Here is a 141,322-nt window from a genome sequence, read left to right on the forward strand (position 1 = left end):
AAAGGGATTCAATTCTGCACCCTCTTTCGTCAAACTTTTGGGCTGTCAAGTGGGACTTCTGTGAGGGGTACGGTGGGTCTAATTTTGGTGAGAAAGGGATTCAATTGTTTCAACTTTTATAGTATAGATATAGATATAGATAGATTAAATTGTTCCGTGATGTTGACTCATTTGTCCGCGATATTCATTTGCATTATTTATTTTATGCTATGAGACGTTGGCGATGTGTAATAATTTGTTCATTGTACATTATTATTTGTTCATTTCATTTAAATTTTTATTTGTATAAAATAATCATTTGTTCATGTTTTTCAAATATTTATTCACAATAGCTAAAATTAATTATTAAGTATAAAAAATATATTTACAAAATATCGTGCAAACATATGTATATAAGATGTTATTTTGAAGATCTTGTCATAAAAAGATAATGATGCAATTCAAATTTAATTTGGATGCTCAATTTAATAGTTATAACTTTTTTTAATTTCAGATTTGCATGCATGTAGATGATATCAACATTGTTGTCCACTTCTATAAAAAGATAATGATGAGCAAAAACTCAGGCCGACCAGCCTCACCTAGGCCGGCCCGCCGGCACCTCAGCTAAGAGTGCCCCGTCTTCGATACAGGAGCTATGTGACACGTCTACAAATCCGACCAGCCTCACCTAGGCCGGCCCGCCGGCACCTCAGCTAAGAGTGCCCCGTCTTCGATACAGGAGCTATGTGACACGTCTACAAATCCTCTAAACTGAGGGATTGCAAGTTGGTTTGATCAAATGGACCGAAAGGCCTAGCATATGGATTGAAGGACACATATGCAGCACTTATCCTGATCTTTTAGCCCCGAACCACCTCTCTGGACTTCATACACATGTTGATTAAGAAGTCGGTGAAACGGATGGCTGAGATGTGCCGAACCCAGGCCGGCCGAGGCCTATAAATTTCAGCTTTAAACCGAAGCAACCATCCACCGCCATCTAGAGAAGATCAGGAGCGTCCACGAGAAGGTCGGCACCAAATGGCGAAAATCCCAGGCTGACTGGCCTAGGAGAGGCCGGCCGCCCCCACTTTGCAGTGTCTCAAGCTCAGTTTTGGCGTGCAAGTTAAGCACAACCTCCATAACTGCGTACAACTGACGCTTGGCCAAATACCAACCTCTAGCATCTATAAATAGCACCTCCATCCTCACTTGTACACACACACCAAAGGAGTTCTCTCTTCTCACTTTTACTAGAGTAGGTTAGGTAGTCTGGGAGTTAGAGTCGAGTCGAGTCGAGCTTGTCTCGGGATTCCGGAGTCATCATCGGAAGTCGAGTATAGCTCTTGTATCTTTTCCTTGACATTTATCAATATAAGTTATGTTCTTTATATTTTCGAGTCAGCTTTACTTTCTGCATTTATTTATCTTCTCAAGTTATCTTGCTTGAGTGCAGAAGTAATTCCTCTGGCTTAGGCTTTGTATCTTTCTTGTTTATCGGGATCTTTCCTTACGGGTTTTCTCGCCCGGACTAGGGAGCTCAAGTTAGGTCCCTAGGTTGAATGGGATTTCACTTGTTTGCGACAAGAGAAATCCTAACACCGAGTACGAATGTAGTTTCTGAGCTTAGTGTTAGCTAGAAAGTGTGTTCCACCCCACGGTACTGTTGTGGTAGGTGGCAGGTGGTGACAACCCTGTCCCTCCCTTGTAGTCCACCACGTTCGAGTGTTTTCATAGCATTAGTTGCAGGTTTCCGTTGGACTCCCCTCTCACCCCTTTCTGAGGTCCTTCCTCTTCCAGCCGCCGAAGTAAGATCTAGATTCCCGATAACTAGTTAGAAGCAAGGTTTAATCTAGAGAGGCTAGCTCGATAGTTCAGAAATGTTTTAGGAATCTTTCTCGCTCATTGTCCTCACAGCTGCTTACTTCTCTAAGGATTAGAGTCTCCTGTATCAAACGGTCATCACTTGGCCAATATCTTATCTATCTTATCTGGTTTATCCCAACTAAGTTAGTTAATTGATATCTCTAGTAAAGTTTGTCATACGATTTATGGATACTCTTTACCATAGTGCTTCACTGAGGAAATTTATGATACCCTAGAATATTCCAAGGCGAAGTGCTACAGGGGTGATTCTGTGTGCTTGCGGAATCCATATTCTATTGAGCATAAGAAACACCAACACACGCGCCAAGGGCTAGCGGCAGATGCACTACTATCACTCGCTAGTGTAGGTTAGGGCGTCGCACGGTGGGTTTCTGCGCGACCCGTTGCCTGTTATCCTCGTCCCTATCTGTTCTTATCTATAAAATGCTGAAACAACTAAAACTCTTTTTTACCAAGATTAGACCAATCATACCCCTCACGAAGATCCCACTTGTCAGAAAAAAGTTTGACAAAAGGATGGAGAAATTGGTTTAGGCTAACAAACAATTACCACAAACCACTAAAACCTAAAACTTTTTTCAGCAAGCATTTTTGTCTACCCACATGTTAGTTTCTTTTGGCACACACTTTATTTTACTTTTGCACATGCATTCACCCAGAATTCACGTCATTATTTTTTGGAATAATTGACATCATTATTTATGAAAGGAAAAAAAGAAATACAAGTATTGTTTTTAGAAGGAAAATAAATAATATTGTTACTTGATGGAAGAAAAATTAAATATGTGCATGTGGCATGTACATCTCCACTATATTCTATCTATCTATAAAAAATTAAAATAATTGAAACCCTTTCTCATTAAGATTAGGCCATCTTATCCCTCATGGAGGTCCCACTTGTCAGCTCAAAAGTTTGACGAATGGGGATGTAGACCGAAATTGATAGGATGAAAAATATTTCTGCCCAAATCCTAATACTTTTTTACACCAGCAATTTTTTATACCTACCTCTTATAATCATGTATTACTTTCCTTTGGCATATACTTTATTTTTATTTGCACATGCATTCACCCATAATTCGCATCAGTATTTGTTTTGGAAGGATACTAATTGACATCATTATTTTATGAAAGGAAAACAAAGATGTGAATTATTTTTGGAAGAAAAATAAATGACATTGTTGTTTTGATGGAAAGGAGATTAAATACTTGAAACGTACATCTCCACTGATAAGAGGAAAAGATTGAGAAAATTCTTTATATGCCAAATTTCAGCTTGCAGCCGGGGTGGGTTGTGGAGCCGCAAACCTACCAATCCGGTCGTAAACTGATCTTCCTGACATGCGGCTAGCGACAAACTCTAGCCATGCGAACAACACAAATTTGTGGTCTATGTGACAGATCTGCAAAGCCCGCTACTAGAATTAAGCACTACAATAGCTAGTTGGAGAATCATGATAAGTTTGGACTGCATATATACCGGCCAAGCGATGCAAATCGCTTGATTGTCCCGTTGCTATTGCTCCTACAGCTCCCAAGCTCCTAGCACCACATATTAGTACACCATGGTCCTTGATTGTCTTGGGTTTCTCATTGAGAGCATTGGTCCAATTGCACGTCTGTATGATTTAGTCTACAAATCATAGCACCGAAATATAAAATTAGTTGAATCTATCTAGAGGTCATATCTAATTCATCCAAAAAACCGATTTCAATCCACATGATTTGGGTCACAACATCGATTTTACCTTGATTCTCGCATGCTGCCTACTGCCTCCTCACCCTACTGTTGCCGCCGCCGGCCTGCTACTGCTGCTGCAACGCACCGCCCCACGCACCCATGGCGCGGTTTTTTTATTATTTATTTATTTTTTGTTTTTGTTTTTTACAAAAATATATTTTCGTGTTCGAAATTTACAGGAATATTCCCCGGCCGCCCCGCTGCCGGGCGGCCGGGACCTGGCCGCCCGGCAGCCGGGTGGCAGGGGCATATCTGCAAAAAAAAGTCGACAAAAAATTGTGCCGAGGTCCCTGGAGGACCGGCCGCCCGTCAGCGGGGCGGCCAGCCCTCCAGGCCGCCCGGCAGTGGGGCGGCGGGCCCTGGCCGCCCGCCTGCAGGGCGACCGGTCCCCCCAACCCTATATAAGGTGTTGGCTGCCCCTCATTTGCCTCACTAAAAATCCAGAAAAAAAGAAAAGAGAGGGAGGGAGGGAGAGGAGAGTGAGGGAGAGGGAAAGCGGCGAAGCCCTGCCGGATTTTCAAGCCGGCGACTGTAGGTAACTAAAATTTTCTACATTTTATAAATAGATTATGTTGTAATTATTTTTTTGAAACAGTAGATTAGCAATCAGTTCAATTATTGTTAGGAGTGATTAGTGGTACATTTAGGTGCAGTTAATTATAGTGATTAGTGTTGATATAGTACATTTAGTGTTAGATTTAGTATTAGAAAATACTAGAAAATTGTTAGAGAAGTATTAGAAAATCAAAAAAATTGCAAGATAATATTAGAAAATTGTAGAAAATGTTAGAAAATTGTAGAAAATTTTAGAAAATTGTAGAAAATTATAGAAAATGTTAGAAAATTGTAGAGAATGTTAGAAAATTATAGAAAATGTTAGAAAATTGTAGAAAATGTTAGAAAATTATAGAAACTATTTTGTTGAAACAGTAGATTAGCAATCGGTTTAATTATTATTAGGACTGATTAGTAGTACATTTAGGTGTAGTTACTTGTAGTGATTAGCATTGATATAGTACATTAGTAATCTAATTAATTAATGTTACTAGTGATTATTGCTAGATTAAATATTAGAAAGTACTAGAAAATTGTTAGAGAAGTATTAGAAAGTCTTAAAAATTGCAAGATAATATTAGAAAATTTATAAAATGTTAGAAAATATTAGAAATTATTATAAATTGTTAGAAAATCTTAGAAATTATTTAGAAAATATAAGAAACTATTAGAAATATTTAGATGTGTGTGATTGTATTGTATTGTTTTGATCTTACGTGGTAGGTATGGCCGGGGTTACTCCTGCGTTGCTGGACCCAACAATAGACTCGGGTCACCGGTCCTTCCTTGCGAAGGTTCAACACCAAGAACTAAACGTGCTGCGTCCACGTCCACCTGCAGAGTTGGTTCCTATAGACCCACGATGGGTGCCCAGGTGATATGTCGTCTATTTTTTGTTTTTATCCGTTATACATTTCGTTATATAATGTATTAACATTTGTGCACTGTATGATGCAGGCTGAGCGAGGCAGGTCTTCTCACTGTGGCTCGTCTTGCTGAGATTGCTTTGGTGAAGCTAGACAGCTCGTCGGATTATGGTTGTTTATGATTGTGGTAGTTTACTTGTCATTTGTTTCTATAGATATTATTGATGTGAACTTGTTATGTTTGTGGGTTCCATAATGCTCGTGAAATAAGGGAAGTTCTTGTGAATTTTTTCTGTGATTTAATGAAGGACAAGTTAGGTGCGGGAGGAGTTAGCGGCCGAGATCCCGCCGACGATGATGACGACTACCGCATACAGTGTAAACTTTGTGACACGCTCGTATAGCTCAAAATAGGGACCATAGTGTATCTAGCTGCGAGTACGAGATCATAGGTTGCCACTGCTCAGCACGGTGATCACGGGTTTCCCATATGTTGCATTGTTTGCCCAGACAAATGTGACAAAAGACGACAGCCCAATAGCAGTGCCCTTTCACCATTTCAAAAAGATGTGACAACACGGCAACCACGCCAGCTCACCTTCAAAGCAGTCTCTCGGGCGAGGACGACGGAACTGTCATTCTACAGCGAAGGTCTGTGGCGTGTAGTGGGGAAGGCGGCATCTAGGCACGATCGACCGAGCGGCAGCGATGCAGTGCTGTGAGTCTGCATGCACTTAGATGCTTTGCATGCACAGAGATGCATCGAGTAGTCAGTTCGAGAATTGAATCTAGCTTTTTCAGTGTTCGGTCAGCTAGCCTCTTCACTGTGTTGTCATGTAGGCTTTTCAGGTGCATTTACACTCCACACTCCGGGTATCAGACCTTTGTGCGCCTATAAATACTCCGAAGTTTGTGAATTCCCAGCAGCACTCAAACACCAAAGCTCATTATATACCCAATGTCTGGAGGTGGGTCTAGCGGGAAGAATTACTACGGTTTTGGGAAAGGAAAAGGGGGAAGAAAGGGAGACCCCATAATATGGGAGGGGCCTCTTGGACCTGATTTCTTTCCGGAACCAGTGTTTGAGTTTCCGCCACAGCACAAGAGTGAATTTACCAATGAAACTCCTCTTCGACAATACGATAACTGTAGAGAACCGTGGCCAAAATGCAGACATAGTGAGAACTGCTTAGTGCAGATGTGCACCGACGGGATGGATGGCGGTCGGCGTTTTTTCAAATGCCCACACGCATGAGTAATACTCGGTTGTTTTATTTCTTTATCTTCATTGAGACACCTTACATGAAATTTATTTTGCAGTCTTCAGATGCTCCAGAAAACTGTGGTTTTATCAGGTGGGTCGATCCTACACCAATTGATTCAGTTCAGGAGTTCATCGAGTACCTCCAAATAAAGATCTTTGATCTGGAATGCAAGGTGAACCATTACGAGGAAGTGAGCGAGGGTAATAAAGACGACGAAGATGATGATACCAGCAATGCTGCCGCTTCACAGGATGAACCATGCACTATTCCTTACTGCAACTGCCCTTGTCATAAGAAGAAGGGCCCTGCCCCTCCGGCACCACCGCCTGCACCACCTGCAATGGGTGGATACTGCGGAGAAGGCTCAATGCAGTTTGCTACGTGGGGGTACGGCTACTAGGACTACCTAGTGCTAGTGACATGCTGCATCGTTGTGTTTGTTGTATTTTTTAAAATTACCTAAGGCATGTTATCTTAGTTCAGAATCTGTTTACCGTAGTTGCAACAGGTTCTGCCATGCCACTGTATGTCTGATGTGTGTTTCATTAACATTGTATTATGATGTAATTCCTATGGTTTACATTGTGTAATGCAGTTTTTAGTTCGTAATTCTTACCGTTATATTTGATGCGTGGTTAACAGTATTCTAGTCTCCTGAAAAGGTCCGAAAATATTAAAGGCAAGTTCGAAGATTCACTAGATTGCTTGTGCGTGCGTGGCACCTCGGCGCCATGATCTGTGGCACCAAGACGTGTTATCTCGGCGCCACATATTACGGCGCCGACCCCCAGGGTCTATTTCTGCAAAAAGTTACAAAAAGGGCACATATGTGAAATTCTTTCGCGAAAAAGGCTAAATTGCAAAAATTATGGCCGGTCGCCCCGCAGCCGGGCGGCCTGGGGGCCGGCCGCCCCGCTGTCGGGCGGACGGCCCCCAGGGACCTGCGCGCAATTTTCTCCGCAAATTTTTTTTTAGAAATGCCCCTGTCGCCCGTCTGCCGGGCGGCCAGGTCCCGGCAGCGGGTCGGCCGAGGTATATTCCTGTAAATTTCGAACACGAAAATATATTTTTGTAAAAAACAAAAATAAAAAAGCCGCCCCATGGCCTCTTCCTCCTCCAATATTGCTGCTGCCGCTGGCCTGCTACTGCTGCTACCACACGCCCACGGCCTCCTCCAATATTGCTGTTATCGCCTACTGCTACTACCACTCTCCGCCCCACGCAGCGGCCTGGCTCCGCGCCCGCGGGCTCACGCCGTGCCCACACGGTCGAGCAGCGCCCGCACGCGCCGGCCTAGCCCTGCGTGCTTGCATACAAACCCACACAGATCCGCCCCCTCCTCCCCTACGCACTCGGCTGCTAGGGTTCCAGCAGCCACGGGATTGGAATGGAGGTTGGTCTAGTTGTGGAACAAGAAAGGGAGAGATGAGGATAGGGTTAAGGGTACCAAGGTCTTTTCCCATTGCTCTAAGTTTTCCTCTAATTTATTTTTATTATTTTAGTAGGCAGACATCTAACAGTGTTAAAAATAGGGGTAAACGGACTCTTTGTTTAAAAAATGTAGGGGTAAAATTGCACAACTCATAAAATAAGCAGGGGTAAAATCGCACAACTCGTAAAATGAGGGTAAAATCACCATTTGATATCAAAATAGGGGCAAAAACGCCAAATTCCCATAAAATTACAACCGACTGCAATGTAGTCGTCACCTTTAAAATATTGCTATTTTCCATAGATATTGCAATATAAATACAAACTATAAATAGTTTGCACCGCGGTAACACATGACCTATCGTGCGTACAGACAGCGCGTGATCCCTCTAACGAGCTTAGGATGCGTGAACGGATTGGTTCCCTCCTTCTCAGTCCGTATTACCATGAGTGCTTTCAAGATGACATCAGCAATGATGCGAGCGCATTTATTTAAAACTGCATATTTAGAATGGCTATTGCTCTCCCGTTTGGCATCAATTTTCAAATCCGCTTGCACTGTTGTATTCGTTATGACCAGCTCTACGAAATAAGATCAATATTGCATATATTTTGTGGTTGTTTTATCTGTATAGACAACTTATGATGTATACCTAACATCAACTTGTGTACAGATGGGTGAGAACTTATTTAAGTTAGATTTCATAGAACTTATGTAAAGATGGTTTGCAACTTATTCTTTATGGATCTTTGCATATTATATGTTTCAATTACTTTAAATAATTATTATTTCTCATCTTGTATCTATTTTTGGTTTCTTGTGCATTGTTTTTTCATTGTAATGAGTTCCTCGAAATAAGTCCTATAGTAAATAAGAGTTGTTCTATGTTGAAACATGTACGTTTAGTAGCAACTTATGTTCTAAAAAACAATATAGAAGCTTTGTTCTATATGTCCAGCATTAACTTAGGTGGAGACCATGTAGCAATTTATATATAGGTATTTATTAACTTATGTAAAAACTTTGCACTATTCATGTTGAGAAGATTTGTGAAATTGTGTTATATGTCTGGTATTAAATTCAAATACACAATACCATGTAGCGACTTATATGTAGACAAAATATATCAACTTATATTATATATCTGGGGGTTAAACTTAACTAGATATTTGTACTAACTAATATATGTTAAATATAAGTTGCTACTTCTATGTGCATAACTTGCAGTATGGGATCATGTATAAGATCGTCTACACCAACCGAATCAAGTTATAATTTGCATAGAAAAAAAGAGATGAGTTGCATAGAATGATTCAATACTTAAAAACATAAATACGGATAAGCATAAAACAATGGTCATTGCACAAGTGATTAATGTAGAGAAAGTGTTACAACTTCTATTTGTTACCGCTTATGAAATATAATGTAACAACTTATGTAGAGACAGTGTATTAACTTATGAAGTAAATATTAGCAAGTTAACACGTTATGTTTATTACAATTTCATCCTTCTTTCAGCTCTATATCTACTTGGTTTTTCCGTTAATTCTTATGTACAACTTTAGGAGCTCCTTCTCCGGCCTTTGAATTCTAAAATACGTGTTAGTACTTCTACTTGGGGAGGGAGCGGTTCACAAAGTTCGAGTTTGTATTTCTAACATCATGAAAAAGAAAAAAGGTGCATAGAAAGTAAGTTAAAAAGTATGAAATAGTTTTTGCTGGTTGGTGGAGAGAGAAAAAACATAAGTTGCCACATAGTTTGGTGCATAAATTGCTATGTACAAAACGATAACATGCAACATAAGTTCATATATAAGTTGCTCGTAAAAAGGTGGCAAAACTTCTCCCCTTCCTCAATGTTATGAATAAATTAGAATTAGTGATCAATTTTTGTAATAGTTAATAAGATTAGTCATTAGGCGGTTATTTTTCATGAAAGGGCCATCACGAAAGGACCAATCCACGAAAAGGCCAACTCACGAAGGGGCCATACCGAAGGGGCATGTCCCTTCGTCCTCCTTTGGTCTTGTATATAAACAGTGATCTCTATCAATGAAAGAATCCAATCATTTTCATTCACTTCTACTCTTAACATGTTATCATGCACATGCTCTACGCTGATAAATAATCGGCCACTACAGTGACTTCATGCCGGCGGCTGTTCTCGGAGACATCGTCGCTCCCAGCAAATGGCAGCCGATCTTCTGACAAGACAACAATGGCCATGCTGCAATCTTTTTCATGGCAAAATGCGATCCCTACCGAAGCCTTGCACTGAAACCAATGCAAGGACTATGCTCCACCTCCAGAGATTGGAACAATGGATTGCTATTTGATCCTCGGCTCAAGACGACGCAGAGAAGCATGACCTCACCCTTGCATCACGTCTGCTTCCACCACGTCGCTCACGCCGGGCACTGTTGGCACCTACCAATGTCACCAGCGATGATGCCTGCAGATGCCAATTTGGGGTGGCAGTATTTCATGAACCACGAATAAATCCGCAAACGCACGGAATACCGCTGTAGCATTTTACCCGAGAGTATATCGGGGTGTCATTTATATTTTCGCAGGGAAGGCGGTGAGTGAGAATATATATAGATTGGTTGGTGAACTTTATCTAGATTGGATATTCTCATGCATAAACATGGGTAAGATAATAACATGGTAGGAGGTAGTGTGACACACACACACAAGCTACCCTCTTGGATAAATAAAAGATAAAAGAAAGATAAAAGATGCTTTAGGCCGGGAGCAAGGCAGAAGTCAGAGCTCGAGTCAACTGTGCTAGGCTAGCTATATCTATACTTTCTCATTGGTTAGCTCGTCAGAGATTAAACTACACAACAGGGAGATCGCTATCGAAGCAACAGGAGGAGCCCGTATACCCCGGCGACTTTAGGTACCTCCTAACCCCCATACCAAACGTGGAGGATTACTCGGGCTCGAACAGGACTGTCACCACCTGCCGGCTACCTCTACAAACCGTGGGTATAGTTGACATCCAGCAACAATTAGCTAATCTAGACAACATGTCTACACTAGTAAGGGATACTCTAGTGTCCCACGCAGAGACCCCACCCTCCGGATGGACAGATATCACACTAGAGCAATCATACAAATACTGGAGCAGTTGATAGAGTTCTAAGAACAAAAGACTAACCATCTCCAGCACAGGACGATCATGCAATGCAAGCATGGAATGATAACGCAACCATATCAAGAAGCATATATCTAATAACTCAGAACATACTTCAAGCAGATATCGGTAACCATAGTCTAATTCTATTACAAACAACCGAATATTACAAGAGAGAGCTAGAGATGAAACCATACAAGAACTCTCGAGCAACTCCGGTGACTCGATGACTCCTAGACTTCTCCTAAACTCCACTAAGCCTAAAGACTATGCAAGGAATGCAAGAGAGAAAAGGTGTGAGGTGTGTGGTGTTTGTGTGTGTGTGTCCTAATCTCTACCTGTCGGTGTTTTACCATCGGGTTCTCCAAGGGGTATCCCGAGGAGAGTGGTTATGAGTAGGGACTCGCCGAGATCAGAACGCGACGGTGCAAGGAACACAAGGATTTAGACAGGTTCGGGCCGTCGGAACTTAATACCCTACATCCTGTGTGGTGGTTTGTATTCCCTCTGGTATTATTCCCTCTTTTGGAGGGGTCCCTGCTCGCCCTTATATAATCTGGGGAAGCAGGGTTACATGGAAAGTCCTAGCCGAGTACGCTTAGAGTCCTACTCCGAGTGGGTCGGGTAGTTCCCTTATACGTGGGCTAGTCCTACTTCTGTACGAGTAGTTACAGTTAGAGACAGGATGTATCCATGCAGTACTCCCTACTCTAGAATATTCCATGCCCGTGAGCAATCCTACTGCCCCGGATCTGACAAGCCCCCGAGCTCTTCGTAGTCGAGTCCCGCAGGCGTTGAGTACTTCTGGAGATGTCCATCGAGTGCTTTCGAGTGCTTCTGGAATCCATGGCTTGGGCTTGAAGTCTCGAGTAGTCTTCCGAGTACTTTTCTGGCTGCATCGAGGCTACGAGGTGCTCTAGCCCCGAATCTCATCTTCTGATATGACGCGCGATGAACTCGCGCTCCATATGGAGTAGCCCCTGAGCCTTAGGTTGAGCCGAAGGGTCAGGCTGAGGATAACTTTTGTCTTCAGGGTGTTTTTGAAAAAAGTTTGCCATTTATGACGCATGTCTCACAGCCCCCGAGCCTTGACTTGAAATCCCTTGATTTAGCGTTAAGGTTCCCAAACCGAGGCATTCTTTTTTACCTTTGGTTTTCCTTGTATTTTCAGGAATGCCATTGTTCTGATTATTTAGTCAGTGGTGATCCAACCTGTGTTTTTATCTGCTCTTGTTTCTGGCCATCTCCCCACCTTCTGTCTTCCCTTGATTTCTCGGCGCCCGAGCATATGCGTGAGAAGCAGCTCGTGACCTTCCGAATGGCGCCGAAGAGGTCCAGGCGTCAGAGATCTGAGAAGGAGGCGACGATTGCGGATGGTTTGAGGAAAAGTAAGTTGTCAGAATCCGCGATCTGATCCCTTATCAGTCGTTGACTTCTCCGTCCCCAGTTTGTTGTTCAGTGGTTTTCGGCTGAGGGACATGATAGACCATATGAAAGGGTTGCAGAAACTGTCATGTTTAAGTCCTTTGCTGAGCGTGGATTAGGGATTCCCATCTGCGACTTCTTGCGGGGTCTCCTCTTTTTCTGGGGGGGTCCAGTTTCATCTTTTGACTCCGACTTCCATCCTCCACATTTCTATTTTCGAACTTTGACTTGTTCAAGAGCTTGTTCTTCTTGAACCCCTCTTCGAACTTTTCGAATGTTGCCACGGTTGGTGGGGCCAATCTTGAGCTTCAATCTGAGATGGCGGGGAGGTATATTCCGTATACTCCCCGTTGTCAGATTGGTGACTGGAGGGCCGAGTGGTTTTATATAGACAACCATGCGCCTTCGCTGCCGGACAGAATTCCTGGTCCGCCCAAGCATTGTCATGAGTGGTTTCATCATGGATATATCCAAGTTCAGGAGGAAGAGTTGTTGCAACGGATTGCTGTTCTGAAGAATAAAAGAGTGACCGATGCGATGGTTTCTTTCTCTTGGCTTGGGAGACAAATTCAGCCTTTGCAGAAGCGCTGTCATGTTGGGTTCGAGTATTCTGGCCTAGATGACCCTTCTCGATTTTCTTTGGAAGTGATTCATCCGAATGAGGCTATGGCGGTTTTGAATGATCTTTTTGAGGGAATCGACTCCGTGCCTGAGCTCCCAAAGTTGGTTTTTTGGAGGGAATCGACTCTGTTTCTTCGAGTGGTTTTTTGGAAATTGTCTTTTCAATTTCTCCTTTTTTGAACTTGTTGCTCATCATTGCTTTTGCTTGTAGAACGATGTTCTTGTGTTCCGGAGTGATGCTCCGTTGCATGAAGTGCCTCGTCCACTTCACGAGACTCCAAGTGCTCACCGACCCTTTGTTGATTCTCATCCGGATTCAGCTGAGTTCGATAGCTTGTCATGTGACGATTCTGATGGGGGTCCTACCCTTGCAGAAGATGTGAGGGGTAAGGCAATCGGGTCTCTGGGTGAGGGCGAGAGCCCTGGGGCTGAAATTGGCACTAGTTGTCCCAAAAAACCGAGGACAACTGTGCGGAAGAGGAGGGCTAGTGGCGACGTCAGGTAGCTCATCGAGTAGTTTTTTGTCCCGTTTTGAGCTGTCTGTCTGATGTCTTCACTTTTGTTTGTAGCCCTGGTCCTGCGCTCAAGCAGAGGCGAGTTGTGGAGGGAGGAGCTCCTGCTGCTGTTGCTCCTAATATGGCAGAGGCGTCGAGGAGGGTGCAGCCTTCGGAGGAGGTCCATGTTGGTGAGCCCATCGTTCCTCCTTACAATGGTTCGAAGGCTCTTCCATTTGCTCGACTGCTTCACGAGGCAGGTACTTCTCCAGGAGTTGATGAGGAGTCGAGTGATAGCCTTCTGGAGGAGATTAGGGCATCTCCTCCTCCTTTTGAGTACTATCATGGTGAACAGCTTGAGGATGATCCGCAGTTAACGGCTGGAAACATGAAGAAGTTCCAAGCCGTTGTTCGGGAATTCACCAAATTTTCTGTGGTGAGTACTATTGTCTAGTACTTTTTTTCCTTTGGTGGATTTATTCATATATTGACTGTGTTGTTGCAGCAAATGGCCAATCGGTCATATTTGAAGTCTCAGAAGTTGAAAGCGACTGAGGCAGATCGCCAGAAGATCGCTCTGCTGGAGGCGGAGAATGCTGCTTTGAAGAAGGACAAAGCCGCGCTCGAGCAGAGGGTCAAGATGCTGAAGGAGGTGATCCAAAAGAACCGAGGTAACCTCTTGATCTGTGTTCTGAGGCTTTTCTTTTCAGTTGTACTAGTGCTTACGTCCTTTTTGTTGTGGCTGCAGATGGTACTGAAGAGCACCAGAAGGAGTTGCAGGAGCTTCGAGTGGCAGCTCAGACTGTGGTCGGGTCCGTAGGTTCCGCCGAGGAGTCTGATGGCAGTTTAGTTGATCGTCTACAGAGAGTTCCTCAGAAGTTTGCTGAGTATTTGGCCGAAGCTTCTAGGAATTGTGTAGCGCATGCCCTTGGTCTTGTCAAATCGTACTGGCCTCGGGCCAAGATAGGTGTTCTTGGTGATGGCATGTGTTCGACTTGTGGTCATGACCAATTTGTCAAGTTCGTAGAGGAGGCGGAACCTGTGGCCGACCAGATTGTAAAGTTGATAGACTAGTAGGGTGTACTGTATCTTCTTTTTGCCATGTGAATATGACTTTTTGGTCAATGAATTGACAAGTTCTTTTTGAGAGAACTTTTGTATTGACCATCTTGTGGATGAGTATCCCTTCTTGAGATGTTGTCTTTTTCAGATCGAGTACCGTAGTAGTAGATAGTTGTCGGCTCATGGATGTGAAAATCCTCTTGGGCCATCCTCTTGGGATAGGGAGCATGTCCCATCCGAAATCGAGTACCGCAGTAGTCAAGTAAGTCGTCTTAAGGACGAGAAAGATAGGGAGCTGGTACCATCCAGAAATCGAGTACCGGGGTAGTCGAATAAGTCGTCGTCACATGTATGAGAAATATAGGGAGCATGTCCCATCCATAGGTCGAGTACCGGGGTAGTCGAATAAGTCATCTTCTCATGAACGAGAGAATTTTTGTGGAGTCATGACTCCTGGTGGTTGTAGAGAACTTATCTCTAGGGCCGCAAGGCACATGTCTCTTAGCCCCGACTACTCGATTCGCCGTGCCTTTGACTTTGAGTGAACAAAGAAAGGTTGGTATTCGAGGTAGCCGAAGGAGTAACGACTCCTGAAGGATTTTGAGAACTTGTCTCTAGGGCCGCAAGGCTTATGGCCCTTAGCCCCGACTACTCGATTCGCCGTGTCTTTGACTTTGAGCAAACAAAGAAAGGTTGGTATTCGAGGTAGCCGAAGGAGTAACGGCTCCTGAAGGATTGAGAGAACTTCTCTAGGGCCGCAAGGCTTATGGCCCTTAGCCCCGACTACTCGATTCGCCGTGCTTTTGACTTTGAGTGAACAAAGAAAGGTTGGTATTCGAGGTAGCCGAAGGAGTATCGACTCCTGAAGAAGGTAGAGAGCTTGTCTCTAGGGCCGCGAGGATCATGGCCTTTAGCCCCGACTACTCGATTCGCCGTGCCTTTGACTTTGTTTGAACAAAGAAAAGTTGGTATTCGAGGTAGCCGAAGGAGTATCGACTCCTGAAGAAGGTAGAGAGCTTGTCTCTAGGGCCGCGAGGCTCATGGCCTTTAGCCCCGACTACTCGATTCACCGTGCCTTTGACTTTGAGTGAACAAAGAAAGGTTGATATTCGAGGTAGACGAAGGAGTCTCGACTCCTGAAGAAGGTAGAGAGCTTGTCTCTAGGGCCACGAGGCTCATGGCCTTTAGCCCTGACTACTCGATTCATCGTGCCTTTGACTTTGAGTGAACAAAGAAAGGTTGGTATTCGAGGTAGCCGAAGGAGTAACGACTCATGAAGTTGTCTTGGATGTTTGAGTTGAACTCCGAAGGATCATGTTTCTTTATTTAAGTTTGAAATCCGGTGGGAGTCCTTCTGACAGCTTATGGGTAGAACTTCCGAAGATGCTCGATGTTCCAAGAGTTGGGGACTTCTAGTCTGTCCGCGTAGATCAGTCGATAAGATCATGGTCTTGTGACTTTGGTGACGATGAAAGGTACTTCCCATCTTGAGTTGAGTTTGTGGAGGCCTGTCTCGTCTTGTATTCTGCGGAGGACCATGTCTCCGACGTTGAAGGATCTTGATTGGATGTTGCGATCGTGGTATCTTCGCATGTTTTGGGGATATCGGGTTGATCGTAAGAGTGCATTGCATCTCGTCTCATCGAGTGAGTTCAGTTCTAGTTGTCGGCTTCCGTCGGCTTCTGCTGAGTCATACATCTCTAGTCGAGGTGACTTCCACATGACGTCTGCCGGCAGCATTGCTTCGGAGCCGTATACCAGGAAGAAAGGAGTTTGTCCTGTGGCCTTGCTGGGTTGGGTGCGTAGCCTCCAGATTACCGTTGGTAGCTCGGCTAGCCATTTGCCTCCTTTCTTGCTTGTAGAATCAAAGATCTTTTCTTTAAGCCGTCAATTATCAGTCCGTTGATGCGTTCCACTTGGCCATTAGCTCTTGGGTGTGCGACTGATACATACTTGACGTGAGTTCTCGCAGTAATCCCAGAATTCTTGCGAAGTGAAGTTTGATCCAAGATCGGTTATGATTGTATTGAGAAAACCGAATCTGTGGAGTATTTCACTGATAAATTCGACTGCATGATCTGATGAGATCTTCTTGATTGGTTTGACTTCTATCCATTTGGTGAACTTGTCAACTGCCACTAGGATGTGTGTGAAGCCTCCTGGTGCTGTTGGGAGTGGTCCTATCATGTCAAGGCTCCAGCAAGCAAACGACCACGATGGAGGTATAGTTATCAAGTTTTGAGCAGGCAAGTGACTCTGTTTGGCGAAGTACTATCATCCTGGGCATCGTTTTACGAGTAGTTCTGCGTCTGATAATACTGTGGGCCAGTAGAATCCTGATCTGAAGACTTTGCCGACCAGTGTATGTGAAGCCGCGTGGTTTCTGCATGTGCCTTCGCGAGCTTCCTGTAGGATTCCTTTTCCTTCTTCTATTGTGACGTACTTCATTAGGATTCCTGATCCCGCGCCTCGTTTGTAGAGTTTGTTGTTGACTAGGACGTAATTCTTGCTGCGACGCATGATGCGTATTGCTTCTGCATCGTCTTTTTTTGATTCCCGGTGGGAGTACTTTGTCCTTGATGTAGTCGATAAACATAGTGCGCCAATCACCTTCGATTATCATTACCTCTCGACTGGTTTCTTGGGGAACCGGGTCGACTTCCATTGGGGTAGAAATATTGATTGATAGGTGATGAAGCTCATGGACGAAGATTCCTGGAGGGACTTCTGCTCGGTCGGAGCCAAGTTTTGAGAGGATGTCTACGGCCACATTGTTGTCGCGGACAACGTGGTGGATTTCTAATCCTGAAAACTTGTTTTCAAGTTTCCTGATCTCTGCAACGTAGGCGTCCATGGTCTCTTTGTTGATGTCCCATTCCTTGTTTACTTGTTGGACCACAAGGAAGGAGTCTCCATAGACGAGTAGTCGTTTGATGCCGAGTGAGATGGCCAGTCGGAGGCCGTGTAGGAGGGCTTCGTATTCTGCTTCGTTGTTGGATACTTCGAAGAGAATTTAGAAAACATACTTGAGTTGTTCGCCTTTTGGAGAGATGAAAAGTACGCCTGCTCCTCCTCCACCCAATTTCAGTGAGCCGTCGAAGTACATGGTCTAGTGGTCTGATATGGATGGTCGGGTAGGTACTTGATTTTCTCTCTGTTCAGCTAGGAAGTCGATTAGAGCCTGGGACTTGATTGCTGTTTTCGACATGAATTTCAGCTCGAGTGCCCCTAGCTCGACTGCCCACTTTGAGATGCGACCAGTCGCATCTCGGTTGTGTCAGATGTCTCCCAGTGGGAAGTTCGTGATGACTGATGTCTTGTACTCGTCGAAGTAATGTCGCAGCTTCCTTGAGGTGATCAGTAATGCGTATAGTAGTTTCTGGACCGGTGGGAATCTCACCTTTGATTCAGAGAGTACTTCGCTTATGAAGTAGACTAGTCTTTGGACGCCGTAGGCGTGACCTTCTTCTTTGCGTTCTACCACAATTGTCGTGCTGACGACGTGTGTGGTGGCTGCAATATAGAGGAACAGTTCTTCTCCTGGCAATGGAGCCGTGATGGTGGGAGGGGACTGGAGGTGCTGTTTGAGGTCTTCGAGAGCATCGGCTGCTTCTTGAGAACATTTGAATTTGTCCTATTTTTTCAGCAGCTTAAAGAAGGGAAGGCTCTTTCTCCGAGTCTTGATAAGAATCTGATTAGAGCAGCCATGCATCCTGTAAGCTTCTGGACGTCTTTGATGGATGCTGGAGCTTCCATGTTCAGGATGGCGTTAATTTTCTCCGGGTTTGCTTCTATTCCTCTGTGGCTGACAATGAAGCCGAGTAGTTTTCTGGATGGTACACCGAAAACGCACTTGGTCGGGTTTAATTTCCACCTGAAGCTTCGCAAACTGTTGAAGGTTTCTTCTAGGTTGCGACCACATCATCGACGTAGGCCTCCGCAGTGCGTAGGCCTCCACATTGCGATGGAGCTGGTTGGTGAAGCATAACTAAATGGCCCGCTGATATGTTGCTCCAGCGTTCTTCAGTCCGAAGGACATGGTCTTGTAGGCGTATGCACCGAAGGGAGTGATGAACGCCGTTTTGATCTAGTCCTCTTTCTTGAGGGCTATTTGATGATAGCCCGAGTAGCAGTCCAGGAAGGATAGTAGTACGCATCCGGCCGTCGAGTCGATGACTTGGTCGATGCGAGGGAGTCCGAAGGGATCCTTCGGGCAATGCTTGTTGAGGTCTGTGTAGTCGACGCACATCCTCCACTCGTTGTTATTCTTTTTTAGAACGAGTACTGGATTCGCCGGCCACTCGGGGTGGTAAACTTCTTTGATGAATCCTGCCGCGAGTAGCTTGGCGAGTTCTTTCTTGATGGCTTCTCTTTTCTCTGCTGAGAATCTTCGTAGCCTTTGTTTCTTTGGAGTAGCAGTAGGGTTGACATTCAGGGAGTGCTCGATCAACTCCTTTGGGACACCGGGCATGTCGGCTGGTTTCCATGCAAATACATTGCGGTTGATCCTAAGGAAGTTGACGAGCGCACTTTCCTATTTGTCAGAAAGCCCTATCCCGATCAAGGCTGTCTTCGACGGGTCGTCTTCTTGTTGTTGAATTGCTTTGACTCTGATGTTGTCGGGTGGCTTTGGGGTAGAGCGGTTTGTTTTCTTTGCTGGGATCTCTGATCCCGACGTCGAGTACTGCTGGGCTGCTGCCAGTACTTCTCCTGCGGTGTCCGGGAGTGGATTTGTGGAGGCATAGGTTATAGCTTCTTTTTCGCATTCAAAGGATCTTTGAAGGTCTCCGCGGAAGGTGAGGACTCCTGTTTTTCCTGGCATCTTCAGCAGGAGGTAGACGTAGTGGGGGATTGCCATAAATTTGGCCAATGCTGGCCGCCCAAGTATGGCATGATATGAGGACTCGAAGTCTGCTACCTCAAACTTGATGAGTTCTGTTCGATAGTTATCTGGTGTACCAAAGGTGACTGGGAGCACTACGGTTCCAACTGGGAAAGAAGCGTTCCCTAGGACGATGCCGTAGAAGGGTGCTTTGCTTGGTTTCAGTTTGTTAGATATATTGAGTCCCATCTTAGTGATTGTGTTCATGAAGATGAGGTTTAGTCCACTGCCTCCGTCGATTAGTACCCGAGTGAGAATGGAACCGGCTACCACTGGGTCCAGGACGAGTGGAAATTTTCCAGGTTCGGAAAAGCTAGTCCATTGATCCTCCCTTGAGAAGGTTATAGGTGTTTCACTGTGTCTTAGTGGTTTCTGGATTGCTAGTTCCATCTTCAGTATTTCCCGCCAATCCAGTTTCTGGTTTCTCCTGTTGAAAGAAGAGTCTCCACCATAGATCATGTTGACTCTGTTAGCGGGTTGTTGGAATCCCATGGTTCCATCTTTATCGCCATCTTCATCGTCTTGTTTATCTTTCTTCTTTTTGTCTTCTTCCAATTGATGTTGTTGGAGAGACTTGCGAAGGCTGACGCATTCGAGGATCGTGTGATTTCTTTTAGGATGTAAAGGGCAAGGTCTATCGAGTAGTTTCTGGAAATCATCTTGCGGGTTTCCTTTCTTGCCTTTCTGTCCCCGTTCCATTGTAGCTACTGTATCTTCTGGCTTTCGCTTCTTGTCAAAGTTACGTTGGCCTTTCTCTGGTCGCGGGTCCCCGTTGCGCTTCTGATTGTTATCTTCGCGACGGGGAAAGCGACCGCGTTCTTGTTCTTCTTGGTCAGCCCAAGTGAGCATCATGTCCCGTAGTGCTACAACCGATCGAGGTCTGTTTCTCCCGAAGTCTGGTACAGTTGTTGTGCGGCGAGGCCATTGTGAAAGCAGTCGATCACATCATCATCTGCTATGTTTGCAATGGTGGCTCGGGTGTCAAAGAATCTTTTTATTTATGATCTTAAGGCTTCGCCTCACTCTTGTTTGCATAGTCGCAAGTCGTGGCGAGTGGCTGGGCGATGAATGGAGCCTTGGAAGTTATCGATGAAGATCTTTTTCAAGTCCTCCCACGAGTGGATCGAGTCATGTCTTAAGCTCTCGAGCCATGTCAAGGGGGCGGATTCCAGGGCCATCGGGAAATATATGACTTTAGTAGAATTTGTGCCTCCTACTACTTCGATAGCGGTCGAGTAGATCCATAGCCATTGTCTGGGATCCTGTTTGCCATCGTACTTCTTCAGGTTCTGCATGTTCACTGGGTTGAAACCAATCGGGTACTCGGCGTAATTTATGTTTTGGCTAAAGGCCGGGAAACGATCGGTTTCATCTACAAGTCGGCCGTGACATTTGGCGTTGATGAAGTCCCGTGCGTCATGAGGATAGCGGTCGTGACTTCTCAAAGGACCAGCATGGTAACTTTCATCCTGATACCTAGGCTGGGGTTGGCCATGCGTGTTGTCGCCTTGATTTGCTTCCTGGTGGCCCTTCTGTTTAGCAGGGGTTCGACTGTTGTGGGAAACAGATGGAGCCGGGTTCTGTCTTCCCATCTGACGCAAGGCATCTTTGGTCAAACGCTGAATTTCGTGAATTTGAGGAGTGTCTGGCAAGGCTTGCATCAGCATAGCTGCCTCGGCCAAGTTGATTAGAGGACTGTCGAAAACATTGTCGGCTGCTTCGTCCTGGTCTTGCCGTAAATTTTGTGGTCCATGCTGAATTGGAGCACGCCGAGCTCGAGCAGTTGCGTTTCTTCTGCGAGTGGCACAGCGATGGTTGTGTCGTCGCCGGTTTTCCTTGTCTTGTTGGGACTCGTCTTGCGTAGCATTGACTGACAGCTCGTCTTCTGAGATTTGGTTGAGACTCTCGGTGGCGTATCGATCTGCCTGGGAGCCAAGTGCACTCTCTTCTCCATGAAGCGAGACGTACACCTGTCTGTCCGGGGTCGAGTGAGTCGTGTTGTAGTCGACCAAAGCGGTGTCGCCGATTTCTTGTCCTCTAACTGGAGAAAGAGGTCTGCCTGGTTGGTAAGGTAGGTCCCGTAGGCAAGCTACCAGTCGGGCATTGTTGACATCATCTGCGGATTCAGGGTCCTTCCAGAAGACAATTCGGCTTTGAGGTGTAGCCAAGATGGTCAGACCTCGGCGACCAGGCGAATCCGAGTCGAGGTCGAAGTCGTCGTCCGAGTCCGGATAAGAGTCGAATAGGGGCGGAGTTCGAGTCCCAATCTGGTCCCATTGGCAGGAAAGTGCCGAATATGACATGGCAGAGTTCTTCAGTCCGAAAGGAAAGCGAGTTGGCGTCGAGTCCGATAAGGACAAGCTCTCGATTTCCTTAGCGATTCCGGGAAGAAGGATTTCGGCGGAAGTGATTTCGCCGAGTTGTTCTCGCTGGGGTGTTTCCGTGCTCCCAGGGTCGATCAGATGACTTGAAAAACCTCCTGAACCGTTGGCAATGTAGACCCACGAGCCGAAAACAAAGGTGGCTCTGGCGTCGATCGCCGGGAAGCCGAATTCGAAGGATGCCATCGAATTCTTCTGTTGATCTTTGGCGAGTGGCCCCATGGTGGGCGCCAGCTGTCGGTGTTTTACCAACGGGTTCTCCAAGGGGTATCCCGAGGGGAGTGGTTATGAGTAGGGACTCACCGAGATCAGAACGCGACGGTGCAAGGAACACAAGGATTTAGACAGGTTCGGGCCGCCGGAGTGTAATACCCTACGTCCTGTGTGGTGGTTTGTATTCCCTCTGATATTGTTCCCTCTTTTGGAGGGGTCCCTGCTCGCCCTTATATAATCTGGGGAAGCAGGGTTACACGAAAAGTCCTAGCCGAGTACGCTTAGAGTCCTACTTAGAGTGGGTCGGGTAGTTTCCTTATACGTGGGCAAGTCCTACTTCTGTACAAGTAGTTACAGTTAGAGAGGTTGTATCCATGCAGTACTCCTTACTCTAGAATATTCTATGCCAGTGAGCAATCCTGCTGCCCCGGGTCTGACACTACCCCCCCCTTTGTATTTATAGCAGGGAGCCACGGGGTGAGACTACTGCAACCGACTTCAGCAACCAGTGGAGAGGCGACACATGGCGAAGTTGAGGCAGTGGGGCCCATGGGCTAGGTCGACCGACCTCAGGTCAGTCGACCTGCCAGGTGAGACAACCAACCCCAGCTTCATCCAGCAGGCTGTCTTGGGCCTCCTTGTCTAGTCCACCGTGGTCTTGGCCTGTCTTGGCTTGTCTGAATTGGGTTCTTGCATCACTTTTGGTCCATCTGAGACTGAATCGGTGCTCTGATAATTTTTGTGATTTTATGTTGGGCCAAAGTGTGCTTGTAACCTGCATATTAGCTCTAAAACACAACTTGCATATTCTAAAAGGTAAAGTGAGGTTTAGGGACTTTATTGGATAAGGATGCGTGTAAGAAATGCAAACTCTCATGATTTTCTGATCAAGTTGACGTCCGGAAATGATCGTTAGTTAGCGTCAACAAGATCCCCCAACCTGTCCTAAGCTCGTCCCGAGCAAAGTAGGACAAATCAAGTTGTTGATCCGAAAATCACTTTGACTCGTACCTTACCTGTCATGTTATAGTCTGAAGCAAAGAAATTCATCTATATGCTTAAATAAGTCGGTTAGCATACCTTTGCATAACCAATTGATTTAAACTAAAGAGAACTCTTATTTTCAAACTAGGCACAACAGATATGATAGAGCAAAGCAAAAGTCATCCTTTCAACTTATCATATAGAGTTAAAGCATTCTTACCGCGCATCATGAAAAAGTGAAATAAAGTAGTAAATTTTTATTTTGTTTTTGAAAGTTTTTTATCAAATTTTATTGAAAGCAAATAAAGGGATACAGTTGACTTAAGGGAGGGAACCTCCCTCAAGCTAGCTCTTGGTTTAGGGTCCAAAAAGCAAGACCTTTCTCCATACCTGATCAGGTTGAGGTCATTTCGTCCGTACCTGGAGAAGTAGTAGCGGTCGATGACATCTTGTTCTTCTTGCACCATTTCTTCTTGGTCTTCTTTGATGGCGTAGTCGGCGCAGGAACAGGATCCTCAGGCATGGTAACCTTTGATTTACCCTTCTTCTTAGACCTCTTTGAGCTCGTTGGGTCTTCTTTCATAAGTGTCTTCATAAAAAGTATAAGACTATCCTTCTGCGAGGGTGTGACTTCGACTTCTTTGATTTTCTGAGGGTTTGGCCCAAATTTGACTTGAATCATCAAGCATTGCTCTCTCTTGGGTCGGAAGTCAAATTTCTCCTCTTTACCATTGATATGAAGTCGGATTTCTCCGGCCCCAACATCAATAGGTGCGTTTGCTGTATTGAGGAACGACCGTCCTAGAATGAGAGTAGTCTCCTTCTGATTATCCATATCAAGTACCACAAAGTCGACTGGGACGAAACAGTCCCGTACTCTCACTGGGACATCCTCAGCAATTCCTTCTGGGTGCCGTACTAAGAAATCAGCCAATTGCAACTGCATGGGCATTGGTGTCAACTCTGTATAGTTGAGTTCGTCAAACACCGCCTTCGGCATCACACTAACACTGGTCCCCAAATCACATAAGGCTTTGTCGAAGTTCTGTGTCCCTATTGAATATCTGATAGTGGGGAATCCTGGATCCTTTTTCTTCTCGGGCAATTGTTGAAGTATAGCTACACTGCATGCCTCAGTGAGCTTGATTACTTCGGTAGTTGGCAGCGGTCGCTTGTTGTTGATTATGTCCTTGATATAGCGAGCATAGGTCGGAACCTTCATCGCATCCATCAAGGGCACATTGATGTTCACTTGTTGTATTATCTCAACAAAGCGGCTGAACTACTCATCTGTAATTGGCTTCTTTGCCCTCATAGGGAACGGCAATACTTGAGTATCATAAAATTCATGCGGAGCCGTCTTCCCGTCATGAACCTTCTCGGGTTCCTCCTCCCGAGGTGGTTCTTCTGCCACCAGGCTTGCCATCTTCCTGTTGACATGGTTAGGATAAGGCGGATCTTGAGTAGTTTTACCTCCTCGTGTAGTTATCGCCTTAACGTTCTCCATAGCAGGGGGCATGGCGGCAGCCACTTGAGCTAGTTGAGTCTCAATCATCTTGTTGAAACTCAGCTGGTTCTTGATGGCATTGGAGAATCTGTCCATCTTGGCATGGATGGTCTCCATAGATTTGTCTATAGCGGCCAACTTCTTCTGAAGGGACTCATTGATCTTCGCTTGGCCTAGACAAGATCTCTCAAGGTAGGCTGGTTAGGACCGAAAGAATTCGAATTTCCATTACCTCCTTGATAGTATGGGCGTGGTTGATTCCACCCCTGACCTCCTTGTGGACGAAACCCATTGCTCCCATTAAGGAATAGAGCTTCTTCTTGGGTTTCTGGGCAATTATCGCCCGAATGTCCAACATTTTCGTAGACCTCGCACGTCATGAGAGGTTCTAAGGCTTGAAGTTTTGCAGTTGAGCCTTATCTTTGGAAATATCCTCAAAATTCTTGAGGAAGATATCAATCTTCATAGCGAGCATGTCGACCTCCTTGACGGCGTTCATCCCTCGCTGGCGCGGTTGGAGGCGATCATCGCTCCAAACTTGGTTGGAAACTATCTTCTCGATTAATGATGTAGCTCTTTCAATGATTATCGAGAAGAAAGCTCCACCCGCAGCGGCATCCACATGATCGCGGGATGACTGTGTCAACCCGTTGTAGAAGTTCTGTAGAATGAGCCAATTGTTCATTCTGTGGTGTGGACACGCCAGAATATACTCCTGAAGTCTCTCCCAAGCTTCAGGAATTGACTCATTTGATGCCTGCTGGAAGTTCGAAATCCGACCACGAAGAGCATTAGTTTTGCCCGTCAGGAAGAACTTCGAGAGGAACGCCATGGCACATTTGTCCCAAGTATCCACATCAGCCTTGTTAGCATAAAACCATTGCTTCACTCTCCCCAAAAGAGAGAACGGAAATAGACGGAGCCGGATGGCATCTTGCGATACACCCTTGATAACAAAAGTACTGCATAGCTCTAGGAACTGCTGGAGATGAGCGCTGGCATCCTCATTGGCCTTGCCACAGAATGGGCTGGCCTGCACCATCGTAATGAGACCCATCTTGTTCTTGAAATTTTCTTCTCCGGTGTTAACCTCGGGCCTGGTAGGGACCTGGTTAGCAGACGGAGCAGAGTAATCACGGAGTGTCTTCTGGGGCATAGCTCTAGGAGCTTACGACGATGCAATGACTGGTTCGGCTGCCGAGAGTGAGATCCGAGGTGATACAAGACGAGCTCGCGTCCTCCTCAAAAGTGACTCTGGATCGGAATGAAAGTTTTGTGGCATGTCGAAACCGGTCATACACTACCCTGTTTTCATATCAACAAAGACAAGAAAACAAAGCCAAGTTAGCCTGTTTAGCAAGCGAATACCAATTTCGATTTTGTTCACAACTTTGTCTATATATTTCACTCTGTGTCTTCCCCAGCAACGGCGCCAAAAATGCTTGTTGGCGCCTACCAACGTCACCAGCGATGATGCCCGCAGACGCCAATTTGGGGTGGCAGTATTTCATGAACCATGAATAAATCCGCAAGCGCACAAAATACCGCTGTAGCATTTTACCCGGGAGTATACCGGGGTGTCATTTATATTTTCGCAGGGAAGGCGATGAGTGAGAAGATATATAGATTAGTTGGTGAACTTTATCTAGATTGGATATTCTCATGCATAAACAGGGGTAAGATAATAACATGGTAGGAGGTAGTCTGACACACACACAAACTACCCTCTTGGATAAATAAAAGATAAAATAAAGATAAAAGATGCTTTAGGCCGAGAGCAAGGCAGAAGTCAGAGTTCGAGTCAACTGTGCTAGGCTAGCTATATCTATACTTTCTCATTTGTTAGTTCGTCAGAGATTAAACTACACAATAGGGAGATCGCTATCGAAGCAACAGGAGGAGCCCGTATACCCCGGCGACTTTATGTACCTCCTACTCCCCATACCGAACGTGGAGGATTACTCGGGCTCGGACAGGGCTGTCACCACCTGTCGGCTACCTCTACAAACCGTGGGTATAGTTGACATCCAGCAACACTTAGCTAATCTAGACACCATATCTACACTAGTAAGGGATACTCTAGTGTCCCGCGCGGAGCCCCACCCTCCGGATGGACAGACATCACACTAGAGCAATTATATGAATACTGGAGCAGTTGATAGAGTTCTAAGAACAAAACACTAACCACCTCCAACACAGGGCGATCATGCAATGCAAGCATGGAATGATAACGCAACCATATCAAGAAGCATATATCCGATAACTCAGAACATACTTCAAGCAGATATCGGTAACCATAGTCTAATTTTATTACAAACAACCGAATATTACAAGAGAGAGCTAGAGATGAACCCATACAGAACTCTCGAGCAACTCCGGCGATTCGATGACTCCTAGACTTCTCCTAAACTCCACTAAGCCTAAAGACTATGCAAGGAATGCAAGAGAGGAGAGGTGTGTGGTGTGTGTGTGTGTGTCCTAATCTCTACCCCCCCTTTGTATTTATAGCAGGGAGCCATAGGGTGAGACTACTGCAACAGACTTCAGCAACCAGTGGAGAGGCGACACGTGGCGAAGTTGAGGCGGTGGGGCCCATGGGCCAGGTCGGCCGACCTGTATGTCGGTCGACCTGCCAGGTGGGTCAACCGACCCCAGCTTCGTCCAGCAAGCTGTCTTGGGCCTCCTTGTTTGGTCCACGGTGGTCTTGGCCTGTTTTGGATTGTCTGAATTGGGTTCTTGGATCACTTTTGGTCCATCTGAGCCTGAATCGGTGCTCTGATAATTTCTGTGATTTTATGTTGGGCCAAAGTGTGCTTGTAACCTGCATATTAGCTCTAAAACACAACTTGCATATTCTAAAAGGTAAAGTGTGGTTTAGGGACTTTATCGGATAAGGATGCGTGTAAGAAATGCAAACTCTCATGATTTTCTGATCAAGTTGGCGCCTAAAAATGATCGTTAGTGAGCATCAACAGGTACGACAATCAAGAAAGAAGACCATATGAATGACAACCGCTCGCCGGCGACATGCTCAGAACAACAAGAGACGGAGATAACTGAACTCCATCCCAATTTGACTGTTTTTACATTTTATTTATTTTTCTTGCATTGTTAATCGAGTACATGCAGAAAAAAAATTATGAAGTAAGGCCATGGCTGGCGCACAAGGGAGAGGGGCGGAACCAAACCAAGGCCCTGGGCACGGCGATAGGCGTAGTGATGGCGGCGCCCTCGATCTGGCGACATGCATTGGCGGCACTACAGTGTCGGCGAGCGGCGCAGCGACGAAGCGGCAGCGACGCCGATTCCCTAACCACCCTCCCTTCCTGACCGTATGCGTCTTTTTCTTTTTTATATTTAAAAAAAATTCAAAAATATATGTCCGTTTTGAAAATTTTCAAAAATGGCCCCCGGCGCCCGGCCCAGGGGCGACAGGGATCCTGTCGCCCAAGCAACGGGCGACAGGACCTCAATGTAATTTTTTTTGAATTTGCAAAGAGGTCCCAGGCCGGGGGTGGGGGCCTGTCGCCCCCCCCCCCCCATGGGTGACAGGGGGTCTCCCACCCTATATAAGCCCTGGCCTCTATTCCCTTCTCATTTGAGCCCAAAAATTGCACCAAAAATTCAGAAAAAAGATAGGGGTGAGGAGAAGAAAAGCGGTGAAGCTCTGCCGAATTCCGCACTTGTGATCTACCGGTAACTTCCGTATGAATCCGTTGATATTGTATGACAATTTAATTTAATTAGTGGATTAGTTGAATTAGATTTGGTGCTTTAGAACACTCATTTAGTATTACAATTTCAGCACTATTACATACTTGTTTTTAAATTAATTATGAATTAGAATAGAATTATGACAGTACCTTATTGATATTGCAGCATAAGGCAATGGCTGCCTCCAATTGTGGAGGATTTTCATGGACCGAAGAAAAATCTAGTATAATACTTGATATCATGACTCATCTTGTTATCAGTAAGAAGTTGGTTCCGTTAGCGGATGGTACGATAAAGATGGTGTTGTCCAAAGTAGTAGAGTTTAAAGATTTCACATTATTTTGAGGTATTACAACGCAATATGTAAAGGGACACCTGCTAGAACGTCGGAAGATATACATGAGAGTATGTGAACTAGCGAATCATCCTAATATCATTGGATTCTTACAAAGTTCTTGTAAGATATGGATGCGGCCAGAGGTGTATGAGATGCACATTAAGGTAACTCTCATAAAGTTCTAATCCCGTCCGTCATTTGGAATCCATATGTTTGAAACAGTAACATTGTTGTTTAATTATATGCTAGGATTTCCCCGAGGACACGGAGTTGATTAACAAATCGATACCAAATTTCCGTAAATTGGTATGTATCTTCGGTGGACTTATGCCGCAAACTAGGCGAAGGAGGTGGAGAAGATCTTCGGGTGATAGTACTTGGCCTCCACAAGAACAGATGACCGGAGGTTCGTCAAGTCATGCTGCAGCACCTCAAGCACCAAGTTGTGTTAACTTGCATGATGACATGGATGACTTCATGCCCCCCAAACCATGTCCTCCAACACATGATATTCCTTCCCCTATACATGAACCTAGATCCAGAAAAGAGAGAAAGGGAAAGGGAAGAGGTTCGTCAAGTCATGCTGCAGCACCTCAAGCATCAACTTGTGTTAACTGGGATGACAACATGGATGACTTTATGCCCCCAAACCATGGCCTCCAACACATGATGTTCGTCCCCCTGTACTTGAACGTAGATCCAGAAAAGAGAGAAAGGGAAAGGCAAGAGGTTCGTCGAGCCATACTACACCACCTGCAACACCACCATCTGTCAACTGGGATGACGACCTAGATGATTTCATGCCATGATCTATAACATATGATGTTCATCGGTTCAAGATGTATTCGCATTTAGTATTTTTAATGTTGTATTATGCTTGTATGTATGTCTCGTACCTAACTTGCATTCACTGGACATGTACATAATGTCGAGTTTGAATCGTAGTTAGTCCTAATGGAGCAGCGAAGCATAAACATACCATCTATCGTATGTAATCGAAAATACGAGAGTGATCAGAGGCGAACGTTGAAGTGTACAAATAAGCGGTCCACAGCTATCTCATTACAAATAAACATCAGAGATACAAACATCGGATATATCTAATCACCCCGAGGGCATCGGACCCTCTTAGCCCTCTGCTAGGCACGGACATGGCCCTCGGAGTAGGTGTGACGATCCAGAGACCTCACCTGTCGCTCAGGACGCAAAAGGGGTTGCGGTGTCTGCTGCTAAGAGATCCCAAGTGGTGCTCCTCCTAGCTGTGAATACCCCAAGACATCGGGGTCACCGTGCGTGCCAGGTGAGTCTGGAGTCAAGCTGTCGAGTTCATCTAAGGTGACGTCCTCGTTATCTAGAACGAACGTACTCGAAACAAACCCTGCGTAACATATAAACGTAAACCAACATATGTTGCGTGGTAAATTAGTAAGTGTATTGAGAGAGTGTTTTGTACCAGGTCAAAAGGAGGAAGAAGGTCCGGCGCCCGCATCGGGGTAGAATCCTATGCATAAAATGCGGATGTTAGCGTACGCTCGTGTCTTTCGTCATGACATGTAGAAACCGAAATACGAAACATAAACTAACATGTGTAGGCCGGTATCTGTGGCCCCGGTACCATCCCTGGATACGGTCCGCCAACTGGTGGTGCCCCTCTAAACATTCCAGTATGGCCGAACGCAGTAGCTGGATCGTATCCTGTTTGTGACATTAGTAAATATGTAGCAATACTTGATCTACACATTAGTAAATATGTAGCACGGAACGACGACGAGGCTTGGGACGACCCGTGGCTATCTTCATACTGCACACGGCTTCCCAAGTTGTGCAGTACTGAACGCAACTGGTCACGCTGCCTCGACCATGCCTCTGTCTGCTCAAACTGGGTCATTGGGGATCCGGCACATACCCTCGTCAGGTAAGTCGAGCAGTCCGTCTCCATCTTGTTGCAAAGGCGAAACTGCATCCGTTCAGTAAAGGAACAGTTACAAACACATGAATTATCTTATGAATATTTATATATATATATATATATATATATATATATATATATATATATATATATATATATATATATATATATATATATATATATATATATATATGCAAATATGATCAAGAGACTCACCGCGCCAGCTAGTGCCTCCACGTGGTACCGGGCATAGCCATCCTGAGGCCTCGCCTGGTGTGGCTGCGGGTGAGTGTCAACATAAACCAGACGAGCCCGAGTCCGGGGTAAGTACCAGGTGAGGTAAGCCCTAAAGGAGCTGTCTGTGTGTGGTCCTGTTGGATGGACCAAGTGCTTGTCTGCCTGTTCCCATTGGTCCGGCAAGCCACTCCTTGACAACCTACAAAAGTGGACCACGAAGAATCGTTAGATTCGACACGAATGTATGAGCCAAATTTATTCATAATTACCTGTGGTCCTGGCGACTGACACGCTCCAACGCGGTGGGCACTAAAAACTCATGGCGCTGCCCAATCTGTCTCCTGACTCTCCAGGGGCAATATGCCTCAACTGCGATGTCGTAAACCAGGACGGCTGTAGTAAGCCACAGGCTCACATTCGCAGAGCAGTGCGAAGACAGACTTGCTGGTGCACGGGTAGCCACAGCCTCTGGGCTGTAAGGCTCCCAGACAATGTCCTCGGGCGTTAGCATGTCGAGCTCCGAAACAAACTCAAGATATGCGCGTCTAACCTGCGCATGCGCCCAGGACCTCTGTAGTCCGAATAAGTAAAATTAGAAGTGCACTAATGCATCATGTAACAATGAAAAACAAAATTAGATTTGTTGCGAACGTACCTGATGCCAGATCCAGAGAGTTCCCATAGTGGGCCTGTCGTCCTCCTCGTCGCCGTACATGGCCTCGTGGTAAGGCTCGTGGCTGACGATGGGCCGACCAACGGCTAGCCTCTCGTACGACCAAAGTTGTAGTAGTAGTGGGCACCCCGCTAGGATAGCGTTCCCATGTGACTTCAAGCAGCCATCGCAGAGTCCACGTTAAGTGGCTGCAAGTACCGCCTCACCCTTGCTGTAGGGCGGCACGTCCTCATCCCCATCCGCAATCTCCTATGCATACGGAAGGAGAATCCTATCGACCGAGTTGCCATGAGTGTTGTTGAACATGATGTAACCAAACAACCAAAGTAGGTACGCCTCTAGCGATCTGGTCACACTGTACTCGTCAGCATCCGCAGCCAACAGGGTAGGCTGCATAAACAATTAAGATTAATGGTTTCAACTGACAATGCAACATGTGAATTGTAACAATTAAACTTAAATATACAATGAATACGTACTGTAAACTGTAGGAACCAGGTCTTTGAAGGACCTGCTGCTCGCGGGTGCGGGTTGATCGGACCTGCTTCTTCCACGCGGTCAACTAGGGCAAAACGGGCCTCCAGGTCATCCTTCCACGAGGCCACCACCACACGTGGACCAACAGCCTCCCCGACGATAGGGAGGCTGAGGAGGTAGGCCACGTCCTGCAGCGTAGGAGTCATCTCCCCACATGGGAGGTGGAACGTGTGTGTCTCCGGCCTCCATCTGTCAACGAGCGCCGTCAGGAGGGATCGGTCGAGCTGAATAGGCCCACCCTCGACAAGACGGCCCAGAGTCAGTAGACTGGACTCACGTAACCTGCAATAAACAAAATTGTCGAAACAAAGGAATACCGACGAATACATAAGTGATAAACAATAATATTTCATTACATACCTGTCAACCCAATCGTGGTGTATAGAGATCGCCTCCCCAGGTGGACGAGGACGTAGCTCCTCTAGGGCTCGATGCTCAACTGCTGCAAAGAAAGACCTGTGGCTCGAGTCGATAACTGGGTCTAGCAAGGAGTCCATCTCCATAGCTGCATTCAAAAATATATGAGAACACATAGGTACATATATGTTCCAAATAAACTGGACGCACAATATTTATACATTACAGATAGTTCGATACAAACTCCACGCACGATTACTACATATTACAGATAGGTTCGATACAAACTCCACGCACGATATTTATACATTACAGATATGTTCCATACAAACTGGATGCACGATTACTACATATTACAGATATGTTCGATATAAACTCCACGCACGATTAGTCTATAGGTACAAACTGCACACTGGTGGATCATGACACCGAGTGCCTTCCACGAGCAATTCTCGCCGATGGTCATCTGAACATAGGAGGTGCTCCATCCCTGGGATTTCCGGAAGGACCGACGTCAGCAGCATCGTGAAGTGCATTCTGAGGACACTTCTTGTAGTTGTGACCCAATACTCCACATTGGCTGCAACGCTTTTGTGCCTTGCTTGCTTCGGACTCGTCCATACCATTCCGAATATGACGTGTCTGACGGCGGCCTTTGCCTTTCTTAGTGGCTGGATCAGGAATAAACATCTTATCCTCATTATCCTGAATGAAAGGTCCCACTATTCCAATCCCGTATACCTCATGTCCCCAAGTGGATACAGCTGCTTCCTTGCTGAAGTAAGGTGAGACAAATACTCCTGGCTGCAACCTAGACTCTGCACATGCCGCAATGAGATGCGAGCATGGCAAATGCAATAACTTAGGCTTTATGCATGAGCAGAAGGCTTTGCCATCTACTGTAATCAAACTCTCCTGTACCACCCTATCTCTACGGATACCACGAACAGTTCTATCCTTGCATAGAACCTCAAATCTATGCTCCATTGTACCGGTCGATATGACGTGGTGCAGTTTGGCATTTTCAATCTTCTGTTACTTATATTATGTCACTCTTGTGCAAAACTGAATTTGGGGGTTGCTGATATTTATGCTTGCAGCCATGTAACGCTCTCTGAAATACTTCATGCACCCATACATGATGAACTCAACAATTCCCACAAGAGGAAAGGCACGACAAGAATGCATAACCATATTGAAACACTCTGCATGGTTCGTTGTCTGAATACCATACCGTATTCCGTTGGTATCATAAAGGAATGACCATTTCTCCTTAGGTGCACCTCGAATCCAGTGTGAAAATGACTTCTCAATTTAATCCCTAGTCTCTACAGACTGACTCGTGCTTGTTCCTGATGCCCTTACCTTCACTTGCTCTGCAGTCAACTGATCAAGTATCTGCCATAATGCATTGAATTTTCTCTGATGATTTTGGGTGCACAACCTCTTAAACATGTTCTTAAGATCCTTGTTCTTGAAGTGGTCATAGAAGTTTGCACCCATATGCCTAATGCACCACCTGTTTTGGACATCAGGCCACAATGGAGGCGTTGTCGCAGTTCCACATTGCAATTTCAGTATTAATTGTAGCAGACCTGCATGCCTATCACTAATAAGGCACACATCTAGACGTGCAGCAACAACATGAACCTTCACTCATTCAAGGAACCGATACCAACTGTCTAAGTTCTCATTCTCAACAAATGCAAATGCGAGTGGAACTATTTGGTTATTGCAATCTACCCCAATTGCGGTGAGTATCTGACCTTTATACCTTCCAGTCAGAAATGTGCCATCAATGCAGATCACCGGAAGACAACACTGAAATGTCCTAACACGGGCACCTAGGCAAAAGAAGGCTCGTTGCAGAATGCTTTGCCCCCTAGTCACGGCTGGTACGAGGTATGTGTCATAAAAGCTTCCAGGATTTCTAGCAGCAACCTAGGATAACATACGAGGTAGGTTATCATATGATGCCTCGTATGTGCTGAACCACATCTCGAACACCCTTTGTTTAGCCTGCCATGCCTTCAAATAACTAATGGTGTACTGGTAAGTCTGCTCAATGTGTCGAACAATCATTTTTGGCTCATAATTTAGGTTGTCCATAATCAACCCATATATTTGCTTTGCAACAAATTCACATGATATATTGCGATGCGAGGGAAGAACTTCTGACAGCAAACAAGTGTGCTCTGTCACAATGGAACATTTCCAGTTCGACTTCCATTTTCCCTTGAATGCATGTACTCGCCATGGACATCCATCATTCACACACTTCACCTCATATTCTTTACTGCCAGACTTTACGATTCTAAATTCTCGTTTCAATGATATTGCCCATAGTCTCACAGCATCTTTTACGGCTTCAATGTTTGGATATGTTGCACCTTGCACTACCTCATTCCCTCTGTACTCTCACTCCTGATTTCGTACGTCTTCTGCGACATGATTGCTAAAACCATGCTCCTTCCACTCTTTTGGCAATGAGTACTGCTCGTCATCAGATGAGCCCTCACATTCTTCCATCTCTATTGCGGTTTGGTCTTCTGCCTCCATCTCGTCCACAAAGCTATGTATCCTCTCTCCCTCATCAGCAAGGCCCTGTGGTCCGATGTTTTGGTTCTCTATCTCTTCTGACTCATCTTGCTCAACATAGTTGGTCTCTCTTCGAATACTCGGAGTTGCTTAATCTGCACCATGTTGGATTTCATTTTGTGTCTTCTCCCGGATTTGAACAAGAATGGCCAGAGGCCACCCACGCTCTAGAGCTGCTTGCATGTACTTCTGCCAGTCATCAGTGCTGTGTATCATCATCAATTCCCATAAATCACTTTCTACCTCCCAATTAACAAGAGACTGGACGGTCATCACATGTGTCTCCGGATCAACACGGAACCCACGCTGCAGCCACTTACATATGGAACCAAAACTCCTCTCCAGAGGTTTATCTATGACGCTAGATGTGCACTTAAATGCAGAAAGGTCTACTCCATTTGGCCCATACAAAACATTGTAGTCACCAAAAAATACTTGAAACTGCATCTTGCTCGACATATCTGTATATCACAGAATACTTATCGAGTTATACTCTTTACTTCACTACCTTATTCAATAATCCGTAAAAACTAAATATGGATTTCAACTACAACATATAAGTATTCATAACTACGTGATGACACTCAAATTCTATACTGCACATACGAAATTCTATTCTAAATCGTAATTAATTTATAAACACGTCTCTAATAGTAATGCAATTGTAATAATAAACACGTAGTACTAATTTTCTAAACTAATTTACTACTATGTAACTAAAGTATCATTAAACTCCTACTTAAATGGTTCTACTATAGCACTAATTAAATTAAATTACTCTACAATACCAATGGAAAAATACATAAGCTAAATGTACTAACCTGCAGATCACAAGTGCGCAATCCGGCAGGGCTTCGCCGCTTCCCTTCTCCTCACCTCTCTCTTTTTTTTCTGGATTTTTGGTGGAATTTTTGGGCTCAAATGAGGAGGGAATGGGGGTAGAATGCTTATATAGGGGGGCAAGAGCCGGTCGCCCAAGGGGGGGGGGCGGGCGACAGCCCCCCCCTCACCCGAGGGGGGGCGACAGGCCCACCTGTTGCGCCTGTGGGTGGGCCCCCCAGTCGCTCGTGGGGGGCGACAGGCCCCCCTTGCACCCGCGCGCCCCCGGCCAGGGACCTATTTGCAAATTAGAAGAAAAAATTACATTTAGGGCCTGTCGCCCCCCCAGCAGGCGACCGGGGTATATTTTTGAAATTTTTCGAAACGGACATATATTTTTGAAATTTTGATTTTTTTTAAAATATAAAAAAGAAAAAATCGCTGACCGTATACAGACCAACAAGGCCATGTCCAACCGAGCCACATGGGCTGCCTGTCCAATTACAGGCCGGCGTGCCTAACCGGGCCAACAAGCCAGCCGAGCACCCCATTCTCTCATGCAATTTCAAAATAAGGTCTTCAAACTTATATTTATTTGCATGTTTAAGATATCTAGTTCTGCATATTTATATTTGGTGTCCTAGATATTCTGTTTTTAGCCCCTATACTAGATACACCACTGCAATAGATTGCATTTATAATTGATGATATAGTTGCTTGTTTTAGACCTTGTGTTTAAATAACTTATTATGCAAATTATTGAGTAAATTGCACCCACCATACAACAACTTGGCATGTGGGTGCAAATTGGTCCAATAACCTGTAAAGTGCTCAAATTAGTACAATAACTTGATAGATGGGTGCAGATTGATCCAACAAATTCAAAAATACTTAATTTAGTGCAAAAACTTGATAAATTGGTGCATTCGCAATCCAAACATTATACTACAATGTGTTTGCTAACTTCAGGTCACAATAAAGACTATATTCGCATCGGAATGTATTATTTGACTATATATTTTCGTATCGCAATGGACGCCAATAATTTTATTCTCATAATAAATTAATTATAGTTTTATTAAAAACAATATATTATTTAACCACCATTACAACAACAACATATTAAGCAAAGTAGATGAACGTTAGTAATTCGTAAATTTTATAAATGAAAATTATTGATGGTGATCCTGTTGTTGTTTTTCAACTATGTATAAATTTTTATTAGTTTAAATTCAATGAAATTTTAGAATTACACCATTAGCATCGCTCAAACACTGAAGTCGATAAGAGAGACTCTGAAACTTTAGGTTTCTTCGGCGCTTCTGCTCATGTATTCAACAATGCTCATGTTTGTTTCTATTTATTTAGCTCATTTTTCCTTTCTAATGAATATAGGAGGCTTTAAAAATATATGTACCAAGCTCCTAAAAGGTACCAATAGTTTGTATTAACATATTGGCTTTTTTTAGCTTAAAAGTGCATATAATCAAACATATCCAAAATAGTGAGGGTGAATTTCCAATATTGAATATAAAATTAAATAGTTTTAACCAAAATTAAATCACTATACAAAATAATTATGTAAAGACATAACATTAATTTCTAAACACTGAGGGTTCTTATCTTGACCAAATATATTGCCATGCAGGTGAAGCACGAAAATCAATGGTCAAGTAATACTTAATAATTTGTCCTAACGTGAATATATTCTCTATTGAGACTTTGCGCTAGTTACATTGTCGTGTAATGTTTGGACTGTGAATGCACCTATTTACCAAGTTATCGCATTAAATTGGGTATTTTACATGTTGTTGGACCGATCTGCACCCACCTGTTAAGTTATTGTAGTAAATTGAGCATTTTACAAGTTGTTGGACCAATTTGCACCCACCTGACGAGTTGTTGTATGGCGGATGCAATTTACTCCAAATTGTTTACCTAGAGTAAATAGATAGTTTTTGAGACCTACGAGTTTTTAGAAATTGCATCATAATACATTATATTGCAAAGATTTTTAATGTTTAATATTTACATATGTTTTTCTGTGTTTATGATTTTCTGTTTTAGTCATGGACTCCGACAGAATTTGTGTTGTAGAATCTTTACTCCTATACATTGTTTGCTTTTGAGACCAGAAAATTGTATATGTAAATATAAATAGTTTATCGGTTTTGTTGTTTGGCAATTATTTTAATTGCTCAAAATTGGATCCTCTTAATTAAATGATGCTTAATTCATGACGGTTGTCTTTAGGCTCATATTAGCCCAGTCAAGAAAGGCAAAATGGCAGCCAAACCATTTTTTGCTAGTAAGGCTAACATAAAAAAAATGGATTTTTGCTTTGATCCCTACGGGATTTGCGCAATATTATGCCACTATCCAACTATAGCACTATGTGCTTAGTAAATTTTCTGTTTTAGTCTCTGACTTCAACATTACCAATATGGTAGAGTACTTTGTTAACCTTGTTAATTTGGTAATTTTTCCATAAATTGCATTTAGCAAAGGTTGTTCCTCTTAATTAAGAATTTCTTAATTACTGTTGGATTATGCAAAATTGTTATATCCATATCTTGGATGTATTTGGGATCCTGACACAAGCAATGGAGTCCTAGGCATTGGCTGTGTTTAATTCATATTGAATTATTCAGCCCAGAGACTGTGCCTATGGCAGCAATTATTCACCCATTGCTGAGAGGTCTACGTCGCGTTTATTTTAACTTGATGATGACTTAAATTGTGTTCTCCCAAATAAGTATTTTGGAAATACACGAATGGTACACTTTATGGTAATTGCCATCATTTATTATTAAAAGTCACACACAGGTAATACAGTCTTAGATATTGGCTGCGGTATATTCATGTGAATATATCAGCCCAGAGACCATGCCTATAGTAGCAATTTATTTGCCTACTACTAAGAGATCTACTCTATGTTTCGGACATAGAGATTATCTACTATGTGTGTGCCATATTAATAATGATTGTCTATGAGGTATACACATCTTGTGACTACCTCTAATTGTTGTGAGATTTGAAGTTTTGTTGACTATCTCCAACTATCCAAAACAAAGTGAAGATATGGGTCCCCCAAATTTTGCATTGGAGATAACAACATCACCATATGATTTTTAATTTACCTTAAGTGTAAATTAATTAAATCAATGGGTTGTCACATGTTGTGGATATTGACTTCAGAGGAGATTGATGAACTCGTTCTAGATGGTATCATTATCCCACATTGACAGTGGAAAATAACATTGGTTTTATCCCATTGACTAAATTTTATGAACCTCAATTTGGAGTTGTTCGTTATACATCAAAGATGTGTAATACTCATTGTCAACACATAAGTATTATAGGTATCATATTATGAATTTGATACTTGATAATATTTATGGATTTCTATATATTAGATGAGAATTTCATTCAATTCTTGTCATATATAAATATAGATAGTCTAGAAATCATTCCAATATTGGAATGGTATGTGCCTAGTGGATTTTTTTACCACAAACTCTATAATTGGGGAAGCAAAATATTCCTAGTTCTTATGACAAGAAGATGGAATAATTTGGATCATCGTTGATGCGATGCAATGATAGTTTGGTTTGTTCTACCACTATCATTCTTTCTATGGATATAAGTTAACAATTGCGGATATTTAATTATGTCCTACTTCGACTCATATCATATTATAGAGATATCCAAATGTGTTTTCGTTTGGAAACACAAAAAGACAATATTGGATATGGCATATAAGTAATGAGATAAGTCTCATTTTGATTGTATTATGCATACAATCATTCCCGTACAAAATGTTGTGTATAAGATAAATTTTTACACTGTTGATGCATTCCAAGTTTGGAATGATCAACTTGCCCATCCTATGGGATTAGTTGAAAAAATTATTAGCAATTCTATTAGTCATATTTTTCAAAAAGTGTGGTTACGACAAGTGCTACAAATAGATTTTAAGACCCTCTTATCTTAAAATAATATTTAAATGTCTTAGATTCACGAGAATATTTTTGGGTTCGATACAAATATTGTATGGACAGTTCAGGCATTTCATGGTTGTAAAGATACATCTATAAGATGATCTAGAGTGTGTGATGTATCCACACTCAGCCATGCATTTGGTAAATAATGGCTCAAGTTGTGAGCTCATTATCCTGAACACTACTGAATTTATATGTCTCCAAACAATTGTTTTGGTATTAGAATTCAGTTATATATCCAAAAGGATAAATGGAATCTATGAGAAAGACATCAAAATAATAAAGAACTAGTGTTAGAGAATTGCTATTTGCCATCTTCGTGTTGGGGTCAGGTAGATTTAAACACTCCTGACTTATGATTAACTGCATAGCCCCTATATGCATTTAGTACGTGGGAATCCTTGAAGATTGACTATTTGCGTAAGATTTGGTTACGTGATATACGTACCAATCTCACCACCACAGCGTACATTGATGGGTACACACAGAAAATTTGGGATCAACATAAGATTTTCAATCTCCATCAATCATTAAGTATCTAGAACCTCTCAAGGAGGACCTATTTACGGCCCGTACGCTGAGTTTATTTTAATAACGAGCATTCCAGGCATTAGGGAGAGATTTGAAGTACCATAAATAATGCCAGGAAAATATTTAGAATGCTTAAGGCATTTCAAGCTCAGGATCACGTACTAAATGAATTGAATTTTGAGTTCAAGGAACTAATTTACAAAATATTGCAAATAAACTGCCACATGCATTTACTGACTACTAAGATATCTTTTAAATTTATTAATCCTTTGCAAGTATGTGCCAGAAAGAGTGGAGGTACCAAATAAATCCACTCAACTCCCAATTGTAAATAAGAGGGGGAGAAGTATGGCCACAAAGCAAGATCATTCATTGCTAGCAATAGAAGGCTTTCCTTCTAAGATAATAAATGCAGATCAACCTATGGTTGGCAACATATTGTGGGTAAATATTGATTATTACCCAGTGGATGAATGTCATCCACAAACCTAGCTCAGAGGTGTACCTAAATACTGATACTAGAATATCGGAAAGCCATGACTCTCATTTCAGAAAGTCACGATGAGTCGTTAATGGTACTTTTGAGTCTTGATAGATTGGAGAATTATATGATAGAAAGGCTACACGTGTCAACATATATTTCTCTGAATAAATTGTATACAACATTCCAAGTCATCCAATTAATAAGACCATGGCAGAGTGTTTTGAACACTCTTATTGGAAGTTGTTGAATGAAGTAGTACATACATAGATAGTCTTGCTCACCAAGAAAGAGATGGTTTAGCTTATGGAGCTAACATCTCAAGGTATCTTTACTGTGGGATACATAAGTGTTCTCATCCTAGAATGGATTGAGAACAATATGGTGGTGAGATACAAAGCAAGACTAGTAGCACAAGAGGTTTACGCAAAGCCCAAGTATTATTTTCCGAAGCAAATTATTCTAGAAAAATAATTGTTATAAATTTCCGATACTATCTTTTGATTGGCAGTACAAAAGCATCTATCTTTGCAGTTGATAGTTGATAGATGTAGTGATTGCATATATTTATATGATCACTTGATTTGGTATATTTGTGAAGCTTCCGGGAAGGAGTTCACATACCCAAACCTCATGCATAAAATCGCAACATATATTGTATATTGCTTAAGTCAATATATGGCTTAAAGCTATTAAGTCAAATTTGGCACAATCGACTTTGTGTGTATTCCTTAAACTTAAGGGATACAAGATTGATTACACGTGGGTGTTCATTTTTTGATGTCTTTGATTGGACTTCATAGTCTTATATGGTGGTCAATAAATTTGACACCATTAGTAATGAACACACATTGATAGCGTGTGATAATCAAAGACGGAGTTTAAGTTGGAAGATACAGACTAAACCAATATTTAATTTGTGTTTATGATCTAAGCATTTTCTCTCAAGATTTTGTACAAAGCTTCTATATCCAGGTCATATTGAGCGATTCAATATGAAGGTATCCTATGGTTGTTCCATCTCTAAGAAGGAGAAAGGTTATTGTATGCCATAGTGATTGAGATGAGATAATAGGACATATGGCTCATTATCTCTATGCTATTGATGCGCTAATAGATCTTGCAAAAGTTCCCGGGGCAGATATTATTTTGCAAAGATTTGCTTTCTAGTAGCAGCGCTAGTCCAACCAAATATTGGTAGATTGGAATTAAGAATATATTTTGATATATCAAATAGCACATGTGATCTTGGTATGATCCATGATCCGATTATATGGTTATAATGATTCTGGTTATCTCTAAGATCCCAAAATCCAGATCATTGGAAGGCTTAAAAAACATTTGGAAATGTCATTTTGTGATAGTCTTTAACTAGACATTAATGGTCGATTCCACTAATCATTCTGATATTGTATTGCACAAGGCTTCACATGAATATGTATAGCTTGACAGAATGATATATCACATACTCAGGTTACACTTAGTGTAATATTTTTTGCACTAAGATGGTTCTGCTCCATAAGTAATATGGACATACGAACACTTGCAAACTAAGTAATGTGATAATCTCGCGGAGATATTCACAGAATCTACCAAACTCCACATTTCTTATGTGTTCAGTGCATTGATATGAGTTTACTTTGAGATTTGCAAGTATCAGGGGGAGAGTCTCTCTGAATTGTAACTTGTTGCAAACATCATATTGCACTCTTTTCTTTCTATGAGTTTTTCTCTTGGGGTTTCTCATATAGAGTTTTTAATGAGGCAATATCAACACAAGGTCATGTCATATCATCCATTTTTCCCATGGGGTTTTTGGTGGATGATACTCGGACATAACATGCATTGTACTCTTTTCTTTATGTGAGTTTTCCTTTTGAGGTTTCTCATATAAAGTTTTTGATAAGGCAATGCCAGCGCAAAGGTATATGCTATATCATCTATTTTCCCCACAGAGGTTTTTGGAAGATGATATTTGAAGCATATTGACCATAGGGTCAAGGTGTTATTAGACTAAGACTTTGGGTTTATCTCAAGGGTCTACTAACATTGGTAATTGTATATTATGGTGTTTCTCCTTATTTTTCCCACTAGGTTTTAAGGAGTTTTGCCTAGTATACCGGAACTACTTTGGTTTTTCCCACAGGTTTTCCAAAGATTCTTCTCACATTTTTCTTGAAAGGTTTTTGGGGGAGTTATATATATCGCATCTCCTGATTTTTTCCATAGGATTTTCAAGGAGTTATTCAATTGATTACAAGACCGCAAGAAGAGCAAATTGATTACAAAGACCACAAGAAGAAGAAAATTGATCAAGGGGGAGTGTTATGAAAAAATTAGAATTAGTGATCAATTTCTGTAATAGTTAATTAGATTAGTCATTAGGCGGTTAACTTTCATAAAAGGGCCATCACGAAAGGACCAATTCACGAAAGGGCCAACTCACGAAGGGACCATACCGAAGGGGCATGTCCCTTCGGCCTCCTTTGGTCTTGTATATAAACAGTGATATCTATCAATCAAAGAATCCAATCATTTTCATTCACTTTTACTCTTAACACTCAACAACTACTGCATCTCGCAATTCTTTGCATCTGGACAAGAAAGGGTTGTGCAATAACTTCAAGTTGCTATATCAATTTTAAGTTTGTTCTGGATTCTGTTAGCCTTTTGGCTTTTCTATTCTACAAGAAGACCTAGTTGTTTTTTTTTGGGACGAATCTATATTAACGATTTCAAGTTTCCTCTTCCGCGTCATGCTAAAAAAGCAAATAGATATCAAACAAAGATGCACCGAGCAGCTCAGTTTTTCTCTGATGATTAGCAAAAAAACTAAGGATTACCACTAGCGGTGGATGATTTTTACAAAAACTGAAGGTACTTTGTATAAGTTGTTGTGCTGAGTTACACATAAGTCCCTACAAGATGATAAAAATAAAACAACCAAAATGACATTGCCTGTGCTCTGAATAAGTTGCTACATATTGATAAAAAAATCTACCTCTAAATAAGTTGCTATATTCTTTTATAGTAAAATTGCAAGTACCGTCTGTTGTGTAAGTGCTATTACAACCGTTTCTATCAATGAAAAACATACTTCATTGATATTTACGTTACATCTCAACAACAAACAAGTAAAATCTTAAACCAACTTGCTATTGGATGATAGTTATAAATTATAACTAGTGCATCTCAGTGTGAGTGAACTAAAAAAGATCCTGAGGTTACCACATTGGACGACAGCTGGAACGAGTATATTCTTAAAAATCAAAACTACATCTGCCCCAAATGAATTCTGCACAAGCTCTAATTCATTAAAAAAAGAAGAAGAAAAACTGCACAATATAGTCTCTGAGAATCAACCTATAATCTCTATGAAAAACTGCACATTATAATCATCATATATGCAGCACATTATCCCCTATAAAATGATTTCTAGAAAAAAAATCACATATCGTGGTTCACACATGAGAATTATTATCATAGGGAAGCGCATTCATCACAACCCAGGGGAGCACATCATCACAAAATCAATAAGGGTGATTCTCTCTAAAAATTACCACATGAACATTACGCTTTTTTGCATATTTTATATAGATTCATCACGCATGAGTATCATTTCATTTTGATACAAGGAGGAGAAGAGCGCGGATGACCTCAATTTGTCGACGAGGCGAAGGGTGACTTGCAACAGGCGCTAGAAGCAGCGCATCCGGCACCGGCCACCGCTTCTCCTTCGGTGCTCATCAACGCTAACCTACTGGGGGAGTTTCCGCCTCCCTCGCTTGACGCGGGTTCAACAACCTCATTCACGCGGTCCACAACTTTGTCTGAGGGAATCCTCATCGTAGCCTCTAGTGGACGCCGTCGGCCAGGGGCCTGTTGTGCAGTCGCCCTCCCCTCGATGCAGCCCACTGAAGCAGTCGCCGCCCTAGCTTGCAGCTTCCCTGGGTCTCCTCTGCACAGCCGTTAGCAGACACTCCCGGGACGCCGAATTGCTGCTCTGCCGCTTCCCACAGGCCACAGCCCCGCGGTTTGGCCGCTTGTCGCGACCCCGTTGCTCTGTCGCACCGCCACGGCCCCACCCTGCAGCACCGCCTCCCCGCTTGTCGTTGACTCGTTAGTCGGCGGGGCTGGTGGCGTCGATTTCTACCGAAAGGAGGCAGCCTCGATTTGAAAGAGGCCACACAGGGGTAGCAGGCCACCAGGCCACGTCGGGCCCTATGTTGTCCTGCTAGGCCACGGGGTCGCGCATTCTGTCGGTCGTTTGATAGAGTTTACCAAATAGTTCTGTAATTGAAAAGACCTAATTCTAATAACTAGGCTCGGTCCAACCCAGCCGCTCCTGCATCGTAATGACCCTAGTATCAAGCTGGGCTGAGCAGGCAGCAGCCCATCACGCAACAACTTTTTTTTTCCTATTTGGCGGCTACACGAAGCGTACGCCGCGAGACTGCTCGCCTGCCCCGCGCGGAACGTTGCCACCACACCAGGTGATCTAGAAATTATTTTTGAAATTATAATATTTTAATAAAAAAATGTGAAATAAATATTAGAAAAAGAATTGCAAATCTAGTAGTACGCTGGCTAGTCAATAGCCGACAAAGTGTCTATCGGCCATTAGACAGCTGACAGGCTATTATCAGCTCGTGAGCAGCTGATTAAGTTGGCCACGTTGGCACCCACATAGCCACATTGGTGGCAGGATGGGCAGTCGGAGCCGAGAGGCCGACACAGCGCATCATTTTCTCCTTGGTAGCCGATTGGCCTATCAGCCGGCCACGAGCCGATCGGTCGCCCACCACCGCCGCCCCTAGCCCCCGCCTCCGGCCGGCGTGCCGGGCCCTGCCTCCGGCCATCGCACGCGCAACTGCCTTGACCCGTGGGTCCGAGCCAGCCACTGCAATCGAGCTGTGCCCGCCGCATGTAGCTAGGCGCACAACAATGGCCGGTGCTCTCCACGTGCGGCTGCCATTGTGCAGCCGCTGGCTCTCGCCTAGTCCTCTGTCAGCACCTTGCAACAGCGCTTCAGGTACTCGCAGTCCATCTCTGACTGCTTCAGCTTCGTCATGCACGCGCGCGGCCGGAGGTTGAGCTGCTTCGCCAGCGCCGCCTTCAATTCTCAAGACCAAGAACGAGGTAGGAACAGGCGACCTCGCCGGCGACCGCCTCCCCACCAACCACCCCTGGACGGCCAGCGGCGGGTGAGGGTGGGCACATGCCGCCGTGCTCACCAAATCCGCATTGGCGGCGGATGAGGGCGGCACGAATCTTAAAGCCTCACATCCAATGGGTGCCGAGAGGGAGGGCAGGAGCCACTGTGCTCATCGGAATATTAGCGCTTGCCGCCATCAGATTTCTTTTGGAAGGATGCTTACGGGGTTACGGGTGCTGTGCTTTTTAAAAATCTCCTCCACGAACGCGCCCTCTTCCTCGGAAGACGCTGGCGTGGGAGGACGAGCGCTCCCCGCCAGTCCATGCCGCGACGGTGTATTCCTCGGCGTGGCCGGCGACGTGGTGGCCCAGGTCCAGCAGAAAGGAGCCCGCGCTGTCGTTGGGTGATGTCGACGACGACTGACCCCGCGCCCGAGTCCTCCTTGTCGTCATCCTCCAGCGCCGCGAACGTGTTTGCCGCCGCCGACGGCGCCCGGCTCACGTAGAGGCGAGCCGATAGGCCTATCGGCTATTCGGCAGCCCGATACGTGGTGTCGGCCTACCAAATGCGGACACCTCTAGTCGGCGTCGACAGCCCGCAGAGCCGCAGGGCTAACCGCCCATGTCGGAAGGCTGTCAGCCGTCCACGAGCCGATAAGTCCGTTGTTGGTTATTGGGTAGTCAACAGGCTACTAGATTTGCAATTTTTCTTTTCAATATTTATTTCCATAATTTTATATTAAAATACTATTATTTCAAATAAAATCGTAAATCTAGGACTAAAGTCTAAAGACTGATGAGCTGGACATAATCCACCGCAAGCATACTTATCCATAGTAATGCAAGTTATGCATTTTTATAATTGCAGCAATTAATTGTTCAGAATTTAGTTAATGCTTTCTGATTACTCCATTCCAAATTATAGATCATTTAGTCTTTTGTAGGTACGTATTTTTTCTATGTATATAGATATATAAAATGTATCTAAGTGCATAACGAATGCTATGTGCCTAAATATGTTAGAATGAACTATAATTTGGAATAGGAGTCTCTAATACAAAACTTTACTTTCTTTTTTATTTCCATGTGCATAAATCAAACCATGTATCGATAGAAAATACAGTAGCAATTCTTTTTATCTCCTTGTGAATATTAAAATGTGGAACGACATGAGACACGAGACACGACAGTCACTCTTATGTAATGGAGAATCCTTCAGAAAAATCTTCATAAAATAGCATGTAACCATTGCATTCTAGTTATTTTATTTACGGTTTGCAAACTGAGCTAAGGTGAACCTTTAAATCCAGATTCAAGTTTTTAGCTTTGCACGTTTCCCTATCGTGGCTTTGTCAATCTCAAGAGCCAGCCCAATCTCTTGTAGATGCATAAGGAAAACAAAGCATCATTTATGACACTTAAGTTCGTCAAATAAGAGACAACCTACAGATGCAATTTTTTATGGCATCATTCTTCTATAATTTTTATATAAGGTAGCCTCTAAGAACGAATAGTTATACAGCTTAGGCAAAGGGAATATTCATTATCCTTCATGGTCAAGTTCCAACAAGAACTGTACATTGGAAATAATGTACAACATAGTTATAAAAGCCGAGCTTTTATAAAAGCCGTAAATAGTTATAAAAGCCGAGCTTTTATAATGTACAACATAGGAATACAACATAGTTATAAAAGCCGAGCTTTTCAGAGAAGCTAAAATAGCAAGGCAAATTGAATGGCAGAAACATCTGCCAAGTGAACCGAAAGATCAACAACAGTCATGGACATTCCTATAAATCACACCTGTAAATGACGATTTTCATTTTAAGGAAATCCGTTTGTATTGCCTCATGGTGTTTGTGATAGCTTGCTCCACTGGCAATCTTTCCATGCTTGATGCACCATAGAATCCATGGACACTGTTAGTATTTTTTAAGATGAACTTCGCTTCTTGTGGGCCAGAAATGGGACCTGTGAAATCGTGCATGCGAGTTAGATTATTTGCACAACGAAAAGCATGCGAGTACCAAGAACAATATACAACAAGAGTCCTCCAGAAAATAAGTGTACCTCCATGACAGAGAACAATTATATCAGGATTAATCCTAAGTGCTGCATCGGCAATGGCTTGAACACGTACAGCACTGTCATCTAAAGTGACAGCTGTCTTTGCCCCGATAGACCCAGCCGTTGTCAGACCCATATGTGCCACTATGATATGAGCTCCTACCTTGGCCATGGCAGCAGCTTCTTCTGGATTGAAAGCATATGGAGTAGTAAGGAAACCCATATTATGTGCCCTTGAGATCATGTCCACTTCCAGACTAGCAAAAAATAAAATCAAGTTAATACAACCTATAATAATCGTGTCCTTCCCTTATGCGAAAACTCAAAGGGGTGCTCAGACGACAACTCATGATAATATTAGTAAAGCACGGAGAGGATGCAGTTCCCAAATTTAGAACGTGATGAACTTATACCTGTAGCCCATTCCAGTTTCCTCCAAGTTCTGTCTAAAATTCCCATCAAACAGACCAACAGTTGGGAAGTTTTGTACACCACAAAATCCAATGTTTTCTAGTTGCTTGAGAAAGTATTCCATTCTACGGAACGGATCAGTAGCACAAACCCCAGCAAGAACTGGAACTCCTTTAACCACCTAAATTTAGATCAGATAGCAATAGTTGGGCACAATAAAGTGGACAAACATAAGAGCAATTGGGTTCTAAACTACTTACAGGCAATACTTCATTGGCCATCTCAAGTACAATGGCATTTGCATCAGCAAATGGCAAGAGGCCCGCCAGTGAGCCCCTTCCAGCCATTCGAAACCGCCCAGAGTTGTACACCACTATAAGATCAACCCCACCAGCTTCTTCGAACTTTGCAGATATGCCTGTGCCAGCACCAGCTCCGATAACTGGAATGCCCTCAGTGATGTATTGTTTTAGTTTATTTAGTATTGACCTCGTCTTCTGCAATGTTTCTGTCAGCACTCAGAACAGAAATCAATCCATTAGACATCCAAGTGTTATGAAACATGACAAGGACAAGGCCACAAAAAGAATGTAGCAATTATCTATTCTGCCATGGTTAGTTATTGGATTATAAGAAACTTAAGGAAGTATGAAGATGCCTATTATAATATCGTGTACTAGGGTTACTGTGTGGTTTCTGAGTTTTGCTAGTGATTTCATTGGTTCAAACCAATTAATGAGTGCATATCTGTCCATGCACTTGACAGCATCCTATGTAACCCTGAAACAAGTTTTAAGTGACAGTCATATTTGCAATGAGGGCATGTGAGAGGCAAATAGAATCAGAATCCTCTGGGGGTTAAATCATAACTAACCTGGTTTCGCATCTGGAAAATCCACAGGAGGTCTCCATATAATGGAACTATCTGAACTTTTCTGTCCTGAACTGGATTTTTTTTTCTTCCCATCTTGCTGAGGTTGGGCCTTACTAGAGGCCTTTACATCCATACCTAAGAATGCATCTACCAATGCATTTGCAAATTCAGGATCATTTATGTGATAAGGAAGCAGCTTCACCTGTCCAAAAGCCAACAGACTCAGTTCATCTATAGACAGTTAGACACCCTAAAGATGCATTGGCATTGATAATTATGGAACGTGGAGTAACCTCTCGGATGTCATTTATCTGTATAAGGGTGTTTAATTCACCCAATAGTGTCGATGTAGCTTCTGGATCATAGAATGGCATTCCTGGAGCGTCAATTGCAGATACGCCCTTCTGGGGAAGGCAAACAGTAACTTTGGAAGAAGATTTGTTTATCTTATCAGCAATGAACTTAGCAAATTTCTTGTTCTCTTCCACAGTCGTCCGCATCAATGAAACCTTCAATAGTTACACAGTTGTTAGTGATGGTACAAGAAATAGAACATGTACAAAGTTCTTGGAAATAACTGAAGATAGAATTGCAAAAGAAAGTTTATGTCCATAGATCGTCTAGCCAGTCATGCGACTTTTATGATTTAACAGTTGCTCTAAAAGGCAGTGCTGGTAAGTCTTAGATTAATTCCTTAAGAAATTGCACCTAGCTAGGAGGGCCATTAAGACAACTGGCATGCATTTGTAACAAGAACACCCTTATGATTTATCTAACATCATTCTGCATAGCTAAATCCCTAAAGATACTCCTGTGGTGGCAAACCACTATTTTGACATACAACCATACATGGAAATTTTGGGGGGAAAGTTCAAAGATGCTTCCTCTGATCCCCAGCTGTAAGTCCATTAGGACATTGACATAGTCCACAATAAGATACTTTGACTAGTCGGTATCTTGTGGTATGCTGGACTAGCAACCCCGTATTATCCTAAAGTTGGAAATCACCAAAGCTTTTGATTCGGTCTCCTGGCTCTTTCTTGTGGAGGTATTGCAAAGTCTAGGCTTTGGTCCCGTTTGGCGTGTTATAAAATATTAATACGACAAAAAATTTCAGACTACTTTTTTTCCTTATGTGACGATGACAAGCAGAATCTGCTGATGAAACTGCAAAAGTTCATAGGATTGTATTAGTTTGCTTATTCGTTGGAAAAAAAAACCTGCAAAAAAGAAATGTCCACCTTCATGAAAGGTTTCATACTATTGTTTGCTTATCAGATGTAAAAATATAAATATAGCACAGAATTTCAATCATACACTTAAATTCTAGACTATTATTTGGTTATCTTGTCAATAAGCAGACCAAAATTTTGTAACGTTATTTGCTCATCTGATGATGCTAACATTTGAATCTGCTGATGAAGCTGCACAATGTGATAAATTTATTTTAGAAACGAGTCGCTCATTTCGTGACAAGTATAGTACTAGTATTGTTTGCTTATCACATCTAAATGACAATTTCTTCTTATATATTGATGTGCAGTTCTCCTGAGCGTTCGAGAAAACATCTAAATGACAAAAATTCCATGCCTCTACTTCATGCAAAACTCATATCATTGTTTACTTAGTTATCTGATAGTGACAGCTCAATTTACTGTTGGAACTGGCCAATATTCATGACAACTATTCCAATCATTTGCAAGGTTATCACAGTAATTTGTTTAAACTTAATTCTCTGTTTCTGATTCTGCAACTTCTCCCACATCTGTTCAGTGTAGTTGCTGCTAGCGGAAGAAGAACAGTTTGTGTTGGTCTTGAGAATAGGAATGGGTCACGGATATAAAAGGAGCTGTCACAGTGGAAGTTCTACTAGAGTATTTGCAACTTTGGGAACTTCTTGAGGGGCTGGAGCTGCAGCCAGAGGTAGAAGACACTCACATTTGGCAATTCTCCACCTCAGGCAACTTCTCCACAAAATCTGCATATGAAGCTTTTTTCATTGGGTCCATTCATTGGGAAAGAATTTGGAAAAGCTCACAAGAAATCCTGGACAGCTGACAGACTAGCAAGAAAGTGTCTAATCACCCTGCAGCCAGTCCTCTATGTGACCAAACTGAAGAAACAATTGATCATTTACTGGTATCTTGTGTTTTCAGCCTGCAAGTTTGGTTTGCTATCCTATAGGGCCTCGGTTTACAATCACTTGAACCACAAGCTGTGGATCTGTCCTTTGAGGACTGGTGGGCTGATGCAAGCAATAGGGTTGCTGGTCAAGAACGAAAAGGGCTCAACTCCATTATCATCTTATGCGCCTGGTCCATTTGGAACCATCGAAGTCACTGTGTGTTTGACGGAATCACTCCTAGCCTGCCCTGTGTCGTTGCAACCATCAAAGAAGAGATGTATTAGTGGTCTATTGTTGGGGCTCGAGGAGTTTCTCGTCTCCTCACCCTTGCAGCTCCAGCCACTTAGGTGGCTCTGGTCTGGTGTTCTTGGTCTAGTTTTATTCCTTTTGTAAGAATCCTTAGTCTGCAAAATGGTGGGTTACACCCTTAATTCTGTAACATTCTGGGGTTCTTTTCCCCTCTTTTTGTTTAATATATTGATGCGCAGCTGTCCTGCTCATTCGAGAAAAAAATACTGTCTACTCGTATTTTAAAAAGTATATTATTCCAAATAGAAAAAGTTAGAAATTATGAAAATATTTTCATGATGAATCCACATCATCATTATGTTGTAAATCCAAATGATTGTTTAGCAATTGATGGTCAATGCTAAGTGTTCGACTAACAAAAAACCTAAATGGACTCATATTTGGGATCAGAGCTAATAAAAATTGACTGGAAGCAATTGAGAGGTATTGATATGCTAACCTGCTTATTGTGAATATGGATCTTTCTGTCTGCAAAAGCAGCAGGAATTGTATCTCGACCTCCAAAGTTAACCATATCCAAGGCTCCAACACTAAGAACAAGAGGGATCTTATTATCTATAATTGCATCAAACCTGGACTCATCACAAGCCATGACACCGCCTACAATATGGTCTGCAACTTCTGTTGTCGTTACATCCAGTACACCCTATATGCATTCAAATAGAAGTAATATGAGAAAGTCCACAAACATGAAAAAGATAAATGAATTGTTGTATCTGAGGCATTATGTTCACCAGTAAATCCAGACATTACAAAACAGGAGATAATAGCAATCCTATCCTATCAAGAGTGATCTGATTACTCAGCAGAAAAAAATAAAAGAACTACAATTACATGCAGACAAAATGTAAAAGAGTCTAGAAAGTATTACCTGTATGAAACCACTCCTAACTAGTTCTTCCATTGCTTTGCCTCCTACACCAGTGGCATGGAATACAAGTGTCTCATACCCTTCTTTGTTCAGTCTATCCTTGACAGCATTTACGCATGGTGTTGTAACGCCAAACATAGTAATACCAATAGTTGGCTTTGTTGCAGTCTCATCAGACTCACTGGATGCCAATAAGATTCCAAGTACCATCCCAGCAAAAGCTGCAGCAGCATTGGACAATATAACACGGCTGACACTGTTTATTCCGCATATGTCAACAACTGAAGGAAACAATACCAAGTCAGATGTTCCAACATAAGGCGCCGTGTGACCACTAGCAACAGTAGATACAATAAGCTTAGGCACTCCAAGTGGCAATGATCTCAGAGCAGGAGCAATTAGTGCTGTTCCTCCACTTCCTCCTAAACCAACAGCACCCACCAGCATACCACTATCATATCTTTTTTTCAGAAAACTCTGAAGAGCCTTTGACACGAGTGATATTGCTTCGCCTCTGTCATCTGGAAGATTATGTTGGTCAACATCCAATAGACATGAAAGAACTGTATTTCTCGGGATAAATGTGACGTCTTTAAGATCCTGTGCTGTCTTTTCAGTTGTGGAGACATCCACTATGCTCACTTGAACCTGCAATACCATCCGAGTCTAATGAAATCAAAGAACCAATCAACAATAATATAGCTCTATCAAGCATGGAAACTTTCAGTAGAGAATTCCTTCACTGGACTAAGATGCTACAGGTGCCAATAACATTGCATTTCCTTTTTTTTAACCGAACATTGCATTTCCTTATGGAGGCACCTTTTTGTTGGGAACTGTTTCGCCCTTTTACACCAAAACACAACAGTACAAACTATACCTTGCAGATTAGACCAAGAAGAGGTGCATTAGTGCTTTTGCAAGTTCCAACCATACTATTTCACCAATTCCATCCCTGAATCTCAGATAATGCCCCATCAGGCAGAGGACCGACCGAAAAGAATGGTTACCATCCTGTTTTATTTCGTACTGTAGCCGTCGAGAATTGTAAAAATAAACTCTTTCAGGAAATGTGGGCAATGTTAGGAGTAGCACCGGCCGCAGCAAAATTTTAACCGTCTCATACTCCTAAATGCTACTGGGGGACCGGAGGAGGAAAAGACAACGCAAAGGCTGTGCACGGATATACCTTGGGGTCAGAGCCAGCGGCGGCAAGGGCGGAGTGGAGTCTGGCGGCGAGGAAGAGGAGCTCCTCCAGCTTGGTATCCGCCGTCCCGATGCAGAGCACCTCCATTTCTTCCCAGCCGCAGAGGAGCGGAGAGGGCGAGATCTCTTGGGGGCGGAGCAAGCGGCAGTGCGTGCGTTAGTTGAGAAGGGTCCCTGGACGGAGGTTGAAGAAGGGGGCGGGCGGAATCCGGCGAAATCCGGCGAGCTCCCTCGCCGGCGGCCAGGGGAAAGGGGTGGGGGAGCAAGAGGAGACCGAACTCTACCCGTTTGTGCGCTCGGACGGGGCTGGAGGCGCCCGGAGAGAGGTCGCCCACGGCGGGAGGCGGGCGGCGGCGACGGCAAGCCGCGGCAGCGGTGCACCGGCGATCTGGGCGGAGGCGAGCGGGTCGGGGAGCTTCGTCGAGGCACAAGGAAGGTGGCTGGGGGGTCTATTGGCGGCGAGGAAGGGCGGGGGAGAGAGCTCAGCGGCGAGATCGAGCTTGGTGGCGGCAATGGCTGACGGCGGCGGCTTCCTGGACTTTGGGGCGCCGGAGGGGGGCGGGCCGGAGGGGGCGGCCGGAGTGGGGCGGCCGGAGGGGGCGCCGGCCGGAGGCAGAGCGGGCTGGAGGGGGCAGCCGGCGGCTGGGACGGCCGGAGGCCGCGGCCGGCGGCGGCAGGGAGGTCGCGGCCTCGCGGGGAGCCTCGTCTCCCCCGATCCGATCCACCGCGGGTGTCGGCTGTTTTTTCTTTTTTCTTTTTTTAACTTGGGAATATGAGTAAAAAGGTATCTAGAGGCAGAATGGCCATTTCCATTGCACAGACCCACATATTAGTCCTATGCTACGGTTAACTACTAACGGAATATGGACGGAAGGGTATAAGGGTAAAAATAAATTGATGGTAGAACATATAAGTGCGACTGAAAAAAATAAAGATATAGAGATTAAGAGCACTTAACATAAAAATATACACGTAAAAATCTCTAGTTGAGAAGTGAGCTGCTGATGTTGGGGGGCGACTTGATGAGAGATCGACTCGCACCTGCCACCGGGATGATCCCCCGCTGCGTCGCGCGTCATCGGGGTACACAAGGGGAACGATTCTGCGTTACTATACCTCGTGTCTCGACGATTCTGTCTTCTCCACTGCGAATTTTTAACTAAAATATATGTAAAAGCTATATCTTTTATATGAAACAGAAGGTGAGTTCCACTGCTTGTTATATGTTAATAAAAAACAAGTAAATAAAAAGAGTACAACCACTGATTTTTCAGGTAACAAAAAAAATAAAGAAGATAGAAAATACTACAATAAGACTAGCCATTGGAAAAGTGTTTATGTATAGCTTTTGCTCGTAGGATAACTAGAGCCAATTTTGTCTTTAGGCGCCTCAAATATTGCAATGCTAACATAATGATTTCTTTGAGTGAGCGTACAAAAGGAGGTGACTCTCCTGGAATCGAAGGAGTAACAAATCGGAGGTAATTCTTTTGGAACCGACAAATCTATTTTTTACTTTTGACCATCTTCTCTTCTCCTATGAGAAATTTGACGACCTCCTTCTCTTCTCCAATAATGACAACTTCGACAAAACCATTATAGGCAAGGTTTGGAATTTAGGTTTGAGTTGAGAAGGGTTATGTGGTTTGGAATCTAAAGAAGTACCGGGGGTAGCTGCAGGACCAGTGGTGATGGTGGTGGTATGTGGGCGCGATGGCGGGCGGTGAGGATTGGTGTCCAAAAGACCCTCTAGCAGTGATGTCAAGATACACGGCACACTCCTCTAAGATCCAGACTGAAGTATTACAAAACTACATGATCAACTACAAAGAAATTTGAATCGAATTTGATTAATGTTGAGAATCTAACTCAAGTTGTACCAATGGATTCCCTCTCATCTGTTGGAAGTTGAGAATTTCCCTTCATGGGGCAACGATAGGGGATATGAGAAAGGGTGCTGCTAGCGCCCGGACGTCCGACATCCGGACCTAGTATCAGACGGTAGTTTAGCATCAAAAGTTCCCTCCGATTTAAATTTTTTTGCAACATTTAAAAATAACATATGCAACATCAAAACATAATAACGCATGTAACATAAAAAAGTCAACATTCGCAATATTAAAAAATACATTTATGAAAAACTTCTTAGCCATCTGTTGATAATGGAAAACCCGACCACAACATCGGCATCATGTTACATGCAACGTTCAATCTTGCGATGATAAAAAATTCTCCACCAGTCAAAGTCAAATCATCAGGAGACAACATCCACAAATCAAACATGTGACATATTCAACGCAACAGTTGCAACATCACCAAAAAAAGAGACTTATGACCAAAACACTCATCGCAACATCATAAAATTGTCACTTGCGCCATTCAAACAATCTGTTGTAATATAATGAAATCACAACCGCAACATGAAAAAATCCCGTTTGCAACATGTTGGATAATTGAAAGAAGCCCCAAAGCATCAATGGCACAATTCAATTTGCTGTAACATCATGAAATGGCAACTGCGACATCACAAAGTAATGATTAAAAACATGTCAATGGCTCTCTTTTCTTCTTCCTTCTTCTTTTCTCTCTTCTCCCTCCCTCCTCTCCTCGTTCTCCTACAACGACGGCATAGGACCGGGATGGGGGTGCGAGGTAGGGATGAGAGGGTGGCGGCCTTCATGCGGTGCTACCACACATTGCTGGGCCGGGCGAGCAGGCGTCGGCACGGTGCGGCGGGCACGGGCAGGCGGGATAGTGGGCATGGGTAGGCAGCGCCGTGCTGCTGGGGTTCCAGCTGCTGCCAGCGATGCGTTCCTTCTTGTGCGCGTTCTAGTGCCGGCCCTGCGCCTGCGACTTGACAAACGTCTTGTTGTAGAACAGGCACGGGAACAACCGCACACTGCTGCTGCCGTCGACAAGGCCGCCGCTGCTTGTGTTATCAGAACAAGGTGCACCACCACGAGAGGACTCCATCCTGCTAATGAAAACTGTGGATTCGCTATATTTGGATGAAAAATCAGCCATGGGTAGCACGCACTAGCTAGTAAGCGGCACTGCGCAGCGGGAAAGGAACGGGCGGTGACTTTCATGCAGTGTTGCCGGGCACGGGCGTCGGCGCTGCACGACGGGGAAGGAAGGGACGGCAGCGCGGTGAGCACGGGCCGGCAGTGGCGGCGCTGCACGGAGGGGAAGGCGGCGACAGGGCGGGCACGGACCGGCGCCGAGCACGGGCGGAGGCACTGGGAGCCGGCCCCGGGCTGGAGGAGCAAGATTGCAACAGGTCCGACAGCAGCGCAAAATGATCCCTCGCGAGCGAATAAAAGAACGGCGTGGCAACGAGTGAACCAGAAACCTCTCGGTGGTGGAAGGTGGGGCCAGTAGTGGCATGTGACCGTCCAAACGTAAGATTAATAGTGTTACCGTATGGGGAAAAAATGCAAGACGGAACTTGTCTCTAAGGTTATTCTAATCACTATTCGCATTTCCCACTATATGAGTATTACCATTATTTCGCCCCTTCCATAGGAGAGAAAGGGGAACAACTTCAATTTTAAAGTTTCTTATGTCATACCTGAAATCACCAATGCCCACCTTGTTTAGTTCTTTACGTGTAAAGTTTCTAAAGCATACAGACACACATTTAAAATATTAAATGTAAACTAATTATAAAATAAATTATAGATTCTACCTATAAACTGCGAGACGAATTTATTAAACCTAGTTAATTCGTCATTAGCAAATGTTTACTGTAGCATCACATTGTCAAATCATGGCGCAATTAGACTCAAAAGATTTGTCTCGCAATTTATACACAAACTGTGCAATTGGTTTTTTATTTTGTTCACATTTAATACTTCATTCAAATATTTGATGAGACATTTTTTTGGCAAATTTTTTTTATCTAAACACGTACGAAATAATGATGCGTAACACCTGGCCAATGCCTTGTTCGGCTGGGAGATTCAGCCAGCCACAACAGTATTTTCCTCTCACGCCAAATCAGCCAGCCAGCCAGCAGTGTTTTTCTCTCACGTCAAATCAGCCAGCCATCTAGCCAGCCAGCCAGCCGAACAAGGCACTACACTGCGTCCGTGCGGATGCCGTCGTGGGCCTGCCAGGCTTGTTGGACCACGCACGGGACGCCTCAACATCGCGGTTGGGCCGTATGCGCGCGTCCAGACCATTGGCCAGCGGCACAGCAGCGCGTGAGACAAGGTGAGGCCGGTGAGGCCCAGAACGCCGGTGAGGCCGGCAGACCGGTGCCCCCCCGGGCCGGTCGCCGGTGTGGGTCCGCCGGCGGATCATCCGGATCGAAACCATCATCGAGCCGTGGCCGCCGGCCGGCGCGCTCGTGCGAGCACGATCCAGGGCACAACCCGTGCGCCCATCCCAGCGGAGCACCATGATTCCGGTCACTTGCGCCGGGATCTGCCGCGGCAAAAGGCACCGGCCGCGACCCCCGAAAACAGAACAGCCTTTGCGCTTTACAGGCAGAAGAAAAGCTTGCCGGAATCCCGACGACGCCCGTGGGAGAAAAAGGCGCCGATCGGGGGCTAGACAAGCGCGGGCCAGGCCACCGCGCACCGGCGGCGGTCGGGCCGATCTCGTTAGCCACACGCTGCTCGCGCCCCGCCGTGGCCGCGCGCGGCCCGCAGCGTCGTCGTCCATGACACCGGCCGGCGCTGGACGTACGAGAGCCACGCGCCCGACGCCTGTCGCGACGCCGGCGAACGGGCGGCGCGCCGCGGAAACCAGGCCAGTCTTATCAGGCCGTCCGGAGCTAGGTCCCCCGCCGTCCAGCCGCGCGCGCCACGCCAACGACTGCGCCGTCAGCCATGGTGGCGCCTAGCACCAGCCGACGGGCTCCGATTGGATGGACGTCGACCTGCTGGGGGGAAAGGACGACACGGTGGGAAGGAAGGTGTAACAATCCAATTTTCAAATTCAAATCAAAATTACGAATTCCCCAAAGATTAAGGAAGTTTAGCCAAATTGGAGCTTACATGTGGACCCCACATGTCATGCTCTCATCTTCCTTCTCCCTGTTTCTCCCGGTGACGCACGGTTCGCAGTAATGGCACCGACGCTCCCGAAGCCGTGCGTGGCCGTCGAAGGCATCGCCGCGTTGCTTGGCCGTCGGTGACGCCGCCAAGTCGACCACGACGCCTTCCCGAGCCACCACCTGCCTCACTTTCCGTCTACGCCTCGCTCTCCTCTCCTTCTCCTCCCTGAGTTCGCCATGGACGGCGTTTGAAGCAACTCGTGCTCGTCGGCCTGATTCGCGAGCTCCGCTCCACGAATTCCAAATCCACTTCACCCGAAGCTCCTCCACCTCTCTAGCGACCTTCCCAACCCCTCCAATCCTAGCCACGACCCCTGCATCGCCGGGAACCGAAGCTTTTCCGGCCGCCAGCCATTAAAGCCGGCCAAGCTCCACTCCGCCGTCGAACTCCTACCTCGGGTCTCCGTTCTCTTCGCCTAGCAGCTCAAATCGACCTTAGGTAAGCCACTGGTGCTCATGCTCTCCACGTTCCTTCGCGTTCGCGAGGTTTCCACGCTCGTTTCGCGCCATGCCGCCGCCGGCCACCGTGCTCGCCGCCGCCGCACGCCGGCGTCGTGCTCGCGCCGCCCCCCCCCCTCCATGTTAGCGCGAGCACCAGGGCCGCCCTACCCTGCTGATGCTTGAGCCGCGCCGCTCCGCCGCCGCTTGGTCCCGCCGCCGCCGGCCCGAATCGCGCCGCCGCCTTCTCTGCTCAGCGCCGCCGCTAGGGTTCCTCGGCGCCGACCGCCTCGCCGCCTGGGAGCGCGTGCGTGGGCACCACCACGCTGCTGCTATTGCGCCGCCGCGCGGCCGCCGCCGGTCACCGCCGGCCGCGGGCCTCGCCCCCCCTGCGCCGGCGAGCGCGCCATGGCTCGCGCCTGGCCTGGCTTAGCCGCCCCTCCTCTGTTTTGTCCCACTGACCAGTGGGGCCCACTGGTCAGTGGGGGAGTTAAGGGGAGATTTTTCTTTTATTTTGTGTTTATTTTCCGCTATAGCTTGTAAATTCCATATAAATTCAAGGAAAAATGCGAAAAATATGAAATAAATTTTGTCGGGTTTGTTAGAGTAAGATCTATGGAGGAAAAATATCCACAGTGGCAAAATGACCTTTTTACCCCTGCAATAATTTAGATTGTGTTTAGTCTTGCTTAATTAATTTCTATAGATTTGTTAATCGAAAAATTATGAAATTTTTGCAGTAACTTACTTTAAACATTAGTGATCCACCATAAAATTTTTATACTAATAGGACCTAGTTTAGTATATGAATATAATATGTAACCAAACTTAATTATTTGTATAGGTATAATAATATTTATTTTACATGTAGATTTTTATACAAATTATAAGAGGCAATTAATAATGTCTTTGCTAGTCGTATTTTATTTTATAGTAAATCATGCTCTAATTAATAATTTGGCCTCTAATTGTTTCTAACATTAGGATTAAAGTTAATTAGCACCATATTTGCATCCTTTTATGTAAATTGTAATTTGTTTAATGTTTATCTTCTAATGGCAAATTCATGATTGCTTCTACTCATTGTCTCATATGCATGCATATAGAATCCGCGACTGAGGAAGTCGTATACGAGGTAATCGCGGAGCCGCAGGAGCAGACGGAGCCAGCCCCGCAGGCGTTTCGTGACGACCCGGCCCAAGGCCCAGTGGACACTAGCTCTGAGCAGCAGCCCGCAGGCAAGCCCCGGTGCATGTCCTAGTATTTTAAAATTATGACATCTATATATGTTGCTATTACTTATGCATTACGTTTCAGGAGTTGATTTGAAACCTAGTTGCATGATCCGTAGTTCCTTGAGTTGTACTAGTATGTATAGGGCGATAGCAACGCTATGCTTAATAAGTATCGATAGAAGTCGAGTGACTGCTTGTCACTCGCGAGATATAGGATGTTAGAAGACGAGTAATTTCCAGTTACTCGCGAGATATAAGTTATATGTATAGTTATGTTACAGTATCTGAGTTATTGAAAGTGAAATGGAATTGTGAGACCGGGCGGGAAGTGATGATGTTTAGGTATGGCAGCAGGACAGGGTTCCTGGTTGTCTTAGCCTCGCCTGTGTCGATCAAGGACCGGTCGTTGTGGCAGTGCTGATCGGGGATTGAACTGTACTAACCGCATACCGGGAGTAGGAGGTAGTCGAAACCGGTAAGCCGAGTACTGCCTTGCTTCGAAAGTACAGGAACCCGCACCCAACTCCTGGGGCGAGTTGAGTAGTCGCGGAGAATTGGGTTGCACATGTTTACTTTTGGTGGTCTCACGTTGAGCTCGGCTGACCATATGTCGTTGGGCTGGTTCCTGTAGTTCGAGGCGGGGAGGGAAATGGTTGGCATGTATAGTCCGACGGGGCAAATACGTGCCGTGTTGGTTAGGTCCACCTTGCAAGGTTAAATCGGATCGATTCGCCGTGTCTCGCGGTTATGAGGGCCTTGATCTCTTTGTCGCCACGTAGAAATGTATTAGAAATATTAGGAATACATGATGGAACTATTTTGAATCATTATTGTAATGCTCCAACATGATTGTTTTAGTTAGGCCAATATTAGATGAGAGTCTTTCTACATAGAATATGTGAGCTAAAATATTAAAAGTAAGGATCCATTTTTAGACGCTTTTCTGCAAATAATCCACAGCCAGAAAGCCGTGCATGTCTAGATAGTGGGCTATGTATACCCATAGTCGGGTAAGTCTTGCGGAGTATTAGTATACTCAGGGTTGTGGCTCAAACTATTTCAGGTCAGGATGAGATAGACTTCTGCCCTTGTTGTGCTAAATTCGTCCAGCTTGGCGCGGATGGTTGGGAGGTGTCCGGACCAGATGTTTAGTTCCTACTAGTTACCGAATCACACACCCGTGGGCTGAGTGTGTGACTCGATGTTGCGTTTCCTGTATTATAGCCGGCAAGTTTGCTACATCGGACTTTGTTTTAAACTAAAGTTGCTCTTGTATATTATTTATGTACTTAAACCAGATTTGTAGAACTCATTATACTCTACTCGGTATTGTAATCGTATTTGTATGTATTCGTCATATTTGTACTGCCTGCGCTCACCTTCGCGTGGGACTACTGGTGTTTATTTCGATCGGAATGACGGTTTTGAAAGGGCTGTCAAATTAAACCGTTAAGCCAAATGTGCCTGATGTGTTCAAATGATGGCCATTTAGCTTAATTTGAGTTTTAATTTGGCGGTTCTGTCACAGCTGGTATCAGAGCCGAAATACACCAGGGGTGGTATGGATGTGACTATTTTCTAGATTTTTAAAAGTAAAAACTAATTTCTGGGGTATAAGGAAAATCGTTTCAGTCACGCTTTACGATTAAATCCGTACTAAGCCCTATATAGTACTTGGTTATTTATAAATTGGTGGCAATATTTATATTCACTGACTTCCAGCACATTTCTTTCTGTTAAACCTGAATTTCTTGCACAACCCTTACTTAATATTGTAACGACGCACCTACGCTGAGGTAAGCAAGGTGAGCAATTCTTGGTAGTCTTTAGAATAGCCCACGTGTTTCATACGTGCGCGGGTCCCGTATGATGAGCATACGAGGAGGTGATAAGGCTCCATTCAAATGAGCCTGTCGCTATCTGCCGCCTGATATGGAGCGCGGACTTCCCACCGTGTGATTGCAATCACGGCCATCTCGTAAGGCAATGTTACGAGATGTAAATCTGTCATGCGATTGGTTGTGACCGTGTACCTTGGGGCACGTGTACCCTTGGATGTCCCGTAAGGCGATTTGTACGGGAAGTGAATACGTTGCCTCGGTAACGTATGCAGCGCTGTCCATGCAGCGTTGAACGCATGGGCGCCATCTCTATAGTGGATGGTGATGTATGTGTGAATATGTGGGCAACTGCATATGCGTTACCCATGTGGCGTAGGACACATGGGGGCCGTTCGTGTGTGCTGGCACGATGGGTCCAGTCGTGGATATATGCATATATCTGTATATCATGTGATTTCTGCAGGTACACTAACAAACGAACTCGTAAGTTAAGGCGTGTAGAAATCGATTATATAATTGAGAGCGTATGTTGCCACCAAAAGACCACGTATATTGCCCTATATTTGTCGGCATTTTTGTTGGAAGAGTGACGTAGGACGATCATGCATAATACCATTCATTGCATTATAAGAGTGAGTTAGCGAGTTATACCAAAAGTTGTAGAGTATTTTGATAGCCACTCGCTTGCAAAAGTTGTGAATTTTTGGACGCATAGTTTGGGAGATATTGTCAAATCTATGCCGCGAAGATTTGTGGTTTTGAGAGTTAGTTGGGGCCTATGTTGTATTTACAAGTTGATGCAAAAACAGTTGTACCTCCCTCGTGCATGATCCAGCCATTCTTATTACAATTGTGGGGCACAAAAGTGTGATACAATTATTGAGTTATCTAATCAGTGTTCTAAATTCAGCATTTTTCATGAATTGAATATTAGTTGCTATCATGATTATTTAATTTAATCAGATATTGGAACTAATCGATTCATGATTAATTGCAGAATGCCGAACACCAATAATGACTCCTCTGCGCCCAATGGTGCTAATGCGCTGCCACCGCCTCCCAATTTGGTTGAGGCAATCGCGGCCATGTTGACTGGGCGCGATGAACAGACGGAACTGCTCCGTCAGCTCGTTCATCAGGGTGCTGCACCGCGGCATGGAAATCATAATCATCACCAGCCGCCTGTCCCTGGGTATCAGGAGTTCTTGGGTACTCAGCCACCGCTTTTCCATAAGGCGGATGAGCCACTGGAAGCTGACAGTTGGCTCCGGACCATTGAGTCCAAGTTCACTCTATATCAGTATGATGACAATGACAAGGCATCATTTGCAGCTCAGCAGCTCAGAGGTCCTGCACGTACGTGGTGGGATAATCACGTAGCTATGTTCCCTGCTGGCACTCGGTTTTCTTGGGATGAGTTCAAGGAAGCTTTCAGAGCACATCATATCCCTGAAGGGGTTATTCGCAGGAAACTCAATGAGTTCCTGGCTCTGAAACAGGGCAATAATACTGTGACACAATATGCTCAAGCTTTTAACACTTTGTCTCAATATGCTGGGTATCATGTGGAAACAGATGAAAAGAAACAAGCGTGCTTCAGGCAGGGGCTTAGCAGCAAGCTCCAGGAACGTTTGATTATGTTCAAATTCAACACCTTTAGTGAGCTGGTCAATGGGGCTATCACTCAAGAGGACGCCCGTATAGCTCATCAGGCAGAGAAAAAGAGGAAGGCACCAATGGGTGGATCTTCTAGTCAGGCTAATCAGAGGTTTCGTCTGATTCAGGCCGGACCCCCTCGTGCACCTTATCAGCATCGGCCGGTGTACCGACCAGTACAGTATCAGGCCACATATCAGCCTCCACAATAGCAATCAGGTTATAGGCCAACACAGTACCAGTCGGGATATAGACCACAGCAGTACCCACAACCTCAAGGGGTAACCAGATCTCCGGTGCCTCAGCAAAATATGCAGAAGACGTGGGTGCAGCCACAGAGTGTACGCCCTAATCTTCCTCCCTGTTACAACTGTGGTCAAGTTGGTCATTTTGCACGCGAATGCCCTATGCCACCTAAACAAGTTCAGGGTTCTAATCAGCACAATCAGAAGCCGAAAGTGGCTCATTTCAAGCCAGGACGCGTGCATTATACCACGCTAGAGAATGTTCCTGAGGGAGCTCAAGTTATGGCGGGTATGTTTTCAGTTCATAATCAACCTGTTACCGTATTATTTGATTCGGGTGCATCTCACACGTTTATTAGCAAGGAGTGTGTCATTAGACTGGAACTAAAAATAGAGAGCATGTCCAAGCCGTACCATATTCACTCACCTGGGGGAAGATTAATCACCAATCAATTTGTTAAGCAAGTACCCCTACAGTTGCAAGAGAAAGTTTTTCCTACGGCCCTTATAATTCTACCAACTCAGAGTGTAGATATTATATTGGGCATGAACTGGATGGATGGTCGAGGAGTTCTTCTAGACACTACCTCACGATCTGTGCATATTAACTCTTCCATCCATGGTTCTATGACTTTGAATCTGGTGGACCATATGCCTTCGACATCCACAGTGAATCAGGTTAAGGCCAAAAGTCTGGCTGAAATACTAGTGGTGTGTGAATATCCGGATGTTTTTCCGGATGACTTACCAGGCATGCCACCTGACCGTAAGATCGAGTTTGCCATTGAATTGCAACCGGGGACGGCACCGATTTCCAGAAGACCTTATCGTATGCCACCCAATGAGTTAGCAGAACTAAAGAAGCAATTACAGGAGTTGCTTGATAAGGGTTATATCCGTCCTAGCACTTCACCTTGGGGCTGTCCAGCGCTCTTTGTTAAAAAGAAAGATCAAAGCCTCAGGTTGTGTGTGGACTATCGGCCTTTGAATGCTGTCACTATCAAAAACAAATATCCACTCCCCCGAATTGATATTTTGTTTGATCAGTTAGTCGGGGCCAAGGTATTCTCCAAAATTGATCTTCGATCGGGCTATCATCAAATAAAAATTAGGCTCGAAGATATTCCAAAAACGGCTTTCTCCACACGATATGGGCTTTATGAATACCTCGTTATGTCATTTGGATTGACGAATGCCCCGGCTCATTTCATGTATCTCATGAACTCGGTGTTTATGCCCGAATTGGATAAGTTTGTCGTGGTTTTCATCGACGACATTCTTATATATTCTAAAAATGAAGAAGAGCATGCTGAGCATCTTCGCATTGTTCTCCAGCGTCTTCGGGAACACGAGTTGTATGCCAAATTCACTAAGTGTGAGTTCTGGCTGAAGAAGGTTCCATTCCTGGGTCATGTTATATCAGAAGATGGAATTTCTGTTGACCCTAGTAAAATCCAAGATGTTTTGAATTGGGAAGCACCTACATCTATTCCGGAAATTCGGAGTTTTCTTGGGCTAGCAGGATATTACCGGCGGTTTGTTCCGGATTTTTCAAAAATTGCTAAGCCCATGACTGAGTTGCTCAAGAAAGGGGTAAAATTTAATTGGAATGATAAATGTGATCAGGCTTTCCTGACCCTGAGGAAACTTTTGACATCTGCCCCTGTTTTAGCCCAACCTGATATTACTCGACCCTTTGATGTATATTGTGATGCATCAGGTACGGGTTTAGGTTGTGTCCTCATGCAAGACCGTCGAGTAATTGCTTATGCTTCCCGAGCACTCCGGCGACATGAGGAAAATTATGCCACTCATGATTTAGAACTAGCAGCAGTGGTTCATGCTTTGAAGATCTGGCGTCATTATCTTCTGGGCAATCCTGTTCACATATATACGGACCATAAAAGTCTCAAGTATATTTTCACCCAGAATGAGCTAAATCTACGCCAAAGGCGATGGTTGGAATTGATTAAAGATTATGATTTGGAGATTCACTATCACCCGGGTAAGGCCAATGTGGTTGCAGATGCTTTAAGCCGCAAGGCTCAGTGCAACTGCCTGTCTATTGTGCCTTTCAATGAGACCCTTTGTTATGAACTGGAAAAATTAAACTTGGGGATCATCACGCAAGGCAGTCTTGATAATTTGGTCCTTTCATCTACTCTTCGAGATCGGATTATTTCTGCTCAACAACATAATGACGGGATGGAAAAGATTCGCCAAAGACTTGCGGAAAATGACCCGGGGGTGAATTGTTTTCATTTAGATGAGGCTGGAATTCTATGGTTCAAGGATCGTTTGGTGGTACCTAAAGATTTAGAGCTCCGAAAGCAAATCTTTGATGAAGCTCATCTCTCTAGGTATTCTATCCACCCAGGCAGCAATAAAATGTATCAAGATTTGAAGCAACGATTCTGGTGGACAAGAATGAAGCGGGAGATTGCTAAATATGTGTCTGAATGTGACACCTGTAGAAGGGTCAAGGCGAGCCATTTGAAAGCAGTAGGTCCTCTTCAGCCTTTGAGTATTCCATCCTGGAAATGGGAGGACATCAGTATGGATTTCATAGTCGGCTTACCCAAAACTTCCAAGGGGTATGACTCGATATGGGTTATTGTGGATCGCCTCACCAAATCGACCCATTTTCTACCGGTAAAGACCACACATACAGCGAAGCAATACGCTCAACTGTATATGGACCGTATTGTGAGTCTTCATGGGATTCCAAAGACAATTATTTCGGACCGGGGCACTCAGTTCATTGCCCGGTTCTGGGAGCACTTTCACGCCGCTCTGGGCACTCAACTGATCCGTAGTTCGGCCTATCATCCTCAGACAGATGGTCAGACAGAGAGAATTAACCAGATTCTGGAGGATATGCTTAGAGCATGTGCACTCACCTACAGTCAGAAGTGGGATGAATCTCTACCCTTAGCTGAGTTCGCTTATAATAATAGCTATCAAGAGAGCATCAGGATGGCTCCTTTTGAGGCGTTATATGGGCGAAGGTGTAGAACTCCATTGAATTGGTCAGAAGCCGGTGAAAGAAATGTATTCGGCCCTGATATGGTCAGTGAGGCGGAAGAACAAGTCCGGGTTATACAGGAGAACTTGAAAATAGCTCAATCCCGGCAGAAAAGCTATGCGGACAAGAAACGTCAAGCGATCTCGTTCCAAGTGGGAGATCATGTTTATTTACGGGTATCTCCGATGAGAGGAGTCCAACGGTTCGGTGTGAAGGGAAAGCTCGCCCCTCGCTATGTTGGGCCTTTTCCTATCATCGAACAATGTGGGCCAGTAGCATATCGCCTGGAACTTCCTGCCCAATTATCCGCAGTTCATAATATATTCCATGTCTCCCAGCTCAGGAAATGCCTCCGTGTTCCGAACAAGATAATGGACATAGAAAAGTTACAAGTGGAGCCCGATCTTGTCTATCCAGAGCATCCAGTAAAAATTATTGATCGCAAGACTCGGGTCACTCGAAATCAAACCAGCAATTTCTATAAGGTACAGTGGAGTAATCACTCAGAGCGAGAAGCTACCTGGGAAACGGAGGAATTTGTTCAATCCAAATGTCCTGAGTTGCTCCAATTATACCAAGGTATATGATTTTCCGACTTCCTTTCAATTCGCCACTTTTCTCCTAAATCTCGGGACGAGATTTCTTTTAGGGGGAAGGATTGTAACAATCCAATTTTCAAATTCAAATCAAAATTACGAATTCCCCAAAGATTAAGGAAGTTTAGCCAAATTGGAGCTTACATGTGGACCCCACATGTCATGCTCTCATCTTCCTTCTCCCTGTTTCTCCCGGTGATGCACGGTTCGCAGTAATGGCACCGACGCTCCCGAAGCCGTGCGTGGCCGTCGAGGGCATCGCCGCGTTGCTTGGCCGTCGGTGACGCCGCCAAGTCGACCACGACGCCTTCCCGAGCCACCACCTGCCTCACTTTCCGTCTACGCCTCGCTCTCCTCTCCTTCTCCTCCCTGAGTTCGCCATGGACGGCGTTTGAAGCAACTCGTGCTCGTCGGCCTGATTCGCGAGCTCCGCTCCACGAATTCCAAATCCACTTCACCCGAAGCTCCTCCACCTCTCTAGCGACCTTCCCAACCCCTCCAATCCTAGCCACGACCCCTGCATCGCCGGGAACCGAAGCTTTTCCGGCCGCCAGCCATTAAAGCCGGCCAAGCTCCACTCCGCCGTCGAACTCCTACCTCGGGTCTCCGTTCTCTTCGCCTAGCAGCTCAAATCGACCTTAGGTAAGCCACTGGTGCTCATGCTCTCCACGTTCCTTCGCGTTCGCGAGGTTTCCACGCTCGTTTCGCGCCATGCCGCCGCCGGCCACCGTGCTCGCCGCCGCCGCACGCCGGCGTCGTGCTCGCGCCGCCCCCCCCCCTCCATGTTAGCGCGAGCACCAGGGCCGCCCTACCCTGCTGATGCTTGAGCCGCGCCGCTCCGCCGCCGCTTGGTCCCGCCGCCGCCGGCCCGAATCGCGCCGCCGCCTTCTCTGCTCAGCGCCGCCGCTAGGGTTCCTCGGCGCCGACCGCCTCGCCGCCTGGGAGCGCGTGCGTGGGCACCACCACGCTGCTGCTATTGCGCCGCCGCGCGGCCGCCGCCGGTCACCGCCGGCCGCGGGCCTCGCCCCCCCTGCGCCGGCGAGCGCGCCATGGCTCGCGCCTGGCCTGGCTTAGCCGCCCCTCCTCTGTTTTGTCCCACTGACCAGTGGGGCCCACTGGTCAGTGGGGGAGTTAAGGGGAGATTTTTCTTTTATTTTGTGTTTATTTTCCGCTATAGCTTGTAAATTCCATATAAATTCAAGGAAAAATGCGAAAAATATGAAATAAATTTTGTCGGGTTTGTTAGAGTAAGATCTATGGAGGAAAAATATCCACAGTGGCAAAATGACCTTTTTACCCCTGCAATAATTTAGATTGTGTTTAGTCTTGCTTAATTAATTTCTATAGATTTGTTAATCGAAAAATTATGAAATTTTTGCAGTAACTTACTTTAAACATTAGTGATCCACCATAAAATTTTTATACTAATAGGACCTAGTTTAGTATATGAATATAATATGTAACCAAACTTAATTATTTGTATAGGTATAATAATATTTATTTTACATGTAGATTTTTATACAAATTATAAGAGGCAATTAATAATGTCTTTGCTAGTCGTATTTTATTTTATAGTAAATCATGCTCTAATTAATAATTTGGCCTCTAATTGTTTCTAACATTAGGATTAAAGTTAATTAGCACCATATTTGCATCCTTTTATGTAAATTGTAATTTGTTTAATGTTTATCTTCTAATGGCAAATTCATGATTGCTTCTACTCATTGTCTCATATGCATGCATATAGAATCCGCGACTGAGGAAGTCGTATACGAGGTAATCGCGGAGCCGCAGGAGCAGACGGAGCCAGCCCCGCAGGCGTTTCGTGACGACCCGGCCCAAGGCCCAGTGGACACTAGCTCTGAGCAGCAGCCCGCAGGCAAGCCCCGGTGCATGTCCTAGTATTTTAAAATTATGACATCTATATATGTTGCTATTACTTATGCATTACGTTTCAGGAGTTGATTTGAAACCTAGTTGCATGATCCGTAGTTCCTTGAGTTGTACTAGTATGTATAGGGCGATAGCAACGCTATGCTTAATAAGTATCGATAGAAGTCGAGTGACTGCTTGTCACTCGCGAGATATAGGATGTTAGAAGACGAGTAATTTCCAGTTACTCGCGAGATATAAGTTATATGTATAGTTATGTTACAGTATCTGAGTTATTGAAAGTGAAATGGAATTGTGAGACCGGGCGGGAAGTGATGATGTTTAGGTATGGCAGCAGGACAGGGTTCCTGGTTGTCTTAGCCTCGCCTGTGTCGATCAAGGACCGGTCGTTGTGGCAGTGCTGATCGGGGATTGAACTGTACTAACCGCATACCGGGAGTAGGAGGTAGTCGAAACCGGTAAGCCGAGTACTGCCTTGCTTCGAAAGTACAGGAACCCGCACCCAACTCCTGGGGCGAGTTGAGTAGTCGCGGAGAATTGGGTTGCACATGTTTACTTTTGGTGGTCTCACGTTGAGCTCGGCTGACCATATGTCGTTGGGCTGGTTCCTGTAGTTCGAGGCGGGGAGGGAAATGGTTGGCATGTATAGTCCGACGGGGCAAATACGTGCCGTGTTGGTTAGGTCCACCTTGCAAGGTTAAATCGGATCGATTCGCCGTGTCTCGCGGTTATGAGGGCCTTGATCTCTTTGTCGCCACGTAGAAATGTATTAGAAATATTAGGAATACATGATGGAACTATTTTGAATCATTATTGTAATGCTCCAACATGATTGTTTTAGTTAGGCCAATATTAGATGAGAGTCTTTCTACATAGAATATGTGAGCTAAAATATTAAAAGTAAGGATCCATTTTTAGACGCTTTTCTGCAAATAATCCACAGCCAGAAAGCCGTGCATGTCTAGATAGTGGGCTATGTATACCCATAGTCGGGTAAGTCTTGCGGAGTATTAGTATACTCAGGGTTGTGGCTCAAACTATTTCAGGTCAGGATGAGATAGACTTCTGCCCTTGTTGTGCTAAATTCGTCCAGCTTGGCGCGGATGGTTGGGAGGTGTCCGGACCAGATGTTTAGTTCCTACTAGTTACCGAATCACACACCCGTGGGCTGAGTGTGTGACTCGATGTTGCGTTTCCTGTATTATAGCCGGCAAGTTTGCTACATCGGACTTTGTTTTAAACTAAAGTTGCTCTTGTATATTATTTATGTACTTAAACCAGATTTGTAGAACTCATTATACTCTACTCGGTATTGTAATCGTATTTGTATGTATTCGTCATATTTGTACTGCCTGCGCTCACCTTCGCGTGGGACTACTGGTGTTTATTTCGATCGGAATGACGGTTTTGAAAGGGCTGTCAAATTAAACCGTTAAGCCAAATGTGCCTGATGTGTTCAAATGATGGCCATTTAGCTTAATTTGAGTTTTAATTTGGCGGTTCTTCACAGAAGGCCGGAGGAAAGGGTACGGCCACAGCTGCGTGCCTACCACCAGCCGGTTTGTTATTTTGACATGTGGGGGTGCCCGTAGTGTGGGCCCGGCGTGTCATCTGGAAGGCGATGATGCTCGTCAGGCATTTTGTTCTGGGCATGATGGGAACGGACTGATCATTATCTTCCCCTGGTTGTGCGTGATAATGCTAAGGGAACAATGAAACTGCACCTATGAGTTGAAATCCAGCTATATTTTGGGAGAGACAATTGGACAAATGCAACTCCTTTCAACAATAGTGGTGTAGGGTTTTGCTCTAAAAGATTATATAATCTATTAGTCAAGGGAGAAAATTATTTATATTTGGGTATATCTGTGTAGCAGGGCAAGCGCGACTGGCAAACTTGTTCGATAATATTTTATTTTTAGAATTCAACAAGTGCCAAGCACAGAAGCAATAGAGCATACTGAATATGCTATATTTTTCATAAAATCATCATATTTGCATTTAGAAAGGTTTGAATATCGAATGAAATGGTTCGTGTACACTCAATTTTGTGTAGAAAGGCCACCATGTGTTTCATACGCCATATTAATATGCATATATAACATTATATTTCTACTAATATGCGATATATGATTTCTAAACAAGTGTCCTTCATATTATCCATAGTTATTGGTTGATGACAAATTAAATAGCTGGATTTTTATTTTGCATATAATAATTACCCAATAAATTCCTAAGATTTATCAATTTACTCAAACTATGTTATTAGTTTCTACTATATTCCCTCTTGCCATGACCCTATATAAACTTGTAAAATCAACTTTAGAAGTGGTTTATATATAGTGCCCAGTCCTCACCCCAACATCTATCATAACGGTGATGGTGTGGCCCTCACGCACTCGGTATTAGTAGCTCTGAACAACATTAGCTGCTAAGCAATTTCGCAACGCTAAATCATAGGATATCGACGATAGCGCCAATACCGACAATATGGGGTAGTATCATTAATTTTGTACCTTGTTATTTTGAAACAGAACTTTTTGCCACCTGTTCATTCCAAATGTATGGTTGAGTGGCTCACGCACCTCTAAAATCTCTCCAGGCGACCAGGCGCGGTGTCCTTAGCATTTCCGACCTCTTTTGACAAAAGCAGGCGGGAGCGAGCGCACACCGCACCAAGCCTCCTGAGCAGTGCTGTTCTCTGCTCGGCTCCTTCCATTCCACTTCCACCACCGGTCCACCGCCAATCATCCACCCCACCACCCGTCGCCGTCGCCTCTTTCCTTTTCCCTCTCGCCCTCCTCCCTTCCCGATCCTCCACCTCTCCCGGCCCATCGCGAGCAGGACGACGGAGCAGGAGGGCGGCGACGCCGACGGGATGTCGGGGGCGTGGGGCGGCACCACGCAGAAGTGCGCGTCGTGCGGCCGGACGGTCTACCCCGTCGAGGAGCTCGCCGCCGACGGGCGCGTCTACCACCGCCCCTGCTTCCGGTGCCACCACTGCAAGAGCACGCTCCAGGTCCGCGTCCGCCCCCCGCTCCCTCCCCCTGCTTGCGCCGTTTGATTCTCGCTCGGGGGGTCTTATTGACCAGAGTCTCGCGAGGCGAAAGTTCAGGCGCAGTATCAGTCACTGCTTGAACCTTGCCTTTGCGATTCGGTCTATTATTGCGAGCGTCACTAGTAGCGGCTGGGCTATCTTGTCTCGTGATTTGCCCTTGCTTCGAATTGTTTGGTTGATGCTTTAATTTCTGTACTTATCGGCGTTTGTCAACGGGACCAGTAGAGAAGTTTGGCTGCACGATCCTGTCGGATGCGACTGCGCGCGGAGTTAATTGCTTCCCGTTGAATTTGCACTGTTCCGGATTTTGGTGCTTCAATTCATCACGGGTGCGCTACCAGTGAATTGGCAGAGTGCGAGAGTGCGAGTGCTAACTTCTAACTGATTGGCTGAGTGGACATGCACCTGTGCGGCTGACAAGTTGTTGATGGATGCCTTTTGATGATAGCGCAGGAGTACGAAATAATGTCACGGCATAACTCTTCCTGTCCTTGTGAATATAATATGCATTTTACTTTTTGATGAGGAATCCATCTTCATACATGTGTCATATTGTTTTAAGTGTTAAAGGTGTTTAGTTATATCATGAGCTCTTTGTACTTGCTTTCCCTTGCACATGGTCCAGCTGTCATAATTCTTGCAGGATGTTGACATAATCCTGTAATAATGCAGTGCAAGACAAATGACTTTCCGATATGGATGCAGTTTTGGTACCCGATTAGACATGTTTGCATTATTTCTTCAGAGCATATTGTTTGGTACAGTCTGTAGCCTTTTTCTTGAAACTGCTAATTTTGTTGAGGGCAATAATGATCATACTGAATCTTCTATGCTACATCATACTCTAGTAGGCATTGGTACTACTGTATCTTATCCTTTTCTTTTTGTTGTCAGCCAAAGCTACACCTGTGAAACCTAGCCAAACTAATACTATACCATTAGTTAATGCTTGATAGTGAACTGGGTACAAATCATGGAACGCCAGGCTTGAGACATTGTGAAGCATTTTTCTTTTCTGGAAAAATAATCTTGATCTTGAAACATTTAATTCTTCATAATGCGGGATTACATTGTACTGGTTCTGTTCATCGATCATGGAAGTGCTCTCAATAAGTTTCTCTCCTGCACCTGCATGGGAAAGTGCGAGTGCTAACTGATTAGCTGAATGCACATTCACCTGTGACCTGTTGATGAATGCTTTATGACACTTGCTAACTATAACTTTAAAGTGAAATGATGTCAAGGCATACGTCTTTCTGTCCTTATGAATATAACATTCATTAACTTTTTGAGGAATCCATTTTCATAGACTATTGATGTGTCATACTGATTTAAGTGTGTAACTATATCCTGACCTCTTTGTACTTGCTTTCCTAGCACATGGTGTGTGTCCCCCAGAAGGGAGAGATAAACTTTTTTTGTCGGCAGCTGTTTTTTTAGAGATCAAAAGAATATTCCCTAGTGATCATTGTAGGAAGTTGATATGATCGGGCAATAATATAGTGCAAGACAAATGGCATTCTGAAATGCATGCTGCTTTGGTACCCAACTATGCATGCTAATGCTATTTCTTCATACCACATTGTTTGATTGTCTATAGCTTTATTCAAAAACTTCTATTTTTTTCATGAGAACAATGAAATCTTGAATATGTTTTATGCTACATCAAACTAGTTGGTAAAGCATATCTGTGACATAATCAAACTAATACTTCAACTAACTTTGTTCGACTCACTCTTGTTGCTGCAGTTTAGTAATTATTCTTCTGTTGAAGGTGTCTTGTACTGCAAGCCTCACTATGACCAGATACTGAAGTCAACAGGAAGTTTGGACAAAAGTTTTGAAGGTACTGAAGACAATCAATTAGACTAAGATGTCTCAATATTTATTGTTCATTGCCTTATTTTCCTCAAAGTTTGCACACCTAGATGGTACAACAAATACGTTTCTGATTGAAATTATACAAATCTTATGCCTATGATTGAATATGAAATTATACTATACCTCATTAATCCACATAGCCACAGCATTGTATGACAAAATAAGCGGCGAAGAGTTTCTATTTCCTCCTACAAATGTAATTGGTTTTAGCCACTCAGAGAAAACCATGTATCTCTTTTTAGCATTGATCTAATAACAATATATTCTAGTGCCATTCTCTAAAAAAATTTTGTATTATGTCAGGTGTGTCCAGATCAGCTAAGCCAGAAAAATCAAATGGACATAAGGTATTCTGAGGGCACCTAGTACCTGAACTACTTGGCTGATGCTTCAGCGCGCAGAAATTTAATGTCATTCCCTCTTCTTCTTCTTTTTTTTTAAAAAATGCAGGGCCAGCAAAGAAGTAAATTCTCTAGCATGTTTGTTGGCACACAGGATAAGTGCGTAGTTTGTAACAAGACTGTGTACCCTCTTGAAAAGGTCAGTATTATTTTAGTCTTACTCTGCTACTTCAATAAGACAAAAGATGTCCTGGCAACTAAGCATAATTTGCTCCTATTTATACTGCCTGACTATTATTCATGTATGTAAGTTATTGGGGACAATCTGGTTAGTTTCATGATCTTTATGAAACTATTGCAGTTCGTTAGAATCCTAATTCAATCACAACTTGAAATGTAATCAAACCTATTATGACTACTATTATTGGAAAAAATTCCATAATAATTGTAATTTGCAGGATAATCACTTTTAATGCAAATTTCCCGTTGCTAGTAACATGTAGCAATATCAAGAATTTGATCCCTTCTCCACAAGCAAAAGAGACGGCGTTTTAACCATAATTATGCAGTTGAGACTTCTGAGACCTTATCTGTCAATAATGCATATCTATGAAAATGTCATAAAATAAGTTTCATCAGCCTCGTTTGCAGAGCACAACTTAAAGTCACATTTACAATATGCCATTTTTATTGCAGGTTGCCCTGAATGGAAGCTCTTATCACAAATCATGTTTCCGTTGCACCCATGGTGGTTGTACACTCAACCCATCCAACCATATCACACATGAAGGCAAACTTTACTGCAAGACCCACCATTCTCAATTGTTTATGGTTAAGGGAAATTTCAGTCAATTTGAGGACAACTCTGGGAATGCAAAAGTAGCTACTGAGGAACCACCAGAAACAGAACAAGCCACCAAAAACCCAGGTCAAGGTGATGGACTCACAGGCAAACTGTCAGAAAGCGAGCTTACAACTGAAAATTCACCACAAAATGATGTTGCTGCTGAAAAACAACTGCAAAGTAGCAGTGATGCCATAAAACCAACTGAAAGCATTACAACAATGCAGACACCAGCAGGAAGTGAAAGAGCTACTGAGAGTGAGTCAAAGAGTAATGTTGTCGACAAGAAGCTGTCAGAAAATAGTGTAGAAAAGCCACTGCAGAACAGTGTGAATGATGTAAAGCCTTCAGGAAATGCTGCAGCCATAAGAAAGCCATGGCAGCGTAGTCTTCAAACAGATAAACCGTTACCGAACAGTACAGCCACTGAAAATTCATCACTGAGTGGTGCTGCCATTGAGAAACCATCACCAAGCAACGGGGCTGATATGAAAAAATCTGAAAGCAGCACGGTTGTCAAAAGGCCATGGCAAAGAAGTGTAGCTACAGAGAATCCACCGCAGAGCATTTTACCATTAGATAAGCCATCAGTGACCAGTGCAGATGATGCAAAGCCTTCAGAAACTAGCAAAGTGGTAAAAAAACCATGGCAACACACTGCTTCTGCTGAGAAGCAAACACGAAACAGTACACCAACTGAGAAGCCACAGAACAGTGTAGCTACTGAGAAGTCATCACTGATGACTGACATGAAGCCATTAGATAACACCATGGAAGTTAAAAGTCCATGGGGACGCAGGATATTCAATCATAGGCCACCGAAGAGCAATATAGATACTGTGAAACCGTCTGCAAGCAGTGTGGTTGATGTGAAGCCAGCAGAAACCAGTACAGTAACCCCTGTGCCACAACAACACACAGAAGACATTGAGAAACCTTCAGACACCAGTGCAAATGATGCAAAAAGTGCGAATGATATGAAGAGTACAGATGATGTGAACCCATCAGACACCAGTGCAGATGATGCAAAGAATGCAGATGATACAAAGAATGCAGATGTTGTAAAGCCATCAGAGAACACTGCAGCAGTAGTTAGAAAGTCGTGGCAACGCAATATAGGCGCTGAGAAGCAAACCAAGAGCAGTAAAGTTGATGCAAAGACCACAGAAAGTAGTGGAGCGATCAAAAGGCTGTGGCAGCGCAATGTGGCAACTGAGAAGCCCTCACAAAGTGATACGGCAGTTGTGACACCATCAAAGAACAGTGTTGCTGTCTCCAAGCCTTTCCAAAATAATTCGGCCACAAAAAGGCCATGGCAAAGAAGCATGGCTCCAGACAAACAGAAAGAGAGTGATTTAACTAGCAGTAAGCCATCGCAAAGTAAGGTATTGCAAAGCAAGACAGTTGTTGAGATCCCCATGGAAAGCAAGATAGCTGTCAAGGAAACGTTACAAAGCATTGCACCTGCTGAGGAACCACAGCAAGTCATTTTGGCCACTGAAAACATATTGCAAATGAGCAAAGATACAAAGAAGAATGATGATACTTCCGAGAAGCTACTGACAAGTGAGTCAGCTGAAGCGCCATCACTTCCTACAAGTAAGTTGCAACATGATGTTTCCTCAGAAAGTAAAACTGAATCATCGCAGAGTGACACTGCTGCTGAGAAGATGCTTCAAAACACTATCTCTGAGAAGGTAGAGAGTGTAGTGAAGCCACTTCAAAGTGATACAGCCCATCAGAAGATCTCGGAGAGAGAGTTGGCGACTGAGAACATATTGGAAAGTGCCATGGCTGTTGAAAAGCCACATGCAAGCACTTTAATCGCCAGTAACCCATTGATAGAAGATGTTGCAGAGGAGCCAGTTCAAACCAGTGAACTATCTGAGCAGCCACTGCAAAATAAAGAGGCTGTTGAGAAGCCATATCAAAGTGACGAGATAGTTGCAGACATGACAGGGAGTGAAGTCTCTCGTGAGAAGACGCTAGAGCCTGAAAGTGATGCCACTCCCAACAAATCAAACAAGGATCCATTAGAACATGAAGATCTTCCATCTGGCGAGAGTTCTATGGACTCCCAAAGCAATACAATTGCTGAGCAGCCATTAGTGCCTCAAGTTGTTGTGGCGGAGAAGGCAGCTTTGCAGATTACAGAAGCAGAAAATGATGCAGTCGCTGAGCACTCATCAGAATCTCAGAGCATGGCATCTGGTGAGATTCTAAAGGAGCAACCATCAGAACATCAGAAGGATGTGGCTATGGAGCAACCACTGGAGCCTCAACATGAAAAAGATTCTTGGAATCCAGTAGAGCCTGTTAGTGATACAGCTGCCAATGAGACAGCAGAGCCTGAAAGCCACATAAGTGCAGTAAAGCCTGCAGAATCACGAAAAGATGCAGATGACTCAGCCGAGCAGTCATCAGAACCGCAAAGCAATGAGAGCAGTGCTTCTTTCAATAAGGCATCAGATTCTCAAAATGATGCAACTGCCATGGAACCACCAGAACCTCAAATTGATGCTTCTCCTGGTAAGGCAACTGATCAGCCATTGAAGCCTCATGATGATGCATCTGTTGAGAAGCCACCTGAAACTGAAAGTAATGCTAATTCAGATAAACCGTCAGAAAGCAGCTCAGCTACTGACACACTGTCTGTAGACCATCCAAATAACAGCATAACTACTGATGAACCTGTACCAGGAGGCATTTCTGATGAAACATCACATCAGAGCAGTGCACCTATAGAAACACCATCAGGAAGTGAGATAGTTGTTGAGGATTCAACACACAACAAAGAAACAATAATCAAACCATCTGAGGAAAGCATAGCTATTGAGAAGTCATCGGAGGAAGAAGAGGTGAGTGTTAAGCCCCCGGAGGAAGACAATGCAGATGCAGAGCCATCAGAAGACAGTGCTTCTCTTGAGAAACAATTGGAGGCTCATGAGGTGAGTGCCAAACCTTCAGAGGATATTGTGACTCCTGACAAGCCAATGGAGGAGGGAGAGGCAAGCGTTGAGCCATCAAAAAAGAGTGCCAAACCTTCAGAGGATATTGTGACTCCTGACAAGCCAATGGAGGAGGGAGAGGCAAGTGTTGAACCATCAAAAAACAATGCTTCTCCTGGGGAACCATCAGAGGAAAATGAGGAGAGTGTCAAGCCATCGGAGGATGTTGTTACTCTAGAGAAGCCTTTGGAGGAAGGTGGGGCAAGCACGGAGCCATCAAAAGACAATGCTGCTCTTGAGGACGCAAAGGAAGAAGAAAAGGTGATTCACAAGCCGTCTGAGGACAGAGTAGCCCTTGAGAAGCCATCAGAGGAAGGCGAGGCGAATGCAGAGCCATCAAAAGACACAGCTGCTCGTGGAGAAACAAAAGAGGAAGATGAGGTGGTTGCCAAGTCATCGGAGGCCAGTGTGGCTCTGGAGAAACCATTGGAGGAAAGCGAGGCAATCCCAGAGCCGTCAGAAGAAAATGCTGCTATGGGGAAACCATTGGAGGAAGATGAGGCAAAGGACGAGCCATCAGAGGACAGCGAGGCTCTTGGGAAGCTACAGGAGGAAGTGGTTGACAGTGTCAAACCATCAGAGGGGGACGTGGCTTATGAGAAATCAGCTGCTGACAAGCCATCAGAAGTAGACAACGAGGAGCTGTCCCACGACAATGCTATTGTCGAGCCGCCATCTCAGGACGACACGGCCACTGCCATTGAGAAGACCGCAGCTACAACTGACACTGCAGAAACTGCCTGAGACAGCAGTTGGCCGGTTACAGTTAGTTAGAAACAGTTTTAACAGTGTGTGGATCAAATATTATCGTTGCGAGTTTTCGGCGTGCCTTTTGTTTGATTTCGATTTTCTTTTTCTCTGTATACAATGCTTGAGTTGTAAAATTTTAGGGAAAGAAACTATAGGTATTGATTTGATTTGATTTTTTTTCACAGGCAATAATCTCCTCCCCTTGTTAGGACTTTGGAGGAGGATGCCATTGAGGTTTTTACATATAGGATTGTCGTGCGGTTTGATTTCTATTTCTGTACATCAGAGATGCATTTTGTAAATGATTTTGTGCAAAAAAATTATAGTAAATTGCTATGTTTGCTTATTATTTAATTTTCTGCGTGTGAATCGATTCTGACTCTGCCTCCTAATTAAAGTTGAGAGATGCCCCCCTCCCCGTCTCTCTCTGGTACCAGACAGATATACACTCTGTTCTGCTGGCTGTTTTTTCAGCCAACCAACAGTATTTTTCTCTCACATCAAACCAGCACCAGCCACCAGTCAGCTAGCAGCAATTTTCTCTCACAACAAACCAGCACCAGCCAACAGCCGCAGCCAGCAGAACAGAGTGATATAAACTTGTGCATGAAGTCTTGGATTAGTATTAGAATATTCAGATTAAGATGATTGTCTTGTATGGTTAAGATATTAGAATAGAATATGCGGCTTGTGTATTTGTTTATGTGTAGGATTGTTTTTTATTCTTTTGCTATTATTGAAGACTTTGTTTTATATGCTCAAGAGCTGATTAGTTTTATATATATTACAGTATCTTTCGGGTTGGCGAAACCAACGTGACAGCAGGTGTGCTTTGTTGTTGTAATATCCTACTTGGTACTCACTATATTTATCGCAAGTCTGTATTTAATAAGCAATCTCCCTTTTCAAGATATCTACGGTCGTGACTATGCAGCTTAAAGGTTTCTGTCATCTTCCAAGATAGTTCCACTCGAAGGGAACACTTCTCTACAGCTACAACATTCTCTCAACTGCCAGACACAGCTTCAAACGAGAACAATAGTAAAGTCCTTAGCACAGAGATTTAAAGCGCACAACCAGACTAGCACATACAGAGAAATTAAAAAGAAAACTACTTTATTAAACCAAAACAAGCTTACATATGGTTTTCCTTTCAGAAAACCCTCAAACTTATAAAACAAAGAAGAAAAAGATTATCTTACAGTAGGTATTTTAACATGGACTTGGTGACTATCTTACAGGGATGCTATTAGAAATTTTTTGGTGTTAGAAACTCTCGATGCCTTCATTTTGTGAAGCATGTCCTCCTTATATAGTGTTGTGAAGAGCGTTGTGATTTTCGCTGCTTCTTATCTTCTTTGTCGAGCTTATCATTTGTCAGTATGGCGCAGTGTTAACTTGTTCTGCATTGGCCTTAACTAGAGTTGTTGCTAAAGTTTGCTTTTTGGAACAAGTTCTCATGTAAAATCTTCAAGACACTAGAACATGCTGAGTGCAGGCTTATCCATGCAATGCTTGTGCGGTGCTTGCTATATCACAATCTGAGTTATTAGTATATATTTGTATTTTGGATTCTGCAGAAATTCTTTGGATTTTGTAGGATTCTCTCTCTTGCGACATGAATAGATGTTTTTCAGTCAAGCTGTTACTGAAACTGAAAGGGAAAGGTAGTTATTACGAAAAATTGGATTTGTAGCATCCAAAGATCCACAAGTTAGAAATATACCATCAAAAGATCTCTAGTTAGATATTTACCATTGAAAGTTTACACGTTATAGGTATATAGCATTCCGTTTACCTCAGCCATTAACGCTCGTCGATGGCAGCAAACATTCCGTTTACTCAGGAGGACGCGTGGAGAATGGAGCGCTCTGCAGTCTGCACCCACCTCCCGCGGCTCCCTCCCTCCGCCGCCGACCACCTCGCCGGAGGCCACCCCGACCCTGGCGGGCACCCCGAGGTGCTCCTCTGCCTCTCCAGCAGGCGGCTCCCCAACCCGGCCTTGCGCCCCCCCCCCCCCCCAGCCCCACGCCGACGGGCGACGGCCACTCCGGCCCCAGCGGCCCCGCAGGCCGGTCAGCGTCCGGAGCGACTCCGGCAGACCGCCGGTGAAGAGCTGGGCGGGGACGGGCGCGTGGAGGCGATTGAAGGAGAGGTCGAGGGAGCGGAGCCACGGGAGCGCGCGCGAGGAGGTTAGGGAGCACGGGTCCCGAGAGGTTGTTGCGCAGGAGCGCGAGGGACAGGAACGTGTCGAGGCGGAGCAGCGCGCGCGGGAGGCGGCCAGAGAGCGACGCCGCCGGGAGCGCGAGCGAGGTGACGCGGCCACCAGCACGAGCACGTCGTCGGTGAGCGCGCCCGTCGTCGCGGCCACCACGAGGAGCAGCGCGGCGAGGGGCAGGAGGAGCGGGCAGGCGACGGCCCCCATCATGCAAGAACCTCGCCGCTCGCACGACAGGCCATGACCTGCGAAGCCCCGCTGCCCGGTGCCGGAGCTCGTCGTCGGCCTACCGCACACGAGGCCGGAGGGCAGGCGCACCCCTTCTCGCGGCCAGGACGGCTGGCCGGAGAACCGGTGCGCTTCCCCTCGCGGCCAGGGCAGCCGCATGCTCGCATCCCGATCACCAACGGATGGAGCGAGGTCCTCCCCCGGGGCGCCGGTCGTGGCCGTAGCTCCGACGCCGCCGATGGATTGTCATAGCCCAGGATGCGCCATCAAAGCGTCAGCACCAATACGCGATCGACGTCGTGCTTATCGAGTTATATTTTCAGTTTTGTAATAGGAGACTGTCATATGAGCCATGAGCCACAAAGGGATACGGCTATAAGCCATGTACGAGACAGAGTTGAGACTCAGAACAAAAATTATGAAATGAATTCTCGGAAGAGGAATCTGTCCTCGTTCCGCCCCCGATCTGTGTTCTTGCTGTGAATTTCTCACGCCTTGTTCGATCGTTGGCAACGGGGGTTGCTGTAACACCTCTGGTGTTTAGAGGGTCATTACATCCCTAAACAAGTTTAGTAATTTCTAGTTGAATCAAAATTCCGTCAAATTTTAGGCTTGACTCGGCTCGGTCTCTCGGCAGTGGAGCAGAGCATGACGCGTGACACGCCGTGATCGACGCCGTGCCCACGTGCCGGCCATCCTAGGTGTCCGTGCCACCGCCACCTCGTCGTACCTCACGACCTCATCCCTTCCCTGGCGCCCAAGACCAACTTCGCTTCCTCCCCCGGCCTTCTTCCTCCTCGAGCAGAGCTCGAGCGAGCTCGCGCCGCTCGCCACCGCTGGCCGCAATCCGCCGCCTCCGCTCGAACCTCTCTCGATTCCTCGCGCCCTGAGCTCCCTCACCACCCCCTCCACCTTCCCCGACCCTCACCTGAGCTCTTCCCCGGTCGAGTTGGCCGAAAACCCTAACCCTACCGTCGGCCGCCATTGGAGCCAATCCGATCTCCGCCTCCCTCGCGTCGATCCGCTTCTCCGACCACCCTTCGCTCAAATCGACCCCAAGAACGGGTTCGTGGTGAGTCACTCGTGCTCCCCGGCCTTTTTCCCCTTTGTTTTGTGCACCGCCGGTGCCGGAACATGGCCGCCGCCGCCGTTGCCGCGACTGCTGCCATCGCCGCCCGTCGCGGGCCTTGTCCGTGTGGCCCTGCACCGTGCTGCCACGCGCCCCGGCCCCGCCCAGCTGCGCTGGACGTCGTTCGGCCTCACTCCGCGGCCGCCGTCCTCTGCCATTGCCGGAACGCCGCGCCGCCGCGCTCCCCTGCCTTGCGATGCCGCTCTGCTCCGCGTGCGCCGCCGCTCTGCTCCGCGCACGCCCCTGTGCTCTGCCCCACGCGCGCCCCCGCGTCCTCACTCCGCACTGGCCGCGGGCCAGCGGCGCCGCGCCGCCGGCCGGCCCCCGCCGGCGAGGCACGCCGCCGCCGCGGGGTGGCCTGGCCGCGCGCCGGCCGTGGCGCGAGCAAAGCAGGGGAGGGGGGCGGGCTAGGCTCCCTGACGGGTCGGGCCCAGTCGCCAGCCCCCCTCTTTTGCTTTTTGTTTTCCTTTTTCATTTGTTTATTTCGGCTGAAAATTCAAAAATGTGTAGAAAAATGTAAAAAAATGCGAAAAATACAAAATAAATTTTGTTAGGTTTCTAAAACCGAGATCTTCAGAAGAAAAATACTTGTGCATGGGAAGTGTCACTTTTGCCCCTGCTAAAAACTCGGGTTGTTTTTAAGCTAGTTTAATTAATACCGGTTGTTCTATTGCTCTAAAAATTATGAAATTTATGCAGTAGCTTACTCGTGGCACGTGTAGTTCACTGAAAAATTTCCATGGGTAAAAGCTTTGCGTGTGTTGCAAATCCATTTATGCTCGATTTATTGTAGCTAGTAGCAAAGTAAGTGTTTTCTTTTCTCAATAATTGTTAATAAATTTTTCTTGCATGTTATGTTAATACATTATCATGCTGGTAAACATTTTATCACCATGTCAGGTTTGCAAGTTAAGTTTTGCAAGTGTTTAGCTCCTAGCCGTAGTTTTTCTTTTGTTGTTGCTAAATAAATTCTTTTCTACCATATTTATATCCTTGAAACAATTGCTCGAATTTCCATTTATTTCTTTCTGTTCTGGTTTTAGGATCAGAATGGGATGCTCTTAGATATGTTTTGGTTCTATTTGCTTGCTAGTAAATAAAATCTCTAGCGAATCGTTGCCAGGTTGTGTTTTCTTTTAATTGCCGTTTTGCATCGTGAGTGCCTTGCATTGTTCCTGCATCGTTTTAATTAGTGCATGGCATATTTCCTTACGTGTAGATGTCACGAGCGAAGTCGTCTACGAGATAGTCGCTGAGCCGATCCCGGAGCCGCAAGCAGGGGAACCACGAGCCGAAGCAGCCGTTGAGCCAGATCCAGAAGTCACTAACCTCGCTGACTGGCAAGGCAAGCCCCGGTGCATAACCCTTAATTTCAGTATTCAATATTTGTTATATAATTATTGTGCATTTAGGTTTCTAGGAGTTGATTGGAACCTTAGATGCATGATCCCTAGGTTTCCTCAGTCACTCTACTAGTATACAGGTCGTTAGTACTGCAATGCTTAATTAGGATCCGGTAGAAGTCGAGTGATTCCTGTCACTCGCGAGATATAGGTCTTGTTACTTATGGGAAAGTTACTGGAGAATGAAGCATTGAGAAAAGAAAGGGAAAATGGAGACCGGGCGGAGGAAAGTTGGTTCTGGGCATGGAATGAATGGAAAGTGAGCCTCCGCCTGTGTCGATTGAGGACCGTACCGTTGTTGGCCGTGCTGACCAAATTTGAACAGTACTAACCACATGTCGGAAGTAGGAGGTAGTCGAAACCGGTAAGCTCAGTACCATATGTGCACCGGTAGGCGGACTTGATATTGTCTTCACCAGTGGAGCTAGTATACAAACTCATGGCTGACCCTTTGTTGGTATCGGTGGGGCTAGCAGTCTCGGGTCGCAGGGCAGTTCGGCTATTCGGTGTGCATATGTGAGGTTGCCACGTAGGGTCCGACGGGGCCTATATGTGACGTGTGTGTTAGGTCCACCTTGCAAGGTTAAATCGGATCGATTCGCCGTCTCTCTCGGTTAAGAGAACCTTGGTCACTTCATCACATCGTAGTAAAGAAGTGGAATGAGATTGAACTGAGAATGTTTGCTGTGGTACTCTGAAAAGATAATGTGATCAACCATGCGTGCTCTAGATGTTGGTGCAAACCTAGTTGGTATTTGTATAATAACCTTGAGCTAAAATACTGAAAGTAAGGATTCACTGATAGTAGCTTTTCAGCAAAATAACTCCAGAGCCAAAAAGCCTTTCATGTCTAGTTAATGGGCTAAGTATACCCATGGACGGGTAAGTCTTGCTGAGTATTAGAATACTCAGGCTTGTTGTTGCCATATATTTTAGCAGGATGCGTTTCGGAGGACTCTGAGGAGATCTGCGCCTCGTGGATCGGTCAACCACTTCCTCCGGGTTGGTCGGTCGAGTGGGTCCCGTCTTCTCTGTGAAGTTCGGGCAGGTGAGCCTCACATCAGTGGGCAAGGTGTGAAGCTCGTCTTTGTCTGCGACATTGGTTATCGTATTGTTTTGAAGCTTGTTTTTAACTCTCGATTGCTTTCCGCTGCGTTTGAACTCTGAGGTTTGAATTGTAAATCTGGCTTGTAAGCACCTATTGTAGTTTAAGTTGGTGCTTCTGTTAAAACTCGGGTTGTAAATGTCTTTGAACGCTTTTGTTGCCGATAATCATCTGTGCTCGTCTTTTGGCGAGAGTTCCTATGTAATAGATCCTGGTTACGGCAGGCGGTCTGAGTGTACTGGTTGAGTGCAGTAATTCTGGTTTGAGTTTAAGTGTTAATTATTGCACTTGATTGGTATTATTTGGACCGTTCTGTGACAGCTGGTATCAGAGCTAATTGCACTGGGGGTGATTACTGGCGTACTTAACTACGTTAAGTAAACCTTGTTTTGCAAAAAATTTCGGGTTTTCGAAAAGTTGACACTAGAGGCGCTAAGGAATAGAGTAGATAGTTCGTATGCCCTAATTATATTCTATAAGTTAGGTGGCATCTAAGTATCTATTTTATTCCAGCACTTACAACATTTACTTCTCGTTAAACCTTACTTTTATGCACAACTACTATTCTGTAATGATGCACCTACACTGAGGTAAGCAAGGTGAGTACTCTGATAGTCGTTAGAATAGCCCACGTGTTTCATACGTGCGCGGGTCCCGTATGTTGAGCATACGAGGAGGTGACAAGGCTCAATTCAAACGAGTCGGTCGCTATCTGCCGCCTGATATGGAGGTGATAAGGCTCAATTCAATTCCTTCTCTCAGCGCGAGGATTCTCACTGGGATCAGATGACGGAGAGCATCGACTTGTTATTCGCCCGAGTCGGCAACATCGAGCGGGTCCAATCCCAGATGTCTGCGCAGATCGACTTGAGGGCTCAAATCATGGACCAGGTGTTGCGGGATTAGATTACCCTGGCCAAGCAGTTGGAGACTATAGGTCAGACTGTTTCGCGTCTCGCCCAACGGTTCCCTACCACCGATTCTGGTCCAACTCGTCCTCTATTTCAACCATCCATGAATGCATCTGGTTCTGGTGAGCCGCCTTTTCCCACTCTTCCCCGGGTTACAATGGTTCTGGTCGTGATTCGTCTGCACTGCCTCGTCATTCTGTTCCTAAAATGGCTTTTCCACGATTTACTGGTGAAAATCCTAGAATCTGGAAGGATAAATGCCTTGATTATTTTCACATCTTTAACATACCTGAGTCTATGTGGGTTACATCTGCATCCATGAACATGGATGAAAACGCTGGCAAGTGGTTACAAGTGTATAAACTGAAACATGGTTTGGGTACTTGGTCGGAATTCATGGCTACTGTAGAAGATCTGTTTGGGTCTTATGCTTATCATGATTCTATCACCGATCTCATTGCATTGGAACAAGATGGTTCTCTTGATGATTATGTTGCCGCATTCACTAATTTGTAGTATCAGGTCTCTATGCATAACACCGGTTTCGATGATATTTTCTTTGTCACCCAATTCATCAAAGGGTTGAAGTCTGAATTGCGTGCTGGCGTTCAGTCTCAAGTTCCTAAAACCGTCAAGAAAGCTGTTATGTTGGCCAAAATCCAACACCAATTATGGGAGGACAAGAGATTCAAGCAGTTCAAATTTCCCATCTCCTCGAAGTCTTCTCTATCTAATACTAAGTCTGATACTCGCTCGACATCTTCTTCTGTTAGTCCACTCTGGAGAGAACGACAGTTGCGTGATTATCGCAAATCTAATGGTCTTTGCATGTATTGTGGTGATAAATATGATAAAGCTCATGCCGCATCTTGTACTAAACGACCTCAGCCTCAGGTTCATGCCTTGATGATCAATGATCTTGACCAGACATTGATTGAAGACGTGTTGACTCAGCTAGCAGTGGAGGATTCCTTGCAGGAAGAGTTTGAGCAGTTGTCTCTGAATGCACTTGCAGGAAACTGCTAATGGAGAGGTGCTTACTCTTCGAGCACTGGTCCACAACAAAGTGATGCTTATTCTCATTGATAGTGGCAGCTCCCACAGTTTCATTAATACTTCTTTTGTTGATTTGATTGGACTCCACACTGTTCCATCACCAACCAAGGCAGTCAAATTGGCTAATGGTCAGGTTTTGTATACTGACAAGACAGTTCCATCACTGGAATGGTGGTGCCAGGGATATACTCTCTGTACAAGCATGCAGGTGTTGGATTTAGGGGCATATGATGCAATTTTAGGCTATGATTGGCTGCAACAGAACAGTCCAATGACTTGTGATTGGGTTAATCATGTACTGGAATTCTCTAACCAGGGCCACCCAATCAAACTTCAAGGTACTATGCCAGCACCAATGACACTATCTGCAATTTCAGCTGAAAGTTATGTCAAATGGCAACAGGGTAATGATGTTTGGGCTTTAGCGGTCATTCAGATGGGTGATCCACCCTCCTCCTCTACTCCTGCACCTGAACTTGCTACTCTATTAGAAGAATTTGCTGATGTGTTTGCTAAACCCGATAAACTTCCACCTCAGAGAACCTATGATCACTCTATACCTTTGTTTCCTGGTTCTATTCCAGTAAATTCTAGGCCCTACAGATACTCTCCACTCCATAAGGATGAGATTGAGAGGCAAATCAAAGAATTGCTCACTGCTGGATTAATCAGTCATAGTACTAGCCCATTTGCATCCCCAGTGTTATTAGTCCAGAAGAAAGATGGAAGTTGGAGGTTTTGTGTGGATTATAGAAAGTTGAATGACTTAACTATCAAAAACAGATTTCCATTGCCTATCATTGAGGAAATTCTAGATGAACTGTTTGGCTCCAAGTTCTTTACTAAGTTGGATATGACCTCTGGTTACCATCAGATACGCATGCTGCCTATGGATGAACATAAGACAGCTTTCAAAACACATCATGGTCATTTTCAGTTCAGAGTAATGCCTTTTGGTCTTATCAACGCCCCTGCAACATTTTAGTGTATCATGAATGAAGTGTTACAACCTTTTCTGCGCAAGTTTGTTTTGGTCTTCCTTGATGATATTCTCATTTATATCTCCTCCTTGGCTGATCATTTGTGTCATCTTAGACAAGTGCTGACTCGATTACGCCATCATCAGTTCTATCTAAAGACCAGCAAGTGTTCTTTTGCTCAGCCTCATATTGATTATCTTGGCCACATCATTTCTCAAGAGAGGGTTGCTACTGATCCATCTAAAACAGCAGCTATGCTTAACTGGCCTACTCCTTCTAATGTTACTGAGTTACGGGGATTTTTAGGGCTGACTGGATATTACAGACGTTTTGTCCATCACTATGGCATTATAACTAAGCCATTGACCACCTTGCTCAAGAAAAAACAGTTTCAGTGGAACTCTCAAGCAACTGCAGCCTTTGAAGCATTGAAGCAGGCTATGTCTCACACCCCAGTACTAGCCCTCCCTAATTTCTCTATCCCCCCTCCCTAATTTCTCTATCCCCTTCATTGTGGAGACTGATGATTGTGCTACTGGGGTGGGTGCAGTTTTGATGCATGAAGATAAACCCATAGCATTTCTGAGTAAAGCTCTGGGCCCCACACACCAACACCTCTCCATTTATGAGAAGGAGTTTCTTGCCTTGATCATGGCAATTGAAAAATGGAGACCTTATCTCCAAAGACAGGAATTCATCATACGCACTGACCATAAAAGCCTATCTTACCTCACTGAGCAAAATTTACAGTCTGAGCTACAATGTAAAGCAATGACAAGATTAATGGGACTTCAGTTCAGGGTGGTCTACAGAAAAGGCAAAGACAATGTAGCTGCAGATGCCCTCTCTCGTGTTGGACATCTCATGTCTATCCAAGCAGTTTCTACAGCTACACCGAAGTGGATCCAAGAAGTTTTTAATTCTTATCACACTGATCCTGTTGCTCAGAAATTGCTTCAGTCACTCACAGTGCAATCACCTGATGAGCAAGGTTTTTACTTGGAAAATGGTCTGATCAAGCTGAAACAGCACATTTGGGTTGGTCAGAATTCAGCATTAAGAACTAAGATCATTGCAGCTCTTCATGCTAGTCCCATTGGAGGCCACTCAGGCATTCAACCCACTTATTACAAAGTCAAAAATTACTTCCATTGGAAAGGTCTTAAGCAAAATGTGGAGGATTTTGTTAAACAGTGTGTGGTTTGTCAACAAGCCAAACATGAACACACACATCCTGCAGGTCTTCTTCAGCCATTACCCATTCCAGAGGGGGCTTGGCAGGATATTTTGTTGGATTTCATCGAGGCCTGCCTATGTCTGGAAACTGTAATGTGATCTTGGTCATTGTGGACAGATTTACTAAATATGCACACTTCTTACCTTTGAAGCACCCATTCACAGCAGGTCAAGTAGCTAAACTCCTTTTGGATTCTGTCATCAAATTACATGGTGTTCCTAAGACAATGGTGTCTGATCGAGATCGAGTCTTTCTCAGTGCTGTGTGGCAAGGTTTGTTTTCTCAGCTGGGCACCAAACTACTGTATAGCACCGCATACCACCCACAAACGGATGACCATACTGAGCGTGTGAACCAATGCCTAGAGATGTATCTTCGTTGCTCGGTTCATCATTCTCTTAAGAGCTGGAAGGCCTGGCTACCCGTGGCAGAACTCTGGTATAACTCCTCTTTCCATTCCTCTTTGGGTTGCTCTCCTTTCAAGGCATTATATGGCTATGAACCCAATCTGGGAATTATTACTGTTAGTGGGGATTCCACATCACTTGAGGCTACTGTCAGTGAGATTATTCAAGAGCGAGAAGCACATGTTGCTCTGCTGAAGCAGCAATTGGCCGTAGCTCAGAACAGAATGAAAATTCAAGCTGACAAAAACAGGGTAGATCGCACGTTCTTGGTGGGAGAACAAGTTTTACTTAAGTTACAACCATATGCTCAATCCTCTGCAGCTAATAGGCCATATCCAAAGTTGGCCTACAAATTCTTCGGCCCTTTTGAAATATTGGAGAAGGTGGGCTGTGCTGCTTACAAGCTTGCTTTGCCCTCTGACAGCAAGATCCATAACGTGTTTCATGTCTCCCAGCTGAAACCGTTCATTCCTAATCACACTCCTGTCTATTCTGACATTGGTACTTTGGCTGATCTCTCCACTCATGACACAGAGCCGGAGCTCGTACTTGATCGCCGCCTCGTCAAGAAAGGTAGTTCTGCTGTGCCACAGGTACTGGTGAAATGGTCCAAATTGCCGGCAACTTCGTCTACATAGGAGGATCTCTACGTGGTCAAGAAGGCGTTTCCTACTGCTACGGCTTGGGGACAAGCCGCTACTCAAGGAGGGGGTGATGTCATAGCCCAGGATGCGCCATCGACAGGAAGAAAGCGTCAGCACCAATACGCGATCGACGTCAAGCTTATCGAGTTATATTTTCAGTTTTGTAATAGTAGACTGTCATGTGGGCCATGAGCCACAGAGGGATGCGGCTATAAGCCATGTACGAGACAGAGTTGAGACTCAGAACAAAAATTATGAAATGAATTCTCGGAAGAGGGATCTGTCCTCGTTTCTCACGCCTTTCGATAGTTGGCAACGGGGGTTACATGGATCAACCCCGCGCTCCTTCGACCTCGGCGGGTCTGACTCCACAGTGTTCCTCCTCCATCTCATCGATAGAACTAGGAAGAAGGGGATCGCATGACGGAGGTGAAGACTGAAAAGAAAAAGTTAACGGTTGTAGTGGATGGAGTGCTATATACCCATAACGTGTAAACTTTCAATGGTAAATATCTAACTAGAGATCTTTTAATGGTATATTTCTAATTTTAATAGTATATTTCTAATTTGTGGATCTTTGGATGCTACAAATCCAATTTCTATTACTACCGTCTAAAACCAACAGAGCCGCAAGGGGACAAGGCGGTAGGGGTTTCCGATGGCGCCGAAGCGGAAGCCCGCGCGGGGGGCGGCGGCGGAGGAGCGGGACCCCGACGGAATGTTCCACGGCGTCTCCGCCTTCATCGTTCCCCACGGCGTCCAGGCCCGCCGTCTCGAGGTCGCGCTCTCCCCCAAAGATTCGCCACTCTGCTCGCGTTGGGGGTTTCTCCGGCTGTGCGCTTAGACTTCTGGGGGTCGGTCGATGCAGGTGTGGAAGCAGAGGCTGGTGCAGATGGGGGGCCGCGTCGTGGAGAAGCTCGACAAGGGCGGCGCTGCGGCGGGGGTCAACCACGTGCTGGCCATGGACGCCAAGGCTCTGCTCCGGGAGCTCGACGCCGCCTGGCTCCACCGTTTCCGCGGGGTAACCGCTGCTCGCTCCTCCTTCCTATCGCGTACAAACCCTACCATCCTATGCCAAGCTGTTGCGCGCATATTGTCATTTGTATTTGGCGATCTCGTTGCTGCGTTGGTGCTGTGGAGGCTTCGCATCATTGATAGATTTTTGTGTCCCGCCAAATTGCCATTTAATGGATTGGACATTTGATTGCAGAGTGTGGTGTCCTTCGAATGGCTGGAGGAATGCCTCAAGTCCGGGGAGAGGCTGCCCGAGCACAAGTTTACAATCAACTATGAAGAGGAATTTAAGCCGAAGAAGGCAGCTGGCAATGGAGGTTCGGGTGGGTTGCAGCCTGCGAAAAGGAGCAAAATATCATCTGAGGATCCTGGGGATCAGCAGAGAACAAGCGACGAGGATAGGGAGGAGCATTCAAATGCAAGTGCGGATAAAGGTTCAGGTGTCAAGACAAAGCCTAACCAGTATGCAAGTAGCCAAAGTAGCTCCGGAGATACCAAGGATACCGTAGGTTCTCATGCTACATTTGACATCGAGGTATAGGTTTGATCTGATGAACTATTATGCCATCTATATTCTGAATTATGTTGTTTTCATATGTCATGCTCCTTTAATTTTCTAAGCTCCTCACCTGATCTGCTGTGTTCTTTGTTGATGATTTTGGAGCTTAGTTTCACAAACTTGAATATGATATCTGAAACAATACTGCCGCATTTTCCATTTATCTTTTTGGAAAGCACTAGTGCATTATTGCAAGAGGACTTCAGAGTTAAAAAGAAAGCTCTATGTCAACGCCTCATCTGTATTTTCTGCGTATAGCTTAGTTGGATGAGGAAGTTCACATGCTAACTCATGAATTGTATGACCAGGAAGCCTCCTCTGGAGGTCCCAGCATTTATGCTCCGGCAGACTTGAATAGGAACATCACCAAGATTTTCGGAAGGCTTATCGATATATATAGGGGTAAAAGGACACTTTACATGGAAATTCTCTTATTCATTAGTCGATTGCTTTAACATATCACATTTTCTCCTTCTGAAGCCCTGGGAGATGACAGAAGATCATTTAGCTATTACAAGGCCATACCGGTAATTGAGAAATTGCCATTCAAAATAGAAAGTGCTGAGCAAGTTAAAGACCTCCCTACCATTGGGAAATCTTTGAAAGACCATGTATGTATGCTTAATTCAACCATTTCTTGAACAGCTGATATTGCTTCCTAAAGAGGTTTTCACTGCATACCACTATTTCTACAAAAAATAAACAAGCCAGCAATTACTTTTAGGCTCAATATTGTGAAAGAAACATATGTCATATTTTTCAGTATCTCATGGTCACTTGTGCAATCCATATATGTGAATTCTGGTTCTAATAAAAGACATATGCAATCTTTGTGTTCCTGAAAAGAGCTTTGCCAATTCTATATTTCTCAAAATAGAATCAAAGTAGCACTGGATGCTGAATATATGGCATGTTTGATTACCATGTCATCTTTACAATTCCAAGAAAAACTGGGAGGCTTACATTTATATTTACATTTTCTATATCCATGATCTTAGCTGAATCCAACAATCCATGTTTGCAGATAAATGAAATAGTTACAACTGGTAAACTCTCCAAGCTGGAACACTTTGAGAATGATGAAAAGGTAATGGACAAAGTAGTTCATGATTGTCAGTATATATATTTTTTGAAAGAACAGGAGAGGGCAAGGCCCCTACGGGTTATGCATAAAAAAATCAAAAAGTATGCAGAAAGGAAAAGACAAAAGCATAATTACAATAAGGAATCTAGTGAATCACTAGTCTCAGGGAAATTTTTTTTCTTCGCTCTGCGCATAACCATAGTGAAGTCAAACAAATGTTGCATTGCAAGTGTCAAGACTTGCTCAACATTGTTGCAAGTGTCAACCCTCTGTCAATATCAACACAATTTAGCTTGAAGGTGCGGACTATCAGCTTATTTGGAGAAGTTTGGGGGGTTGGCCCTGCCACTGCACTCAAGTTATATGAAAAGGGACACCGTACTCTTGATGATCTGCGAAAAGATGAGTCACTTACAAATGCTCAGAGGATTGGATTGAAGTACTTTGATGATATCAAGCAAAGAATCCCCCGGCATGAGGTAAGTAATATGTAAAATTACTGTCTCTTTTTTATTACAAGCTTCTTATATGTACCTTGAATATGATACATATTTTCCCTGTTGTCTAGGTTAGCGAGATGGAGAAGCTTTTGCAAGATGTTGGGAAGGATATCTTGCCTGGGGTGAGTTATATAGACCATTTTGAGGAACTAATCTGTTCTCCAGTGCACAATAGCTGTTTAAACGCCAATTTTGAAGCCATAGTTTGACGCTTTATCTGTTACAAATATTCTTTGGTGTTTGTTTTGTGCATTCACATCATTTTATTGCAGTTCTGTATGCTTATGATTTTGCATGTATTGAAGTACAATTTCTATTTATTAATGAAATTCCCTGTGTGTATTTTTTTCATTTGTAGGTAATAATTGTTTGCGGAGGATCATATAGACGTGGAAAAGCTTCTTGTGGTGACATGGATATTGTTATAACTCATCCTGATGGAGAAAGGTAAACCTAAAGAGTTCGGAAACTTTATCCTCTTCAGTCTTCACTATGTTATATTTTTAAATTCAAGTGCAGAAAATGTTCTATTTAGTGTTTGAGAAAAAAATAAAATGTTCTATTTAGCTTTAAAACTTTTCTTCAGTCATGTAGGTTTTTTGCCCAACTTTGTTCAACGGCTGAAGGAAATTAACTTTTTGAGGGAGGATCTTATCTTTAGCATACACAGCGTTGATGTAAGTTGTAACATACCCACCACTTGGTGAGTGGTGACTCCTGCAAATCTTTGGCAGTTCCTGTGACAGCGAGAACTGCTTAGCTGATGCATTAAATTGGTCTATTTTAAAATCCCAACCCTGATAATCAAGTTTTTTTTATGAGATTTGAAATAACTAAAATCAAATACAGGGATCAGATAGTGGGGTTGACACATATTTTGGTCTTTGCACATATCCTGGGCATGAACTGCGGCACCGCATTGACTTAAAGGTAGGAGGTTTCCAATGTGCATCCTCAGTTCTGTAATGCTTGTCAAAAATAAGCAACGATATTGCAACCTTTCTATATGTCATAATTATATGAACTGAAATGACATGATCTTTTCTAATTATTAATTAACATATTTTTTCTGGTTCTGGCAGCATAGATAATGCTGAATTTGCGGACATTGTACGTGCTATTGTCCCTGATAAAACTGTTTGTCACTGTGTTCACAGGTATACCCAAGGAACAGATATGCATGTGGACTGCTTGCATGGACTGGAAATGATGTACTAAATCGACGGTATAAATTCAAGATATAGCCTTTTCTTGTTCCCATGGCCCCAAAGGAAACTATCTTTCCCTTTTGAAACTAAGCGCAACAATTGTACCATGCAGGCTAAGACTATTAGCAGATTCGAAAGGATACGTGCTTGATGACACTGGATTGTATCTAGCTACACGGGGCAGTGGTGGAAAGCATGTGCGTATATACATATAATCACAAACAGAAAATCCCCTTTTACCAGCTTCATTTGATTTTTTGTAAATTTTACAGGCAGGTAGATCGGATGCGATTGTCAACTGTCACACTGAGAAGGATGTTTTCGACACTCTTGGATTCCCTTGGCTCGAACCCCATGAGCGCAATCTTTAGTGGGTTTTGAGTGTTCCTGTAGCGGATGTATTTTGTAAAGCTGTATGTACCTGAACTTAATGGGGACTTAAAAGGCTTCGTACTGGGTGTTGTTCATTTATATGTCCTTCAGTTCCCTTGTGTTGTGCTGTGAATTGTACGCAACCTTATTGAAAGTATCTAAAGTAGTCTCTGCTCTCTGTCTTCCGGCATAATGGTTTGTTTCTGAGCGCATTGCATTACATGCTACAGTTTATGTGAAAGCATTTTAAATCATTAGCTGAACCTTATCTGGTGCGCTATGCATCATTCATAGAGAAAGTATCCTGAAACGTCTAAGCAATCATCAAGCCACGGTGATTTATATCACAAGAAATATGATTATGCAATTTTGTACAAACGACTGCAGATCAGTACACAGAACATACAAGATAATGTGGCATGCTGCTATTTGGACTGAAATGTCATATACGAGACAGCAGATGTAACAGAGATAATGTCATATCAAGGCACTTAAAACTTTCATGCCTTACAGCGATTACCAATCCATATTTCAAAATTCTATCCCCTGTTGACGTCACCTAGTTATCAAAATGGAATACACCTGACCTGACAAACCTTGCAGGTGTGTATGATGCATCATTTTTAATGACTAAACAGGGTGGATCCGAAGTTCCATGGGTCATGAAAACTAACCACTAAGTATCTAGATGGACGTGAAGATTATTCATTTACATTTGTTCCCTACAGTAAGTGTCAGCAACGGCACAGGCAAAGATGTTATCAAAAGAAGCTATTGCTGGGACCACCACCAAGAATTTCCTCCCTGCCGATGAAGCGGTCAAGAATGTCCTTGTCCTTGGTAGCAATGCATGCATCATCTTTGCCAAACCAGTCATAGCGGTTCTTTGCGATGTAATCATAGACTGAATCACGCAGTGGAGTGGGGACGATCAGCAAGGAGCACAGGACTGAGTAGGGAAGAGGCAGGTATGATGCAACTTTCAGTGCAGCTGTAGTTAAAAATATGAAAGTGTTAGTACCAAAATAAATATAATGCACATATCACGAAGAGAAACAATTGGTGTGAAGTACCGCACAGTTCAAAGATATATAGACAGCACAAATTGAAGTCATTTTTCTTAGCTAAATGAGTACCTTTCAAAAATACTCTATCTGTAATAGATGCATCGAACATATGGAACTCTTGGCATACTCTTAGATTAATCAATGCCATGAGGGGCAAAGCTTATAAAGAATTGCGACTTCAAAAACTTTGCTCAAATTTAATGCAGGATGGCAAGATGGGCAGATGGCTGTGACTGCACTAGTTTAAGCAAAGAAAGCATGTTTCTAATAAGAGAGAGAACCCGATAGCGCAAATCTGACTGAAATTGGATGAGTTCACTGATAACTGATAAATATAAGGCTTGATATGTTGCTATCCTTCCAGCGCTAATAACTATTGAACCCTGTAACTGACCCAAAGTATAAGTATCAACAAGAAGCACAATGGTAGCCCGTGATTTGCTTGTAAAAGACCTTTCAAGTTTAATAGTAGGTGGGGATCTCCCCCAATATTGCTTGAAAAAAAAAAGCACAATGGTAACCCGAAGTCATAAATCATGATCAATGTCACAAGCACACACATGTTACTGAAACATCAAAGAAATTCAAGTTTCCATCATGACGGTATCATGGAACACTAGAAAAATAGACAAAAACTTCTCTGGAGTTAAATATGACCTATAACATAAATCCTAGTGGTGGTATCATCATTCTAGCTGAAATTGTTCAAATCTACTACCAGCACTCCTCGTATCATGGACTGAACACCCTCCGAGCAACACAGTGCTAGTCTGTTCATACTACACAATTAACCAAAAACAGTATGTTCTGAATATATTAGGGAATACTAACCCGTAGAGCCCTCATAGTAGGCCTCGGGCCCCTCGACGAAGAGCACACGCCGCAGGACGTCCTCTCGATCCATGCCAACCAGCCTCAGGTACGGCTCCGAGGCCTTGGACTGCACGCAGCAGAACTTGATCTTGGCGTGCTTGTCCGCCCTGATCACCCACTTCACCCCTGCATTACAATTCGCAAAGCCGCCATCAATGCCGCCATCTGCCGCCCTCCGCACACGCAACAAACAAGTCCCCACCAACAGCGAATCGCTCGCCCAATTAGCTGCCAACGAAATGACCCCAAAATCCCAGAGCTAGGTCTCGCCCTCGCACTCACCGCGGTGGCAGAGGTGGCAGACGCCGTCGTAGATGAGCACGCGCGGCTGCAGGACGGTCGGTATGGTGGCCGCCACGGTGGCTGTGGCGGTGGCGGTGGCGGCGGACGGCGAGGAGGCGCGCGGCGGGTCCTGGTCGATGACGAGGTCGTCGGCGGCCGCGGCGGAGGAGGTGGGGGTGCGTAGCCGCGGCGCAGGAGGCCCGCAAGGGGCGGCGCGAGGCGGGGGCCGGCAAGGCCGGCGACGATTTTGGCGAGCATTTTTTTTCCCTTCCCTTCTCGCTTCTCTCGACGCCGCGGCGAGGTGGCGGTTCTCTAGACACCACACAGACACAGGTCTGGGGTTTCCCCCTTGACCTGGGTGATTTTTTTTTCTTTCTTGGCGAGGCCTTGGCCTGGGGGATATCGTGGCACTTTTCTTTTTCCTCTCTCTACCTAGTATCACACTGTTGCAATCATATCAGCCGTTAGAAAATACTACTTGAGTTGTTAATTATTTTAAACAGGAATGATGAGATTTTTGGTAGCAAGTGTTGTAGCAAGAAATTTGGGATTTCGCCATCATCGGAAGCGGGCTTCGCTCTTTTGCCATCGCGAAAATGAGTTTCGCCGGTTTGCCATTATCAAACCGTGTCGCACGGCTGGAATGCCTCCGTCTGCTCCTCCGCCATCGCCTCCATCTGCTCCGTCTCCTCCCTCGACGGAACTCTAACGCCGACCCGTCTCCGGCCGCGCTGCTGCCCACGGCTTCCCACGCGTCCTGGATTTTTGGCGGCAGGAGCCGGCTCCGCCTCGGACTCCTTGGACGGCATGACCTCAACGGGCGCGTCCCCCGCAGCGGCACGCTCGAGGCGGTTCCCGCGACGGGTGGCGCAACCTCGACAGGCATGTCTCCGGCGGTGGCGCGCTCAAGGTGGCTCCCGCGGTGGGCGGCGCGACCTCGACGGGCGCGGCAGAGAGGCGGGTAAGGGGAGGAGGTGGACTGGTGGAGCTGGGGCTTGACGCCGGCCCGCAGGGGCCTGATGGAGGCGGGGCGCGGGGGAGAAGGTGGAGGTTGCCATGGCCATGAAGGGATTGGGGGCGAAGGGTGAGCGAGGGGAGGAAGCAGCCCAGGATAGAGCTGGGGCTTGACGCCGGCCCGCAGGGGCCTGATGGAGGCGGGGCGCGGGGGAGAAGGTGGAGGTTGCCATGGCCATGAAGGGATTGGGGGCGAAGGGTGAGCGAGGGGAGGAAGCAGCCCAGGATAGAGAGAAGGACTCACTGCTCCAAGGAGCTCCGCCGTGTTCCTGTTGAGGAGCTCCGCCAACTGACTACTTGTGCTCCTCCACTGCCGCCAGCAGAAGGCGGCTCCCCCGTGCAACTCGTCCCAGCTAAGTTCGGCAGTTTCTCCCACGCAAGCTCCGGAAACCAATCACTCGGCTCAGGCAGCTCGCAGACCTCGGCACGAGCATGCCCTGACCTCGGTGCTGCCTAAGCCCACCGGCGAGGCGCCCGCTGCCGCCAACGGCGTGCAGCTCAGGAGGTCCTGGCGTGCAGCTCAGGAGGTCCGTCGGCTCGCAGGGGAGCACCTCTATCAGCACCACAGAACAAGGCCCTGCGCCCAGGCCGACACGGCCAATGGCGCGGGAGCAAGCCACAGTGGCTGGTGTCGGCGCGGCGGGCAGGCGACGGCGGCCGGCGTGGGCGTGGTCCCCTCGGCCGGCGTGACCAACTGCGCGGGGGGCAGGCGTCGGCAGCCAGCGTGAGCGTGGGGCCGCTCGGCCAGCGCGGCCAACGGCATGGGGCAGGGCTCAAGCGGGAGCAGGGCGCCGAGGGCGGCAAGGAGGAGGAGGAGCCCATGGAGTTCCGTTGAGGGAGGAGACGTAGAGACGGAGGCGATGGCGGAGGAGCAGACGAAGGCATTCCAGCGGTGCGACACGGTTTGATAATGGCAAACCGGCGAAAGCCATTTCCGCGATGGCAAAAGAGAGAAACCCGCTTCCGATGATGGCCAAATCCCAAATTTCTCGTGTTGTAGCAGATTATTTAAAGAATAAGATAGAGGGAGGAACCTCCTATATTTGAGTAAGAGAGATGTGTGTTTTGACAATTGCTAATTTTTTTGTATTATCAATGAAATTGGTTTTCTGCTGGAGCATATTGCATTACAAAAAAATAAGTATTTAGCATTAAAGAGAGGGATAGATAATCTGTTGGAGATGCTCTGACAGCATCTATCTCTATCATTTTCCGGTCGAAGCAAAAGACGGATTCTTTTAGAGAATTTTGATTTTTTTCGAAGGGGAAATTCATTAAAACATTAGCACGGTACATCCCCGGTACTTTACATAAAGCATCCTGAAAAAGAACAGAAATTACAATGCAACCCACTCTCCTTCCATAGGCGTCCCATCATCGTCGTAGATTCCGGCCACCAACATAACCTGCCAGCGCCGAGTAAGAGCCGCCTCCCATCTTCATGCACGACTTCCAAGCATGGATATGCTGCAAGAGCCATCGCCTAGACCTCCGGGCGCGATTTCGTTGAAATTTCATTTATTTAGTGAATCTTGATCTATATCTACATCTAAGATTTTTACACAACTCTCTAGCATACTTCAAAAACTAGTAAATAAAGTATAACTAGCTAGTGTAGTGGCTATTGCTCAAAAGAGACTTGTAATTTGAGGACGAGCCCCTGCATCCTTCCACACAGAATGGTTCCAAAAGCCTCTCAGAAATAAACTTAAAAGCTTTCACCCTTTCGTTTCGAGCGAGAGATTTCAAAATTTGGGTCTAAATTTATAAGCCTTTTAGAATTTAACACCCTGTCACAATGACATGTGGGGTGTTTCTGAATCATTGACATGTGAGTTAGGGGTCAAATTCTGAAAGGCTCACGAATTGAGATCTAAATCTTCAAATTTCTCGTTTCGAGCTGGGGTTTATTCCGATAATCCAGACGGTCGAGTTCCGATCCAGCGGTTGAGGGTTGCTCGCACACCTAATCCGCACCGAGCCGAGCATGAGCAATCGAGCAAACCCCGCGAAGAAGGCAGAGAGCTAGGGTTGAAAATGGGACGGGAAAATCTCGTCCCGACCGGCTCCGTTTACCGTTTAAACCGACCGTAAACCGTTTCCGCGAAAAAAATAGGAAAAATGGGAAAACAAAACGGCAAAACGGGCGGGAACGGGAACGGTTGGGGTGTTTTCCCGACCGTTTTCAGCCGGGAAAATTCCCGCGGGAATTTCCGTATTTATCGTAGTCGGCTGTGTTACCTGTGTTGGAAACGTGAATTGTTGTTTGCATGTGTTCCAACGTGAATTGTGAATTCGTGATTCACTTTACCTGTGTTTCTTAGTTATACGAGTCTTGTTTCCATGTTATTTATGCATAGTTGTAATTATTTTATCGAGTTAAATGTTTGAAGTGGTTGTATGTATTTTCTCGTTTTGAGTTATATCGGCATGCTCCCGACTGATTGATTCCGTTCCCAATATCCCGTAATACCGATTTTATTTTTCCGTCCGATTTTTCCATTCCCGACAAAAAAAATACAGTTGCGAGAACGGTCGAGGGTTTTCCCGACCGTTCCCGACCGTTTTCATACCTGAGCACAGGCAGCGGCCGGAGTCGAGATGCTCCCATGGGCGGCCACGGCGTCACCCGCCGCCACTCCGGCCACCTTCGCCATCTCCTTAGCTAGTCTCCTCCGCGCCGCCTATCCCCGCCCTCCACGGCCTCCCTTCCGCCCCCTCCCGCTGCTGCTGCGTGCGGGCCTCAGGGCCCCACCGCGCGCCGCCTCTTCCAACGGCGACGTCTTCTGGGAGGAGCCGGACGACGGGTCCGGGAGCGACTATGAGGACGAAGTGGAGGAGGAGAACGAGCGGAGGAGGAGCTCACGTTCCCCGTCCCCCTCGCCGCTCTCCAGGCTGGAGGCGGCGCGGCAGCAAGAACAGGAGCTCCGAAGAGGTATCGGTCGATTTTGCCCAGACACATCTACTTCTTTTCTGCTTCTCGATCTGCTTTATCATGTCAGTATTTTGTTTTCTTAGAAATCGAGCTCCTCTTGACGCCAGAAGAGAAGGCTATCTTGGATCAACACGAGACCCCTGATGTCACTAAAATATCATCAGTTAAGTTTCGCTTGGTGTAACTATCTTTGGTGTATTATTTCTTGCGTTGCTAGCTTACTACTGCAATTCGGTTACATGTCAGGCTTGAAATGAATGTGGAGATTTATCTCCTCCTCCGAAATATTGGATGTTGAATCTAACTCCTGGAGTTGCATTGTTTGGTGCAGCCGAAATGGCATCCGCTTCATAGTTATGCGTTGGCGCTGCAGATACCTCTCATGGACAGGCTCCTTGACAGTGGAGTTGACATCAATTTACTTGATAAAGTAAGTTATGTGTTTGTGATTTTCCATTTTTTATGTCTGAGAAAGCCTCTGGGAGCAGAGTTAATTTCGGGAGTGTTTCTGAATGCTGATGCAGGATGGCTTCACCCCCCTTCACAAGGCAATCATAGGCAAGAAAGAGGCTGTCATTAGCCATCTCCTAAGAAAAGGGGCAAATCCCCATGTTAGAGATAGGGTAAGTAAGTAATGGCACAATCTCTTGTCAACCGGCATTCCATAATTTTACTAGAGTGAAGTTCAATTTGAATTCAGAAAATCCTTGCGAAGCAAACTTAGCTGTTATCACATTGGTTTGGTCCCCACGGGGAAAGAATATTTTCCTTCTATCTTGGCCCTTGTATTACATTTTGCCGATGTGTAGGATGGAGCCACACCATTACATTATGCTGTTCAAGCTGGTGCCCTGCAAACCGTGAAGTTACTGATTAAGTACAAGGTTGACGTCAATGTTGCTGATAATGTAAGTTTGATGGGTACACTTTTCTGATAATTTCAACCATTTTCAGGGGTGTGGATTTTGTTTTAAATTATTTTTATTATTCTTCCATTTAGGATGGATGGACACCGCTACATTTAGCCATACAGAGTAGAAATAGAGATATAGTAAAGGTCTTGCTTGTCAACGGTGCGGATAGGACAAGAAGAACCAAGGTATGCCCCTATGTTTTTATGTCATTTCTGATGAGCAGTACGCACATAAAAATTAACTTTCCTCGGAGGATTCTGGCCTATGCAGTTGCCTTTAATTTACTTACATTTTTCTTTTATTTCACAAAATATGTCACAAATGCATACTCGTTTTTCTAGCTACTTAAAAGAATACTTTCCCCTTTATGTTTGTTTTTGAAGGACCAAAATTGACGTCTGAACTGTCTGAATTATTGTTTGTTTTTTCTATGAACACATTAGGATGGAAGGACTGCATTGGATCTAAGCTTATGTTTTGGAAGGGATTTCAAGTCGTATGATCTTGCAAAGCTTGTAAAACTTATTCCAGCAAACAGAGTGTGATTTTGCTGTGCCACATATCTGAGTGAAATAAGGGAACATATCTAGTGCAAACCAAGGATCTCGTGCAAACCCGTGCAAACCTACTAAACAAAGTTTTAAAAAATTCTGAAAAAAATCATGAATGTGCTTCTCAGATTACATCATCTATATATAAAATTTCATGGTCAAATTCGTCTTACTCTAGAAGTTACAAAAAAGACAAATTTGAGATGCATTTGAACCATTATTGTTGTCAGAAAATTTGTCTTTTTTTGTAACTTCTAGAGTAAGACGAATTTGACCATGAAATTTTATATATAGATGAGGTAAGCTGAGAAGCACATTCATGATTTTTTTCAGAATTTTTTGAAACTTTGTTTAGTAGGTTTGCACGGGTTTGCACGAGGTCCTTGGTTTGCACTAGATACGTTGCCGTGAAATAAAGAGCAAATGCTAGCCATTGAAGCTAAGACAGGTCGCCCAACTATTCATGGAATTGCTCGTTCCTTTCATTCTTTTTAACCCTATTTCTTAGTTCTACTCCAAATTCGTATGTAAAATGGTCTAAAACTCTATATACAGGTAACAGGTAAAAGCAACAAGAATGGAATTATAGACAAAATTTCCCCGCATGCTCTGGGCTCCAGGCGGTCTGACAGATTCGCTCTGCAGTTGCTCTATTGGAATTTGGAAGTGCAATGGTCTTTACTCTGAAGTAGTCTGTTCGTCATGACTCAAAAGTAAACTACGGCCATACATGAAATCAATTTCTCAGTGATCTCAACATGGCCAAACTAGAACTAGAGCACACAAATCACAACAAAGCCAGTTTTCATCTGTATTAGTGCAAACAATTTTGTTGATGAGTGTGGCAACCTATAACAATCCTCTGGTTTCATACACAATGACAGAAACGAATCTGGTATCTATGTGATTAGGAAAGCGCTTGCACATAGCTATCGACTTTACAAGCCTGCAACTTAGGTTTTATGACAGAATCTGAGTTTGAACTCATCGCAACTATCTGCTAAAAAGCTCACAAAGATGAGGTACACATTCGGATCTGACAAAACTGGGAAATCACTACTCAGTAAACACCTTCAACAGCAAAATTTCTGCTACAAAATGTAAAAATGACAAACACATGTAACACGATCTAGGGAAGTACACTACGAGCTAATAAGCTCCCAAATGACTCATTCTTCTTGTAAGGAGATCCGCCTGAAGATGGCATGGAAAGTTTGCCCTCCATTTCTAGCAACCTTCTGGCTTTCTTCTGTGGCAGTAGACAGTAACTTGACAACTGGATCAGCTTTTATCTCTTCATCCGGAACAGCTTCAAATAATGGGTGTTTCTCCAGACACGACCGCATCCATTCTCCAAGTTCCTCAACGTCAGTGATGGTATATATGATTCCTCCTACTTCCATCACATAAGCATACTCATCCAGCAACTGCATGCTAATAACCCTCCTTCGATGGTTCTTCTCCTTGAAGTGAGGATCAGGGAACAGGAAGAACATCTTGGTGAGCTGAGCCTTCCTGAAGTAGTTAGGGATGTATTTCATTGAGTTTGTGCGCACAACAGATATGTTGTCATACTGTCCTGGGTTTGATGCTCTTAAAGCTAATATCCTCTCCTTGACATACTCAGTTACCTGTACCAGGATAAATGACAAGCGAAATAATGACCTCAGATATCACCCAATGAATTAATTAGGCCATTTCAAAATATTCAATCCAATGAATTCTTAAAGAACTGTCTGAAACAAAAGACCTTTTACGTCATTTGCTAGCTAGAAATCCAATTCTGATATGGTAGAATAAATTGAAACTACACATCCTCTGTGAAGCTGAAGCAAAATATTCTTTTCATCTATCCTATGAAGAAACTAAAGAAAGTTTGTGTAGCAGAAACTCCATGGGAATGTATTACTGCAAATTAATGGCATATAAACATAATATGTGTTTCATAGTAATCCTGAGCTTCCATTACACCTCTTCGAGCCGTATATGAAATTTTCACGCTATTATTTGTAGGTCGTGGCATCGTGCCGAATGCATTGTTTATCGTCATATACTACGAGTAGTTCCATTAAGCTTGGAATCATCAATAATGCATCCAGACAAATCAAGGGAAACATAAAACAAAATCGCACGAGTAATTAGTTACCTTGTCCCTCAGCTCCATGCCGATCATGAGCGTGCCCGGGAAGAGGGGCGAGAGGCCGACGAGCAACCCGCCGAACCCGCACCCCACGTCCGCGAAGCGGATCCTCGGCGGCGGCGGCGGCGCCTCCTCGCCGCCACCGTTGTCGGCAGGGAAGTAGCGCGGGTAGTGCTGCGAGAGGTCGACCTCGTCGGGCGACACCGGGACCGGGAAGTGCGAGTCGCTGAGCGGGTTGCTGTGCGCCCGGGCGCGGTAGAACCGCTTCCGGGGGAGCTTCCCCGCAGCCGACGGCTGCTGCTGCTGCTGGCCGCCGCCGCCGCTCGCGCCGTTGGTCCTCGTCATCGGGGGGGCCAACGGGAAGGGGGCGAGACGGGGAACCGCCGCGTGGGGTGGAAGGGCTCCCGGACCGGCACGCGTGCGGCGGAGGGGGACGGCGGCGCGCTAGGGCTTCGGCCTCGGCGGGGCGCTGGAGCGAGGCGATGGCCGATGGGAGCGAAGAGTTGGGCCGCAACTCTCCACCGGTAGTGGGTTTGGAACTTGGGCTGGGGACCCTGTGAGAGACTCGGGAGGAAGCGAGATGGGCCTAGGTGGAAGCGTGTGGGATGAACTGGGCCTCTCTACCTTTTATGACACGTTGAGTAATGAGTAATAATTACTGTAGTAGAGACTAAAAAAATAATACTGTACTATATAAGACATTTTAAATGATTCATTAGTTATGGCGACATAGTATATATATTGTTTAAAGACGTGCAGCAAGCATAGTATGATTTGTTCGAGAGAAAAAAAAACAAGCACAGTATGATCAACTGCAGTTATATCTATACTATTCTATATATATACTATAAGGAACAAAAATAATTGAAATAACCTCCCACCAAAAATGTTACCTCTACTCTCTCACAAAGAACCCACAAATCAGTAAATTTTTTTAATTGAACCAGACTCGACAAAAAAATTCCCGCCCGGCGAAACAACCGATTCCGCGATGTTTCTGCCTCCCGGACGTTTTTTCTCACCGCCCCGCCCCGCTTACCCGCCGCGATACCCAACCCACCCCGCTAATCACGCCCTCTCCATCCCCGTCGCTCCTCCTTGCCCATCCGCACCATCCGCATCGTGCCGCCCTTCCCATGCTCTCTCCCCCTCCGCCCCTATGCCCTTTGCCTCCGCAGGGAGGAGGTTCTCCTTCGGGGATGGCAGTGCCGCGACCGGGGACGGGCACGCTGAGCAAGGGAGCGTGGAGATGGAGGCGGATCGGGGACGGGATCGCGCAGATGAACGCGGGCATCGCGTGGAGATGGCGTCGGCCGGGGGCGGCAGCGACGACGGTCTCTTCCCCGGCATTCATCTCCTTCGGATGCCTTCTCTCCGGTAATCTCAATTACTCTGCTGGCCGCCGTGTACGCCACGTCCTCGCCGTGCTGGTGGCGGAACAGAAGCAGCAGCCTCGACGGCGGGCGGGTGTACCGGATGGCGCCTCTGCAGGAGGTGGTCGCAGGGTACCCGCTCGCAGACTGCGCCATCTGCATCGCGGAGGTCGCCGCGGGGGAGGCCGCCCCCAGCTGCCCGCTCTCCCGCCGCGCCGTCGTCGACGAGGAGGCGGCGGTGGCGGCGTGGTGCCCCCGCGGGCTGTAGCACCGGCACCCACAAACTAGGCTGATGGCCTATTGCCGGTGGCTGGGGATGAACAGACCATCCTTGAGAAGCCAGATACCACCACTTCCCACAGGAACGGCTTGACAATCTCTGCAGGTAGTTCCCTCTCTCGCTTTAGGGAAACTATGTTTTCTTCACGTTTCTGAATCAGTGTGAGCAGTCCACATATTAGGCTCTGTTAAAATGATATAGCATTCCTCAACATGCATCTGTGTTCATATTAAATTGATTATATTACATTGTTGCATATTATGGCTGTGGAATTGGGAGCATATAGCATTTTAGAGTTCACTCATTTGCACACGCACTTTTCAAATAAGAGATAACTGCTCCTCTGTTGCAAAAAAAAAAGGTTGGACAATGTCACTACTGTCAAAGATACAACATCTGAGGGTGAAATCAGAGCAACTGCTTAGCTTCTATGTCAAGAATTTAACAAGTGTTCTTTATTTAGGACTACTTTGTGGCCACAGCTCATTGGAAAAAAATACACAATGTTTTTCTTCAAGGTTGGCAACTTGGCATTATTGGGAGCACCAGCCTTTGGCTTGCTGTTGTGTTTGGTTAGAGTTGCTCAGTTGTCTGATTGCCTGGTTTTGTAATTGATCGTTTATTGATGAAAGATTTATTGTGTTCCATTGGTTCAACTTTTCGGCACATAATAAATTCAGTTATGCTACTGTTATTCCTCTGATCCCGTGTTTCTGAAGATCAAGCGTTTCCATTTTGCAGGTTAACATTTTCTATTCCTCTTTACCACTGATGTTAACATTTTCCCCATTATATTTGCAAACTTTTAAGTTGACAAGCCAATCTAACTTTTTTTTAGTTTCTTAATATCATGGGTTTGATAAATGCTTTCTATTCTTTTGTTCTCTGTTACGTGGTAGACTTAGCAATTTGCTTACTTAAATCTGCATCTGTTGAATATTTTATAACATACTTGTATATTTAATGTCAGAAATTAAATGACTGAAGATGATCTGAAAGTTAGAATTTGTTATCTTCCACATCTGCAGTATATGCTATGCTGCTTATTGTCCATAAATAGCATGGCTGCCAGTTACCAAATGGTAAAGCTGGATTTGTAGACAGCTTGTGATTGGTCATACTCATACACTGTAACGACCTTGTTTAGAGGATCTACACCTTCACGGCATGCCTGTTTGCCGGACTCGCCTTGACAATCTTGGTACGCTTCTGCAATTTATTGCCAACACGGTTCTCAGAGTTTGTAGGGAAAAAATGAGAAGGGACAGGTAAATGATAAATGCAGTTTCACTTACGCTAGAGTATGAGAGATAGATTACCATGTTGTTGATTTTTTGAATGTTTCTTATGATTGCTAGGTTTTTTGAATTGGGCTCAACCTTGGAACCAGGGAAACCTGTAAAAAGCTGACAAAGCTGCTATCCTAAGCGATGCTACTCGCATGGTTATTCAGATTCGCTCTGAAGCGCAGCAGCTCGAGGACACCAATGGTAATCTTGAAGAAAAGATTAAGGAACTAAAGGTTACTTGCCTATTTCCTGTTAACACTTACATACAATACATTAATACATTGTCTTTTCTATACTATTTAGGGATCCATCAATATGTTTTTGCAAAAAAATTATGTGTTTTCTTGATTGGAGTGGACTACAATTTGGTTGATTTTCCCAATCGAAAACCAGTAGTATTTTTATGTTAATCTACTACACAATGAGATATTTTTAAGGCTGGCAGCGCTGTATGATAGGCTATATCCTATTATCCACTACATATGAACACATTGCTGGCAACTCTTGCGCATCTCATCCAAGATCTTTCTGGTTACCAGCTAAGAATTATGGTCACATGCATTTTTTTTAAATATGCATTGCCCACAAGTACCAATGATCCATGGAGCACATAGCATCTATTGATCATATAAAAATCCTCCATTTTCTTATGATAGATTAACCATCAAGCTTCAGCCGTTTGTAACTCTGGGGAATTCACAGCATACCACTCCACTGTATTTTAGGATCCATCAGGAATTTGATTAGACCTTCAATAATAGGGTACTGTTACTGTATATATGGTTCTCTTGTCGTACTATGGCCCAGCAGCTACCAAGTTGTGTGCAATACTCTGCTTGTGGAAACATTCTCTTGGGGGGCACAAACCTGCTTCTTTTCCAATGTTTTTTATCCTGTGATCTGAAATGATTATGAAACTGTTCTTTCTCTAAATTTTAGGTCGCGGTCGTGATGAGAAGCAGAAGCTGAAACTAGAGGAGAGTTTAGAGCACCAAATGAAGCTTATGACCTCAACTCCAGCCTACATGCCTTATCCAACCCTGATGCCAGCGCCCTTCCTGCAGGCTCCGCTAGCACTGTTCCATCCCAGGCGAAAGCTGCAGGGCAGAAGCTGACGGTGCCCTTTGTTGGCCATCCAGGATACCCAATGTGGCAGTTCATGCCACCTATTGAAGTCGACACCTCGAAGGACAGTGAAAACAATTAGACTTATGTAGAGAAATTTGATTAGAATTGTAATATTACATTTTAATTTTAATTTAATTAGCTATGCATGGCAAGTATCATCTCCTGTCTTATACAGGAATTAGCTTTACCACTTCTTTCCTATTTGCAATAATTTAAACATACATTATGTTTTTCCTAAATTAGCACTACCTTTTTTAATCGTAATCTTCTTCCAGCGGTGGAGTATTTTGTTAAGTTTTGCTTTCCTTCAAGCAAATAAATGTTGCCTATGTGCATGGATTTAATTGGCTCCAAATAAACTCATGTAAACTCTCACTGGTTATTCCATCGCGCAACAAATGAGACTCTTTAGCGGTAGTTCGATGCAATCCAATCATTTTTAAACAATTTCACTTTAAACACGTGCCTTTTTAAACCTTACAGATTTTGTCTTCTTTGGTGTTTGACCGCAACATATTTTCCATTGTAGACATATCTTAAACAGCTTTCACTCAAACCAATATGGATTGACTTTGTGATGATGATTCTAGGCAAAGAACTGAGGATCGATTGTAAAAAATTTACTCCCATGGATTACGTCAAGGTATGCCTCTAGCCCGATTCTAAAGTGCACTATGTAATGTCTTAAAACTCATTGCAGATTGTAGTTCTTGAATTTGGAGGCAGTCATCGTGGCCTAAAACAATTCGTACTGGTTCTGACCTTCAACCATCGGATGCAGCTACGAAGGTAGTATTCTGATTTGCAGCTTCTATGGCCTAAAGAATGGGGGCGTATACAAGATGCCAAAAAAAAGAGATTTGAGCTTTATAGCACCAGCACAGAGCACATCTATCTACATTGTAGAGAATACAAGTGAGTTTTTCCATAGTTCTATTTTGTTTGAATTTGCAGTATTCAACTAACATGTGTAGTAATTATGCTATGGAAAAGCTAAATATATGACTATGGATGTTGATATTTACGGAGGCAATTCGTTTCACCTGTAGCAGCGCACGGGTACATAGTTTGAGAAGCATTATAAGCTTGATATAGAGTGATTGCTATAGTATTGATAAACACGGTTAATTTCTTTAGTAGTCGTTTCTTGTAATGAAATTATTTTATAAATACATTTTTCTATAACATGTGCCAAACATCACTACTATATGTGTAATTATCTATCTAATTATTCGCACGTGCTTCGTACTACCTTATACATACAATTTATTTGTTTTTATAATTATATATTTTTTATATTTCAAATTTTTTGTTTATTTTCATCACAACTGAGATCTCATTGCTTGCTTTCACCATATATTGTTTCTTAAAAATGCTTGTTGCAACTAAAATTTAGTGTGATTATTTTTTTTTGCAACATTATTTCACGCGCACCCTACTAGTTTCTATAAATAAATGACGTTCAATCAAACCAGCATTCCATGGTTCAATCAAATCAAACCTACTAATTAATCTACATTACATTTTATAAAATCTGGTCTGATAGATAGAATCGGTGCTTCCGCGATCCGGTCCTGCCCAACAGAAAATCAGTCGTACGAAAAGGAGCCCGATCGCGCCAACCTCGCCACATGTTGTTTTCGTGAAATGTGTTTCCTGCACCGCCATCGTATTAGCCCAACGCGCAGCGCGGTGGCACAGCCTGCTCTTGACCGTTCGCTCCCCTTCCTTCCCCGGCCCGAGTCGTCCCAGCAGCCTGGTTCTCTCGCTCAGGTCACAAGTCGTCGACCACAGTCGCGGCGCGGACTTCAATTTCGACAGGACCACCAGGACCAGCAGCCCGGGCGGCACCTGCTGCGGCCAGGGACTGGCCTGGGCGCGGCAGCTAGGCGCTAGCGACCAGATGTGCCCCCGGCCGGACCACGCGACGCGCGCAGGCGGCAGGCGCCGATGGGTGCGACGTCGGCCGCTTGGGCAGGCGCTCGCTCGGCGGATGGGACGGCACGCCCTGCCAGGCTGCCACCCGCCGCGGCCGTGTCGTGGGCGGCAGCGCTGGCTCCGGCGCGTTGCCCGCCGGATCGGCGGTCCTCCTCTTCTCCACGGCCGCCCTCTGCCCCTGCTGCGCGCAGCGCGCCGTCAATGAGGCTGCGCGCCCCCGGGGCCCGGCCCGGCCTCACCGCCTGCGCACCCTGCCCACGCCGCTGCTCCGCCGCCTGCTGGTCTATCTGGAACTCGTGCCGTTGCCAAAGGCAGCCAGAGAATACGTGCAGGCCGGCCGCCCCACACACGCCACGCCAGCCTCGCTCTCATTGACGGCGCGCGCGCGGCAGCCAAACCGCAACCGTACTACGTAGCCTGGCCTGTAGCCACGTAGGGGAAGAAGAGCCATGTGTACGCTAGCAGCAGCAAGCTGATCGACGTGCTCGCTCGCAGTCGTCGTCGCAGGGCGGCCGGAGAGATTGGTGGTGGTGGACACGGTCAATTGTCGCAGTAGTTGCATGCAGGGCTTGCACGCAGCTCATCCATCGATCAGTACACAAACATGCAATGCAATGCATGGTCAGGGATCACTCGCCCCTGCATGGCTGCATGTGATGCTCGCTAGCTTGGCTAACACTGTAACTGTACCACCGTGCGAATGGGGTGGGATGGTGTGCACGCGCTCCACGCACGCTTAGACTAGTCTCAGTGGGAGTGCCATAAGAGTGTCATGACATTAAATTTGCTAACATGTACCAATAGTATGAGGAGAGAGAAGAGACGAGTGTCACGAAATATGAGAGGAGTGTCATGGTGATGACACTCCACTGGCACAGTCTTAAGATTTCAGTCTAGGTAACTGTGTCGATGACACTCCCACTGAGACTGGCCTTATATATAATCAGCAGATATTCTTATCCTCCCGTGTCAGCGTTTTGTTAGTCGGTGTGAATGCTGGTCTGCAAATCATAATCACTCTTGGGATTTTTTTTATGATCCATCTGTAACACTTAGTTACCGTCAGGAATTAGAGATGACAAACAATGAACAAAGTGAACCCCCTCAGCCACTTGTCGAGAACTCTAAGGGAAACCGCTAAATCTTGTGTTGTGATATACTAGGGTTGAGTGGGCCGGAAGGGCAACATTATTATATATCGTGCATCCCTGCCGATTCTAAAAGATGCATCATGATCAGTACACTTGTGTACGAGGCGCAATCTTTTTTGAGAGTGTATGAGGTGCAATTGTTGCCACTAACATGTGGACCTAAGTGCAACTGCATTCATATATCAGTGATCCGAGTTCCTCTACAGTACTGTAGATAACTTGCGAGCCGTGTTTGAGACTACTATTATTGCCGGTTGCCCACGGTCCGCGGTTCCAGCACCGGCAATATGTATGTGATGCTTTTTTTTTAAAAAAAAGATTGAGTCATTGGGTTTGGGTGTCGTTCAAAACTTATGCTGCATCCAAGTTACTCATGAGACCATCCAGGCTAATCCTGAGATAACTAGAAATGCACTTGGCTGCAGCCTACACGCTACATGTCATGCCTAGCAAAGGCTAGGAGATCAAAAGGCTTGGACGCAGTGGCAGGATGGGACGGGTCAAGCGAGCAGTAGGCAGGACCCAGACGTGCATGCAGCCAGTTCAGAAGTTAAGGTGTCGGGTCAGGGTACGCACCTCTTTTATTATGACAATGCGTGATACACTCACTGTGGTGCCGTGGTACGCAACAATAGGTCTACTCCTACGATACGATCTACGACTCCAGCATTCATCATGGCCCCATGTATCTGCCGGTTTAATCGTCAGCGCCACTCTACGGATTATTATACGGCCTTATCATTCAATTCATCCTAGCTATGCTTGCCGTTACCATGCATGATGGAGTGTATGCGTTTTTAGGTAAACGAAAATATCTTCCGCGTCCGAATACTATCTGGCCACCGCACAAATCATTTTTTAGTAGTGTATAATCACCAGTGAGTGAAACGAGTTCCATACATTGCCTCCAGATCATAAAATACTATCTGGCCACCGAAACATAATTATTGTTATTTAAATTTGGCATTACCTGCAGATCATAAAAATATGAGCTCACCACGTCTCGGGGGTCAGATTAGAGATGGTAACAGATCATGGCTCTATTTACAGTTGCAGAACAAATGTTTATTGGCAAAATGGTTAGTTAATTTGCTAAACACCAATAGTTTGTGGCAAAATTTACTAACAAACAAATATCTAAGATCTAAGTCGCTCTCCCAGGTCAAGGCCAAATCTTATGACTCTCATTTCTGGAGAGGACTCATAAAAATAAAAGATGAGGTGTTGGCTAAAGGCTCCTTTGAAATTAAAGATGGGAGCAAGACTAGGTTCTGGGAGGATACTTGGGCAGGCCAGTTGCCTTTCAAAGTTAGATATCCATCACTCTATAATATTGTGCGTGATCCTCATGCAATGGTGGCCAAAGTAATGGCCACGAGACCCCTCAATTTATCTTTTTGGAGGGCGTTGGTGGATAACAAACTTGTGGAATGGCTTAACCTGGTGTCGGGTACCACGATTAGGGACACCCTAATCGGGGTACTAAGACCGCTTTAAAACGCAAACACATGCTAAGGCAACTGGGCCCACAAAGGCCCACGGACTCCCTCCGGTCTGGAAGAAAGGAAAGGACTCAAAGAAGCCCAAACACGTGGCCCACCGACACGGTGCGGCCCATCCACGCTCTCCTCGGACTGCGGGGTGGTTTCCGCCTCACTCGAGGGCTCCCGTCGAGACCCCTCGATTGCGCCCCACATCTCCGCCTCGCTCGAGGGTAGCGAACCTACCCTCGAGCGGGCGGCACATCTCCGCCTCGCTCGAGGGTAGCGAACCTACCCTCGAGGGAGTAACTCATCTCCGCTTCGCTCGAGGCCACCCCTCGGCGCAAGGGACAAACAGCCATGCAGCTCACCCGCCCGTCGTACGGAGGCTTTAAGTGCCAACCACTCCTCCACAATGCTCAGGACAGACGGTGTCAGACCGCCATTTCCCACGATGGCTGTGACCGGAGTCCCATCCGCCAACTCCGGTCACTACTCCGCCATCCCGGGTGCTGTGGCGATACTGTGGGACCTGCGACGCGGGATGGAGCGTGCCCGGCACTGCTCCCCGTACTATTCTGCCAACTCCGGCCGTCCGGACTCTACATCATCACACATATGACCCCGGGCCCACCTCCTGCTTGGGAGGAGGTCCGGTGTCGCCACGAGCCCTTCGGAGAGGGACACCCATCACTCGCAGCCAGGAGCCCGGACCTCCCCCCTCGAGGGGTCCAGGACCTCCACGTGTCTCCTGGACCTCCTAAGTATGCACGCCAGCACTCCGTCCAGGGGGTCCGGGACCGCCGCGTGCCCCGCCGCCGCTTGAGTACACAAGATCCTGACCAGCAAGGCTCACGGAACGCCACATCTGGAGAGTTGTACGCCCTACAGCGACGACCACTCCGCCTACAGGGGTTGGCAGGACACCGGCGCGATCTCCGCGAGACCAAGGACGATGGCCAGGACGATCGCCACGCCCAACGCCATGCCCCATAGTGTACTTTCTACAGTGTTTGACTACTGCACCCCCACGATTCGGGGGAAGATGGCGACTTTCGTGTCCCCCTACTCATGTATCCTGCCCCTCCTTGTGTCTATAAAAGGAGGAGGCGGGCATCCCTTAAAAAGGTCGGTCGACTCTCTAGACACCTACCGCTCAGAGCACACGCACCGGCTCCTAGCTTCCGACATCGACATTCGCCACGCTCAAACCCCACTTCTAGCAGAGACTTGGGAGCCTCCCTCCCTCTCTCGCCTCGCTTGTACCCCCTACTACAAGCACTCCGGGTGTAAGATAATACAGTGCACTCGCACACCTCCTTTGCTGGACGTACGACCCCGCGGTCGGAACCAGGATAAACCGTGCGTTACTGTGTTGCCTCTTGCATCATCATCTGGGACGAGGAAACACGCAGCATTTACTAGTTGGGATCCGGGCCCCCGGGTCAGGACACCGACACCTGGTATCACAGATCGCTCATGTTGATTTGGTGGATGGGTTAGACAGTTTCAGATAGAACTTGACTAAATCCGATTTATTTACGGTTCGATCTTTCTATCTGCATCTTATGGATACACATCCACCTTTTCGACATAAGATGATCTGGAAGTTGAAGATTCCTCTAAAAATTAAGATTTTTCTCTGGTTTCTACGAAGGGGAGTGGTCTTAACTAAAGACAACCTCGCTAAGAGAAACTGGACAGGAAGCCAAAAATGTTGTGGTTGTAATAGTAATGAGACTATCAAACACCTTTTCTTGGACTGTCCTTATGCGAGAATGGTTTGGAGGATTATCTTTTATGCTACAGGTTTGACGCCACCTAGATCAATTCGCCATATGTTTCACTCCTGGCTTGCTAATCAATCTAAAGAGATTAGGAATTTGATTTGGGTCGGGGTCGCTGCTGTTTGTTGGGCCATTTGGAGATGTCGAAATGATATTATTTTTAACAATACCAAAGTTAATTCGATTTTGCAGGTTATCTTCAGAGGAATGTACTGGTTATGGTTCTAGGCGCAGCTGCAGCGTGATGAGCAAGCTAAGAACACACTCTCCGTGCTGAGCAGAAATATAGAGATAATTGCTATGGAGCTAGTCAAGGGAGGGTGGAAGCATAATTATCGTCTGCTGTAGTTCTTTGTCTGTTCTAGAGACTGATTGTGCTCTTTTTCTCTTTCAAACTTTGTAATAAGTCGCTGTGTACGTTCACGAACATAGAGGCCGGATTTGTAATCCTTTTTCTAAAAAAAACAGATCATGGCTCTAGTAATCTCTTCACAAATTCGACATTGCCATTATATAGCTCAAAATTATATAAGATAAGAGCCCTGTTCTTTTTAAACCCGATCTTTAGATTATCTAGTCTAAATTTTAAGATCCTTTACCACCTCCTGATCAGATTATCCAACCACGTTTGAACCTTCGATCACAAACTTAAAGCATGATAGATCCATTCAATTCAAAGCCACCAAATTGGAACACGTACTGGCCGGGTGGATAAGAATTGAATACAAGCTTGTCCCTCCTAGCACAGTCTCGGTTCTTTTAGTTGTAGCGCACAGTATAGTAAAGTCGAGACAAGAGTAAGAAAAAAGGTACGTGGTCCAAGGCTCCAAAGGTCCAAACCAATCAAAATAAGGACATGAAATGCACACACTGTCACTATTAGTATACAGCCCATCACCGATTCACCGTTCTCATCACACACAGCCCACCACTGCACTCAGCTGGCTCTACCGCCTCTGCTGCTCTGCACAACCACAGCATTACCAGCGCAGCGCTCCCAGCCGCCGGTATCGGGGCAGGGATGAAGGGCGCCTGCACCGTTGCGAGGAGGCGGCGATGAGGGTGTCGACATGATGCGCGACCCGACGGCGGCGACGACGACGCGCTCCTCCTGTGCGGCGAGGACGCGGGCGAGCTGCTGGAGCAGCGCGACGGCGACTCGGGGAGACAGGCCTGCTGCTGGGCCGGCAGAGGCGGCGGCGGCGGCGGCTTCCGTGAGCAGCAGCTAGTGCCCGAGGAGGAGGACTACCAGGATGTGTCCGTCACCTGGGATGCCGCGTGCTCGCCGGCGGCGGGATGCCCCGCCAGGCCGAGGAGCGACGTCGACCGGCCGGCCGGCTGGGTGGAGTCCGTTTCCTGGATCCTCAAGGTGCGGCGTCACTGCCTCCTCCGTTGGTTGGCTTCTGCAATTGCAAATTTCAATGCGTTTTTTTAAAAAACAAACAAACAGCAATGAGTTGCCTTCAAACTTCTCTTTGATCTCCCTGCTCTTGTATGCCTGACGTGTTCGTCGATCTTCCAGGCTCGGTCGCACCATGGCTTCCAGCCGGCGACGGCCTACCTCGCCGTGAGCTACATGGACCGGTTCCTGTCCTCCAGAAGCCTGCCGGTAAGTAGGCCCCACCCTCTCGAGGTACGTCCGGTTATGCATAACTAAGCAGGCAGTTTTGGATTAATTAATTAGTTAATTAATCACAAACTAATTGCACATGTGGCAATGTGCCCATGACATGTGGGCCAGGGCGGCCTAAGAGGTGGATTATTGCCTTATTGGATTGATGACAACCGATTGATGGTATCTGACTGGGAGCATATCCAGCATAGGTCAGTACACACAAAAGCCTGAGGAATGTTTCAGGCAAAGATGCAATTCTTGCAGACAGCTCTAGGCTGAATCTAGGGCCATTTTTTGTTTGTCATGTTTAGAAGAAACGCAAAATTTTTTGCGATGGAATCTTACTAATTTGAAGTACTAAATAAAGTCTATTTACAAAACTTTTTGCACAGATGGGTTGTAAATCGCGAGACGAATCTAATAATGCTAATTAGTCCATAATTAATTAATAATTAGCAGATGGTTACTGTAGCATCACTGTTGCAAATCATGAATTAAGTAGCCTCATTAGATTCGTCTCGCGATTTACAGCTCATCCATGCAAAAAGTTTTGTAAATAGACTTCATTTAGTACTCCATGTATGTGTCTAAATATTTGATGTGATTTTTTTTTGCGTTTAAGGGGTTTACAGGGTGTGATCTAAACAGAGCCGTAGTAGCATGTGTAATTGAACAGGGAAACTTTTAGCCACTAGTAGACGTCAGACGCTACATGCATGTGACTGTGATGCTGTTCTTTTCACAAGTGCCAGATCGTGATGAGCTACATATATGATCATCAGGCCGGGCCACTGTTCAGATTTGGAGCTAATAAGCACAGCTTGTCGGATAGGACCATCATTATTTGACCCGTTTTAACCAGATTGTCTACTGTACAGATTTTAATTGTGGGATAGGAGTGTAGGACCAGTTTTTTCCCCCAGAATGGGATTATATTGCAAAGTGAAGTACAGTACAAACTCACTCCTCCGGCGCACACCGCCGTCGCCCACCACGCCGCCGAACGACGACGGGAAGACGAGGAACAGGCAGCCCAGAATAAGATCCACAAGCCCACACCGAAGTACAGCTCCAAACATTGGAAGATGCCGCAAAAGCCAACGCTGCAGCTCGACCACCGCAACATACTATGCCCACTGAACGACCATCGGCGCCATCACTCCGGTGGTGACTTGGGAAGTGAAGATCCAGCGCCACCATGAACGACCTCATCGAGCAAGGTAGCCTAGAAATTGAATCCACAGCTGCCTTCACAAGAAAAACCAGCCGGGATAGCAAAAGATCCCATCCAATCGCAAAGGATAAGGACCAAACCAACCTCGCACACGCAGCCGACCAGATCACGTTCCCGTTGCCGGAGCCGAGCTTGTCGCCGATGCGGAGGAGCAGAAGGCCGGGCCGCCGCCGGATCGACGCCGCGGAGCCACCTTTTATTACCATACCGCTATTTGAAGTAGCTATAAGGTAATATACACGCCGGCAGTCAAATCCCTCCGGTTCCCCTTCCTCTCCGGCGCCGGCAAGGTCGCCGGAGAGGAGGAGAACCGGTGGATTTGGCTCCGGATTTGGTTTTCGCCCTCCCGGTCGCCCTCTCTACTGTATCAAGGGGAAGAGTCGAGAAGGGGAAAGAGTCTGTGCAGTGTATATAAGTGTAGGACCAGTTTTTACTGACTGCCTCAAATTTTCACCAAATCGTCTGCTTCACTGTCAAAATCCAATTCAGATGGAGAGACGTCTCTTTTGACAAATTTGGCACTGATGTAGTGCTAGCAAATTCACTCCATGAGAATCCTCAGTTTAACTATAGCACAGAAGTCTGTTCATCTCATGAACTTGTTCATGTTAGGAAACGGGGACGCTACGCTAGCAACCGCGTTCAACAAGGATCTCATGTAAGCGAGTGATCATGGATCGTTACCACTAGACGCGCAAGTGCAGCGGAAGATGCGTTAGAGTAGACTTGATCCAACATAGACGCGTGTCGGTGATGAGGAAGCAGATCGCAGCTCCGAGCTCCTGCTTGTCCCGCCGATCAGCACCACAGCAACGCAGTGGCGCCTCCTCGGAGTCCACACGTACGGGGCGGGAACGTCGATCACCGGTGTGCTAGCACCGCGTGCTCGGCTAGGGTTCGGCGCGAAGGAGAGGCGACGGCAGCTAGGGTTTGTGGCGCGAGGGAATGTCCTCCTCCCACAGCCCCGGCCCTCATTATATAGACCCCACTAATGGGCTGTCAAATCAGAGGCCCATTAGGGTTCTATTCCTTCTTGGATCACATCCGGCCCAAGTATGATTGCCTCTTGGGCATAATACCAATAATCTCCCACTTGCACTAGAGACAATCATATAGGCAAATTTTCGTTCTAACCCGTTAAGTGTGTGGCCCGTAAGGTTCATGTGTGAGTGGCTGTGCTGCAAGAACCATTCTTGCATTACTAATCAGCAGAGGCACCTAGCAGGGCGTACTGACTCCCATGCACACATAAAGATCATATCGGCAAAAAACCTTTAGATATACTCATACACTAATCCCTTTGCCTCAGGATACCAGTCAAGCTCAAGGCGAGTTTCGTGCCATCCGTGTGATAGCTCGACCACTTAACTCGATCTTGCAGTGGATTACAATTTATGACTAACTCTTTAGTCACTTTTGGCATGGCCATGCACTTTTTTAATCCAACCGCACCGAGGGGCCTAGAGATATCTCTCCTGTTATCTAGGTGGGGCAAATTCCATCTTGATCCGCACACATCCCAGTCCATGTTTCATGATACACCCAAGACTACCTTTATAGCCACCCAGTTACGGAGTAGTGTTTGGCAGCCCCAAAATGCACCATTACACATGGTGAGAAACAATGACGATCTCAGGTCTAAGGATTTAGCAGGTATACCACTCGAGACCAACTGATGGCACATTTAAGATAACTACCTCCGCAGTGTCTCGAAGTGGGTCAATCCAACATCATGTTCCCTAACATGTGTCCACATTATTGATTTAATATCTCCATATCTATGATCTGTGAAACATGATCATCAATCAATACATGTGCTAGTTTACAAGCCATTGTTGTTCCTCACAATTGCAAAAACTAGGGATCATTTTGAACAACAATAAAATAAGAGAGTTTCACAAACAAGTCACATACTTGTTTAATCAATATAAACAACTGTCATTCAGGGAACAAATAACACTTTATTGAATAAAACACAAACGTAGACATGATTACAATAATCTCCCACTCACTCTAGAGTCAATCATGCAAGTATCTAATACCCATGGAACTCATATGAGGTTCATGTTTCTGTTGTGAGAGGGCCTTCGTCAACAGATCAGCAATGTTTAAATCCGTGTGCACCTTGCATATCTTCACATTACCTCTATCAATGATCTCACGGGATAAGGTGATATCGCCGCAACACGTGTTTGGACTTTTGGTGTGATCTAGGCTCCTTTGCTTGTGCAATGGCACCACTATTATCACAATAGAAGTCCACTAGACTGGATGCACTAGGAAGAACTCCCAACTCAAAAACAAACTTTCTGATCCAAACAGCATCCTTCGCAGCTTCGGAAGCTTCTATGTACTCAGCCTCCGTCGTGGAATATGCTACCGTTTCTTGTTTGGAACTTTTCCAGCTCACTGCCCCTCCATTGAGGCATAACACAAAACCAGACTGCGATCTAAAATCGTCCTTGTTGGTTTGGAAGCTAGCATCGGTGTAACCATTTACAACGAGCTCCTCCTCACCTCCATAGACTAGGAACTTATCCTTAGTTCTTCTAAAGTACTTCAGGATATTCTTGGCCGCGACCCAGTGAGCCTCTCCTGAGTTTGACTGGTATCTACTTGCAACACTTAGAGCATATGCTATATCAGGGCGAGTACAAAGCATGGCATACATGATGGACCCAATGGCCGAAGCATATGGAATCGCACTCATCTTCTCTTGCTCATCAGGTGTCGAGGGACACTGACTCTTGCAGAGACTGACACCATGTGACATTGGCAGAAAACCTTTCTTTGAATCCTGCATATTGAACCTTTTCAATACCTTGTCAATATATGTATCTTGGCTTAATCCAATTAGCCTCTTAGATCTATCTCTATAGATCTTAATGCCCAAAATATATGTAGCCTCACCTAAATCCTTCATTGAGAAATTTTTTCCCAATGAAGATTTAGTGGCTTCTAACATTGGAATGTCATTTTCGATCAACAATATGTCATCCACATAAAGGGCCAGAAATACAACTGCGCTCCCACTAGCCCTCTTGTAAACACAAGGCTCTTCTTCATTCTTGATGAAACCAAACCCTTTGACTACTTCATCAAAACGAATATTCCAACTCCGAGATGCTTGCTTTAACCCATAAATGGATTTTTGAAGCTTGCATATTTTTCTAGCATTTTTAGGATCGACAAAACCTTCAGGCTGTATCATATACACATCCTCACTTAGGTTTCCATTCAGAAAAGCTGTTTTGACATCCATTTACCATATCTCATAGTCATAAAATGCGGCAATAGCTAGAAGAATCCGAATAGACAGCATTGCGACAGGCGAAAATGCCTCATCATAGTCAACACCTTGAATTTGTTTAAACCCTTTCGCCACCAATCACGCTTTATGGATGTGAACATTTCCATCCATGTCTATCTTTTTCTTAAAAATCCATTTGCACTCCACAGGTCTCACACCATCAATGGGATCAACCAAGTTCCAAACTTGATTACTGTGCATGGATTCTATTTCGGATTTCATGGCTCCAAGCCATTTCTCAGAGTCGGGTCCTGTTATTGCTTCCATATAGGTCTTAGGCTCATCATACAAAAAGTTTTTCCGTCATCCCATTTTGAGGACTCACAGAAGTACCTCGGATAGTACCACAATCTGAAAAAAAGAAAGATATTGAAAAGAAAAATTTATCCAATAACAATACATCGTGCCGCCCCGTGGTTAGGAGCGTGAACTTTTCAGGTGCGCGACGTGCCCTTACAGACATTCGTGGGGCTGGTTCTTCCACAACGGGTTCTACAGCTCCTTGTTCATCCTGTGAAGATTCAGTGGGGGCTGAAACCGTTTCAGGCACTTCATGAATTTCTTCAAGTTGCATCTTGATCCCACTGACTTCTTTTGAGAGAGACTCTTTCTCTAAGAAGACACCATTGCGGGCAACAAACACTTTGCCTTCCGCTTGATTATAAAAATAATATCCTTTGGTTTTCCTCGGATACCCCACAAAAAAACACTTGTCTGATTTTGGGGTGAGCTTATCTGACATCAAATGTTCGACATAAGCCTCACATCCCCAAACTTTGAGGAAAGATAATCCGGGACGTTTCCCAGTCCATATTTCATATGGAGTCTTTTCCACAGACTTAGTTGGAACCCTATTTAGTGTAAACGCAGCAATTTCTAAAGCATAACCCCAAAATGATAGTGGAAGATCAGCTTGGCTCATCATCGACCTAACCATGTCCAACAAGGTTTGGTTCCTCCGTTCGGAGACCCCATTCCATTGAGGTGTTCCAGGCGGAGTCAATTGTGGAACAATTCCACACTGTTTCAGATGATCACCGAATTCATGGCTCAAATATTGACCCCCACGATCAGATCGCAGAAATTTAATTGTCTTGCCCAATTGATTTTGTACTTCATTCTGAAATTCTTTGAAATTTTCAAATGATTCAGACTTGTGCCTCATTAAGTACATATATCCATATCTACTAAAGTCATCAGTAAAAGTGATGAAGTACTGAAAACCACCTCTGGCCATTGAGCTCATTGGTCCACATGCATTAGTATGTACAAGTCCCAACAAGTCACTTGCCCTCTCACTTTGACCAGTAAAGGGCGCTTTAGTCATCTTTCCAAGTAAACAAGACTCGCACGTGTCAAATGATTCAAAATCAAATGAGCTCAATAAACCATCTTTATGGAGTATTTCTATGCGTTTCTCATTTATATGACCTAAGCGACAATGCCGAATAAAAGTGGGATTCAAATCATTTGGTCGAAGCCATTTTGCATTAATGTTATAAATAGGTTTATCCTCAAGATCAAGAACATACAATCCATTCATCAATGGACAATGAGCATAAAGAATATTATTAAAGTAAATGGAACAATGCTTGTTCTTTATTACAATCTCATAACCATCAACTTCCTCCAAACATGAAGAAGAGATAATGTTCTTACTCAAAGCAGGAATGCAATAATAATTATTTAATTTCAAAACTAATCCTGAGGGTAACGACAAGTGATAAGTGCCGACCGCCATGATTGCAACCTTTGCTCCATTGCCGACACGAACATCCAACTCGCCTCTTGCAAATCTTCTAGTCCTTTGAAGGCCCTGCAACGATTTGCAAGTGTGAATCATCGACCCAGTATCAAATACCCATGATTCACTAGAAGACATAGCAATATTAATTTCTTTAATGTTTATAACATTCATACCTGAGGCGGAAGTCTCACTTCCCTTCTTTTCCAGATCCTCTAAGTATTTCTTGCAGTTCCTTGACCAATGTCCCTTGCCCTTACAGTGGAAGCATTCATCATTGGGAGAAGGCCAGATTTGGCCTTAGTCTTAGAGCCCTGGGGATCTTTGGAAACCTTTTTCTTGCCCTTGCCCTTGCCTTTGGGAGGCGTCCAACACTTCCTCCTTTTGTTCTCCTTTTGTACCACCATCACATGATTGATACTTTTCTTGATGCTTTCTTCTGCGGTTTTCAGCATGCTATGCAATTCAGACAATGATTTCTCCATACCATTCATTTGAAAATTCATAATGAAGGGCTCGTAGCTCGGTGGGAGCGACTGGAGAATGACGTCAACAGCAAGATCATCATGGAGCTCAGAGCCAAGTCTGTCCAAAGTCTCAATGTAACAAATCATTTTGATCACATGAGGACTGACCGGGCTACCTTCTGCTAGCTTGCACGAGAACAAGGATTTTGAGATGTTGTACCTCTCAACCCTAGCTTGGTTCTCAAACATTCCATGCAACCCTCCAATCATATTGTAAGCATCCGTATGCTCATACTACTTCTGCAGATCAGGTGACATGGTAGCAAGCATGAGACAGCTCATGTTGACTGCATCATCGCAGTGCTTCTCATAAACAGTGCGGTCGGCATCAGTGGCATTATCAGGGAGATCGTTGGGGTATGGCTGCTCAAGAACATACTCCTTTTTCTCTTGCCTAAGAACAATTCTCAGGTTGCGGTACCAATCAATAAAGTTGGTTCCATTCAATTTTTCTTTCTCAAGAACAAATCGCAAATTGAAAGCGGAATTGTTACTGGCAGACATGATCTACAACATTAAAGTAAAGCAAGGTTTCAGCACTAAGTTCATGTAATTCTTCTATTAAAAAATAATAAAAGACTCCCACTACAACATCGCCTTCCCTCTAACGACATATAGGGGACCAAGATCCATATTCACTAAAATTCTAGTGAGCTTTGGCTTCACTGCTAGAAAACTAGTGATATAGGTAAACAACGCCTTATTAATCATATCTCTATATGACTCTTGTTTGTTGGGTGGCATCCAATGCCCCGGCTCCAACTCCATATCCGAAAGCCCAAAACCATTTTGATAGCTTTGTTGAGAAAACCAATACTATGCTAGTGAGTGTCCGACACTCACCCTATTCATGATGATGGTTGATGGTACTCTACTTTGGTAAACCTACCACACAACGATCAAAATTTTAATAGGTGCAGCTATTGGTAAAAGGATATCAAAGTTCTCAACTTTACTGAGGGAAACTATTCTATCATGATAAAAACATATCGCTCATATGAAAAACATGAAAGAACAATATGACAGGAAAATAAACATCACAGGCATATAATCATATTATATTGTGAGTAGTATGGCCTTTTGCATCACAATGGGCTCCATCTCCATGGCTCCATGGTGACCTCTGTTGTCATCCATCCTGTCTTGTGGTGATCGTCATCGCCATTCATGCTTGAAGCCTCCAAGAATATGTACTAAGCTATTACATCTAATAGCACTAGTAATGTAAATTACATGAGGGAATCAAGCATCACATGTCGACACGCAAGCCATTATACAATAATAGGACAACCTCAACCCGGTTGTTTTAACTGTTGACACGCAGGTCACACAACTTATTACACACAGATCATCACATGATTTTGAGGCCATACCATTCACATCATACCCTGCAAAAACGAGTTAGGCATAGAACGGATTCTACCTAGGGGTATGAAGCTCTTCGGGAAATCATAGATCGTTTCTATAGATTCGCTATGAAATTCTCTTTAGATTGATCCAATCAAGCCGATTCAAGGTCATTCATAATGTCCCTAATTTTCACTAGATCAATCACATTGACCATTGCGACTGGTACATCGGAGAAGACCGCAACACATGACTCGGATCCATTAGTTCAATCTCTTCTCGTTTGCACAGTTAGCCCAGATGGTGATTCCAACCGGCATGGGCAAGTCGTGCGCACAATAGAGAAAGACCACGAACCAATCTGCAGTCACCGCGATGCTATCAACTCGTACCGATCCCACGCCGTGCACCAATCTATACATCGAATATGAACAGATTGCAAAACCCTAAATAAAAGCATATCTCTATATGCGCATCCAGACCAAAAGCTAAACATGATCGCTCTGGTACCACTGTTAGGAAACGGGGACGCTACGCTAGCTACCGCGTTCAACAAGGATCTCATCTAAGCGAGTGATCATAGATCGTTACCACTAGACGCGCAGGTGCAGCGGAAGATGCGTTGAAGTAGACTTGATCCAGCGTAGATGCGCGTCGGTGATGAGGACGCAGATCGCAACTCCGAGCTCCTGCTTGTCCCGCCGATCAGCACCACAGCAACGCAGCGGCGCATTCTCGGAGTCCACACGTACGGGGCGGGAACGCCGATCACCGGTGTGCTAGCACCGCGTGCTCGGCTAGGGTTCGGCGCGAAGGAGAGGCGACGGCAGCTAGGGTTTGTGGCGCGAGGGAATGTCCTCCTCCCATAGCCCCGCCCCTCATTATATAGACCCCACTAATGGGCTGTCAAATCAGAGGCTCATTAGGATTCTATTCCTTCTTGGATCACATCCGGCCCAAGTATGATTGCCTCTTGGGCATAATGCCAATAGTTCAATCTAAAAGTTACACTACTAGTGTCTAGTGTACAACATTTGCAACTGAGATCAAGTGTCATAGCGCGCTTATTGTAAGTGTCTAGCGTTTGTCTCATGCCATTCTCTTACGCATTTAGGTGTACAGGCTACATCTTCGAACCGGGGACGGTTCAAAGGATGGAGCTCTTCGTCCTCGCCGAGCTGGATTGGAGGCTCCGGTCTCTTACACCTTTTGCGTTCATCAATCTTTTTGCTTGCAAGGCAGATTCGTCAGGAAGATGCACAAGAAGTCTGGTCTTGAGAGCAAGCCAAATTACTATCGATGCAATTCATGGTACTACTAACCTCCTTTCTTTTTTTTTTTTGTAACCTGAAATGGATAAGTAAACTTGTTTTTTGTAACCTGAAATGCAATAATACCTGAAAGGCACACAGCTAGCTGATAATTTGAATATATGATGAACTCTGTATGCCTATGCAGTGCCGTTGTCTTTGTGCTCTTTTCCTCTGTTTGAATGAGAACATGAGTCATATATTCAGAGCGTCAGTAGTCAGTACCATGTTCATCAGGATTAACTGCGAGCCCTGTCCTACATAGGAAGGAGATCATTGGGAATTTGGGATCGATTACTCAATGGACAAACCGAACACAAATTATAGCCTGAACAATCCAAACACAGTAGACGTAGTGTCAGTGTGTCATCTAATTAGTAATAAGTAAACAAAAGTGACATTAATAGCTGCAAGCTAATCCTATAATTTCTTGTGGACCAGAAGCCGAGTTCCTGAACCACTGCTCTGCATTAATGGCCGCCGCCGCCGTGCTGAGCGCAGTAACTGAGATACCAGGCATGTCATGCGTGAGCATCAACCCGGAGACAGCAGCTTCATGGTGCCCTGGCCTGACTGAGGTGGGTAACTGACTGACCTACTCATGACATGCATGATCAACTGAAGATATTTGTATGTCAGTAGTTGATGAGAAACCATTTTTTTACAGGAAGGAATTAGTAGTTGCTACCAGCTACTGCAGCAACTAGTACCAATGATCAAGACGACAAGGAGGAAGATACTTCCATCGGAGCTGCTGACGTCAATGCCTTCATCAGTAAGCTCGGCTTCACCAAGCAAAAGGCGCAAGATTAATGGCAGCTTCCGAGAGGAGTGACAACAATCCAGTTCTTTGCTGCCCTCAGTGTTAATCCCCCGGCATTATCTGTTACTAGATGAGTCTGTTCCTCTTTTTTCCTCCGTTCGTTGCTGTTGTGCTTCAAGTCCTGAGCAGCTAAAATAAAATATATTTTTGTAGTTTATTTAGCAAAAAAAAGGAATATTTATATTTGGACATAAATGTGGGGAGTACAGAAAGAAACCTGCTGTATGATGAATTCAGGGGGGCCATTAGGCCAGTCTCAATGTAAGTTTCATGGAGCGTTTCATGACATTAAATATCATCACTTTTGCTGACATGGCAAGGAGAGAGAAGGCTAAAATTTCATGGGATGTGAGAAAAGTTTCATCACCATGAAACTCATCTGGCACAGTTACCTAGTTCTCAGTCTAGGTAACTGTGTCCATGAAACTCCCACTGAGTCTGTCTTAGAGCAACAACAACTAGTAAATTACTTTTGGGAAAGTGATGAAAAAGTGAAGCAAGGGCTGCACTCAGTTTGACACTTTTAGACTGGAAATTATTCTGGGTGGTCTTCATGGTTGGTCAAGTTAGGTGCCACTAGCATGCAGAGCAAATGAGCAACAACATATCCTTCCTGTTTGTCTCTTACAAAGCAGCTAGTTGAGGTGTTTGTTTAGGTGAACCTGATTAGCTCACTTTTGCTGCACTACTTGAGTAGAGTAGGATTTTGCAATCTATAAGATCATAACAATATGGCATGTTTGTGTTTGTTATACCTGCACCATTGTGGCACACTGGCAGTGCCATGATTTGCCTTTCATTTTGATTTCAGTGGCTGAAAATGTCTGGTATATTCATATATTTGCTCCAGGTATTGATCAATGTATAACAAACTCTAAATTTTTAGTAGCTTTTTTTCAGCCGGAGGTGAAGTTTGGACCAAAGAATGTGCTTTAAAATGCTCCCTCCGTTAATATTTTGTACAATGATCCCTGAGGTCCCTAAACACAACTTCAACTACTATTTTTTGTTTAAATTAAATATAAAATAAATCATAATTATAATAAATGGTTAATCTTCCCGTGCTTATGAACGGCCTAGCAATTTAAGAGACATAAGTATTGGAAGTGTGTGTATAAATTTAAAGTCCATTTAATCAAAATTGCTTATCTTTGCCCTCTCTCATTGGTTCATTTTCTACCACAATACGCCATATAGGTACTTGATAGGTTTTTTATCGTTTTGTGGTATATATACTTCGGTTACCAATTAATCTATGTGTTTTTCCATCCCCATACATAGTTTTTCTCTTTTGCATGTGTTCCACATATGTTTAGTTCAAACACTTGAAAGATTACCATGAGTTGTATGTATTTAACATGGAAATTGGTATAGTGATTACTTATTGTGTACTTGTATACATGGTCTGCGGGGTGACACACACCATACATGTGTACCTTGACTTAATCTTTTCTATATTAGTAAATACATAAGGGGTTAATTTAGAAACACACACATATATTGGAATTCAAATGTTTTTGTAATGTAAGATAGGTAATTTAGATGAAGATTTAGGGCTTAGTTTATAATCCTTTTACTAGTAAGAGCAAAGGTGGGTAAATTATAGATAAAATTTAGGGTGTCACATTGTATTATTGTTCATAATGGTATAGGTGGGTAATATAGATAAAGATTTATACGTTACCTCATGTGGTTTTTTTGTAATGACAGAGGCAGGTAATTTAGATATACTGTACATTATGGCTATTATCTCATAAGTTGGATTATATTTATAATGCAGGGGTTGGCAGTTTTGTTAGATAATAGAACATATCCAATGGCTATCATTGTCAATAATGATTATAGTCTATCAAATTGATTCCTGTTGTTACCATATTCTAAGATTTATCGATTTTTTTAGCACAAGTCTTGAAGATTAACGACATATTATGGAGTCTCTAATTAAGTATATACAAAACTACTTTATAAGAAAAGGCTGCTCATATCATTTTCGAAATCTTAAATTCAATAGACACACAGTAATTTGTGACAAGTTTTAGTTGTTCAGTGGGCGTTACTAATTTGTGACTAGAGGGAGTAGTCCTTGAGAAATTATAGCTACTGGAGACCATGAAAAATGCCAAGTGGTAGAACGTTGGTTCCATTGTCTGGTCATTGTAAATAGAATTTAAATTGTTGAGGAGCGTCTCGAACCAAAGGAAGTTTCATCTCGATAAAAAGGAATAAGCTTTAGTAGATTGTTAATATTCCTAACAAATTATAATTATTGCTTGGTTGGGGACCATGAACAATGCTGGGTAGCAGCGAATTGACTGAAATTCCTAGAGACAACAGAGAGATGCTTGATTGTTAATTAATTGATGCCAAGAGGCCCTATATATTACCAGATTTGTCAAACTTTTATGTAAAGAAGAAGGGACATGACCATATGCCGACCAGCTCGATGTGCATTGCGAAGCGGCTGCAGATTCCCCATTTACAAAAATGACATGGAAGATTTGAATGATCAAATGCTACCCGTGAGCCAAAAAATACATTTCCACACACAGTTTCTCACATTTGGTTTGTTAACACAAAAGGAATAAATGAGGTGACTCAAATGGGGTCAGTATCCTACATGGCTGCTCTGAAATCACGGACCCGTCCACATGGCCTTAGGTTTGAGCTGCTCGTTGTGAAAGATGAAGGTGGTTGGATTGATACACTGTCATCCGGTCACCCCTCTCCTCTCTAGGAGCTCCCATTGTCTAGCCACAACACCCACAGAGAAAGATAGAAATGGATTGGCACAAGGAAAAATAGAGAATAAGTTCAAGAACCAAATAGGCAAACGAGAACAATAAAGAACCATTAAATATCTGCAATCTTGGGTTCACCCTAATTGGATCTTCTTTAGTTTGCAGCTTAGAACAAAAAACCGATCTGGTTCACCGCTTGAATCGGAAAAGTCATGAACTGGCTGGTTAACTAGTAGGTTCATCTAAAAAAACTATGGTCTAAAAATCCAGACCTTGACAGGTATATTCCATCCTAAGAAAATGGAGCCTAGAAAAAAAAAACTGATCCGGTTCACCAATCTGAGAGTTGCTCCACTTAGAACAGCTCTAGCGTATAAATTTTTAGAGGGTGCTACAAACTGCCATATCAAGAAGGTGCTAAATTTTGAAAACTTCTCCACCACATTGCACCTTACGTAGGCCCTACAACTTTTTAAAATAATCTTCATGAACTGCCATATGTGCTCATTTTTTTATTCCTTAGCAGAGGTGCTCAAATAAGCTTCAGGTGCTGGGCCAAAGGGCCTCTACCTGAGATGGTTAGAGGAACCCAGCGGCACTCCTCAGGTCCTGGGTTCGACTCCCCGTGGGAGCGAATTTCAGGCTGAGGTTAAAAAAATCCCCTCGCTGGCCCTGTGTGCCAAAGCACTGGTTGTGAGCCGGCCCCAGGTCGGCCTGAGGACCCTTACATGGCCCAGGCAGGTAGTCCCCAGGGGTTACGTCTCCCAGTGTCAGGACGGGGCCAGGGTTCGGGGATTTTCTCGGTCGGGGAAGCCGAGTCTTCTCTTAGATAATACCGGTGGGGCGGTCTTTCCCCACCCGGCCGAGTTTTAAGCTTCAGGTGTTGGCAGAGCGCCGGTGAAATTTTTTACTCCAGCTTATTGCACCATCCTCAGCTCATTGTCTCACATCTTAGCACTACCCGAAAACGCACGCTAGAGCTGCTCTTAAACATCCCCTAATATCTTCCAATGTAGTAAGAGTGAAGATGATGCGTCCTACTCACCAAGAAGAGATGCATCTGTGGTCGGTCGCTGGAGCTCGAGGGGTTTCTCACCTCCTCGCCCTAGCATCCCTTGCCACTTAGGAGGTTCCGGTCATGTGTTTTGCTTGGTCTAGTTTATTTTCTTTTGATAGAAACTTGGTTTTGGTAAGAGGGTGGGTTGCAGGCCCTTAATTTTGTAACACTTGGGGTATGTTTTCTCTTTTTCTTCTTAATATATTAATGCGTAGTTCTTCTGCGCGTTTGAGAAAAAAATATATTCCTACTCAAACCCATCGCTACCCAGAAACTGTACCTGTGCGTCCGTAGATACCACATCCACACTGCAGATGACTCTCTTCTGCTGTACGACCGAGGAACTCTTCTTCCACTAAATGTAGGTATCTTCAGAAGAACTAATTTCCCACGCTGCAAATAACTTTCCCACACTGACACACTGTAGCTTTTTCGTCGATTGCCGCGTGCATGCCGACTTACCTCCTTTTTCGCGCGCTGCCTCTGCTGCCACCCCGATATCCTCCACTCCAATCACAAAACGCAGATGGTTTTGCAAATGGAAAAAAGGGAGAGAGAGAGAGAGAGAGAGAGAGAGAGAGAGAGAGAGAGAGAGGCGAATCCAACATCCCAATCCCCCCATGCTCTCGATGATGAGCTCCTGCTCCTGCGCTGTCAAGCGGTTCCTTTCGGCCAAAGTCACATCTCCAAAGGAGCCGAGGCCGCGCTGCATCATCACTGCTGCAGGATCCTCGTCGTTGGGACTCCGTCAGAAAGGCTGCAATCATGCATGGCGATGCCATGCAGGGAGGAGAGGATTTCAGTGATGATTCAAGAAGCACACACATGCTGCTGCATCAGTGGACTACTAGCGGGGCACCGCAGGTCACGCCACGCGCGGTCAGGGAGGACGCGGTGGTGGTGGTGGTCTACTGGTCTCGTGGATGGGCGCGGCCGGCGGGCCGGCCGGCCGTTGCGTGCGCACTAGCTGCTGGCCTGGCTGCGTGCTCGACTCAACCGGCGGCCTGCGGTGTCTGCAGAAAGGAGCCCAAACGCAGTTGCAGTGCCGAAAGGTAGGAGAAGCAGCTCGATCTCGGTGCGCTACTAGCGTGCCGGCTGCTGAATGCACGTATCCCCCTGCGGCCGTCAGAAAAGGGGCGCCTACCAAAGCGGCTTTGCCTTGGTCAATGCGGCGAGCACTAGCAGGCTAGCAGCAACCCTCGCTGCCCATCAAAAGGAGCAAGAACATTGGAGGTCGTTTCTGTCTTCTGCACATCGTGCGACTCTTTTTTTTAAAAAAAATAAACATCGTGCAACACCGAAGCTAGTATCTTGCACCCGTCAGTAAACTATCTTAGCTAAACGCGATCTTGCATCAGCTTACGGCAGACCGGCAACTCGATACTCAGGGCTTGGGGCTACTGTCAAGCAGGTTTTATTTCTGCAGGCTGTACAAACATGGCCTGATGCTTTTGTATTGTACTCCCTGATCTCTGCAATCCTGTTCTACCAACCGAGACAATCATTTCAAGTGCTGGTACTACCTACCCTGCCTGTGCTCATTGCGGAAGTACTCCCGTTCAGGTGTGTGTGTGTGTGTGCTGTGGGCACCTGATCTAATTGGGAGGCCTTTAGCCCTCGTCCTATCATTAGCCAACCCCTAATATGCGCGCCAACGCCGAATCGAGGCTCGCCTCCAACGCATAAAGTTCGCGTGGATTCCAGCTCCCGCCGCATCATCGCCGGCGGCCGGTGGGCTTATGATTGCCAATCCGGCGCCATGAACGCAGCAGCCACCACGCGCAACCACCAAGATCCTCGATCAAAAGCTATACACACCTGCAAAGGGATGTACTTTGCGCCATGTCTGAATATAAAGCCAGTCTCAGTGGAAGGATCATAAGAGTATCATGAAAATTAAATTTGATAACATGTACCAATAGTATGAGGAGAGAAAAAAGAAAAGTGTCATAAAATGTGAGAGGAGTGTCATCAACGCGACCTTCCACTGGCACATTTCTTAAGATTTCAGTCTAGATAACTGTGTCGATAACATTCTCACTTAGACTAGCATAATAGTGCAGCACTGCTGCAGAGCCCTACTGTTCTTTTTGTTTTCCCTTTTTCAACATTTTCAGAGTGTGCACCAACTCCCAACACCGATCTTACACTCGCTAAAATGACCTGAGCAAGATCCTCTACTTCTTTTTATCTTACAAGGGCTCGATGCTAAACTAGGAGCCCCATTTCCGGACAAGTTTTCGTTCGCTGTGCACTGACGAGGGTCGGAGTCTGACGAACCAACGGGTTGTCGCATCGACACGGTTCCTCTGCAGGAAGGCTGAAGACTGACGAGCATGAACTCTAGAACGCCAATCGTTCACCGGCTACGGATTTTTGTCACATCAGCTGCTGACCTCGGCAATGCTGTGCAGAGACGGGCGCCAGTGGCGATGCCTGGCGCCGGAGTTCGCCGCCGAGCTCGGATTGCTCCGGTGGCCGTCCCTGTCCTGCTGCGACAGTTGCAGTTAGATTAGATGGGCGGCAGTAGAGTAATACGCAGTACTTTAGAAGATAATTTTTCTTGCTGACCTAGTTTAAGGATCAAATGACGCTGACATAAGTCAAAAACATGTACGGTAAAAAAATATTTAGCAATGTACTAGTGGTTTCTTGGCCTTTCTGCTAGCATCATGCATCCATGTTCCATGCATATTCTTCGACCACCTCACCTGACCCTCTGATTGGATTGCAGAATGTCAAACTTGTTGGGGGGTTTTTTAGATTAGCAGGCAGGCAGCTGAAAATTTTGGGTTCCATGTGATGTGAGGAGAGCAGGATGTGACAAAAGGTGTTATTATGTTATTATCTAGTTTTGGTTCAGAGTAACTTGCCCAATACTTATATTCAGCCATGATATCATGTTTCGAGTAAATTATTCGGCTTATTCCTTGTATCTTGATCATCGAATTCTCTATGCTGATATCCTGTGTAATCAAATCGGTTGGTTGGGTAGGTGTTAGTGGCACATAAAAGGTAGTATAGAATTAGAACCAGGAGGGTGGGCAGCTAAATATAGAAATATCAGCTGGAATAAGCTACCTAAGCCAAGTTACCTAGACAGCCATAAGTACTTATCTGCGCTTATCTTGTCGAAAGGCTATTACCTACTCTCATTTATCAGTCAAAGAAAACATAACTTCGTGTCGGAAAGACAAAAATGATTCTAGTGCTCTTGTGACGCAATTAAAAAAATAAACCAGAATTACAAACAAATAAAGAACGCGGAGCAGTCAATGGAGCAATAATTCTGTTGGAGAGTGTTTTGGGTATGCAAGAATTATCAGTAGGCTGAACTCTGAAGAACACATGCATCAATCCATGGATGTGTTGATGTTGAGCTAATCCGATTAGTGGAGCAGTGGCGAAAACAGAACTGGATGGTGAAGAAGAAAACAGAGGAGAGACTGAGCAGAGCAACGCCGGATGGTGATAACAGGGCAGGGGCAGTACCAGATCAAGGCCGTCATCCACCAGCTGCGGCGGCGGCGGCGGCTGCGAGTCCTCGCCGGCGCTGGCTCTCCCTCCGGCGCGCTTGGGCTGGAGCGGCACGAGCTGCTGCTGCGCCCTCCGCGTCTTGTCCTCCTTCTTGGCCTGCAGCGCCCTGGCGACCTCGGCGACGGTGATGAGGCGGTAGGCCTGGCCGAGCGCCAGCGTGTCCCGGGGCTTGAGCAGCTTCACCCGCGTCACCCGCGCCGCGCCGCGCCGCTCCCCCTCCGCCTCCTCGTCCCCCGGCCGGCGCGTGACGAGCGCGACGTAGTGGCCCGGGTTGGCGCGCATGACCTCAGCGGCGCTGGTGGCCCAGTAGAGGCGCTCCACCCGGCCGCCCGGGTGCTGCACCACCACCGTCGCCGCCTCCGCCGCCTGGCAGTTGCCCATGGTCGCCGCTCTTGATCGGAGGCAGGGAGGCAGCCAGGGACGGACGAAGCAGGGTCAGAGTTGGTGGCGGGCTGGCGGCGAGAGGTGCCGTATGATTTATGAAGCGGCGGTGCGCGGTGGGGGCGGGGCGGGCGGGTGCCTGGGGCCTGTGGGGGGTGGTGGGGTAGGATTAACGGCTGAGGTGGCGCTGCACGGACGGATCGCGGGATCCGGCGGCATAAATCGCCTGGCCGCGCCCGGCTTTTCGTTGGCTCGGGCTCGCCCGCCCTGCCCTGTGGCCTGTGGGGGTAGGGAATTCAAAATCGGTCGATAATCGCGATTATCGGTAAAATTTATCGTTATCGATACTAGCTGAAAATAAAAACCGATTGGAATTTCGATGGATTTCAATGCAAAATTCAAAATTTTAAAAAAAATCATAAAAATTAGAGAACTTATTTTTATAAAAAAACTAGAGCTTCTCTTGATTCCAGAATGCTGTCACATGATGAAAGCAATAATTATTTGGTGAGGGAAAAAAATAATTTTATCTAACGATCCGTTACCATCCACTGGTTGTCGTGCGATTAAGGCCGATAATCAATAGATATGCGGTGATTATCGATGATACTGCAGCTGGGAGTGAGGGAGCTGTGATCATGGCGTCGATATGTGTTCCCCTCTTATTTGAGTTCGTTTAAATATTTAGGAATATTATTATGGATATCACACGTACCAGCAAGAAGAGAACGAAGAATGATTAAATTGATATGCCAAATGCCTTCATGTATAGACTATGAGCTTGCTAGTTTGTATGTGGTTTGTACAGACTATGTACTCTTTTGTTTCTATGCACTATGATGTTTGTATGAACTATGCATTTTTTTCTTTGTGTGAACTATGAGGTTTGTATGGACTATGCACTCGTTTGTTTATATGGACTATGCACTTCATGATTTGTATATATATGTGCAAATTCATGTGCTTCATGTAATTTCATGGGCAAAATATGTAAACATGTTTATTTCTTAGGCAATTTCATATGTAAAATTGTGCATTTATGTGTAATTTATCTAATAGAATATTATACATAACCTAAAAAATTAAATGCTATCAAACTTTTCTATTTTTTTCCACTGCCAAAACATATTTTCAGTTGGCGAAGCGATAAATCGTTCGGTTTGCATCGATTATCAACTGATTTTCATTTTTTGAATTTGATTCCTCTTACCAATCGATTTTGGCGATTATTCACTGATTATCAATCGATTATCGTTACCGGAGGTCACTGATAAATATTGTATCGCCGGTAAGGTAATCCTTGGTGGGGGGTGGTGGGGTAGGATTAACGGCCGAGGTGGCGCTGCACGGACGGATCGCGGGATCCGGCGGCATAAATCGCCTGGCCGCGCCCGGCTTTTCGTTGGCTCGGGCTCGCCCGCCCTGCCCTGCTTTGCTCTGCCGTGGAGGCGTGGGCGGGCTGGCATTGGCGTGCGGCCTGGCGCGCACGCCGTGCCGCGCGGTGGCACGTCTACGCCGAGGTAACGGCAGGGCTACGATTGACTCTGTGACTCGCCACCACCGGAGTTGTGCACTGAAATCGGCGCCGCATCGGAATCCTCTGCTTTGGAACGAAGGACGGGCGGGAGGTCGCAAGTCGCAGCTAGATTTCACAAACAGGAAGCAGACCTTCTAGTACGTGGTTAGGAGGCATCTGAATTGACCGTGAGCTTGCTGGTAGAGAACAAGTCGACGTGACTTATTTATTTTGGTTGACTTGACTCCATAGTAGACAACGTTTTTTTATATATCAGCATGATGCCGCCCAATACGTTTTTTTCTTCCTCTACTTTGAAGGATTGGTCAACAAGTGATTGAAGAAGATCTTTGCATAAGAACTCGCGATCCTTCTTGGGAGCGATGGTCAAATACCTTACCAGCAACGGCAACTACCAACCCATGAAACAAAAACACAAGTCAACTACATGTATTTATTTGCAAAAGGGCTTCTGGGCTGGGCTAAGTGAGCATGCAGACGGACCCCGCAAATCCTATATGTCGGTACCCCAGGACTGGGGTACCCCCTCTTGCTGTGTTTAGGCGAGGGTCTGGTAGTTATTCTTAACTACATCCAAACAGCCGGACCCCTGCGGTCCGGAGTCCTGTTCTCCCAGCTACGGTCCGGACCCGTCCCACGGTTGGGAAAGGTCCGGAGACACCACGTGTTCCGGAAGAGACAGGAACTCGTGCGCAAGCAGCCGGGGCTCCGGACCTCCCAAGGAGGCCGGACCCCTCATGGGGTCCCGGGCCCCATGTATAGTAACCGGACCCCTCACTAAGGGAAGAAATCGACACCCCGCGTCGAGGCGGTCCGGAGACGCCACGTGTCTGCAAGATATGGCCGTTTGGGTTACCATGCTAACGTTCACCCGCCATTGCATTCATTGCGGTAGGTGGACGCCTGCATTGATATAGCAGAGGCCGATGCGTTTCATTGACCAGGGGACGTTATTGATCGCACATTACCAAGACAGTGGAGCCGCTGGCGCCGCCCATACCGCGTCTGCCAGTCTGCTGTAACAGATGGATGCGACGGCTCGGCTTCGCCCATTATGGCGCTACATAATAGCCTCAGCAGGCCACGCCGCAAGCTACGCTACTCCAACGGGCACCTAGCTGACGGGACAAGAAAAAACCTCCCCCTGAGTCAGAGGAGCAGCAGTACACATATCGGAGGAAAGATTCGTAACCACTGTAGTCTTTTAAATACTCTGCACAGTATGCTGCACAGCACGTTGGGCCCACTTGTCGGGGCCCCAACGTCCAATGTATCCGCTCCCCCTTGATCTATAAAAGGAGGGGGCGCCGCTAGATGACCTCGGGCTGGAAAGAGAAAAAGGCCCGGCAGAGGATAGGTTCATACACAACCAAGAACAATATCTCACACAGTGGACGTAGGGTATTACGCTCCGGCGGCCCGAACCACTCTAAATCATCGAGTTCTTGTGTGCTTGTCTAAAAGCCAGCTAGCCCAATCGCCTTGTTCATCCCCGAGTCCTCCCTCTCTGGGAATAGGCGGGTGCGCTCCGCCACCCGGCTGTGGGTACCCTAGAAACCCCGCGACATTTTGGCGCCGTCCGTGGGGAAATCCAGGGCGCCTTCACCTCCGAAGAAGAACACGCTGTATAGCATGCAGCCGTAGGTTACTCCTAAGAAAAGACTAAGAGAGTTCCTCCTTTGTAATAACGTGGCGCCTACGTGTGTGTCCAGAGCGGTCAAGGTCCGACCTTGTAAACCCGACCTCTGGCCCTATCGCGCAAACAGGCAAAAAGCGGTCTGGAGCGGTGGAGGTCCGACCTCGTAATCCCGACCTCTGATGTATACTGTGACAACCACAATAATAAAGGAGATTTTCTTTCTCAGTTTTACCTAGGCTCCACCCTGATTACATTTATTCGCCTTGGTTTAACTATTCTTTCCTCCTGAACGGAGTTTTCCTTGTTACTAACAATCCTAGTTAAGTTACTAGCTTATGGTCAGGTGGGAACACCCCTTCTAGCTGGAAGGCAGTCCGGACCCCTAAGGATCTGCTCTGGAAAAGTGGCACTCGTATCCCGGGGAAGAGAAGCTCCGCGTAGCTTAGCCTGGTAATGTACCCTAAGCTTACGTACTTCACTACCCTGTTACAAGTGCTCTAGTATCCGAGTCTGCTGTCTTTAGAGGTCCCGAGTTCCCTTCTAGTATAAGGCTTGATTTCTTTGCACCTTACTATGAGGTCCGGTAACATGCTTCATCGGATCGTCAGCAACGACCCAAGTCCACTCCGGTGGCCCGCTCCGGCGGAGACCGCTCGCCACAGTCGCTCCAAGTCCACTCCGGTGGCCCGCTCCGGCGGAGACCGCTCGCCACGGTCGCTCCAAGTCCACTCCGGTGGCCCGCTCCGGCGGAGACCGCTCGCCACGGTCGCTCCAAGTCCACTCCGGTGGCCCGCTCCGGCGGAGACCGCTCGCCACGGTCGCTCCAAGTCCACTCCGGTGGCCCGCTCCGGCGGAGACCGCTCGTCACGGTCGACAAAAGCCGGGTCCGGGAAGTGGTGCTTGCTCCTTGAGCAATCCGAAGTCTGTGTAGCCGCTTAGCTTGGTTCCGTACCCTAAGCCTACACCTTCGTCGCCCTATGGAGAGCACTCTAGTACCTAAATCTGGCAACAGGTGTACCAGCCTCAGGGGTCCGGGACTCCCGCTCTCTACACGAGCACACCAACGCAATCAAGTTGCGTAGAAACACATCTCGATAGTAGCCCCACCCGCGGGTTTGTACCTCTCCCGAGGTGGGCCCGGGGGCCACTGTCGGTACCCCAGGACTGGGGTACCCCCTCTTGCTGTGTTTAGGCGAGGGTCTGGTAGTTATCCTTAACTACATCCAAACAGCCGGACCCCTGCGGTCCGGAGTCCTGTTCTCCCAGCTACGGTCCGGACCCGTCCCACGGTTGGGAAAGGTCCGGAGACACCACGTGTCCCGGAAGAGACAGGAACTCGTGCGCAAGCAACCGGGGCTCCGGACCTCCCAAGGAGGCCGGACCCCTCATGGGGTCCCGGACCCCATGTATAGTAACCGGACCCCTCACTAAGGGAAGAGATCGACACCCCGCGTCGAGGCGGTCCGGAGACGCCACGTGTCTGCAAGATATGGCCGTTTGGGTTACCATGCTAACGTTCACCCGCCATTGCATTCATTGCGGTAGGTGGACGCCTGCATTGATATAGCAGAGGCCGATGCGTTTCATTGACCAGGGGACGTTATTGATCGCACATTACCAAGGCAGTGGAGCCGCTGGCGCCGCCCATACCGCGTCTGCCAGTCTGCTGTAACAGATGGATGCGACGGCTCGGCTTCGCCCATTATGGCGCTACATAATAGCCTCAGCAGGCCACGCCGCAAGCTACGCTACTCCAACGGGCACCTAGCTGACGGGACAAGAAAAGACCTCCCCCTGAGTCAGAGGAGTAGCAGTACACATATCGGAGGAAAGATTCGTAACCACTGTAGTCTTTTAAATACTCTGCACAGTATGCTGCACAGCACGTTGGGCCCACTTGTCGGGGCCCCAACGTCCAATGTATCCGCTCCCCCTTAATCTATAAAAGGAGGGGGAGCCGCTAGATGACCTCGGGCTGGAAAGAGAAAAAGGCCTGGCAGAGGATAGGTTCATACACAACCAAGAACAATATCTCACACAGTGGACGTAGGGTATTACGCTCCGGCGGCCCGAACCACTCTAAATCATCGAGTTCTTGTGTGCTTGTCTAAAAGCCAGCTAGCCCAATCGCCTTGTTCATCCCCGAGTCTTCCCTCTCTGGGAATAGGCGGGTGCGCTCCGCCACCCGGCTGTGGGTACACTAGAAACCCCGCGACACTATATATCTTTCGGAAGATTTTTTCTTTCCCACCTTCCAATGTTTAAGATTCGTGCAAATCACCTCAACCGTTAGATCTCCTTAACTCTAGCTTTCTCCTTCCTCCTGCTCCCTTTCTCAGGATGCGTCGCCGCCCTGCCGCCGGTCACGAGCGCCGCGCTCGCCCATCGTCCGCCACCGCGCGCCTGCCTGCCGCGTGCCGCTGCTGCCGCGTTGCTGTGCCACCGCATTTCTGTGCTGCTGCTATGCTGCTAGCGCTGCTGTGCTGCCCGCCACCGCGCTTCTGTGCCGCCGCCGCTGTGCTGCTGCTGCGCTGCCCGCTGGGCTGCTGCTGGCGGCACTGCGCGCTGCTGCAGCCGCTGCTGTGTCGCGCGCTGCGCCCGCGCACGCAGCCGTCGAAGAAGCTCGCCAGAGAAGAAACCTCCAACATTTTTATTTTAGCATTTACAACATTTCGTGTTTCCAATTTCAATATTTTGTCTTTATAGTTTCAACATTTTGAAAATTAAATGTTGAATATGTTTAAT

The 141,322-nt window shown here is 45.5% G+C and overlaps 10 protein-coding genes, 1 long non-coding RNA gene, 1 other non-coding gene and 1 pseudogene across 17 annotated transcripts; 8 read left to right on the top strand and 5 right to left on the bottom strand.

Annotated features, from left to right (window-relative positions):
- Positions 1–19,003: 19,003 nt before the first annotated feature.
- LOC120701868 lies at positions 19,004–19,540 on the bottom strand. The gene has a single exon (XM_039985676.1). The coding sequence runs from the start codon at positions 19,538–19,540 to the stop codon at positions 19,004–19,006; it is 537 nt and encodes a 178-aa protein (XP_039841610.1).
- A 5,579-nt stretch (positions 19,541–25,119) lies between these two features.
- LOC120705283 lies at positions 25,120–25,226 on the top strand. The gene has a single exon (XR_005687871.1). It is a non-coding gene; the product is annotated as a small nucleolar RNA R71 (small nucleolar RNA).
- A 22,081-nt stretch (positions 25,227–47,307) lies between these two features.
- Positions 47,308–54,372, bottom strand: LOC120703029 (toMV susceptible protein tm-1(GCR26)-like). Its single transcript, XM_039987040.1, has 9 exons — positions 53,631–54,372; positions 52,442–53,089; positions 52,010–52,216; positions 49,430–49,645; positions 49,137–49,338; positions 48,523–48,770; positions 48,265–48,443; positions 47,855–48,108; positions 47,308–47,755 (listed from the first exon to the last, which is right to left on the bottom strand). Exons 1-9 carry the CDS (start codon positions 53,733–53,735, stop codon positions 47,604–47,606), a joined length of 2,211 nt encoding a protein of 736 aa, XP_039842974.1. The 5' UTR covers positions 53,736–54,372; the 3' UTR covers positions 47,308–47,603.
- A 2,035-nt stretch (positions 54,373–56,407) lies between these two features.
- Positions 56,408–64,091, top strand: LOC120701869. The gene is made up of 2 exons (XM_039985677.1): positions 56,408–56,595; positions 63,221–64,091. The coding sequence occupies exons 1-2, from the start codon at positions 56,408–56,410 to the stop codon at positions 64,089–64,091; spliced, it is 1,059 nt and encodes a 352-aa protein (XP_039841611.1).
- Positions 64,092–72,255: 8,164 nt separating this feature from the next.
- On the top strand, positions 72,256–79,874 carry LOC120703030 (microtubule-associated protein futsch-like). The gene is made up of 5 exons (XM_039987041.1): positions 72,256–72,657; positions 74,446–74,542; positions 74,881–74,924; positions 75,028–75,117; positions 75,615–79,874. Exons 1-5 carry the CDS (start codon positions 72,517–72,519, stop codon positions 79,512–79,514), a joined length of 4,272 nt encoding a protein of 1,423 aa, XP_039842975.1. The 5' UTR covers positions 72,256–72,516; the 3' UTR covers positions 79,515–79,874.
- Positions 79,875–86,853: 6,979 nt separating this feature from the next.
- LOC120703032 lies at positions 86,854–89,811 on the top strand. The gene has a single exon (XM_039987042.1). The coding sequence runs from the start codon at positions 87,518–87,520 to the stop codon at positions 88,553–88,555; it is 1,038 nt and encodes a 345-aa protein (XP_039842976.1). The 5' UTR covers positions 86,854–87,517; the 3' UTR covers positions 88,556–89,811.
- Positions 89,812–91,450: 1,639 nt separating this feature from the next.
- LOC120703033 (DNA polymerase lambda-like) lies at positions 91,451–95,768 on the top strand. Of its 2 annotated transcripts, none has more exons than XR_005686723.1 (14): positions 91,451–91,616; positions 91,707–91,859; positions 92,049–92,387; positions 92,720–92,813; positions 92,892–93,022; positions 93,436–93,498; positions 93,795–93,974; positions 94,064–94,117; positions 94,354–94,442; positions 94,582–94,698; positions 94,845–94,925; positions 95,153–95,220; positions 95,316–95,400; positions 95,476–95,768. XR_005686723.1 is itself a non-coding variant. In XM_039987043.1 (14 exons), the coding sequence occupies exons 1-14, from the start codon at positions 91,497–91,499 to the stop codon at positions 95,572–95,574; spliced, it is 1,647 nt and encodes a 548-aa protein (XP_039842977.1). In that variant the 5' UTR covers positions 91,451–91,496; the 3' UTR covers positions 95,575–95,768. The 2 variants fall into 2 exon arrangements, 1 of the variants encoding a protein (XP_039842977.1); XM_039987043.1 differs by having other exon boundaries at positions 94,582–94,672.
- Positions 95,769–95,978: 210 nt separating this feature from the next.
- Positions 95,979–98,125, bottom strand: LOC120703034 (annotated as a pseudogene). The gene is made up of 3 exons (XR_005686724.1): positions 97,798–98,125; positions 97,474–97,641; positions 95,979–96,566 (listed from the first exon to the last, which is right to left on the bottom strand). The product of XR_005686724.1 is annotated as an uncharacterized protein YuxK-like (transcript).
- Positions 98,126–101,374: 3,249 nt separating this feature from the next.
- LOC120703035 (ankyrin repeat domain-containing protein EMB506, chloroplastic-like) lies at positions 101,375–103,962 on the top strand. Of its 2 annotated transcripts, XR_005686725.1 has the most exons (9): positions 101,375–101,746; positions 101,830–101,909; positions 102,078–102,176; positions 102,271–102,369; positions 102,556–102,654; positions 102,747–102,845; positions 103,104–103,232; positions 103,624–103,659; positions 103,767–103,962. XR_005686725.1 is itself a non-coding variant. In XM_039987045.1 (8 exons), exons 1-7 carry the CDS (start codon positions 101,413–101,415, stop codon positions 103,203–103,205), a joined length of 912 nt encoding a protein of 303 aa, XP_039842979.1. In that variant the 5' UTR covers positions 101,375–101,412; the 3' UTR covers positions 103,206–103,232; positions 103,624–103,696. The 2 variants fall into 2 exon arrangements, 1 of the variants encoding a protein (XP_039842979.1); XM_039987045.1 differs by lacking the exon at positions 103,767–103,962 and having other exon boundaries at positions 103,624–103,696.
- A 132-nt stretch (positions 103,963–104,094) lies between these two features.
- Positions 104,095–105,868, bottom strand: LOC120703036 (tRNA (guanine-N(7)-)-methyltransferase). The gene is made up of 2 exons (XM_039987046.1): positions 105,358–105,868; positions 104,095–104,842 (listed from the first exon to the last, which is right to left on the bottom strand). The coding sequence occupies exons 1-2, from the start codon at positions 105,694–105,696 to the stop codon at positions 104,381–104,383; spliced, it is 801 nt and encodes a 266-aa protein (XP_039842980.1). The 5' UTR covers positions 105,697–105,868; the 3' UTR covers positions 104,095–104,380.
- A 520-nt stretch (positions 105,869–106,388) lies between these two features.
- Positions 106,389–109,685, top strand: LOC120703037. Of its 2 annotated transcripts, XR_005686727.1 has the most exons (4): positions 106,389–107,109; positions 107,468–108,272; positions 108,363–108,526; positions 109,233–109,685. It is a non-coding gene; the product is annotated as an uncharacterized LOC120703037 (long non-coding RNA). The 2 variants fall into 2 exon arrangements; XR_005686726.1 differs by having other exon boundaries at positions 106,402–108,272.
- A 16,994-nt stretch (positions 109,686–126,679) lies between these two features.
- On the top strand, positions 126,680–127,999 carry LOC120703038 (cyclin-D1-1-like). Its single transcript, XM_039987047.1, has 3 exons — positions 126,680–126,866; positions 127,307–127,443; positions 127,533–127,999. The coding sequence occupies exons 1-3, from the start codon at positions 126,710–126,712 to the stop codon at positions 127,698–127,700; spliced, it is 462 nt and encodes a 153-aa protein (XP_039842981.1). The 5' UTR covers positions 126,680–126,709; the 3' UTR covers positions 127,701–127,999.
- A 5,431-nt stretch (positions 128,000–133,430) lies between these two features.
- On the bottom strand, positions 133,431–135,493 carry LOC120703039. 2 transcript variants are annotated; one of them, XM_039987048.1, is made up of 2 exons: positions 134,976–135,493; positions 133,431–133,975 (listed from the first exon to the last, which is right to left on the bottom strand). In XM_039987048.1, the coding sequence occupies exons 1-2, from the start codon at positions 135,399–135,401 to the stop codon at positions 133,868–133,870; spliced, it is 534 nt and encodes a 177-aa protein (XP_039842982.1). In that variant the 5' UTR covers positions 135,402–135,493; the 3' UTR covers positions 133,431–133,867. The 2 variants fall into 2 exon arrangements, with proteins under 2 accessions (XP_039842982.1, XP_039842983.1); XM_039987049.1 differs by having other exon boundaries at positions 133,431–133,972; positions 134,976–135,490.
- Positions 135,494–141,322: the final 5,829 nt, after the last annotated feature.

Source organism: Panicum virgatum, chromosome 4K, assembly GCF_016808335.1.
Source record: "Panicum virgatum strain AP13 chromosome 4K, P.virgatum_v5, whole genome shotgun sequence".
NCBI lineage: Eukaryota > Viridiplantae > Streptophyta > Magnoliopsida > Poales > Poaceae > Panicum > Panicum virgatum.

Bases quoted from the DNA above. Each gene is read 5' to 3' on its own strand.
- LOC120703035 (XM_039987045.1), top strand. From the start codon at position 101,413: ATGCTCCCATGGGCGGCCACGGCGTCACCCGCCGCCACTCCGGCCACC. The intron at 101,747-101,829 runs GTATCGGTCGAT...TTGTTTTCTTAG, and splicing joins AGAACAGGAGCTCCGAAGAG to AAATCGAGCTCCTCTTGACG. The intron at 102,370-102,555 runs GTAAGTAAGTAA...GCCGATGTGTAG, and splicing joins ATCCCCATGTTAGAGATAGG to GATGGAGCCACACCATTACA.
- LOC120703029 (XM_039987040.1), bottom strand. From the start codon at position 53,735: ATGGAGGTGCTCTGCATCGGGACGGCGGATACCAAGCTGGAGGAGCTC. The intron at 49,339-49,429 runs GTTACTCCACGT...GCTTTTGGACAG, and splicing joins AGATAAATGACATCCGAGAG to GTGAAGCTGCTTCCTTATCA. The intron at 47,756-47,854 runs GTACACTTATTT...ACGATTTCACAG, and splicing joins AATTGTTCTCTGTCATGGAG to GTCCCATTTCTGGCCCACAA.
- LOC120703039 (XM_039987048.1), bottom strand. From the start codon at position 135,401: ATGGGCAACTGCCAGGCGGCGGAGGCGGCGACGGTGGTGGTGCAGCAC. The intron at 133,976-134,975 runs GTACTGCCCCTG...CAACTGTCGCAG, and splicing joins TGGATGACGGCCTTGATCTG to CAGGACAGGGACGGCCACCG.
- LOC120703033 (XM_039987043.1), top strand. From the start codon at position 91,497: ATGGCGCCGAAGCGGAAGCCCGCGCGGGGGGCGGCGGCGGAGGAGCGG. The intron at 94,443-94,581 runs GTAAACCTAAAG...ACTTTTCTTCAG, and splicing joins ACTCATCCTGATGGAGAAAG to TCATGTAGGTTTTTTGCCCA. The intron at 94,926-95,152 runs GTAGGAGGTTTC...CTGTGTTCACAG, and splicing joins GGCACCGCATTGACTTAAAG to GTATACCCAAGGAACAGATA.
- LOC120703036 (XM_039987046.1), bottom strand. From the start codon at position 105,696: ATGACGAGGACCAACGGCGCGAGCGGCGGCGGCGGCCAGCAGCAGCAG. The intron at 104,843-105,357 runs GTAACTAATTAC...ATCCTGGTACAG, and splicing joins GCATGGAGCTGAGGGACAAG to GTAACTGAGTATGTCAAGGA.
- LOC120701869 (XM_039985677.1), top strand. From the start codon at position 56,408: ATGGGTAGGCAGCGCCGTGCTGCTGGGGTTCCAGCTGCTGCCAGCGAT. The intron at 56,596-63,220 runs GTGCACCACCAC...GATTAATTGCAG, and splicing joins GCTTGTGTTATCAGAACAAG to AATGCCGAACACCAATAATG.
- LOC120703030 (XM_039987041.1), top strand. From the start codon at position 72,517: ATGTCGGGGGCGTGGGGCGGCACCACGCAGAAGTGCGCGTCGTGCGGC. The intron at 72,658-74,445 runs GTCCGCGTCCGC...TTGTTGCTGCAG, and splicing joins ACTGCAAGAGCACGCTCCAG to TTTAGTAATTATTCTTCTGT. The intron at 74,925-75,027 runs GTATTCTGAGGG...TAAAAAATGCAG, and splicing joins AAAAATCAAATGGACATAAG to GGCCAGCAAAGAAGTAAATT.
- LOC120703038 (XM_039987047.1), top strand. From the start codon at position 126,710: ATGGAGCTCTTCGTCCTCGCCGAGCTGGATTGGAGGCTCCGGTCTCTT. The intron at 126,867-127,306 runs GTACTACTAACC...CTTGTGGACCAG, and splicing joins TACTATCGATGCAATTCATG to AAGCCGAGTTCCTGAACCAC. The intron at 127,444-127,532 runs GTGGGTAACTGA...ATTTTTTTACAG, and splicing joins GGTGCCCTGGCCTGACTGAG to GAAGGAATTAGTAGTTGCTA.
- LOC120703032 (XM_039987042.1), top strand. From the start codon at position 87,518: ATGCACTTGCAGGAAACTGCTAATGGAGAGGTGCTTACTCTTCGAGCA.
- LOC120701868 (XM_039985676.1), bottom strand. From the start codon at position 19,540: ATGGGACTCAATATATCTAACAAACTGAAACCAAGCAAAGCACCCTTC.